The sequence below is a fragment of the Protopterus annectens genome, chromosome 4.part0 (assembly GCF_019279795.1).
Source record: "Protopterus annectens isolate FY-2018-M chromosome 4.part0, PAN1.0, whole genome shotgun sequence".
NCBI lineage: Eukaryota > Metazoa > Chordata > Ceratodontiformes > Protopteridae > Protopterus > Protopterus annectens.
Genome location: NC_056733.1, coordinates 1,493,197,307 through 1,493,341,485, shown reverse-complemented (window position 1 = coordinate 1,493,341,485; position 144,179 = coordinate 1,493,197,307). Strand labels below are relative to the sequence as shown.

At 41.3% G+C, this 144,179-nt stretch overlaps 1 long non-coding RNA gene across 1 annotated transcript; it reads left to right on the top strand.

Moving 5' to 3' along the window:
- Nucleotides 1-46,297: 46,297 nt before the first annotated feature.
- LOC122800184 lies at nucleotides 46,298-132,249 on the top strand. The gene is made up of 3 exons (XR_006364547.1): nucleotides 46,298-46,366; nucleotides 99,410-99,535; nucleotides 130,941-132,249. It is a non-coding gene; the product is annotated as an uncharacterized LOC122800184 (long non-coding RNA).
- The last annotated feature ends 11,930 nt before the right edge of the window (nucleotides 132,250-144,179 follow it).

Sequence of the window (144,179 nt, the reverse complement as noted above, 5' to 3'; positions counted from 1 at the left end):
ACTCTCTGACTTTTAGCAGGACTCTTAAAGCCCTCTTAGATAGCATAGTTTGTGCAGGTGTTAAGACGTACTGTGCTTTTCACAAATCACATATTGATAGGAGAGTCCTGTCACTGTGAATGAAAAGATTTTTTTTGGGGGGGGGGGGTAAATATCCACATGAAAAAAATGTCCTGTTTTAAAAAAATGGGGTACTTATGTATTATTGCTATCAGATTTCCAATGTGGCAGAAATCGTTATGTGTTGCCGAAAATATTAATGTTAACTGAGAAAGGGGTGGGTAAAGTTGAATTACTCTGTGACACTGGGTATGAGGCAGTAGGAGGAATAACTGTCAAATTTTTGATTTGTGGGGGCGTACTGCATTTCTTCGGTGAACTGCAGACTGCTACACTACATTACAAAGCCTGCATTCCTGATTAGAACCTTAGCAAAGGCAAGTTACTCCCGAATATACCCTCTAACTTCTCATGGGCAATAATCAACAAAGCAAATGTAGTCCACATTCTCATAATCTGTTGAATTTTATAGTTAATAACAGTAATATTTTAAAACTATCGTGATTTGCTGTACTTCTGGAGGTAAGAGGTTAAGCGTTATGGTAGTGCACTGGTTGTATTTAAGACAGAGTCACCGACCCTTTTGACATTTCTGTGGTTTCTCTCATGCAATAACTGTGTGAAATCATGTTTCACTAGCAAGTTTAAAGGGCATATGTACTTTAAATTACTTGTATGATTGCTTGCACCATTAAATGTGTGGTTTAAAGTAAAATAAATTGGGTAAGGCAGTCTAAATATTGTGTTCCAGACATGACCATTTCAGGGCAAAATAAAAAAGAAACACATACCATAGCTGAAGTCAATGTGGTCAATCAGTTCTATAGAAGATAATTTTCAGAATATCTATAAATGCTGAGGCAGTCCAGCACCAAACCAGATGATTTATCTGTCATCATTTAAGGTAAAGAGAAATGACAAATAGTCTATTTCATTGTTTACAAGAAGGAATTATGGAACAATGTAATGATTAATACAGATGCATGAATTTCAATTACAGACCTCTATCAGAGGACACAAGTGCAGCTTTAATGTTGTCAGAATTTCAAGGGTCAATGGGTTACAGCAGTGAGCAGTTTTGAGTGTGACAGGACTGTACTAGGTATGGACATGTTGTCAGAGTTAAATATCGTTTTATACTTCAGTAACAAGATTTTATGGAAAAATAAAAATGCTGTAGAATGTATAGTAAGGTGAATAGAAGACACTTGAAAGACATTGTATGTAGTAGGCTTGTGCAAATGAAGCACAGAATTTGAAAAATCAGTTACAACAGGAATACGCAGATTCGTGGGATAAAGATAAAATAAATTCTAGTTTAGTTGCCACAGCTGAAGTGCAAGCAGACAAATTACCATGTTTTCAGAAACAGTCCCCCAGATTTATTAATCTTCCGTGCAGGACTAGCTTAGTCTTGCACGGAAGCGACCGTTTAGGAGCAGGACGGCAGTGCGCCATGCATATTAATGAGGTGCGCTGCGCGAGCTCCTAGGCTTACACGGAGCATGTAAGAGTGCAGGGTCGTGTCTGAGGGCAGACCTCTCAGAATAAACATGCCCCCGCAATGTAGAACAGCAGAAAGGGGTATGCAATGAGTGAGATCACTCACAGATGATCTCATAGCAACAGCATATATAAATAAAATGAAGAAACCCTTGTATTTTTTTTTTTTTTAAATCCGATTAAAGCTAACTGTAGGTGTGTGGGTGTGCCCATCACTTAGGTACGGTTAATGCAGCTTAAATGGCTGAAGAGGATAACAAGGAAGATATATGCAAATTAAGCAACATAGCAATAGTGTGGTGAGCAGAGCATTCCCTTACGAGCAGGCAGTCCCGGTTCGAGTCCCACTGCAGCAGATTCCATTCTCCATGACAAAGCACATTATGAGTAATATTTATGTTGCATAACTCACTAAATAACATATTTCTATTAACTGGAGTACTGCAGTAAATGCACATGTCAGTGTCATAATGAATAAGGCACAAGTAAGCAGGTGTAAGCACAAATAAGCAGTAGTAAGCATATTTAAGCACTAGTAAGCGGGCTTAAGCCCGTTTGTGTGGTGGTAAGCAGTGCCCACACTGGCTAAGCAATTCTAAAGCTAACACTGTGTAAGCAGATGTAACGGCAGGTTAGCAGTGCTTGCCATCGCGCAAACCCGCTTACAATTGCTCAAAAGTGCCTTAATCACTCTGTATCCAACGGGTCTTGTTCTGCCCATCAACAAAATAAACAGCCATGGAGGTCTCAAACCCCGGACCCTATACACCATAGTCTCAGTAGTTATCCACCAAGCCATCACAGAAGTACAGAAGTATGCGGAAGTAGCAAACAAGTCCTCACCATAGTATAACCAAACTGAACCTGTGAAAGGAATCAGTATACAGTCATATGTACCATAACCCACTACATAACATAGATATGTGAACTGGAGTACAGCAGTAAGCTCAGAAGTCAGGTGTAATTGTAACAGAGTGCTGAAGTCCCCAATAAAACACAAGAACCCCACAGAGTGTACGTACACATTAATCATGGATACCAGGCATACATATAAGGTGTAATAAATAACACAATGCCAAAAAGGCAATATAATTAAAGTCTCTTGTCAGCAACGCTAAGCATTGCACAGGCCAGCTTAGGAGGTGTGAGCAATGTGTAGACCAGCTAACTCATTGTGCCCAGTGGTATACCCCTTTAAACAATGCCAACCTTAGGTAAGCAGGTTTGCCCATAGCTTAGCCTTTTCAAATCCAGCCAATCACTGAAAAGTGTGGGAAATCGGCCTTACTAAAACACAAGAGGCGGGAATACATCTCATAACTGGTTGTAGCTTCCCTTGCAGGCACTATGGCAGTAAGGGGAGAAGGAATGCGGTTCTGGGTGCAGCGCTGGTGCATCCAAGAGTCCAAGGTCATGGCAGGACTCCTAGTTAAAGACCATGCTCAGAGACTGCTGCAGGGCCAGTACCAGGGCTACCAATATAAGGCAGAGGCCTGGGACCATCTCGCCCGCGACCTCACCAGTGCCACTGGCATACCCCAAACTGGTGAGCAGGTCAGGCACCACTATGCTGACCTAAAGTGGCGGAAGGGGGACCTCTTGGAGGAGTGGCTCCATAGGTTCATAGATAGATACTAGGCTATCTGCCCTAGGGCATTTATAAGCCTAGCCAGAGTGTATTTGGCTTCCACCTCCCTATTAGATTAGCCTACTGTGTCTCTGTAATGTAGGTCACAGAAGGTACCCTTTTAAGATTAGTTTACTGTGCCTCTGTCTAGCAGGGACACAGAAGAGATCCCATTGGTGAATTTGCGATTTCCCATCCACGCATCCAGATTTCACTTGAAGAGGGTCAGCGAGGGGCTATGTCTAACATGAACTGGGATTCTATTCCAGAGTGAGGGGAGCCTCTGGGAAATGAATCTGTCCCTCCAGCATGTCCTATTTATTTTTGTGCTGAGATTTAGGTCCCTGGAGCGTGTAGCTCTAAGGGGCTTGGATTTTTTGAGGTGGAGCATGTCCATTAATTCTGGGTTTGACATGGCTTTGTACGTCAGGCATAGATGGCCTCTGAGTAGGAGGTAAGCAACTGAGTAGAGCTGGAGTTTCTTTAGTCGAGCTGCATAGGACATCTGTTTGTAGCCCATGATCCTCTTGGTGAGGTACTTTTGGGGTCTCTCCAGTTGCTGCAGGTGTCAGGTAAGGTACATCCCAAAAGGGGCATTGTATTCAATTATGGGCCTGATGAGTGATGAGTAGAGGGGCACAATGACCTCTCTTGATCTAGATGCGAACTATTTCGTGATAAGGTGGGCTATATAGAAGGTCTTTCTAACCACTTTGGCAACGTGATTATCAAAGGAGAGATTACTATCTACGTTGGTCCCCAAATCTCTAATTACTTCTTCCGTACTTAATGGATTATCACCTATGTGGTAATTTGTGGGCACCTTGTTTTTCCCAAAGGGGATGACTATGGACTTTTTAGCATTTAGCTTGAGGCTGTGGCTCTGGCACCAAGCATCCATCTCTGTGAGACCCTTTTGGAGGATGCTTGTGTCAGCTGGAGATTCGATTATGGCCCCCAGTTTGCAGTCATCTGTGAACTTTGTCAGCCATAATCCCCCCATGTTAGCCTGAACCTCAGAGAAGTATATACCGAACAAGAGAGGTCCCAGAACTGAGCCCTGTGGGACACCACTTGTAACTGGTTTGGATTCAGACATGGCACCTGCGATTCTGACCATGTGGGTTCTATCTCTGAGCCAGTTTGCAACCCATCTTGTGATATAGGGGTTGATATTTAAGCTGGTAAGCTTATTTATGATGTCCAAGTGGGATATTGTGTCAAAGGCTTTTGCGAGGTCCAGGTAGGCTGTGTGGACTACCTTGCCCTCATCTATGGCTTTGGTAACTTTTTCAAAGAAATCAACTAGATTTAAGAGGCAAGATCTGCCCTTAACAAAGCCGAACCAAGAGGGTAGAGCATCAGGGGATATTCCAGATGTGTGTAAGTATCACCCCAGTATGTGTGTAATAATTGCCAGCTCAGGTATATCATGGATAGGTATGACTAAGTATTCGTCTTATGTACCCCACAGCTGCAATGGAGTGGGCCGCAAACCAGGAGGCCCACATCAGCTGCCTGGCGAGGTAGCGATGCGAGGCAGGCCAGTAATACTCATGCATTTACAATAATAAAAATAAAAGTATTAGTAAATTGCTAGTATAAAACATGTATTGTTCAAGGCAAGTACTGTATACACGAGAGAATATGGCAGTAATAGTCTCATATTGTCTGTAAGTCAATGTAGCTAGTTACGAAAATAAAATTGCCAAAGATTCCAAAGACAACCACAAGGCATTCTATAGTTATGTCAATAATCTAAATGGCAATGCTCAGATCTGCTCTGAGCTACAACAGAATGGCATTAAATATACTGATCCCAAGGATATTGCCAATATCCTGGCAGATCGATTTAGTGCCAACTTCACTCCCCTCTCACCCCCTAAAGGGCCCATCTCAATACCAAAAGATTGCCAAATTCCGATAATCACAGCCACACAGGTAGAATCAGCACTCTCCAAAGCTAAGAATACAGCATCCATGGGACCAGATGACATCCCAGGCTGTGTACTACATGAACTACAAAATGAACTGGCACCCCACCTAAGTGTCATGTTTAATCATAGCCTCACCTCAGGCTTCATGCCCACTGAGTGTCGCACAGCTTCAGTTATCCTGCTCCACAAAGGAGGATCTACCTTGGATCCCGGGAACTACCGTCCCATCAGTCTGACAAGCCTGATCTGCAAGGGTATGGAATGCATTATCATGGAATTTATAAACAAAGACATTGGCAACCTCCAGACACTGGACCCCACCCAGTTTGGGTTTGTGAAGGGCCAGTCTTGTTTCCTGAATCTGATTGACTTCTTTGAATTGGTCCCCAGAGCTGTGGATGAGGGTAAGGAGGTCCACACAGCCTATCTGGACCTCGCCAAGGCCTTCGACACCATCCCCTACTCTGGAATCATAGATAAACTTATTAAGCTGGGCATAAATCCCTATGTCACTCGATGGGTTGCCAACTGGCTTACTGACAGAACCCAGGCTGTAAAAGTAGCCGACTCCAAATCCAGCTCCAGACATGTGATAAGTGGAGTACCTCAGGGTGCAGTCCTGGGACCACTCTTGCTTGGCATCTACTTCTCTGAAGTACAGGCCAACACTAAGGGACTCTGGCTAACAAAGTTTGCAGATTTCTGCAAACTGGGAGCCATTATTGAATCCCCAAATGATGTGGATATTCTACAAAAGGGCCTTACAGAAACAGATGCCTGGTGCCAGAGCCATGGGCTCAAGCTTAATGCCAAGAAATGTGTAGTCATCCCCTTTGGAAAAAAACACGTACCCATGAACTACCACATAGGTGGCAGGACACTAAACATTGAAAGTGTGATGAGAGACTTAGGGACACAAGTGGACAGTGGTCTCACTTTCGATAACCACATCGCCACAACAGTCAGGAAATCCTTCTATGTGGCACACCTCATCACTAAGGGCTTTTCATCCAGAAAAAAGGAGGTCATTGTCCCACTGTACTCATCCCTCATTAGACCCATTATAGAGTATAATGCCCCATTTGGTATGTACCTCACAAGACATCTGCAACAGCTGGAAAGGCCACAGAAATACCTCACTAAAAGAATCACAGGCCTAAAGCAAATACCATATGCTGACCATCTAAAAAAACTCCAACTATACTCTGTGGCATATCGTCTACTCAGAGGCGATCTCTGCTTAACATACAAGGCCATGTCAAACCCTGAGCTGTTGGACATGCTCCACTTAAAGAAATCCCAATCCCTCAGAGCCACACGCTCCAGGGATCTAAACCTTATCATCACAATGAACAAAACATGCTGGAGGAATAGGTTCCTGACCCAGAGACTCCCCATACTCTGGAATAAACTGCCCATACATGTCAAGCAGAGCACCTCATTTGCCCTCTTCAGAAGGAACCCTGATGATTGGATGGGAGATAGGAAATTCACCCCGGGGATCATGTCAGTTGCCCTGCTATACAGGGGCCCAGAGAAGTAAATATTGTGCAAAACAATTTCCAGGGAATTGTTATGGCTAGGCTTGCATAGACCTTAGGGCCGATAGCCTAGTACCAACCTATGAACCTATAGCCTGACAAAACAGGTCTAACTGCTGGACTGCATGTGTATATTCTGGTATCATACGGTAATGTAGATATGCAATCATGTAATAGTACTATAGTATTAAGCACTGTTACCCACACTGTGCACCATAAATTGATTGTGTAGGAATGTCTGTATATGACAGGTGTAATCCCCAGAGGCCATTTAGTACAACTGAGAGACTCACAGACAGTAAACAGGGAAAATGCAGACAACAAACACTGACTAGCACATGCAACTGAGATGTGAACAGTAGTTTTTTAGCACACACAGCCACAGTTCTAATCCTGTCAGTGGTAGCAGTCTGCATACAGAATCAAACCCCACAACTGTACAGGTATGTCCAGAATGTCTAGTAAAGTGGCCCATATCTGTTGCCTATAAACCTGTCCCCCTGAGAAATCCGTGGGATGATCCTAGACATATAGGCAGCAAACAGGAAATACAACTGATTAACACACAGCTATGAGAACAAAGCTGGCACAATAGCAACCACACAATACCTTATGTGACTAAGAAGTCACATATGTCCCATTTACACCCTAACTTGTTAAGCTGTGGTCAGAGTGTGTACAGTAACAGAGTGAGATGTATGTGCATAATAGTAATGTGGACTCTGGTACTGTGTGTGGGAACATTCACGTAGTGCTAATAAACATTCCTCCCACAGGTCTGTCAGATACCAACACTATGCCCAAAAATACAAGAATGATATGCAATTGCTCTGAATAATGAGGTATTACACATCACTGTCACCCACACTGTCCAACAACATATAACTATCTAGGAAACTGTATATGAATGTTGTAATACAAGGTCAGAATGCAAAAGCACAGGGGATTAATAACACAGAAAGCAGATAGGAGATATACAGCAATAGCTATATAGCAGACACAACTGTGATGGACAGAGTTCATTCACTCCAGTGCAACTATTTTGAGTATGTACCTTTAACTCCTAGTGGATGTGGCCTGAGCCTTTAAAAATTAAATTATCACCTTACAATTCTAACAAATACTCATTGACAGAGGTCAAATATCAATACAATTGTGTTTGCCATCATGTATGCTTCAAGATAAAATATTTTTAAACCTTGCATGTAGCATGGTTTTGGAATTATTAATGCAAATATGCATAAGTAATATTTGACGCCTAGAGGAGCAGTAGGAGTTAACTGCAGATGCACCTGGAGGCATCACTCGGATGTAATGAGTTGTAGCAGACACATCCATGGTCTGAATCCTGGGAGTGGAATTAGGCTGCATACAAATGCATACCCCATAACTGTACAGGTGAGACTAGAATGTCCAGTATATGTGCCCATATTTGCTGCCTGTCCCCCTGCCCCCTGGTCTGTGGGATGATCCCAGATGTGTAGTCAGCAAACAGGGAATACAAGTGAATGTCAAACATCATGAGAACACACCTGTCACTGTAGCAACCCCCAAAACTGTTGAAGAGTAATATTGCAAGTATGTCCTATCTACACTCCCATGCAGTCAAGCTGTGACCAGAGTGTGCACAGTAACAGAGTGAGATGTATGTGCATAATACTAATGTGTAATCTGGAACTTTGTGTGACAACAGTCAGGTAGTGCTAACAAACATTGTCCCCACAGGTATGTTGGATACGAACATTGTACTGAGAAATACAGGCCATTATAACCTGCACAAGTACTGTTCACTTTGCTATTGTAGGGAATTGGGAGTGCTACAGTTTCTCTGAACAATAAAGCATCACTGGTCACTGTCACCCACACTGTGCTACATAATATAACTGTGTAGGAAAGCATGTATATGTGTGTATCAGGTCACTAAAGGTGGAAGATGGCAATATTCTAGATATGTCCAGGCACACCAGCATGTGGTCAACACATGGCCAGAGTCTGTGCAGAAAGAGTTGGATAGCTATGTGCAAAACAGCAACCCAGAATCTGGGGGTATGTGTAGAAACAGTTAGTGTTAACAAACATTCCCTCCACAAGTATACCAGGTAAGAGGTGTATACTGCAGGTAAAACCAGTTCATGTGTAATGATGATAACAGCCATATCACTGTCCAAAGTAAGGCTATAGGGTAGTGCAGTAGGACTTGTAAGGTACAGATAACAGCATCGGCTAACTAAAAGAATCACAGGCCTAAAGCAGATGCCCTACGCTGACCACCTTAAAAAACTCCAGCTATACTCTGTCGCATATCGTCTACTCAGAGGCGATCTCTGCTTAACATACAAGGCCATGTCAAACCCAGAGCTGTTGGACATTCTACACTTAAAGAAATACCAATCCCTCAGAGCCACACACTCCAGGGATCTAAACCTTGTCATCACAATAAACAAAACATGCTGGAGGGATAGGTTCCTGACCCAGAGACTCCCCAGACTCTGGAATAGATTGCCCATACATGTCAAGCAGAGTGCCTCTTTGACCCTCTTCAAAAGGAACCTTGACGATTGGATGGGAGAAAGGAAATTCATCCCGGGGATCACGTCAGTTGCCCTGCTAGACAGGGGTCCAGGGAAGTAAATAGTGTGGAAAGAAATAGCCAGGGAATTGTTATGGCTAGGCTTGTATAGGCCCTAGGGCTGATAGCCTAGTATCAACATATGAACCTATGAACTAGGAAAGTAATGTGGACTACAGGAATATACTAGTTGTTAATTGACATCTCCCCTCCCCCATATCTCCAACAATAATCAACATGCCCACCCAAACTGGTATGTATGGACTCTGATAATGTCCAATTGTTTGATAAATATATTAATGGTTCCCATCCATGTGCTATATTGAATTATTCCAACATTGGTGGGATGGTGCCATCAATGTACCTGCATGCTGTTCTTATTACCACTGTGGTCCCATGTATGCATGTGTTCTGTTTGCTATGCAACTGTTCCGTATCTGATGTCTGGGTTAATGGGAATATCTGTGCATGCTGTTATACCTAACCTTAGAATGTGCTGACTATTACTAACTCATATATGATGATGAAATCTAAACATTATAGCACGTGTGGGAAGGCCAGACCCACCTGTCCCACCTCAGCTGGTCGTGGCACCAGGCACCAGCATTTGGGGCCCATCCCTGGACCTCCCTGTCCGTTGGTCCTGCACCACCTTCGGGTGGAACTGCCTCAGGGGATGGGACTTGCCCCCCCCTTAGAGTGGGCACTGACAGGCACCTGTCACCCGTCACCAGGTCGGGGTCATTGTGCATAGAGTGATCAACGAGCAGTTTGGTGATCTTCTTTGCCAGCTCGAAAGCCACATGTTGCGATTAGAGAGTCAGTCTGGATCTGCAACTCAGCCCCTAGCACAGCCACCTTCGGGGCTGTGAAGGTGCAGTGGTGACTGTCCATGGGTGGAGACATCAGTCCCACTGTTACCACTAGGGGGGCTTGTGGGCTTCTGATGTCCCAACACCCCTCCCCTTCAAGGTGTATACCCCCCACATGTGTCATATACCATTCCTGTATGCGTCTTCTTTGTCTCATTTGTTAACCTACCCAACCTACCTCCCCAAATATACCTACTACCTCTCCCCAACATCCCACTCTCACCTGAAAAAAAGAAAAAAGGGCAATCTGTTCCCACAAAAAAATCTCACCCCATACATAGCTGTCCATTTCACACATGTATCCACTGGACACATGTAATCTGGTCTAATTGGCATCACAAATTATTATTGCTGTCCTCACCCCTCTCCCAGGGGTTTGAGTGTCCAAATCTAGCTCCAAATTCAGTATATATGCACAGCTGTTGCTGTCGAAGAAATGGGCAGCTATGGACCTTCCCTACACCCTTCCTGCACATCCCTAGCTATTTTCTCCACTGTCTTTCCCTCTTTGTTCCCCTTTTTCACCACTTTCCTATCAACCCTTTTTCTTTTCTTTTAAAGAAATTAGTGCGGGGGTAAGCGGGAGTAAGCACTTTTAAGCAGCAGTAAGTGAGTCTAAGCCTGTTTGCGCAGGGCTAAGCACTGCCTACATTAAGCAATTTAAAAGCTGACTGAGTATAAGAAGCTGTAACCAGAAGTTAGCAGTGCTTACCTCCTCGCAAACCCGCTTATAACTGCTTTAAAGAGCCTTAATCACTATGTATCCAATGGCCTGTGTTCTGCCCAGCAACAAAATAAACAGCCTCTGCAAGGCTCAAACCCAGGACCCTGCACACCATAGACAAAGTGATTTTCCACTAAGCCATGCTAGATATACATAACCCTCATGTTTTCAAAAACATATCATCCAGCTCAGTCATTAAACAGTACAGAGAATGCATTCCAACATTTAGATGTATATGTGTGTATAAATATAGTAATATCTAAAGAGATACAACATATCTATATATATATATATATATATATATATATATATATATATATATATATATATACATATACATATATGTATAAATATATATGAACATATATACATGCAAATACCTATATCAACACATATATATGTCTACACCTATATGTTTGCATATACACAACAAGTTACATATATGTAAGAAGATATATATCTATTTAGGTATATACGGACATAGTTTTATATATATATATATATATATATATATATATATATATATATATATATATATATGTAAGCAGATATATATATCCATATAGGTATATAGATATCAATGGGAGATTAACTAAATCATATATGTCCACATGTACCGTTAATGGGGTTGAGAGGCCCCAAACAATGTACATCTTGTACGAATAGGTATACCCACCCCCCCACAGCCAAACACATCCGCCCTGCAATACACTACCAAGTGTTGTAAATCCCATAACCAGGTTCTGACATGACATGGCCAGAAGATGTTAACAGAACTACATCCCACCTGTATGATGTCAGGCTGGTATTGGTAACATATCGTGCAGTACAGTCTGGCTCCCATAGGAAATGTAAAATGTGGAAGCTATCAACATCCCCAGGATACATATACACAGACACATATATGCAGATACAGATACACACACACACACACACACACACACACACACACACACACACACACACACACACACACACACACACACACACACACACACACACACACACACACACACACACACACACACACACACATATATATATATATATATATATATACATGTGACTACACATACACAAGCAGAGATATGTACAGTAAGATACTTATGTAGTGGGTGCACACAATATGGAACAACTGGACACAGGATGAGCCACCCATACAAATGACATTCGTTGCCTGCAACATATACCCACAGAGAGGTCATAGGATAAAACACCACAAACAGGTTTGCAGAAATGGAATACCTTTATTTGTGTGCTATTGCAGATATATATGCCATGTCGTATAGCTATTGAGACACTAACATCCATATAAAAAGAGTAATGCAACTGTGAAACAGTTATACTAATACAGTAGTCTGGAAAGGTCCACAACTGTTGCTGTCCAGGCTAAGCCCTGCAAATCATACAATAGTAAAGACAGACTTGGCCACAGGATACCACACAATCAAGAGTAAGTAATGCAGGTGTATAGGTCAGCAGCCTCTATCTACACTCTGTACACAATCACTAGGTGGTAAAGACTTGAGCTGACCAAATGGGATGGAACTGTTGTATAACAAGGCATAACTGACACCATCGCAGGCACACTGACAAACTGAACAGTCTGTGTGACAGGAGGCAGTAGGCCTGCAGTAACCCACTTTATGTAAGTAATGCCAACACAGGTGAAATGTATGGTACTGTACATCCAGATACCTTAAGGCAGCTCACCCCTGATACCCCCATATTTTGTAACAGCCAAGGTTATGTATGGTGCAACCCCCCCCAGACTCAATAATGCAGGGCCATATACCACTGTTACATACACTGGCCCCTGGAGTGCATATGGGCACACATGTATTGTGTAGGCGAGGCCCACATATATATATGGCCCCAGCCCCACTGTATGTGTGGGGGATACAACAGCAGTGGACTGCTGGCAGGAATGGCAGCGTGGTATACGTATGTGTGCATATGTATCACTATTTGTATATGTGTAGACATATAATGCTCTGTATATGTATATATCTGGGTATGTATATGCATATCTATGCACATATACATACCCATCTATATATGTTGATATGTACATGTGTAATTATCTATACAGATATCTGGATAATCATATGTACATATATTTTCACCATATGTCCTGAACATGGAGCGTAGCCCTACCTCAGCCCCTACAGTCAGCAAATTCGTAGTGCAAGGGGATGTCAGGTATGTATAGCAGGTATATTAGTAGACTATTGCTACTGTAACAGGGATTGTCATCACAGACAGGGTGTGTGTGGGAGGTCACATCTGCTTTTCACATGTGTGCCATTAGCTACTGACAGACATCCTAATGACATCATGGTACAGTGCTGCTGCAAGCACGTAATCCTCCTGTGGACTACAGCAGAGATATTGGCCAATATATGTGGACATTCTAACACGCTCTGGACAGTCCAGAGGTATACACAGAACCCCTTAGTGCAGAACATGTGGAACAAGCCTGACAATATGGATGTTAACAGCCATGTAGATGGGTATAACACATAACGACTAGTATACATTCACCCCCATAGGTTATGCATTCACACACCCCTGTCTGTCCTGACACATACCTGCTGGTACAGAGGTGCCATGGCCACATACTACCCACTAGATATTGCCATACATTTGTACAGTATCCCACTGCTCTGTCTGATATACATGACTGTTAAGGGAGGCCCGACAGCAGTACATCTGGCATGTATCTGGACATAACATCTCTCTGGGTAAGTACACTAAGCTGCTAGGCATGTAACAAAGCACTGTGAAGGCTACAGGCGGACTGGCTCAACACTGGCCCACATCTCCTATGGGGGAATGCACATGTACCTTCATATATAGCAGGCTCTACAGGCATGTTACAGCACAGGGTAAGAAACACCTGTGTGAAAGTGCATAACCACAACCAATGTGAACACAGCCACAGCCACATATGGTAAGCTAGCATAATATTACAGTATATGGACTATCTGTTCAACACCATCCTCATATGTGCCACTCACACACTAACCCTACATATACTGAGCCGCTACACAGTGTGGTCTGATGCCTATCTGAGGTATGGGACATCTGTGTGTATGGCCCTACAAACATGTAAGCCAATACGGTAACATACAGTGGAGCAGCATGTAACATCAGATAGGATGGGACCTAGAAAGATGACATCTGCCGCAGTCCGTACACAGGCCAAAGTACATACTAACAATGCACACACTGTCGACATTCACCATAAGTACACAGACCTCAGTACTGTACAAACAAGCACAGAATGTCCAAGTTATGTCATCAAATATAACCCCTACTGTACATAACATGTGTAGCAGTCTAATATCTCACATGCTTATCAGATATGATGACACTAATTATGGTGTACAGCAGATATGAACCTCTTAATGCATGACATATGTATAAAGGTTGACAGAGTTGTGGCTGGAAGCACATACACAGGGCCAATATTGACACATTGCTCTGATAACCTCATACATTTACTGTTGTAACAGGGTTTGTCACAACATATGTTCTATGAGGGATATGAAGTCAGTAAGTGTCACGGCTTTCACCATCTACAGACTGCAATCCTCACACTACCTTCTGCAGTTCATATATAGATGCTCTGTGGGTAACACATGACACCAAAGGCATCACACACTGCCCAGTCTGCAGATGATGCTACAGATGCGGAGTCCTCATAAACATAGAACTGACATGACAGGTTTTAAAGCATGTAGGACAGCCATATCCTCACACACCCTGTTAAACCAACATTACTCTGAATGCAGCATAGCAGCACTTATAGTTTGTAGTCAGGTCAGGCACACCCCCTCCTGTGTGTTGGCCTGTTTCCACAGTCTATGTTGTCAGAGGTAAATTCCCAATCCATCTGAGATGATGTTTGTCAAACCACAGATCGAGTTCCTGCTCACAGAGAATGAAAAGGCCCAACACCAACATGATGTTCCCAGATATTGGAGTGTGTTTCCATGCAATTGGCTATGGGAATGTTACCACAGCTGTTCCACATGCAATCAGCTAGGGGAGGGGTACAATTCGTGCAGAGGCCATCAGCTGATCATGAGCATCACTTAAAATGAGTATCACTTAAAATACTCATGTTGCTGCCTAAGCAAAGCAGGTGTAGGTCTCCACATTCACCAGTGAGGGAGTGAGAGAGGCAGACAGAGGCAAAGACAAGTCAGGGAGGGGTGGGAGAGTAAAACTTAAGCATGTTTGTGTCACATACCTACCAGCACAGGGTTTGATGACTATGTAGTGCTATCACAGTAGTTATTGGATGCACCACATAGGTTACCTGTTGTGGAGCCCTCAGAACATATATGTGATGGTGAGTGACATCTGAAACAGGGATATGGTAGCTATACGGTAAGTGTAGTACACTTGCCTGTCTGCATGGACAGATGCCAGTGTCAATACAGCCACACTCTTACAGGGATGCACACACATTGGCACATTTGGCAGGGCCAGGACTACAACTTATCACTAGTGAGATTGCCACAAAACATTACTGTGCAGGTATCACATGCACCACATGGGTCATATGGAGGTTATATGGGAAAAGGGTATGGGGAGGTGTCTGACATCAGACAGCATGCTTCAGTATGCCAATGGGGGTTGTAGTGAGTGTGGATGTGATCATACACATCATACAACACACACACACAAACACACAGGGTGCCAGTACTGACATGCATGAGTGCATTTCTTCATGGGTGTGTAATGGTCAACTGTGCCAGATGGCTATACAAGGCTAGGTGATGGGTATACCTTGGCATCAGGCTACATGACAATGGTCTGCATTGTGGCTCAGGGCTGTAGTTTCTGCATTTGCCCACCAGGTGGGTATTGTATCCACCATCCAGTCACCTGGGTGACTATTGTGTGTGGCCAATGCTGTGCATTGCTTGCCATGTATGTGTTCTTTAGTCCATGACATGGATGGTGTCTGGGATGTGCACACCTCCCACATGCATGTACAGTGACATGTGGAGCTGTACCTGAGGTATCTGGCCCATGTTGTGTTCACAGATTATCAGCAGATGTTCCAGTCTTGGCCACCTGTGGCGGGAACTGTTAATGGACAGCAGGTTTACCCTGCACCTACATTGATAGCATGCTAATGGCATTCCCTGGTATCAGTGGCATCTGTCCATACAGAGCATGTTTTCAGGCATGGTATGTCCTTTGTGGGTCACATTTGATGGCACCACAGGTGTTGCAGGTATCCAGTGGGGAACATGGGGAAGGTGCACTGTCTGCATCTATGTGCCTATTGGACAGATGGACAGGGTGCCATGCCCTCTGTAGCCCACTGCAATGACTCCATAGTTACTATCAGTGGCCAATATGCAGTGTACTACCCACATATTGGCCTTTGCCTAGGCAAGTTTGTGTGCGTGTGTGTGTGTGTGTGTGTGTGTGTGTGTGTGTGTGTGAGTCATTGGTTGAGAGTGTGCTCTGGGTAATACTGGGGTTGGTAACTGTGATTGCTTGGCGTTGATGTCACATGTATGGGGATGGATTTGCACCCCAGCCTCTTGGCTATTTCACATCTGTTATCCCTGTACGGTGGACATTGTGACATATACTAGGGCCACCATATAAGAAATTTGCAAAACCCACTCCCCATTGGGCCCAGGTGTCACACACTCACACCCACCTCCACACGGGATATGAGTTATAAGCACATACATACACACACACACACACACACACACACACACACACACACACACACACACACACCTGTCATGTCTGGGATTAGAACCCCTACCTAACTAGTTAATTACACTACAGTACTACACAGGTATAGTACGCGCCACAGAGATTACTGGAGTACTCCTTCCCCAAAGGTGTATATCACATTGAATGACATCAGCAGGATTGCCAGAGTAGGACATTTGAATTGTAGTGAGTGTGGCTAGGCTAAAATTCATTGCTCCCTACACAGACAGTGAAACACACCAAAAACATCCACAACTGACACGTATGGGTATAGAAACCCTAACAGAGGTCTATATCACACTACAGCATATAGGTGTTATAGGATGCACCACAGGGATTGCTGGAGAACTCCTTCCCCAAAGGTGTATGCCACATTGGATGATTTCATCAGGATTGCCAAAGGAGGGCATTTGAATTGTATGGAGTGTGACTACCCTAAAATGCATTGCTCTCTACACAGACAGAGTCAGTCAGACAGACAGACACACAAACACACACACACAGACACACACAGACTTGCCAAGTCTGGGATTAGAACTTCTACCTAACTAATTTATCATACTACAGCAGTACACAGTTACAGAAAGTGCTATGGAGATTACTGGGCTACAACCTTCCCAGAGGTGAATTTCTAGGTGGATGACATCAGCAGCATTCCCAAAGTCAAGCATTTCAATTGTATGGAGTGTGACTATCCTAAAAAGCATTGCTCTGTACACAGACAGAAACACACACACAGTTGCCAAGGCTGGGATTATAACTCCTACCTAACTATTTTATCACACTACAGCAGTACAGAGTTATGGCATGTATTACAGAGATTACTGGGCTACAACCTTCCCAGAGATGTATTTCTAGGTGGATGACATCAGCAGCCTTACCAAAGTAGAGCATTTCAATTGTAGGGAGTGTGACTATCCTAAAAAGCATTGCTCTCTATACACACATATGGGATTAAACCCCCTACCTAACTATTTTATCACACTACACACACACACACACACACACACACACACACACACACACACACACACACACACACACACACACACACACACACACACACACACACACACACACACACACACAGTTGCCAATGCTGGGATTAGAACTCCTACCTATTTTATCACACTACAGCAGTTATGGCACACGGTATGGAGATTACTGGGCTACAAACTTCCCAGAGATGTATTTCGAGGTGGATGATATCAGCAACCTTACCAAACTAGAGCATTTCAATTGTAGGGAGTGTGACTACCCTAAAAAGCATTGCTCTCTACATAAACAGAGACAGACAGACACACTCACAAACACACACACAGTTGCCATGTCTGGGATTTGAACTCCTACCGAACTAATTTATCACACTATAGCAGTATGCAGTTATAGGACGTGCCACAGAGATTACTGGGCTACAACTCTCCCAAAGGTATATTTCACAGTGGATGACCTCAGCAGGCTTGCCATAGTAGGGCTATGGGGTGGACAGTGTGTGTGCATGGGCCATAACCCATTTATCTAGAGATTGACACGCCACATGCGGGCACACACAGGGTCATATTTCACAGGTACATGTACAAAGCTGCTAGATGACTACTTTCTTGTACATTCATGTTGCACAGCTAGCACATGCACCACATAGTCTGTAATGCTGACAGATACTGATGGCTAGTATCTGCAGTGAGTGACATCTGAACCTCATGTGGTTGGGGCCCTTTGGCTGTGTGCTGGGTGGGACAGGCCTGGATGGCTCCTTGTCACAGTCACCCTCTTCCACACATCTATGTATGTCTACCTTTGGCTTATTATAGTGTGTTGTCCTTACATATATATCTGTATTCCTATCCACTGGGTGTACAAGGCATGAGTGGTGCATACTGACAAGTGTCTGCACTATCAACTGTGACTGCCAGATATGTCTGGTCCACTGGTGTTTGCAGACATGGCCTTCATGTGTTTAAGTGTGTGAACATGCCCAGTATGACCTTTCAATATGTTGTTGACTGACATTGCCTTCATTTCTCTAAGTGTGTGAGCATGCTCAGTATGCCCATCTGTATTTAATGTGTGGATCAAGTCCAGGTAGTTTGTAGTGCAGGGCTATACTTTGTGTTGTACACCGACAGGTAGCATGCTGTTTCTGCAGGGTATCCATTGAGCATTTGGCATTGACTGTTACTACATTTCTGCATAGGATGGGGGGTCACCTGACTATTTCTACATTTCTACACAGGATTGGGGGGCACACCTGACTGTTACTACATTTCTACATAGGATGGGGGGCACAGCTGACTATTTCTACATTTCTACACAGGATTGGGTGGCACACCTGACTGTTATTACAGTGCTACGTAGGATGGAGTCACACCTGTCTATGTCTACATTTCTACACAGGATTGGGGGGGGCACACCTGACTGTTATTATGTTACTATGTAGGGTGGGGGGGGCACACCTGTCTATCTCTACTTTTCTACACAGGATTGGGGGGCAAACTTGACTGTTCTTACATTACTACGTAGGATGGCAGGCCACACCTGACACTTGTACACATTTGCTAGGACTGTACTGGTATGTCGGGTACTCCATTTCAGTCTGTAGTCTTACCTATCATGCTGACTAGATGCATACTAGTGTATTACAGATCTTAGGTTTTAATTACCTACATATTAGTTTCTGACTTCCTACCCTTCAGAACTGACATCCCATTGCCTGACCTGCTGTAGTCTGTCTGTGTAGGCCTGGGGGGGAGGTTACCCATAGGTCTCATTCAGAGGCCGTAGCACAGCCTTTGTTTGTGTTTGTCTACACCTGTCCTGCTGGCTGTGACTGTTGTTGGGTATGTGAACCCCTCTGACTGGCATGTGTGAGCCACTTACCTTGTGGGTGTCCCAGTACTGAGGGTGGTGCTGCAGGGCTGCCTATGTCGGATGCACATAGTACACTCCCTACACATGGTTAAGCACATGTAGTGTAATGTTTGGCATCCCTTTTACTGTATGTGAGAGTCAGAGAGAGGTGTTATTCCCTGGGTCACACCTGTGTCATTGTATGTGCTATGCATTGCCTCTTTGCCAAGGCCAGGGCATACTGGGCATGCCTCCTTCTGCCTACTGGGGCAGGCTCAGGTTGTTCCTCCTGTGAGTCACTCTGTGCCTGTGCAGGCCTTGGCAATGGTGGGGGGCTGTGTGACCCTGCCCCATGCTGTTCCTGCTGAATCTGTTTCCACAGGATCATATTGTGTACCATGGCACATACAAGGACAATTTGGGTACATGTAGCTGGTGAGTACGGCAAAGCTCCATCGGATGTATCCAGGCAGCTGAACCATGACTTGAGCATCCCAGACACACTATCTACTATAATTTTGGTCTGTGTGTGTGCCTCATTATGGAGTTCTTGTTCGGGTGTGTGTGCATTTCTGATGGGTGTTAGCCACAGCTCCAGTGCGTATCCAGCATCCCCCACTAGCTGACCATCAGGGATGTCCCCATTGGCAAATCTGTGGTACAGCTGCATCAGATGCCAGATGTGGGAATTGTGATAGCTTCCAGGGCAGCCAGCACACACATTCATTATTATGCCCTGGGCATCGCACACAACCTGGCAGTTGATGGAGGGGAAGCCCTTGCAGTTGATGTAGACACTACCTCGCTCACCGGGTGGTGCTTTGATGCATATGTGGATAAAGTCTATAGCACCCACTACCTCAGGGTATTCTGCTATTTGGTGGAACAGTTGCATATTGCTGGCCAACACCTCACGGGTGTTGGGGAAATATACGTGCTCACTGACATATGCTGACATGACATCCAGGAACTGGTGGAGTACCCTGGATGCTGATGCCTGTGAAATCCCCATCATATCACCAGTTGCCCTTTGGAAGATACCTGTAACTAGTATTTGTAGGCCTACACATACCTTGGTATTCACTGGGATGTGTTCCCCTCTGTTAGTTCTGTGTATCAGGCGTTGCCGGCACAGCTCAACAATTTGATGTAGGAGGTCCCTGTCCAACCTATAGCGCTCCAATATCTCCAGCTCATGTAGCCCCAGGTAGGTTACCCTGGGTCTGTACACACTTCTCCATCTCCTCACTGTGGGTTGGTCGACAGCATTCACATCCTCACCACCCTCAACCTCTTCCACAAGTTGTTGTATGATAGCTATTACCGCCCCTATCGTTTTGCTGTTTTGAGTGTTAAAAGTTCCCTGCTTGTTTACACTGGTGGTGTAGAGTGTGGGAAAAACCAGAGGGGAAGGTGGTTGCATAGTTTATAGTAGTGTTCTGGGCTGGGCTGGTCTGCTGCCTGTGTAATTGGCTGATTCTGATACATTTCACCTGCCAGCTGTGCTAGTTCTCCTAGATTACCTTCCTACTGCTGTTTTCCCTTCCCATTGCCTTCCTGGTAAGCCCGGTGGTGCACCACGCAAACAGAGTGCACAAATGTGCACACTGCGGCTATTTCCTGGTTTAACATTTTTTCTGCCTTTAGAACCCAGTGCACGGCACACACACATGCTTAGGCAATGTAAAGAGTGCTAGGTAGGTCAGACATACCCCCTAGCTTAGCTGTGCTAAGCTAGGAGTAAACCCGAGCCACAGGGCTCCAATCTGCTTACAGTATGCCTGACACCCCCCATGATTTCACCTAACTCCTAGGCTTGCACCTAGCTATTCTTACTCTTACACTGTTGAGAATGACTCACATGCTGGGGAAAACTGAGATTCACTATCATTACCGTCATTTGCGTAGGATTGCCTGCTAATGCATAGTTACATGTCTCACACTGAGCATCCCCCCTTAGCAACCACTACTCACTGGCCATGTTTTCTTCTGCCTGCCATTGACTTGCATGGCAGAATACTGATTTTAGTTAGAATGCTTAATTTAGGTTTATTTTGTTATTTTCACCCCAATCCCGTTTGGCGCTGCTGCCCTACGCTTAAACAGCAGAGATCAGCTAAAAAAATAAAAATTGATTTTTGTTATTTTTTTTCACTATTTGCAATGCCAATGGCCTTATACTTGGCCATTGGCATGCTTACTACATGATATGCAGCCTTTATTTGGAGCTGTCACAGCTCCATTTTGGATTTTGCAGAAATGTACTAGGTTTTTCTAACCGAGTACATTTCTACAGATTGCACTAGTCCTGCATGGCCAGTTACAAGCTTCCTGGATTGCAAAATCACCTCATTTGCATATATTCCTCCTGCAAATGGGGTGATTTGCATACAGGGGCTTAGTCTGTGCAGGATTAGTGCACGAGCGCTCGTGCCCACCCCTGCAGGCTGTTCCTGGATCGCACGGCAGACATATTGCCTGCTTGAGCTCCTGCAGTGATCTTGCACTCCGTGCAAGGTATAGAGAATCCAGGGGAGTATCTTATTCTCAGAGAAGCAGTGACAGATTGGAAAGAAAATTTTAATTCATTTTTATTGCCGGTAAGCTCAAAAGGTGACAGTTATAGGTTAATACTAGATTAAAAACTGGTATATGTATTTACCATTCTGGAAGCACATGTTGTATAAGGTGCACCAGAAATAGCAGTCAAGTTTAATTTGCAGAATAAATGGTTTACAGTTACAGATCTGGCAGATGATTTTTTGTTATTGTTTTGTTTTAGCAGACATTGTCAAGACCTTTGAAGTTTGGTAATAAAGAGTTAATGAATAAATAATACCTTGACATAGAAAGAGGCAAAAGAAGAGCATTTACAGATATTAAATGATGTTTTGCTAGTTTTATAGAATGCATATTTGTAAAGTCAATATTACATTTTTAACAGTGACAGCACAGTCAAAGGTTTGGATCCCATGTAATGAAAGAGTGCAGCATAAATATTATGTGTCATTGAAGCCACAGGTTCAAATCTTATGTCAGCAAAATAATTAAATATAATTTTACTATATGGGGAAACTTTATATAGTTGTAAATGACAGACTAGTAAAGCACCAGAATTAGATCAGTTTAATTCTTGTAATGAATGTTTATATATAAGCAGTTAATGATTTTATATATTTCATGCAGAAACTTCAAATGTCCTTCGTGGTTCACTGTTGCAGTCATCATTGTAGGGTTCTTCCTGCCAGCAGCAGCCCCCGATCAGCCAGAATCCCAAAGTCTGGATCGGGCGCCAGCTGAGGTCGCATTTATCCTGACGTCAATGCGCCGGAAGGTATAAAGACCTCAGCTGACATCATTTCCCCAGCTTTTCTTGCCACGCGGTGCCCTTTGCAGTTCACTGATGCCGGTAGGCCTGTTCCTGTTTGTTTTTGGATCTAATCCCAGGATTTTCGATTTTTACAGATAAGTACCCCATTGGGGAGGTCTTTTTCTTGCTTCAGTCATATGTCAGAAAAAAGTTAATAATTGTATTTCTTGTGGGAAGCAAATACCTCATAGGGATTTTCACACTTACTGTATTCCCTGCCTGGGTCCTGACTGCGACGTTGCTAATTGTATGTTTTGTGCTAGATTTAATCAGCGTACTATTAGGCGTAGATATAACTTTGCCTTTTACTAGTTTGGAAAAAGGTTTAATTATAACATGTCTTCAGACTCTTTTCCGGCTTCTGGGGTGTGTAAGAGATGCAGGGATGCAGACAGGCCTCCGAGGTCCACAGTAAAGGATGTTACTCAGTTATTGCCAGTTGCTGGTTCGTCGATCGTCAGTGAGGCGCCTTTGCAGCCCCTGTCGTCCGCCTCTTTTGAACCAATTGCCTAGGATGCTTAGGATGGCTGAAGATCTCTTAACTATGATCAGGGGTTCTCATCCCCCTCCTGACAAGAAGCCTAGATTACAGTCCGATTATGATTCTTCAGACCAAATTTCTGTTTCTTCTGCTTCTTCCCTTGAGCAGGATTATTCTTTTCCTCTTTATGAGGATTCTGATGCTGAAGATTCCTTTCTTTCTGCCTCTCCTCCTGAGGATTATTCTTTTGGTGAAACTTTGCATGATATGAGGGTGCATTTTCACTGGGAAGGGCAGGAATTCTCTGAATCCAAGAAAAGGCTTAGAGATTTTCCTTCTTCTCCCACAGCATAAGCCTCTGACTATTCCCCCTGTATTGGACATTGTTGATGATGTTTTTTTGGAAGCTTCTCTCTCTCCTGATTCTTTTCCCCCTACTCCAGCCAAACCGGATAGGTATTATAGGGTTCCAGATTCTCATAAATTTCTTTTTAAAAATCTTTCGGCTGATCCAGAAAGAATTTCTCAGGGTCCTAAGGGTGTTAAAGCGGCCTCTGCTAAAAATCCTATTCCCTTTGACCGAGAGTCCAGGGCTTTGGAGTGATGGGGTAAAAGGGTTTATACTTCTGCTACATTGTCTATTAGGGCTTTGAACTGTCAGTTTCATATGCTGAAGTATCAGCAATACCTTTTGTCTGTATTTCAACAAAAGATGTCAGCTGTGTCTATTGGTGCAGATAATCAGGAGTTACAGGATTTATTGCATGCTATTGAACAGGTGGGTAAACATACCCTGCATTGTGGTTTTGATTCTTTTGAAGCTTTTTGTAGGGCTGCAACAACTGGCGCTGTTATTAGAAGACATGCTTGGTTAAGGGATCAAAGCTTGCCGGATCAGATTAAAGCCAAACTTTTGGAGGCCCCTTTGCAGCATGATGTTCTGTTTGGGTCCAAAGCTGAAGAGGTATTGAAGACAATGGATGACAAAGCCAAATCTATGCAGACGGTTAAGGATTTTCTACAGGTGCAACGTCCTAGAATTAGCAGACACTGGCCAACTAAACCTTGGTCCTTTCCGGGCTCGGACAGGTCTCAGAGAGGCATATTCAGGCATTCCAGAGGTAGGGGACAGTCACAGTCCCATTTTAGGAATAGGCAGTGGAGTGCCCCCTCTCCCAAGGGAGGTGAAGATAAGTCTCAACCCTACCAAAAACAGTCTTTATGACTCTCCCTTTCTGGTTCCAGGGGCTTCTCTCCTGGAAGCTCCTTTGGGGGGAAGGATTTCTCTTTTTTATCAAAATTGGAACCACATAACCCAGGGCAAATAGGTTCTGGACATAGTCTCAAGAGGTTACAGATTTCTTTCCACACTTTGCCAAAACTGAACGGTTGGCCAGACCTGCCAAATCATCAGTGGGCAGAGGCACAACGGCAGGTTCAGTCCCTCCTGGCTATGAGGGCCATAGAATTGGTGCCAAATTTAGAAATAGGGCAAGGTTTTTATTCCAGACTTTTCCTGGTTCCCAGGAAGGAAAATTCATGGAGACCAATCCTGGACCTCTCTGTACTAAACACCTTCCTAGATATACCAAAATTCAAGATGCTCACTCTGCAGCAGCTGCTGCCTATGTTGGACAAGAACACTTGGATGGTGATTTTGGACTTAAAAGAAGCTTATCTGCATATTCCTATAAGGCAAGAGTGCAGAAGGTATCTGCATTTCAAAGCGGGCTCGAAACATTACCAGTTCTCTGTGCTGCCCTTTGGCTTATCTACTGCGCTCAGGGTCTTTACGAAGTGCCTGGCACCAGTAATGGTGTTTTGCAGACAGAAGGGGATTCAAATTTACCCTTATCTGGATGACTGTCTTCTTCAAGCGGACGACAAAGACACTCTACTTCAGCATCTAGCCTTTGTGCAGTGTCTTCTTCAGTGCCTCGGTTTCACAGTGAATCTAAAGAAATCAAACCTGGTACCCACACAACAGATTACTTTCCTGGGTGCTCTTCTGAGTACTTCAACCCAGATGACTTTCTTGACACCAGACAGAAAAGTGCAACTGGCTTCTTTTTTCCGATACCTGGCTTTAATGAAACAGCTGACTTGCAAGAAAAATTCTGCAGGCTTTGGGTTACATGGCCTCCTGCATTCTGCTAATACCATATGCAAGGCTGCATATGAGGAAACTGCAGTGGTACCTCAAGAGTGTCTGGTCTCAGCATTACCACAGTTTGGAAACAGTGGTCACGATTTTGCCTTGTCTCCAGCGAGAGTTTCTTTGGTGGGCCGAAGCCTGTCTACAGAACAAGGGGAAGCCTTTTTGTCCTCCGCCAACCAACCAAGTCCTGACAACGGATGCTTCAGATTATGCATGGGGAGCCCACATGCACAGGAGATGTCTTCAGGGTGTTTGGACAAAGGAGCAAACGCACCTGCACATAAATTTGAAGGAGATGCTAGCTGTACAGAATGCCCTGATAGCCTTCAGGGACCTTCTTCTACCAGGACAATTGTTGATACGGACAGAGAACACTACAGTGATGCGGTACATCAACAAGCAGGGGGGCTCTCACTTTTACCCCCTGTGCAGATTAGCCATGAATCTCTGGTACACTGCTCTGACCTGCAGTGTCAACTTACAGGTGCAATTCTTGCCAGGGAAAGACAACACTCTGGCAGATGCACTGAGCAGACGCATTTCAGATCCACACGGATGGATGTTGGATGTTCGGATATTCAGGATGATTATAAAGGCTTGGGGATGTCCAGACATAGATCTCTTTGCATCCCCTCAGAATTATCAACTTCCAACATTCTGCACAAGGACCTACCACAAACTAGCATGGAAAGTGGATGCCCTCTCATTCAGTTGGAAACACCTCTCAGTATATGCTTTTCCTCCCTTTCCTCTTCTACCTCGGGTACTTCTGAAGATAAAACAGGACAGACCGCACATGATTCTACTGGCTCCCAATTGGCCTCGGCAATTCTGGTATTCCACTCTGATGAACTTGGTTCAGGAGCCTCCCTGGATTCTGCCTCAAATCCCTCATCTACTGTTTCAATGGGATGGCTGGATACTGCACAGTCATGTCGAGACTCTGCATCTAGCTGCCTGGCGGATCCAGGGCCTGTAAACACCTCTGCCCTTTCCAAACAGGTATTGGATGTAATCCTTGAAGCCAGACGGCCCAGCACTAGAAAATCTTATGCGGGAAAATGGAAAAGATTTTGCTCCAGGAGTCAAGTCCAGGGTGGTGATTCTTCTGTTCCGAACATTCCTCTGATTTTACAGTATCTGACAGAGTTATTACATACGGGCCTATCTTTTTCATCTGTTAAGCTTCATGCTTCTGCTATTTCTGCACATTACGATACGGATCCTCCAATTTTTTCTCATCCATTACTTAAACAATTTCTTAGAGGGGCTAAGAATATTTGGCCCCCTATAAGGGCTCCTGTTCCCACTTGGGATCTTAACTATGTTTTGGAGAAATTAACTTTGTCTCCTTTTGAACCTGCAGCTTCCACGGATTTAAACTTTTTTGTCTTGGAAAACTGCTTTTCTTTTAGCTATAACCTCTGCTAGAAGAATTTCAGATTTGCAAGCACTCATGGCTGTGGAACCCTTCCTTATTTTTCATCAGGACAGGGTATCTCTACGGACTAATCCCACATTTATGCCCAAGGTGGTTTTGGCAGTGGCCTTGAATCAGTCTATTCATTTGCCTACCTTTTATCCTAATCCTCAAAGTGAAGAAGAAAGCCTTTTGCACTCTCTAGACGTGCACAGACAGCTTCGTCTATACCTGGACAGGACCAAGATATTCCGGAAATCTGATCAGTTGTTTGTCGCTTATGCTCCTACTGTTCAGGGGAAAGCAATCACTAAGCAAACTATTTCCAAATGGATTGCCCATTGCATCAAGTTCTGTTACTCTTATCATGGCAATCCGGTTCCTGTTAATGTTAAGACTCATTCTACCCGGGCTACTGCTACTTCATCAGCTTTTCTTTGTGGGGTTCCTACCAAGGATATTTTGGAAGCTGCTACTTGGAGTTCTGTAAATACTTTTTCTAAGCATTACAACCTCCCTCTCTATTCTAAATCCAGGGCAGGTTTTGCTTCTGCGGTTTTGCAGGGTTTTGTGACTGCTCCCTCTGTTTCTCCTCCAGCCACCCTTTCTTAGCTTTGGGACTCAACCCTACAGTGATAGGTTCATAGGTTCATAGGTTCATACTAGGCTATCTGCCCAAGGGCATTTATAAGCCTAGCCCATAGTTATGTGGCTTTCGCCACCCCTTTAGTTTGAATAAAAACTATGCCTATCATTTTGCTGTGCCTCTGTCAAGCAGTGACGCTGAAGTAATCCCTGGGGTATATCTGCAATCTCCCATCCATTGGTCAAGATTCCTCTTGAACAAGACCAGAAGGTGCTCTGCCTCACATGTAGGATTTTGTTCCACAGCATAGGAGTCTCTGGGTGATGAATCTGTCCCTCCAGCACGTTCTATTTATAACCGTGTCAAGGTTTAAGTCTCCGCCCTTGTGGTTCTGAGGGATCTAGATTTTTGAGGTGAAGCATATTCATCAAATCTGGGTTTGACATGGCCTTATATGTCAGGCACAGGTCACCTCTGAGCAAGCGGTATGAGACTGAATAGAGCTGGAGTTCTTTCAGTCGGGCAGCATAAGACATATTTTGAGACCCTTTATCCTTTTGGTGAGGAACTTTTGGGGCCTTTCAAGCTGCAGCAGGTGTCTGGTCAGATACATTCCGAGCGGGCATTGTACTCAATCATAGGTCTAATAAGTGATGAGTACAGGACGATGACCTCCCTTGATCTAGATGTGAATCCCTTCATGATCAGGTGGGTGATATAGAAGGTTTTCCTAACTACTTTAGCAACATGAGTGTCAAACGAAAGGCTACTGTCAACCTGGGTCCCCAGATCTCTGATGACTTTTTCTGTGCTCAGTGGATTGCCACCTATATGGTAGCTAGGGGTAGCCTTGTTTTTCCCAAAGGGTATGACTATGCATTTTTTGGCGTTTAACTTCAGGCCATGGCTCTGGCACCAGTTATCCATTTCTGTGACTGCAACAGTGAACCACGAAGGACATAGTACAGTTGTGTACTCTTACCATAAATGTAGATGTTTGAGTGTGTTCACTGTTGCAGTCCGGGTTACCCTCCCTCCTACCCCCTCTTTTGTTTTTTCCTTGAGTATTGTCTGTTATGAGGTATTTTGGCTGCTAAGGTTTTGGGTATGGTTTCTTTTTTAGCCTTTTCTTTCTGGGCACCTGACATCTGGGGCAAGAAAAACTGGGGAAATGGCATCAACTGAGGTCTTTATACCTTCCAGCGCATTGACGTCAGGATAAATGCGACCTCAGCTGGCGCCCAATCCAGACTTTGGGATTTTGGCCGATTGGGGGCTGCTGCTGGCAGGAAGAACCCTACAGTGATGACTGCAACAGTGAACACACTCGAACATCTATATTTATGGTAAGAGTACACAACTGTACTTTTACCAGAGCATTCCAGAGGCATGCACATATGTAACTGAGTTAACAAATTACAGGCCAGTTCAATGAGTTGATTTAAAGACAACACTGTATGTTATTAAACAGTATGGTAAAGATCAGTTAAATATTATTAGTGACAGTTTTTTTTTTTGCAGTAACAGCTCGTACTATTTATCTAAAGATCTGAACTACAAAAGGAAATTGTAGATATAAATGATAAACCCTTGCAGTTTTCAGAAGTACTGAAAGAGTTAAATGACATCAGCTAAAAGGACAGATACATATAAGACAATAGGAGGAGAAGGGCGCACTGAAGTCATTCCTTTGTAGAAGTCACAGTATGACGGTTACAGAGTAAGAAATCCAATAGTTAAAATTAATTTTATTAAGGTGCAGAAATGCAATAAATGATGTAGAATTAGTACAATGTCAGATTACTATTTTAGTTTCATTTGAGTTTATGACAGGGAGAAAAATGAGTTGCCTGTTTGATTCAGTAATGAAGTTACAGCCTTTCTGCTTCACTATAGTACATTATCAGTTCAGTTATAGACCTACAAGAACTTATTTCTCAGTAGCACAGGTTCATTTTTGATAGGAAATTAAAGTCAGGGCAGCAAGCAGTGCTATCAATTTAAAGTTGCTAATGCTACAGATGTTATTTTAAGAAACAGATACTGTTTTTTTTTATTTTACAGATATTATATGCAGCTTCATTTACAAGTTTATTAAAGGTTCAATATACTCTGCCCACAGTCTTGTCATAGAGGTATGAATAGTGGTCCGGAAGCTAAATCGTTTGTAATTAGGGTTGCTACTTTTCATTGCGATGAAAACTGGACCAAGGCCACACCTGTAGCACCTCCCAAAACCTTGTCCATCTCCTCAGTTTCCCCCCAATAGTTGCCTATTTTGTGATATCTCAATCACATCAATAAGGAGGAATGCCTTCTTTTTCCAATTTGAGGTGCTTTTTTCTGCAGATCTACTATGCTTTTCTGTGAAACAGCATAATAAATCTGCAGATTTAACACACACCGACAGCCTGTTTCCTTTTTAAAAAGAATAACGGAGTTTGTACAGTGTTTTTGAAACTACCGGACAATCAGCTTGATTTCCAGATAGCCTGGAAAAAAAACAGATAGATGGCATCCCTATTTGTAATAGAGACTAAAATAGACTATAATTGACATTAGGGTGGCTGGGACAATGCAGAGTAAGACTTAACTAGGCAAGAACTGTGGTGCACAAATCAAGCATCGACAGATGACAGACAAGACCACCAAAGCCAGAAGTAACGATTATTGTTTTATTTTCAAAGTTTCTTTTAATATAAATGAAATGTAGAGTACTGCATAGATTATTTAGTACACATACAGTATGCTAATTTAATTTATGTAAATGTGTTTCAGTTATCTGAAGAAAGTATTCTTTAGAGATAAAAATGTATATACAACAGATGTGCATTTATGCAGATTAGAGTTAAAGCAACTATGCAGAAGTGTATTCTGGCAAATTAGTGACATCACAACATGAATTATTTCAAGCTGAAGTTTCAGTTTCAAGTTATGTTTTCAACCAAATGTATATGGTACCAGATTTCAGTTTATTCTTTTATCTGTGTTCAGATGATACTGGCATGAAAGGTATTCCTTTAGTATTAGTTTAGTTAGTTTCCAGAATATGGCATTTGTACACAGCTATTTCAGATGTTCAGTATAAATATTGGTTCATAGGTTCATAGGTTGGTACTAGGCTATCGGCCCTGAGGCCTATACAAGCCTAACCAAACAATTCCCCGGATATTTCTTTTCACAATATTTACTTCCATGGACCCCTGTCTAGCAGGGTGACTGACGTGATCCCCGGGGTGAATTTCCTATCTTCCATTCAATCGTCAAGGTCCCTTTAGAAGAGGGCCAATGAGGCGCTCTGCTTGACATGTATGGGCAGTCTATTCCAGAGTATGGGGAGTCTCTGGGTCAGGAACCGATCCCTCCAGCATGTTTTGTTCATAGTGATGACAAGGTTTAGATCCCTGGGGTGTGTGGTTCTGACGGATTGGAATTTCTTTAAGTGGAGCATGTCTAATAGCTCAGGGTTTGATATGGCCTTGTATATTAAGCAGAGATCGCCTCTGAGTAGACGATATGCCACAGAGTATAGCTGGAGTATTTTTAGATGGTCAGCATAGGGCATCTGCTTTAGGCCTGTGATTCTTTTAGTGAGGTATTTCTGCAGCCTTTCCAGCTGTTGCAGATGTTTTGTGAGGTACATACCAAATGGGGCGTTATAGTCTATAATGGCTCTAATGAGGGATGTGTACAGTGGGACAATGACCTCCTTTTATCTGGATGAAAAGCCCTTAGTGATGAGGTTTGCCACATAGAAGGATTTCCTGACTGTTGTGGCGATGGGATTATCGAAGGTGAGACCACTGTCCACCTGTGTCCCTAAGTCTCCCATCACATTTTTGGTGTTTAGTGTAATGCCACCTATGTCATAATTCATGGGTACATGTTTTTTCTCATAGGGAATAACTATACATTTCTTGGCATTAGGCTTGTGGCACCAATCATCTGTTTCTGTAGGGCCCTTTTGTAGAATATCCACATAATTTGGGGATTCAATAATGGCTCCCAGTTTGCAGTCATCTTCGAACTTTGTTAGCCAGAGTCCCTTAGTGTTGGCCCATACTTCAGAGAAGTAGATGCCAAATAAGAGCGGTCCCAGGACTGAACCCTGAGGTACTCCACTTGCCACTTGTCTGGAGCTGCATTTGGAGTTGGCTACTTTTACAGTCTAGGTTCTGTCAGTAAGCCAGTTGTCAACCCACCGAGTGACGTAGGGATTTATGCCCAGCTTAGTAAGTTTATCTATGATTCTAGAGTGGGGAATGGTGTTGAAGGCCTTGGTAAGGTCCAGATAGGCTGTTTGGACCACCTTACCCTCATCCACAGCTCTGCAGACTGATTCGAAAAAGTCAATCAGGTTCAGGAGACAAGATTGGCCCTTCACGAACCCAAACTGGGTGGGGTCCAGTGTTTGAAGGTTGCCAATGTCTTTGTTTAGAGGTTCCATGATAATGCATTCCATACCCTTGCAGATCAGGCTCATCAGACTGATGGGACGGTAGTTCCTGGGATCCAAGGTGGATCCCCCTTGTGGAGTGGGATAACTGTAGCTGTGCTCCACTCAGTGGGCATGAAGCCTGAAGTGAGGCTATTATTAAACATGACACTTAGGTGAGGTGCCAGTTCATTTTATATTTCATGTAGTACACAGCCCAGTATGTCATCTGGTCCCATGGATGCTATATTCTTAGCTTTTGAGAGTGCGATTTCTACCTGTGTGGCCGTGATTACTGTAATTTGGCAATCCTTTGGTAGTGAGATGGGCCCTTTAGGGGGTGAGAGGGGGGTGAAGTTGGCACTAAATGGATCTGCCAGGATATTGGCACTATCCTTGGGATCAGTATATTTAATGCCATTCTGTTGTAGCTCAGAGCAGATCTGAGCATTGCCATTTAAATTCTTGACATAACTATAGAATGCCTTGTGGTTGTCTTTGGAATCTTTGGCAATTTTATTTTCGTAACTAGCTTTTGAGGATTTTATGAGGGATCTCAGCTTCTTACTGAGGCTGGTAAGGGAGTTTTTTGCATCCTGGGAGTTTCCTCTTTTCTGCAACAGTTTCTTCCTTCTGTTGTATAGTTTGTTAATGGCAGGGGACCACCAGATTGGCTTCCTTTTTTGGAAGAGAGCATTTTGGTTCTAATTGGGATGGCACGATTCATGCACGAGTGGATGTGCTCATACAGTGCCTTGGTGTAGGATTCAGCAGTCGAACTTTCAGCTCCCGTCTGCATGGGTGCCATGACGTTTGTCACTTCTGACTTAAGTAAGTTGGCTTTGGAGAAGTTTGTTACAGAGGTTTCCTTACTGGGGGGGTGGGGGTGGGATGTGGATGTCAAGGGTGATTTGCTTATGGTCAGACCTGACCAATGAGGGGGTGACCACTGGTGTGGAGCATCTATCTCCCATGTTGGTAATGACCAGGTCTAGGATATTGGACCCCTGGTTGGACAATGGATAAGTTGATCTAGGGCATTGGAATTTATGAATTCCAAGAACCGTTGGGAAAAGGTGTTGGAACCCAAGTAGTTTTCCCAGTTAATGGCAGGGTAGTTGAAATCACCCAGTATTAGGGTGTTTGGTTGTATCTTAATATTTTCCAGTATGTTTAGAAAGGTGTAGTGAGAATCTTGGGGCATGATGGGGTATCTGTAGCAAGCTACAATTTGGATTGCAGTCTTACCTAGTGTTAGTTGCACCTGGAGAATTTCAGATGCATCGTGTTGGGTAACTAGCTTGGAGGTGTGAATATCCTTGGTGAATATAGACACTCCTTCACCTTTAATGTTTCGGTCTTGGTTTGGTGGCCGAAAAGTGTGGTAAGAGTTGTAGCCTGGTATTGCAGGGGTGCTCTCTGTTCTCTTGAACCAGGTCTCAGTTACTGCACAGATATCGATGTTCTCCATTTTTAGGAGTGCCTCGAGAGAGTGCATTTTGAGGTTTAGACTTCCAGCATTGAGTATATATACATAATGTATATATATATATATATATATATATATATATATATATATATATACACCTTCAGATTTTGCATGCTTGTATCTGTTACGGTGGTGGTTTTATCCTTTGAACCTCGCCTAAAAAAGGCACTATAGGGGTGGCAAGAGCTTTAGCCAGTAACCTGAATCCCAAGGGTGACAGGTGCAGACCATCTCTGGCAAAGCATCGTGGTTTGTCGATCATGTCGTCCCAGGCAGACAGATACTGGATCCCCTTTGAATGACACCAGAAGCTTAGCCAATTGTTCAAGTCAATCACTTTAGTGTAAATTTCAGTCGCGTTTCAGAATATGACATTCATACTCAGTTGTTTTAAATACTCAATATAATACGTTTCAGTCACATTTCAAAATAAAACATTCATAATAAGTTATACAGTTCTAACAGCATTACAACATGCATGGATATTATTTTAAGGGTAAAGTGACAAAATTATATACAACAGGCTTATTAAGATAAGTTACCCAAGAATACATAGTAATAGTTATTTAATATGCTCAAGGCATGACAGGTCAGGCTTAATTTGTTAATTTGTTACAGAATACAGTGCATATTATATAATGGTTAGACAGGAAAGTTAAAAAGGCACTGAAAGGGTACACAAAGGTATAGATCTGAAATGCAGAAAGCATATATTTTAATAAATGTATTTCTGCTATTATAACACATAAATATTTGCAGAATATTTTAGACACAAATTTAAAATGCAGACTCATATCACAGGGCATAAAATTAAAAAGGTAAATATAGAGGATTATTAGTTAACACTTTTACAAATCTAGCTGAAGATTTACAGAAACGAGTTAATACAGTATATGGCAATTATGCTTCAAGATACATATATTATATTTGTAAAAAGAGAATTTATAGATGACTATCACCAAATTAGTGTGGATCTTATTACGCAGAATATTTAATACCATTTATAAAACATACTGAAGAATTGCCCAGTTACAATTAAAGCATAAAGTTGAGAGACTTCAAAACGTTTTCAGATAATTAACAGACCGTGAATGCTCGAGTAACGCCCAGTGGTCAAAATTAAATTTGTAAGTTTATTTGCCATATAAATAGCTGTTATTATTGGGTTCATATTAGGTTAACTGCCCTGAAGGTTCATTTTAAATCTAGTGGATATGACACCAGAGCAATTTACTCCTGGTACCTCGGCTGTTCGCCTTCACGGGACATTATACATCCAAAAAATAACAGTTTATATAGTGCTCTAACACAATTGTATCATAAGCTCATTCCATAAATTAAACAATTAAACCTTAAGTACAATCAAAAGCATGGTGAAACACAAATCCAGCATATTATATTATATGTATACTGTCATAGAAATGACCACAAAAAATTCCATTATAAAAATATTAATGCTAGAATACTTTAAACATTGTATAATATATAACCTCTTCTACAAATCACCCTTACTAAGAATATATATCTATATATATATATATATATATATATATATATATACATATACATATATATATATATATATATATATATATATATATATATATATATATATATATATATATGTGTGTGTGTGTGTGTGTGTGTGTGTGTGTGTAAAGAGAGAGAAAGAGAGAGAGTTTTGGCTGATATTGAAGGATTTGGAACAATTTTCAAACTAGATTACATTTTTTGGAAACCACATTCATTTTTAATTTTAGAACTCTATATCTGGGGGGTCTAAATCAAGAGGTATATATGCAGTTTTAATGTTTTCAGTTTTATATTTCCACTTATTTAGATACTTTGATAGTGTTTGTAAATAAAGGGAATTAAGTGGGAAGCAAAAATATATATTCTTATTAAGGGTGATTTGTAGAAGAGGTTATATATTATACAATGTTTAAAGTATTCTATCATTAATATTTTTATAATGGAATTTTTTGTGGTCATTTCTATGACAGTTTACATATCATACAATATGCTGGATTTGTGTTTCACCATGATTGTACTTAAGGTTTAATTGTTTAATTGATGGGATGGGCTTATGATACAATTGTGTTAGAGCACTATATAAACTGCTATTTTTTGGATGAATAATGTCCCGTGAAGGCGAACAGCTGAGGTACCAGGAGTAAATTGCTCTAGTGTCATATCCACTACTGTGTGTTGTGTTTTATTTAGGATTGCAAGTATTTTGCAAGAGTGTTTCATTTTGTTTTGGATCATTTTAAATCTAGCCAGTAACCCAAGACCAGAATCAAACCATGTGCCTTGTGCCTATGAGGTGAAGACCTTAAGCATTTTGTCAAACCACCCTTTTATATTAGTACTAGTGATTAGTGATCATTATAGTAGCATTTGCAGACTATCTTGATAGATTTATAAAGTAATTACAAAAGCAAATCTCAGTTCAGTGATTTCAGAGGCAATTGTTAAAACAGCTATTTTTTTGCCAAAATAAATTAAACATAAAATATAGTTAGTAGAACAGATCTTGCACAGGACTGAAAATGCAACCATATTAAGTCAGGCCTGTTATCTTCATGTTATATTTCATATTTTAAAGTAACAATCTGCATTGGTAACTGTATTTAGAACACAACCTAGAGCTGTTTACTGAATTTCCTGTTTGCACGTATTTTTAAAATCGTTTTTTTCTTAAAACTTGCATTTTATCTGTCTCTGGCCTAGCACTCAAGTGTGGGGTCATTTACTGCACTGTTATAACTTGTTGATACTTGTGAACCTCTGCTATCTTTAAAAAAAAAAATCTTACTTTTTTCCCACTTTTCTGAGATTTAAAAAAGTTCAGTTACAGGCTTGCTGTTCTGAACTGTTTGTAAGTTTCTTGGAGGCCATTTTTTGCTTGGGCTAAAGGGAAGTCTCTCTGTTCATCAGAGGCAGTGATAAACATTGAGCAGCCTGCCTGCCCCTGTGGGAGTGGTTACTGCCTTGAAACTGTAGTTTTATTGGCCATTTTGGGTCAATTCCAAACTCCTTGAGCTTCCTCTCTTAAAACCCTCTTTTGCGTGGTTTTGCGCGTTTTTGTGCATAGCGGTTTTGCACGTTTTTGTGCATAGCGCAATAACGGGCAGCGCCGCCTAATTGGGTTTAAACTATTCCTGGCTCCACAAATTCTGCTCTTCACTTTTTCCCTTAGAACTGCTCTATCTCTCAAATTAAACACCATATTCTCATCCTAAGGCCCTTCACTGGTCCAAATAAGTAATCTTACAAGTTAGCACTATTAAACCATAAGCACTACTTACTCTTATACTCTCTACGATTACCTTGTCCCCTATTGGACCGTCTTAATTCAGTTCCCTATATTACTCTAGCATGTCCAAAGGTCAGTCAGTGGTTTCCTCTCCAGCCCAGCTGGTGAATCTGGGAATTTTGAGGCAATGTTACAACTGTCTCATGTACACGGACAACCCTCTCCTCCTCCAAACAGGTTCAAATATATGTGAGAGATGCAACCATATAGCCAAACTGGAGGCTGAGCTCTCTCATCTCAAAACTTGTATAACCAGTCAGGAGGAGAAGGTAACCTCACACAACACAGTTCCAGTATCACATAGTCCCACCACATCAGCGAACCAAACACATAAATACCCTAAAACATACTCAGAGGCTCTTAATAAAAATCTACCTAAGCAGACATCCAAGCAAATGCCACCCCAAAACAAAACACGCACAACACATAGCCCACAATGTCAGTGTGCCAAGCAGCCACAGCCCTTAAGGCTGAATAACGCACCCAATACTCTTGTAATAGGTGACTCTATTGTCAGACACACTGACGTCCCACTCACCAGGCTGAACAAGGAGAAGGTCACAGTGAGCTGCCTGTCGGGTGCTAGGATCCGCCACATAACACAAGCACTCAGGTCACTCCAAAGCAAATACAAATATGACTCAGTCATTGTACATGGTGGTGTGAATGACCTGAGACGTACCTCCCTGAACTACATGAAAAGAGACACAGAGGAGCTCTCTGATCATGTAGCCCAGGCCGGTATGTCCCTGACCTTGAGCAGCATCTTACCCTCACCTAGAATGATGCCACAGTACAAAGACAAAATGATCGATTTTAACAATTGGCTAAAATTTTGGTGTCATTCAAAGGGGATCCAGTGTCTATCAGCCTGGGATGACATGCTCGACAAGCCACGTTGCTTCACTAGGGACGGCTTGCACCTGTCACCACTGGGCTTTCGGATACTGGCAAAGGCTCTGGCCACCCATATAGTGCCTTTTTTAGGCAAGGCTCAAAAGTCAAACCCACCTCCATAGACAGCACAAGGTACAAGAAACTAAGGGTAATGCTGCTAAACGCCAGAAGTCTTAACCTCAAGATGCATGCACTTGAAGCTCTCCTCAGTATGGAGAACATCGATATCTGTGCAGTGACAGAAACCTGATTCAAGGCTCCAGAGAGCACCCCAGCACTACCAGGTTATACCTCATATCATGCTTTTCGGCCCCAAAACCCAGACCGAACCACAAAAGGAGGGGGAGTTTCCATATTTATCAAGGATATCCACACCTCCAGGTTAGTAGCATTGCATGAAGTATTGGAGACCATCTATGTGCAACTAACAGTGGGCAAAACTGCTTTTCAGTTTATAGCATCCTACAGACCACCCTCTCAAAGTCAGGAATCCCACTCGGCTTTCCTGAAAACATTGGAAAACATGAAGATCTCTGCGAACACCATTATATTGGGTGACTTCAACTACCCAAACATAGACTGGTAGCACTACTCTAGCCCCAGCACCTTAGCCCAAAGGTTCCTGGAAATTATAAACTCAAATGCTATGGAACAACTAGTCACCACTCCCTCAAGAGGGGATAACATACTAGACCTGATCATTACCAACATGGGGACTCTATGCTCCATACCAGAAGTATATCCTTCATTGGTAAGATCAGACCATAAATTAATTTCACTGGATATCCACATCCCGACCCTACCCCCAGCCCAGAAAACCACAGTGAAAAACTTCTCAAAAGCGAACTTCTCACTTCTCAAAACCAAAGTGAAATCTTTCAAGGCCCCAGGGCCAGTGGAAACTACGGCCCAAACTGCAGAATCCTATATAAATGCATTCTACGGACATCTCCAGGAATGCATGGATCAAGCTATCCTAAACAAAACCAAGACCCAATCATCCAAAGGTAAGCGTCCAGTCTGGTGGACCCCAGTTATAAATAGACTGTACAACAGAAGGAAGAAGATACTACATGATAGAGGAAAATCCCTAATAGGGAAGGCATCTCTGATCAGTACTAGTAAATAATTACGATCCCTCATAAAATCCTCCAAGGCCAGCTTTGAGAGAAAAATTGCACAGGACACTAAAGACAATCATAAGGCTTTTTTCAGTTATGTTAGGAACCTGGGATGCAATTCCCAGACTTGTTCTGAGTTGATTCTAAACGACAAAAAATACACTGAACCCACAGACATTGCCAATATCCTGGCAGACAGGTTCAGTGCAAACTTCTCCCCCCACTCCCCCCCAAAAGAGCAAGTGTCTATCCCGGCAGGGGGCTGCCTCCCAAACATCTCTGATGCTCAGGTGAAGGCTGCCCTCTCCAAAGCAAAAAACACTGCTTCCATGGGACCAGATGGCGTCCCGGGTTGCGTCTTACAAGAACTCCAAGAAGAACTAATCCCTCAAATAAAACAGCTGTACGATCTCAGCCTCACTACAGGATATGTGCCCACAGAATGGCGTACAGCAACAGTGGTCCCACTCCACAAAGGTGGAGCCTCCACGGACCCTGGAAACTATCACCCCATAAGCCTGACTAGCTTAGTCTGCAAGGCTATGGAGATGATCATCATGGAGCTCATAAACAAAGACATTGGGGACCTACAGACACTAGATCCTACCCAATTCGGCTTCGTCAAGGGCAGATCCTGCCTTTTGAACCTGGTTGACTTCTTTGAAACAGTCACCAAAGCCATAGATGAAGGGAAGATAGTCCACACAGCCTATCTAGACCTAGCAAAGGCATTTGACACAATACCCCATGCGGGCATCATAGATAAGCTATCCAGCTTAAATATAAACCCCTATGTCACAAGATGGGTCGCAAACTGGCTCAAAGACAGAACCCACAGAGTGAGAGTTGCTGGAGCCATGTCAGGCTCGAAACCAGTCACAAGTAATGTCCCACAAGGTTCTGTCCTGGGACCGCTCTTGTTCGGTATATACTTTTCTGAGGTACAGGCCAACGTGGAAGGACTATGGCTCACCAAGTTCGCAGATGACTGCAAACTGGGTGCCATAATCGACTCTCCAGCTGACACAAACATCCTTCAAAAAGGTCTCACAGAGATGGATAACTGGTGCCAGAGCCATGGTCTAAAGCTAAATGCCAAAAAGTGTATAGTCATACCCTTTGGCAAAAACAATGCGCCCACAAACTACCACATAGGCGGTAAACCATTAAGTACAGAGAAAGTAATTAGGGATCTGGGGACCCAAGTTGATAGCAATCTCTCCTTTGACAACCACATTGCCAAAGTGGTTAGAAAGACCTTCTACATGGCCCACCTCATCATGAAAGGATTCAGATCTAGATCAAGAGAGGTAATCGTGCCCCTTTATTCATCCCTCATCAGGCCCATCATAGAATACAATGCCCCTTTTGGGATGTACCTTACCCGACACCTGCAGCAATTAGAAAGACCCCAAAAGTACCTCACCAAGAGGATCAAGGGACTCAAACAGATGCCATATGCTGCTCGGTTAAAAAAACTCCAGCTCTACTCAGTTGCATACAGCCTACTTCGAGGCGATCTATGCCTGACATATAAAGCTATGTCCAATCCAGAATTAATGGACATGCTCCACCTCAGTAAATCTAAATCCCTTAGAGCCACACGCTCAAGGGACTTGAACCTCAGCACAGAAATAAATAGGACTTGCTGGAGGGACAGATTCATAACCCAGAGGCTCCCTTCGCTCTGGAATAGAATTCCAATTCATGTTAGGCAGAGCACCTCATTGAATCTCTTCAAGAAGAATCTTGATGAGTGGATGGGGGATCGTAGGTTTGTTCCGGGGATTACTTCCGTGTCACTATTACATAGGCACAGTAAACTAAACCGTAAAAAGGGCACAGTATACTCAAATCAAGGGGTGGCGTAAGCCAAACAAAATCAGGCTAGGTTTATAATTGCCCCAGGGCAGATAGCCTAGTATGAACCTATGAACCTATGAAGAAGTAGACCCCTGTTTGGGTATCTGTTGTAAGATCAGGTTTCACTTAAATGTGGCTTGTTAGATATAAGTACAATATTCTCTTTGCATAAGTCTAGAAATGCAGCCATTTTAAAACAGGCCTATACATATTACATGCAGTTTCAATGAATGCAGTTTCAAAAGAAAGGAATATTTCAGTGAGGGATACAAATGAAAACCTTCAGTCAAGAATTCTGAAGAAAGAATAAAATGTGCTAACAGAATGTGTCAAGTACAAACAGATCTTGTTTAAATGGTATGAGGCTTGGAAACCAAGGTTAAAGAGGTGTGTAGGACTTCTAGGAAACTTACTGGGTTTTTATATTATTAGGAGATATACTTCGGATACAGAAGTCAATAAATTAGTTTGGTCTGATACAGAATTTACAGCCAGTATAATGAGTGTAGAAGCTATGTACATTATAATTCAGCCTATTTCAGTTTATCAGTGCTGTTATTTGAGACAGTAATATTTGATCCAGACATTGTTGACATCTGTCTCTACTGTATGGTGCTACTACATAATAAACCACCTTTATCAGATCTTGTGTGCAGACTTTTATTCTGAAAGGTAAAAGAACATTTGACACATAAAGGAGAAACGGATTTATTTGGCACTTGTTCAGCACAGGTCTGGGTTATTAAAATATAAAGACATTTTCCAGTTATTTATGGTTCTTTCAATTCTTACAATAGGCCTGTCAGCCCCACCAGCCTAAAATGCAAAGTTATGGAATGTATCACAGCAGAATTAATTTCTGCAGACACAGGCAACTTAACTGATCTAGACCCTACTTGGTTTGGTTTTGTGGAGGGCAGATCCTGTTTCCTGAACCTAGTAAGTTTATTTTAAAAGGTTACAAAGGCTGTGAACAGTGGTCAGTTCTACACACTGTTTATTTCCATCAAACCAAGGCTTTGGATGCTATCCCCAATGCTGGCATTTTTAGAAAAATTAGACAAATTAACCCCCCCCCCCCCCCCGTGTTATCTGCTGGACTGCAAATTTGCTATCTGACAGATCTCAGGTTGTGAGAATTATTGGCACCCTCTTTGAATGTAAAATTGTAACTGTTGGGGCACTACAGGGATCAGCGTTTGGCCCTGACCTGTTTGGCATTTATTTTGCAGAATACAATCCAATGCCCCATAAGTGTGGTTCACCAGGTTTGCTGATGGCTGCCAGCTGGGCACTGTTATCCACTCAACCAACCATAATAAACAGCTCCAGTAATGGCTTGAATATACACATACCTGGTGTACTAAAAATAGATTCAAGTTAAATACAAAACTGGAGTGTGGCAGCATTTGGCAAAAAGCTGTTCCCAACTCATATGTTAAATGTTGTACTCCTTTTCATACAGACATAGTCATAAGATTAAGAGGCCTGGGTTCTTATGAGGGCAATAAAATCTCTCTCTCTCTCTCTCTCTCTCTCTCATTTGATCATCATGTTCCCACAGCAGTCAGGAAATCCTTTGATCTGGCCCAGTTAATTTCCAGGGGAATATCCTCAAGATCCAAAGAAGTTATCCTGTCACTGTACTCTTCCCTTATAAGACCCATCATTGAATATAATGTTCTGTTTGGTATGTATAAACTGAAGCATGTCATTCAACTTGAAAGGCCTTAAAGATAACAAAAAAAAATGAAAGGTCTTAAAATTCTTCAACTATCCTGATAGAGTATCACAACTCTCCTTATAACCAGAAGCCTTTAGGCTACTCTGAGGTGACCTGTGTCTTGCTTTTTGAACTGTGAAGATCTGGTCTTATTTAAACTCTCATTTGTTTGTAAAACCAGTGGCTCTATAATCATAAACATTAAGGACCTAAATCTAAAGTAAAAAAAAAAAAATAAAGACTTACAAGTTCAGTGCAAACTCCCCCCCCCCTCCACCAAAAGGGCAAATATCTATCCCAGCAGAGTGCTGCCCCCCTGACATCTCAGATGCTCAAGGTAAGAGCCACCCTCTCCAAAGCAAAAAACACAGCATCAATGGGACCAGACGGTGTCCCGGGCTGCGTCCTACATGAAATCCAAGAAGAGCTAAACCCAAACATAAAACTACTGTTCAATCTCAGCCTTACTACAGGATATGTACCCAAAGAGTGGCGTACAGCAACAGTGGTCCCTCTCCACAAAGGTGGTGCCTCAACGGATCCTGGAAACTATCGCCCCATAAGTCTGACTAGCTTGGTCTGCAAAGCTATGGAAAGGATAATCATGAATCTCATAAATAAAGATATTGGGGACCTACAGACACTGGATCCTACCCAGTTCGGCTTTGTTAAGGGCAGATCCTGCCTCTTAAACCTGGTCAATTTCTTTGAAACAGTCACCAAGGCCATTGACGAAGGGAAGGTGGTCCACACAGCCTACCTGGACCTCGCAAAAGCCTTCAATACAATACCCCACTCGGGCATTATAGATAAGCTCACCAGCTTAAATATAAACCCCTATGTCACTAGATGGGTTGCAAACTGGCTCAAGGGCAGAACCCCCATGATTACAATTGCTGGAGCCATGTCAGACTCCAAACTAGTTACAGGTGGCATCCCACAAGGCTCAGTCCTGGGACCTCTCTTGTTCGGTATATATTTCTCGGAGGTACAGGAAAACACGGAAGGACTGTGGCTGACCAAGTTCGAAGATGACTGCAAACTGGGCGCCATAATCAACTCACCAGCCGACACAAGCATTCTCCAAAAGGGCCTCATAGAAACAGACAACTGGTGCCAGAGCCATGGCCTCAAGCTAAATGCCAAAAAGTGTATAGTCATCCCCTTTGGCAAAAACAAAGTGCCCACAAATTACCACATAGTTGGTAATCCATTAAGTACAGAAGAAGTAATTAGGGACCTGGGGACCCAAGTTGATAGCAATCTCTCATTTGACAACCACGTGGACAAATTGGTTAGAAAAACATTTTATATAGCCCACCTAATCATGAAGGGATTCACATCTAGATCAGGGGAGGTCATCGTGCCTCTTTACCCATCCCTCATCAGGCTCATAATTGAGTACAATGCCCCTTTTGGGATGTACCTTACCAGACACCTGCAGCAACTGGAAAGACCCCAAGTGTACCTCACCAAGAGGATCAAAGGGCTCAAACAGATGCCATATGCTGCCCAGTTAAAGAAACTCCAGCTCTACTCAGTGGCATACCGCCTGCTCAGAGGCGATCTGTGCCTGACGTATAAAGCCATGTCCAACCCGGAATTAATGGACATGCTGCACCTCAGAAAATCCAAATCCCATCAAGCTACGCGCTCGAGAGACTTGAACCTCAGCACTTTAATAAATAGGACATGCTGGAGGGACAGATTCATAACCCAGAGGCTCCCTTCACTCTGGAGTAAAATCCCAGTCCAGGTTAGGCAGAGTCCCTCATTGACTCTCTTCAAGAGGAATCTTGATGAGTGGATGGGAGATCATAGGTTTACCCCGGGTATCACTTCTGTGCCACCGTTAGACAGAGGCATAGTATACTAACCTCGAAAAAGGTCATAGCAAAAATAATTTAAAATGGGTGGTGAAAGCCAAACGCACTCTGGCTAGGCTTATAAATGCCCTAGGGCAGATAGCCTAGTATGAACCTATGAACCTATGAGAGGTAGGTTTCTAACTGAGTATATTCCCAGCATATGCAATATGTTACTAGTACAGGTCAAAGTACTTTTTTGCCTACCTTTAAGGCTAGACTTAATGATTGGATGGGTAGACACATATTTACACCAGGGTTATCATGTACAGCAGTGCTCGATTTGGGAGGTGAGCACTGTTAAGTGCTTGAAAAGGGAGGTGCAAAGTTTTAAGCTTGTCTACTTATAGATGTATATGGCTAAACATCTTATAGTCCTTGTGTTCACTTGCATAGCATTGCTCCTATGTTCCTAAAACAAGTGAAAACTAATAGGCAATTAATAAATGAGATGAATGGATAAACATAGAAATGAATGAATGATTAAACTAAATTATTGAAACAGCAAGGTCATCTGAATCCCAGCAAATGGTATTTCAAAATGGTAAGTTTTAACTGCTGTTTGGAAAGCAGCTAAAGATGGCCACTAATGTGATAGATTCCACAGGTGAGGAGCCTGAAAAGAGTGGAAGAGTAGTTTTAAGGTACACCTGTGGAAATACTGGCAATACCTGGGAGGTTGAGCACAAAGCAGAGGTGAGGCAATATGGCAACTCATTGAGGTAGGAAGGACTCTAGCACCAAGATTTTATCAATGATTGTGCAGTGGACAGAAACAAATGCAAGCTGTGCAGAATAGGACTAATATGCTGGTAATGAAATATACCAGTTAGTAACCACTCAGCTGAGTTCTGCAGCATCTTTAAATAATCAAACTTAGTGAGTCCTAGGCATAAGGCATTGCAATAATCCAACCTGGAAGAGACCAAGACATGAACAACCATCAAGAGGTCAGCTTAAGATAAACAGTATTGAATCTTTGAAATGTTTCATAAATGGAAACATGAAGATTTCACAACAGCAGGAACTTAGTTCTGGAGTATCAGCCTGGTAGTCAGGACTGTATGAACGGCTTCTAAGTCATCAGCTGGGAAATGCCCACTCAGTACATCATGGTACAGGAAAGAGGTAAATCTGTGTGGCAGCAGGATAGCCATGGTATAATAAACCCCCTCCCTTAACAGATCTTCTAACAGAAGCATAAACACTGTGAATAACAGAAAGTCTGTGATGGAGCCCTGTAGTACTCTGCACAAAAAAGGGATAAGAAAGTGAGACGTTATCCCAGAAACAAACTTTAAAACATTAAGAAATAGCTTTTTAGACATAACGCCAGTAGAATATTAAAGTCAGAAACACAAGGAAGTATTAACAAGCAGGTACCAGCCTAATGATCTATGTATATGTTATACAGAAGCCAACTAGCAGCCATGGAGAGTTGAATATAAAAAATGATACAAGAATAGCTCATTGCCATTCAAAAATGTGCATACTGATTGGACAGCCCAATCAGCATGACCATTGTAAATTGAGCATATACCAACAGAAAAAATCCAGACGCTGAAGTACAATTGAGCAGCCAGACTTTTCTATTGGCATATGCTTAGAGGACAGGGCATAATACAAGAAAAATCAGGTACATTCTGCAAAACTAAAAAAATAGAAACATATCTGATTTTCCTTGTATTTCTGCTCTGTTCCAGCTAAAATCTCAACAGTCATACTTGTAAACTGTTCAAAGTTTCACAGACTATCCAGATTTTTTCCTCCTAGTTTTGGTCTTTTCCTCATAAAAAAATGTAGTTTTCTGGCAAGCCATGGGAGGATTAAAGTAATTAAATAATGACAGTCATTTGAGGTTTAGGCTTGGTATCCTTCAGAAAATGCATGCTAATGCAAACCTCTCACTCCAGCAAGTTTCTAAGTTTTATAAGAGCAATATTTAAAATCTGTTCCTATTTTTTGACCTTTGTCTTCCTATTATGTTGGGCTTTGCTCAGGTTTCTTGCATTAACAGGAGTATAATGGCAGGAAAAAAACCCAGTGGAAATTCCCTTTTTCTGTTGCTTCTCTTGAACAGCACTGATGTACTGTGCAAGTGTGGGAGCGTAAGTCTCATATGCATGCACAGTACTTTAGTAAACAAGGAAGAATGCAGAGGAACACTACAGTGCTGTTATACAAACACAGTGCTTAAGAAAGGTACGGAATTTCTTTCTTAAATAATGTCATTGTATAACAGCAATAACCCACTCCTGGGTGTGGGTATCACAGGATTTACCCACTGATGGCTTAACTTCATTACTCAGGCTTTGCCATTGTGATCAAATCATGCCAACTGTAAGTAAATCCTGTGATATCCACACCCCGTTGTGGGTTATTGCTAAACTATTTTATATATAAACATTTTAAGTATAAATATTGCAGATAATTCATATGGAAGGCTGCAAGAGATGAAACACTAAATCTTTTTTTTTATGTTACTAAAGCTTTTGATAATATTTAGCATGAGCAGAAACTGAAGACATTTTCTGATGGAAAGTGTTTTGTGAAAGAAGGGCTATAACTATTATCATAGGAATTACAGAGCTAGAGGTGTGAGTGAAGGGGTCATACACTAAACCCAAAGTTGCAGTATTACAGAGTATGTCCTTTTCTCTGAAGTACAAAAAAAATAGTTATCTACTTGCCTTACCAGGTAAAAGTTCCTGGGGTGAGTCGTGTGCTGGGGAGCTGTTTCTGGGAAGAATCTCATATGGTGGTGGCTACCTCCTTCTCTCTCAGTTTTTTGGAACTTCTTGTTAAAGCATCTTGTTGATTTCTGGTTCCTGTGGAGGGAAAATTCTGTAATCCTTAAGTTCAGTAGGAAAGAAGACAAGTACTCAGTTCAGTTAAAAGTGGAAGTTTCTTAAACTTAACTTCCACTTCGAACTGAACTGAGTACTTGCCTTGTTTTCTACTGAACTTAAGGACTATAGACTTTTCCCACCACAGGAACCAGAAACCAACAAGACACTTTAACAAGAACCTCTAAAAAACTGAAAGAGAAGGAGGTACCTATCACTATGAGATTCTTCCCAAAAACAGCTCCCCATCACATGACTCACCCCAAGAACTTTTACCTGGTAAGGCAAGTGGATACTAATGTTTTGGATTTTTCACTCAGCCAGTTTTGGCGAGACTGAGGTTTCACACTTGCCAATAGCCTGACCAGGACTAGGCGGCTACTGTTTTTTCTCTGAAGTACGGTAATCATGCATTTAGTGTAGATAAGTAGTTGGGGTGTAAAGTGCACAGCCCCCTGTGTCAATGGGTGCATGGAGGAAAAAAGTGACTGAAAGGTTTTGGCTACAACTTTTGTAATTTACTGTTTTGATGTTTGAAATGCAGTTTAGTTTTCAAAGTGTTTGGCATTATACAAGTGGGATTCACTCTTCTGATGGGATATTTGGGAGAACATTGCTTCATTTATTGTTTTGCTTGTTTGTGGTTGTTTATCATCAGAATGACAGGTGCAGAACTGCAGTGAAGATATGTTAATTATATCTAGAAAAATATCACAAAACTGCACATGAATGTAGGACACAGTGTCAAATGACAATCTACGAGTCAACATTCTATGAGCTAATCTCAACAACAAAGAAAAGGACAGGTCTAACAGGTCTTGAAATACTCTCCAGGGCAAATGGGTGACTTTTGCCAGAAATTAACCCTGAAGATTTATTTCTGCTGTTTAAAACACATGCAAGGCTATATGGTACAATTCTAGGAATTGAGAGATGCTTAGTGTGACAGTCCCAGAAGGGTGCAGCAGATAAGTTGTACTGGGTATGATCTGGTGAATGCATTTTAAAGTATGGCATGGTGGTTTGCAGAAAGTTCTTAACTGCAATTTGATTTATTTCACTTACTGATGCTTACAGAATGGAATCACTTTTCATGGATCAAAGCTTTCCAATAGTTTGTACATGTTATACACAGAGGTCTTAGCGATTTGGGCCATTTAATAGTGCTTTCTGAAGTGAAGAGAATGAACTAGGTTAATAAGGTTAATAGTGGGTATAGTTTGTAAAGGGGGGGGGGCAATTCAGGCTGATGTATTTATGTGACAATAATTTTTTGAAATAATCCCAAATCACAATAACTGCCTCAGGGACATTTAGTTGAACAAAGCCTTTAGAAGTGTTTGCCTTATAGTTTGTCTGATTCCATTGTGTAAAATGGCACAACGTACTATTAATATGCTGCCCTCAAGACACCATATTCCTTAATTGGCAAAACAGACATGCTGAAAGGTTAGAGTGGCAGATTAGTATGTTAATTTAATATATTTAATGATGTCTCCAAGCTATTGCAGGAAAAAGTTAATCTGTATTTCATGTCTCAGAAACTACTGAGGTGTATATAGCTATCAGGTGATAGTCACACACTACCAATTAGCTGGAAGATTAGAGCTTAAAAAAATGTTTTCTTTTTTCTCTGCGTTTCCTACCAAATCTAAGTTGTTTGGTAAACTATAATTGTACTTAACAGTTATAAAGTACTTTAGACACATTTAATAACACAGTTGTGTTTGACAGTAATTAAATACTTTAGAAACATTTAAGAAAGCTGTTACTCATATGAAAGTAAATCCTAGAATGCTGCAGCACGGGTTTGAAAGCAATTTTGTTACAGACTTTACCAAGTTATCATATAATATAATAAGAATACTTCAGTACATATAACATCAGCACTTTAAATAAGAAAATATGTTAATAAAAAAGTTCAAAATGTGGAATGTTTAGAGGTGACAAGATTTGTTTTAGTCTGGTGATGGTGAACCTATAACATGCGTGTCAAAGGTGACACACCACAATGTTTTGGTTGACACACCGGCATTCACCAACACCCAAGTTACCAAAGAAACTGAATGAGCAAAAATACAAGAAACATGTAACCCTGCACTTATTTATTAAAACTCACCAACATAAAAAGTCATTAATTGATGTTTAATCAAATCAAATGCAATGTGTTTCATATTTTTTTCAGTTCAATTCAGAAATTACTGTTGAAAGTAGGGTCATTTTTTTGGTGCACTATTTTAAGCCCAGTTATCAGTGAACATATCATTTTCCCTATTCTAAGTCACTGATTTTTCTTTTACTTTTATAATACACAGCAGCAAACATGATTGGACTGTATTTCTTTTAAATAAATGACAACTGACCCAGGTAACTATCGCCCCATAAGCCTGACTAACCTGGTCTGCAAGGCTATGGAGCGCATAATCATGGAACTCATTAACAAAGACATTGGGGACCTCCAAACACTTGACCCGACCCAGTTTGGCTTTGTTAGGGGAAGAGCATGCCTACTAAACCTGGTTGACTTCTTCAAGACAGTCACCAAGGTCATAGACGAGGGAAAGGTTGTTCACACAGCCTAGCTTGATCTCGCCAAGGCATTCGACACCATTCCCCACTCGGGTATTACAGAAAAACTCACCAGCCTGAACATAAACCCCTACGTCACAAGATGGGTTGCCAACTGGCTTGCAGACAGAATTCACACGGTAAGAATAGCGGGCTCCAGGTCTGACTCTAAACCAGTCACAAGTGGTGTACCGCAAAGCTTGGTCCTGGGACCCCTACTCTTCTGCATATACTTCTCAGAAGTACAGGCAAACACAGGAGGACTATGGCTAATCAAGTTCGTTGATGACTGCAAAATGGGAGCCATAATTGACTCTCCGGCTGACATGGAGACCCTCCAAAAGGGCCTTACTGAGACAGACACCTGGTGTCAAAGTCATGGCCTCAAGCTAAATGCCAAAAAAATGCATAGTCATCCCATTTGCAAAATAAAAAACACCCACGAATTACCACATAGGTGACAGCCCCCTTAATACAGAAGAGGTAATAAGAGATCTGGAGACCCAGGTAGATAGTAATCTCTCCTTTGACAATCATATTGCCAAAGTAGTTAGGAAATCTTTCTATGTGGCTCATCTAATTACAAAAGGGGTCGCATCTAGAAATAAAGAAGTTATAGTGCCCCTCTACACATTACTCATCAGACCCATCATAGAGTACAATGCCCCATTTGGGATATACCTCACAAGACACTTCCAACAGCTGGAGAGACCACAAAAGTACCTCACCAAGAGGATTACTGGCCTCAAACATATGTCCTATGCAGCCCGACTGAAAAAACTCTGGCTGTACTCAGTGGCATATCGCTTACTCAGAGGTGATCTCTGCCTGACTTACAAAGTCATGTCCAACTCAGAATTGATGGACATGCTCCACCTAAAGAAATCCAAGTCACTGTGAGCCACGCACTCTAGTGAGCTAAACCTCGCCACAACAATAAATAAAACATGCTGGAGGGATGGGTTCCTGTCACAGAGACTCCCCATGCTTTGGAACAAAATTCCAACCTACATTAGGCAGAGCCCCTCACTAACACTCTTCAAGAGTAAACTTGACAAGTGGATGGGTAACAGAAAATACACCCCTGGGATCACTTCATTAGCTCTGCTTGACAGAGGATCAGTTAATTAATCAATGGGGCGGTGATAGCTGACACAATCTGGCTAGGCTTATAAATACCCTCGTGCAGATAGCCTAGTACCTACCTATGAACCTATGAACCTATGTAAAGAATTGTTTCTCTTTTGTTTAGGGGGAGTGATGCACCTGCAGAGTCAAGATAGACATTTTACGAATTTTTGACACGCTGAGCCAAAAAGATTCGCCATCACTGTTTTAGTCTGTCAGAAACCATCAGTAGCAAGTGTAGGTACACTGAGAACTCAGAGAATAAGAAAAGAAATATGATGCCAGAAAGATAACTGTAATATGGCTAGGCCTGTTTTCCAAGAAAACATAGTTACCTTTGAACAAAGATTCTCCCCTGGATTTACTAAACATCCGTGCAGACTAGCTTAGTCCTGCATGGAAGCGACTGTTTAGGAGCAGGTCGGCAGCGCGTCATGCATATTAATAAGGCACGCTGCCCGAGCTCCTAGGCTTACACAGAGCATGTAAGAGTGCAGGGGGCATGTCTGGGAGCAGAGCTCTCAGAATAAACATGCCCCTGCAATGTAGAACAGTAGAAAGGGGAATGCAATGAGTGAGACTGCTCATAGGTGACCACATATTCCCACCAACAGTCCCCCTTGTGTATAACAGCAACAGAATATAGTAATAAAATGAAGAAACCCTAATTTTTTATTTAAAAAATCCGATTGAAGCTAACCATAGGTGTGCGGGTGTGCCCATCGCTTAGCTGCGGTTAAAGCAGCTTAAAAGGCTGAAGAGGATAACAAGGAAGATATATGCAAATGAAGCAGCACAGCAATAGTGTAGTGGGCAGAGCATTTGCCTAACGAGCAGGCATTCCCGGTTCGAGTCCCACTGTAACACATTCTATTTTACATGGCAAAGCACATTATGACCACTATTTTTGTTGCATAACCCACTAAATAACATATATTTATGATCTGGAGTACTGCAGTAAATGCACGTGAGGTGTCAGTGTCATAATGAATAAGGCAATGGTAAGCAGGTCTAAGCACAAATAAGCAGTAGTAAGCATATGTAAGCACTAGTAAGCGGCTTTAAGCCTGTTTGAACAGCAGTAAGCAATGCCTACACTGGCTAAGCAATTCTAAAGCTAACTCTCTGTAAGCAGATGTAATGGCACGTTAGCAGTGCTTACCGTCACACAAACCCGCTTACAACTGCTCAAAAGTGCCTTAATCACTCTGTATCCAATGGCCCTTGTTCTGTCCATCAACAAAATAAACAGCCATGCAGGTCTTGAACCCAGTACCCTATACACCATAGTCCCAGTCGTTATCCACCAAGGCATCGCAAAAGAACAGAAGAATGAGGTAGTAGTAAACATGTCCTCACCATAGTATAACCAAACTGAACCTGTGAAAGGCATCAGTATACAGTCATATGTGCCATAGCCCACTACATAACATAAATATGTGAACTGGAGTACAGCAGTAAGCTCATAAGTGAGGTGTAATTGTAACAGAGTGTTGAAGTCCCCGATAAAACACAAGGACTCCACAGAGTGTATGTACACATCAATCAGGGATACCAGACATACATATAAGGTGTAATGAATAATAACACAATGCCAAAAAGGCATTATAATGAAGGCCTAATGTAAGCAATGCTAAGTATTGCACAGGCCAGCTTAGGAGGTGTGAGCAATGTGTAGACCAGCTAACTCATTGTACCCCTTTAAACAATGCCAACCTTAGGTAAGCAGGTTTGCCCATAGCTTAGCCTTTTCAAAACTGGCCAATCATGGAAAAGTGCTGGAAATCGTCCCTACTTAAACCCAAGAGGCGGGAATACATCTCTTAACTGGTTAAAGCTTCCCCTTGCAGGCACTATGGCAGTAAGGGGAGAAGGAGTGCGCTTCTGGGTGCAGTGCTGGTGCATCCAGGAGTCCAAGGTCATGACAGGACTCCTAATTAAAGACCATGCACAGAGACTGCTGCAGGGCCAGTACCAGGGCTCCCAATATAAGGCAGAGGCCTGGGACCGTCTCGCCCATGACCTCACCAGTGCTACTGGCATGCCCCAAACTGGTGAGCAAGTCAGGCACCACTATGCCGACCTGAAGTGGCGGAAGAGGGACTGCTTGGAGGAGTGAGTCCAAGAGGCTAGAGCATCAGGAGATGTTCCAGGCGTGTGTAAGTATCACCCCAGTATGTATGTAATAAGTGCCAGCTCAGGTATATCATGGATAGGTATGGCTAAATATTCCTCTTATGTTCCCCACAGCTGCAATGGTGTGGGCCGCAAACCAGGAGGCCCACATCTGCCGCCTGCTGCAGTTGCAATGCAAGGCAAGTCAGTAATACTCATGCTTTTACTGTCATAGGAAATAAAAATAAAAGTAGTAGTAAATTAATTGCTAGTATAAAATCTGTATTGGTCAAGGCAAGTACTGCATACACTAGAGAATATGGCAGGAAGAGTCTCATATTGTTTGTATGGTAATAAAAGTGTAATATCCTGACAAAACAGGTCTAACTACTGGACTGCATGTGTATATTCTGGTATTATATGGTAATGTAAACTTGCAATCATGTAATAGTACTGTAGTATTAAGCACTGTTACCCACACCATGCTCCATAAATTGAATGTGTAGGAATGCCTGTATATGACAGGTGTAATCCTCAGAGGCCATTTAGTACAACTGAGAGACACATAGACAGTAAACAGGGAAAATGCAGACAACAAAAAACAAATAGCACATGCAACTGAAATGTGAACTGTTGTTTTCTTAGCACACAAAGCCATGGTTCAAATCCTGCCAGTGGTAGTAGTCTGCATACAGAATCATACTCCACAACTGTACAGATATGCCCAGAATGTCTATTAAAGTGGCCCATATCTATTGCCTATCAACCTGTCCCCCTGGGAAATCAGTGGGAATATCCCAGATGTATAGGCAGCAAACATGAAATACAACTGATTGACACACATCGATGACAACAAACATGGCACACTAGCAACTCCCCAATACCTTATGTGACTCAGAAGCCACATATGTCCCATTTACACCCCAAATTGTTAAGCTGTGGTCAGAGTGTGTACAGTAACAGAGTGAAATGTATGTGCATAATAGTAATGTGGAACCTGATATTGTGTGTGGGAACATTCAGGTAGTGCTAATAAACATTCCTCCCACAGGTCTGTCAGATACCAACACTGTGCCCAGAAATACAAGAATGATATGCAGTTGCTCTGAATAATGAGGTATTACACATCACTGTCACCCACACTGTCCTACAACATATAACTGTCTAGGAATTCTGTATAAGAGTGTTGTTATATAAGGTCATAATGCATAAGCACAGGGGATTAATAAGACAGAAAGCAGATTTGAGATATACAACAATATCAATATAGCAGACAAAGCTGTGATGGACAATGTTTAAGTTGTAGCAGACACAGCCATGATCTGAATCCTGGGAGTGTAAGTAGACTGCATACAGATTCATACCCCACAACTGTACACATGAGGCCAGAATGTCCAGTATATGTGCCCATATCTGCTGCCTGTCCCCCTGGTAAGTCTGTGGGATGATCCCAGATGTGTAGTCAGCAAAGAGGGAATACAAGTGATTGTCAACCATCATGAGAACACACCTGTCACTGCAGCAAACCCCAAAACTGTTAGGGGAGTAATATTTCAAGTATGGCCTATCTACACTCCCATGTTGTCAAGCTGTGACCAGAGTGTGTATAGTAACAGAGTGAGATGTATGTGCATAATACTAATGTGTAATCTGGAACTTTGTGTGGCAACAGTCAGGTAGTGCTAACAAACATTGCTCCCACAGGCATGTTGGATACGAACACTGTGCTGAGAAATATAGACCAACATAACCTGTACTGGTACTGTCCATCCTGATATTGTAGGGGATTGTGAGCGTTGCAGTTTCTCTGAATAATAAAGTATCACTGGTCACTGTCGCCCACACTGTGCTACATAATATAACTGTGTAGGAAAGCATGTATATGTGTGTGTCAGGTCACTAAAGGTGGAAGAGGGCAATATTCTAGATATGTCCAGGCACACCAGCATGTGGTCAACACATGGCCAGAGTCTGTGCAGAAAGAGTTGGATAGCATAGCGCAAAACATCAACCCAAAATCCGGGCATATGTGTACTGTTAGTCAGTGTCAACAAACATTCCTTCCACAGGTATACCAGGTAAGAGGTGTATACTGCAGATAAAACCAGTTCATGTATAATGATGACAACAGCCATATCACTGACCAAACTAAGGCTATAGGGTAGTGTAGTAAGACTTGTAAGGTACATATAACAGCACTGACTAGGAAAGTAATGTGGACTACAGGAATATACTACTTGTTAATTGACATCTTTCTCTCCCCCCCACCTTATCTCCAACAATAATCAACATACACACCCAAACTGATATGTACTGACTCTGATAATGTCCAGTTGTTTGATAAATATTTTAATGGTTGCCATGCATGTATCATATTGAATTAGTCCAACATTGTTGGCATGGTGCCATCAATGTACCTGCATGCTGTTCTTATTACCACTGTGGTCCCATATATTCATGTGTTTTGTTTGGTATGCAACTGTTCCGTATGTTGTGTCTGGGTTAATGGGAATATCTATGCATGCTGTTATACCTAACCCTGTAATGTGTTGACTATTACTAACCCATATATGATGAAATCTAAACACTATAGCATGCTAAGGAAGGACAGTCCCAGCAGACCCACCTGTCTCACCACAGCTGGCCGAGGCACAGGGCACCAGCATGTCTGGGGCCCAACCCCGGACCTCACTGTCCATTGGTCCTGCACCACCTTCAGGTGGAACCACCTCAGGGATGAGGCTCAACCCCCCTGGGAGTGGGCGGGGACATGTCACCTATCGCCACATGGGGGTCGTGGTGCATAGATAGATCAACGAGCAGTTCGGTGATCTTCTATGCCAGCTCGATGGCCGTGTGTCGAGATTACAGAGTCAGCCTGGCTCTGTGGCTCAGCCCCCACACAGCCACCTTTGGAGTTGTGAAGTTGCAGTGGTGACTGCCTATGGGTGGGGACCTCAGTTCCACTGTTACCACTAGGGGCTTGTGGGCTTCCAATATCCCAACACTCCTCCCCATCAAGGTGTTTACCCCCCACATGTGTCATATACCACCCCTGTATGCATCTTGTGTGTCTTGTCTGTTAACCTACCCAACCTACCTCTCCAACTATACCTACTACCCCTACTGTCTTTCCCTCTTTGTGCCTCTTTATTCACCACTTTCCTATCAACCCCTTTTTTCTTTTCCTTTAAAGAAATTAGCATGGTGGTAAGCGAGAGTAAACACTTTTAAGCAGCAGTAAGTGGGTCTAAGCCTGTTTGTGTGGGGGTAAGCACTGCCTACACAGATTAAGCAATTTAAGAATGTGAGTATAAGAAACTATAACCGGAAGTTAGCAGTGTTTACCTCCGAGCAAACACACGCAAACCCGTGCAAATCCACTTACAACTGCTTTAAAGTGCCTTAATCACTCTGTATCCAACAGCCCGTGTTCTGCCCAGCAACAAAATAAACAGCCTCTGCAAGTCTTGAACCCAGGACCCTGCACACCATAGGCAAAGTGATTTACCACTAAGCCATGCCAGATATACATAAATCTGATGTTTTCAGAAACATATCATCCAGCCCAGCCATGCAACAGTACAGAGAATGTATACCAACATCTAGATGTATGTGTGTGTGTAAATATATTAATATCTACACAGATACAACATATCTATATATGTATATATATATATATATATATATATATATATATATATATATATATATATATGAACATATATACATGCAAATGCCTACATCAACACATATATATGTCTATACCTATATGTCTACATATACACAGCAAGCTACGTATATGTAAGCAGATATATATCTATGTAGGTATATACGGACATAGTTATATATATGTAAGCAGATATATATATATACATATAGGTGTATATATGGATATAAATGTGTAGATATCAATGGAAGATTAACTAAATCATAAATGTCTACATGCACCATTAATTGGGTTGAGAGGCCCCAAACAATATATGTCTTGTACAAATAGGTATATCCACCATCCAGTCACCTGGGTGACTACTGCATGTGGCCAATGCTGTGCATCACTTGCCATGTATGTGTTCCTTAGTCCATGACATGGACGGTATCTGGGATGTGCACACCTCCCACATACATGTACAGTGACATGTAGAACTGTACCTGGGGTGTCAGGCGCATGTTGTGTACACAGATTATCATCAGATGTGCCAGTCTTGGCCACTGTGGCAGGAACTGGTAATGGACATCAGGTTAACCCTACACCTACATTGATAGCATGCTAACTGCATTCCCTGGTGTCAGTAGCATCTGTCCACACAGGGCATGTTTTCAGGCATGGCATGTCCTTTGTGGATCACATGTAATGGCACAACAGGTGTTGCAGGTGTCCAGTGGGGAACATGGGGTATGTGCACTGTCTGCATATATGTGTCTGTTGGACAGATGGACAGAGTGCCATGCCCTATGTAGGCTACTGCAATCACTCCATAGTTATTATCAGTGGCCAATAAGTGGTGTACTACACATAAATTGGCTATTGCCTATGCATGTGTGTGTGTATGAGACATGGGTTGAGAGTGTGCTCTGGGTAATACTGGGGTTGCCTGGCCTTGATGTCACATTTATGGGTATGGATTTGCACCCCAGCCTCATGGCTATTCCACATCTGTTATCCCTGTACAGTGGACATTGTGATATATACTAGGGCCACCATATAAGAAATTTGCAAAATCCACTCACATTGGGCCCAGGTGTCACACTGTCACACCCATCTCCACACAGGATATGAGTTACAAACACACACCTGTCATGTCTGGGAGTAGAACCCTTACCTAATTAGTTTATTACACTCACAGTTATAGTACACACCATAGAGATTACTGAAGTACTCCTTCCCCAAAGGTGTATATCACATTGGATGACATCTGCAGGATTGCCAAAGTAGGACATCCAAACTGTAGTGAGTGTGGCTTAGCTAAAATGCATTGCTCCCTACACAGACAGTCACACACAAACCATTCACAACCGACATGTGTGGGTATAGAACCCCTAACAGAGGTCTATATCACACTACAGCATGGAGCTGTTATAGGCTGCACCATGAGGATTACTGGTGAACTCCTTCCCCAAAGGTGTATTTCACAATGAATGACATCAGCAGGATTGCCAAAGTAGGGCATTTGACATGTACTGAGTGTGACTAGCCTGAAATGCATTGCTCCCTACACAGACATTGAAACACCAACAAAACATCCACAACTGACATGTGTGGGTATAAAACCCCTAAAAGAGGTCTATATCACACTATAGCAGTATGCAGTTATAGCACACGTTATGGAGATTACTGGGTTACATCCTTCCCAGAAGTGTATTTCTAGGTGGATGACATCAGCAGCCTTGCCAAAGTAGAGTATACAAATTGTATGGAGTGTGACTACCCTAAAAAGCATTGCTCTCTACACAGACAGGCACACACACACACAGTTGCCAAGGCTGGGGTTAGAACACCTATCTAACTATTTCATTACACTACAGCAGTACAAAGCTATGGGATGCACCATGGCAATTACTGGGATACAACCTTACCAGAGGTGTATTTCTAGGTGGATGACATCAGCAGCCTTACCAAAGTAGAGCATTTAAATTGTAGGGGGTGTGACTACCCTAAAAAGCATTGCATTCTACACAGAGAGACACACATGCAAACACAATTGCCAAGGCTAGGATTAGAACTCCTACCTAACTAGTTTATCACACTACAGCAGTATGCAGTTATGGGACACGCCACAGAGATTACTGGGCTAAAACTCTCCCAAAGGTGTATGTCAACAGTTGATGATCTCAGCATGCTTGTCATACTGGGGCTATGGGGAGGGCAGTGTATGTGCATGGGCCATAACCCATTCATCTACGGGCTGACACTCCACATGCAGGCACAATCTGGGTCATATTTCACAGGTACGTGTATACAGCTGCTAGATGACTACTTCCTTGAACAGTCATGTTGCACAGCTGGCACGTGCACCACATGCTCTGTAATGCTGACAGATACCGGTAGCTAGTATCTGCAGTGAGTGACATCTGACCCTCATGTGGTTGTGGCTCCTTGGCTGTGTGCTGGGTGGGACAGGCCTGGATGGCTCCTTGTCACAGTCACCCTCTTCCACACATCTATGTATGTCTACCTTTAGCTTATTATAGTGTATTGTCCTTACATATATTCCTGTATTCCTATCCACTGTGTGAGTGGTGCATACTAAGGAGTGTCTGCACTAACATCTACGGCTGCCAGATATGCCTGGTCTACTGGTGTTTGCAGACATGGCCTTCATGTGTTTAAGTGTGTGAGCATGCCCAGTATGACCTTTCAGTATGTTGTTGATTGACATTGCCTTTATTTCTCTAAGTGTGTGGGCATGTCCAGTATGGCCGTCTGTAATGAATGTGTGGATCGAGTCCAGGTACTGCAGTGCTGACCTTTATATTGTACACCTACAGGTAGCATGCTGTCTCTGCAGGGTATCCGTCGATCATTTGGCATTGACTGTTACTACATTTCTGCATAGGATGGGGGGGGACACCAGACTATTTCTACACAGGATTGGGGGGGGCAAACCTGACTGTTACTATATTTCTATATAGGATGGGGGGGCACACCTGACTGTTACTACATTTCTACTTAGGATGAGGGGGCACACCTGACACTTGTATACATTTGCTAGGACTGTACTGGTATGCCGGGTACTCCATTTCAGTCTGTAGTCGTACCTATCATGCTGACTAGAGGCATACCAGTGTACTACAGATCTTAGCTTTTAATTACCTACATATTAGTTTCTGACTTCCTACCCTTCAGAACTGACATCCCACTGCCTGTGTAGGCCTGGGGGGTTACCCATAGGCCTCATTCAGAGGCCATAGCACAGCCTTTGTTTGTGTTTGTCTACACCTGTCCTGCTGGCTATGACTGTTGTTGGGTATGTGAACCCCTCTGACTGGCATGTGTGAGTCACTTACCTTGTGGGTGTCCCAGTATTGAGGGTGGTGCTGCAGGACTGCCTATGTCAGATGCACATAGTACACACCCTACACATGGTTAAGCACAGGTAGTGTAATGTCTGGCAGCCCTTTTACTGTATGTGAGAGTCAGAGAGAGGTGTTATTCCCTGGGTCCCTTCTGTGTCAGGGTATGTGCTATGCATTGCCTCATTGCCAAAGCCAGGGCATACTGGGCACACCCCCTTCTGCCTACTGGGCACGGCTCAGGTTGTTCCTCCTCCGAGTGACTCTGTGTCTGTGCAGGCCTTGACAATTGTGGGGGGCTGTGTGGCCTTGCCCCGTGCTGTTCCTGCTGCAGCTGTTTCTGCAGGATCATATTTTGTAGCATGGCACAAACAAGGACAATTTGGGTACATGTAGCTGGTGAGTACTGCAAGGCTCCACCAGATGTGTCCAGGTACCAGAACCGTGACTTGAGCATCCCAAACACACGCTCTGCTATAATTCTGGTCTGTGTGTGTGCCTCATTATGGAGTTCTTGTTTGGGTGTGTGTGCATTTCTGATGGGTGTCATCAGCCACGGCTCCTGTGCATATCCAGCATCCCCCACTAGGTGACCATCAGGGATGTCCCCATTGGCAAATCTCTGGTACAGCTGTGTCAGATGCCAGATGTGGGAATTGTGATAGCTTCCAAGGCAGCCAGCACACACATTCATTATTATGCCATTGGGCATTGCACACGACCTGGCAGGTGATGGAGGGGAAGCCCTTGCAGTTGATGTAGACCCTACCCCTCTCGCCAGGTGGTGCTTTGATGCATATGTGTGTGCAGTCTATAGCACCCACTACCTCAGGGTATTCTGCTATTTGGTGGAACAGTTGCATATTGCTGGCCAACGCCTCACAGGTGTTGGGGAAATATACGTGCTCACCGACATGTGCTGACATGGCATCCAGGAATTGGTGGAGTACCCTGGATGCTGATGTCTGTGAAATCCCCATCATATCCCCAGTTGGCCTTTGGAAGGTACTTGTAGCTAGTATTCCAAGGCCTACACATACCTTGGTATCCACTGGGATGGGTTCCCCTCTGTTAGTTCTATGTGTCAGGCGTGGCCGGCACAGCTCAACAATTTGCTGTAGGAGGTCCCTGTCCACCCTATAGCACTCCACTATCTTCAGCTCATGTAGCCCTTAGTAGGTTACCCTGGGTCTGTACACCTCTCTGTCTCCTCACTGTGGACTGGTCGACAACATTCACATCCTCACCACCCTCAACCTCTTCCACAAGTTGTTGTATGATAGCTATTGCAGCCCCTATCATTTTGCTGTTGTGAGTGTTAAAAGTCCCTCACTTGTTTACACCGGTGGTGCAGATTGTGGGAAAAACCAGAGGGGAAGGTGTTTGCATGGTTTATAGCAGTGCTCTGGGCTGGGCTGGTCTGCTGCCTGTGTAATTGACTGATTCTGATACATTTTACCTGCCATCTAAGCTAGTTCTCCTTGATTACCTTCCTACTGCTGTTTTCCATTCCCATTGCCTTCCTGTTTAAGCCCGGGTGTGTGCCGCGAAAGCAGAGTGCTCACATGTGCACACTGCTGCTATTTTCTGGCTTAACTTCTTTTTTCCCTGTAAAACCTGGTGTGCAGCACGCACACCAGCTTAGGATTTGTAAAGAGCGTTAGGCAGGTTTAGACACACCCCGTAGCTTAGCTGTGCTAAGCTAGGCGCACACCCGAGCCACAGGGCTCCAATCCACTTACAGTATGCCTGACACCCCCCCCCCCCATGATGTCACCTAACTCCTAGGCTTGCATCATGCTATTCCTACTCTTACATTGTTGGGACCTGACTCACATGCTGGGGAAAACTGAGATTCACTATCCTTCCCCTCATTTGCATAGGATTGCCTGCTAATGCATGTTACAGGTCTCACACTGAGCCTCCCCCCTTAGCAACCACTATTCACTGGCCATGTTCTCTTCTATCTGCCATTCACTTGCATGGCAGAATACTGATTTTAGTTAGGTTGCTTAATTTTGGTTCATTTTGTTATTTTCTCCCAGATCCCATTTGTGCGCCACTGCCCTATGCTTAAACAGCGGAGATCGGCTAAAAAAATAAAAGTTGATTTTTGTGTTTTTTTTTAATGTTTGCAATGCCAATGGCCTTATACTTGGCCATTGGCATACTTACTACATGATATGCAGCCTTTATTTGGAGCTGTCACAGCTCCATTTTGGATTTTGCAGAAATGTAATCCGTTACTAACTGAGTACATTTCTGCAGACAGTACTAGTCCTGCATGGACGGTTGCAAGCTTCCTGGATTGAAAATCACCTTATTTGCATAGATTTCTCCAGCAAATGGGGTGATTTGCATACAAGGGCTTAGTCTGTGCAGGATTAGTGCAGGAGTGCTCGTGCATTACCCTGCAGGCTGTTCCTGGATCGCACAGCAGACATATTGCCTACTTGAGCTCCTGCAGTGATCTTGCAGGCCGTGCAAGCTATAGAGAATCTGGGGGTCTCTCGTTTTACTTAAAAGAAAACTCTTCTTTATGGAGGTGCATTCATCGAAATACCATTGTTCTGTTCACAGCTGTTAATGCATCTGAAATGATAAATAAGTGGATCGATTTAGCATTAGTTCTTTTCAGCTAAAACTCTGTCCAAAGACAGAAAAAGTATACAAAGAAATGTTGAGATGGTTATATATCAGAATCATATGGACAAATTTTCAACAAAGTAATGACTTTCATGGATAGGTATTGAACATTTGGACCATAAATAGCATCACAATGTTAAAAAATTGTAAACAAGGAATTGAGCAGTGAAATATATGGCATTGCATTACATCAGTTAACATGCAATGTTGAATGTCAGGTTGAGTCCCCCCTTCCCAGCTGGGAGTCATGCTCATCTACTGACAAACCTTAAATTGAATGCTGATAGAGTGGGGGATGAAAAAACAACTTTTTTTTTTCAGAGGACAAGTCCCAGGTAGCACATTTTTGCAGCAGTTAGTGTTGCCACCTTACAGCAAGAGATTCTTCGGTTTGATTCTTGGGTGGGGTGCCTTCTGTGTGAAGTCTGCATGTCCTCGCTTTGTTTGTGTGGATTTCCTCTAGGTGCTTTGGTTTCCTCCTACATTCCCATGACATACTGCAGTTGGATTGGACATTCTAAATTGGCCCTAGGTGTGCATGTGTGTTCCTTCTGAGGAAGGTTGGGTGTTGGGCTGGCAACTTAACACCATAAAACTCTGCTGCCACTTGTTCTGTGGACCAATGGTCCGCTGTGATATCCCCTAATAAGAGCATCTGAAAGGAAAAGAAGAAGCAAGTCCCCTTGCAACCCAATGTGGGGAACCACACCCTCCAATATATTTATTCTCAGGTGCGGACCAATGATCTGCTGTGGCAACCTCTAACAGGAGCAACTGAAAGGAGAAGAAGAAGAAGAAGCAAGTCCCTCTGCACCCACATGTGGGGAACCACATCCTCCAAAAATTATATATATTTATTCTGAGGTCCTACAACAATGGAGAAAAGAGAAGACTGCTTTGGCAATTTGTTACCAGCATTTGATTTAATAGCAGTTAGTAGCTTGATATGCTCCCATGGGGATGTAAATTCACTAAATATATATCCTGCATAAACAGTCAGCTTACTAACTACAAAATAATTATACAATTTGGCTAACTGTGGTGGTGGTGCTGCGGTAGCATTGTCACCTCACAGTAAGACGTCCTGTTCGATTCTCAGCTAGACTGTCTTCTGTGTGGAGACATGCGTGAATGAGCGTACCTTCGTTGAAAGTTGTGCATCAGGGCCGGCAACTCGGCACGTAAAAATCTACTGCCAATCATTAGCGGACCGGAGTTCCGCTGTGGCGACCCCTAACTGGGAAAACCCGAAAGACACAACAACAACATAAATGATAATATTATCCAGCTAATTGTTGCTAAGACATTTTAATACTTATAGGTATTTATTGTACTTTATTTATTTATATTTCTTTACCAGGGTAGTGAACTGATCACAATAGATCATTTGCAGGCACAGTATTGGTGAATAGGATCACATAAGAAACAAAACATATTTACAGATACAAGGATGTGCTAAAAATGGATTCACTTTATAATCCCGAAATCTTGAAAAAACAAATCTCAGAATTTTGAAACCATAAAGCCAAAAGTTCTAAATACCAAAATCCCAAAAGCGTGAATTTTGAAATTGCGAATCCTACACTAACCAGACACCACACACATTCACAAACACACACCTTCCCCCCACACACAAACACAGAAACCTACACTGCATACACGTAGGGGGGCAAGCCCCCCTGCACCCCAATGTGAGAGGCTGCTACCCCCACACTCCCTACTTAAATATACTAACTCCAGGGTCACACTACACAGACAAACACACAAAAACACCACCACACACCTACATTCCCCTTGCACACACACATTACAGTCACAACACACACTGACACACACTAAAGCCCCTAACCAACACCCCTAAACATACATACTTACCTGAACTTCCATTAAAACACCGCAACACCAGAAGCGCTACTTCAACATTTCCGAATGTCGGGATTGTGAAATTCGTGCTTCTGGGGTTTCGGTATTTAGAACTTTCGGCTTTATGATCTTGGGATTCTGAAATTCGGTATTTCAGAATTTTGAGATTATGAAGGGTTCCCGTTAAAAATATATACATACAGATGTTAGAATATGCCACAACATTTAGTTCAAGGAGCACTTTACAATGTCAAAATACAGATGGAAAAATGGAATTATGATTATCAGAGCCTTTTGGATAAAATACAGCCATAATGACTAAGATGGCTTATGCTACAGGGCTAGTAACATATCATTAGAGAAGTATGAAGACATTAAAAGAGGAAAGTGAGAATAGTAGCAGAAAATTATACCGTGAGGAGAAGGCAGAGAAATGGAGAAAGAAGCAGCAGAGGGGAAGGAGTAGAACGGAGAGGAAGCGTGAGAGATGCAAAGTCGACAGGCTTGTATAATGAAGGAGAAGCAGTAAGTGAGCGGATGACAAAAACGAGATAAGGAAGGATGAAATAAGGATAAAGGTGTGTGAGAGAGCTGCAGGGCTCATGTAACGTGACCTGTATGAATGCAGGTGTACTTTGTTTGGTTGAAGAGGTATTCCTTGATCTGTTGTTTGTTGAGTGCTTTTGGTAAGTGCACTTGCAATCAGTTATGTACATAACTAAATAAATGTTTAGTGTTAATGTAATGAAACAAACAGAATAAGAAAGATATCAAGAAACGGGACTAAGAAAATAAAAAGACTATACAGATTATGGCTAGACTGTGTATAAACTGCTTTTAAAAAGACAGATGAAGAAAGGATTCCATCCATAGACCGCTGATGCTGTAAAACTGAATACGGTGGAATTATGGTAAGCAGCAGCTAATTGTAAAGCAGTAATACACCATGTGAAAAAAATCTAAATATGGATGCAAGTAGGTGGGAGATTAGCATAATGGCTAAGGTATTTACCTTGCAATCATAAGGTGCTGAGCTTGATTTTCACATGGGATAATTGGCTAAGCTTAAAATAGCCCACAAAGACAGTTAGCTTAGTATTAACCTATGTGAATATTTAAAAATGTACAACATTAACAAGTCATACATGTATAAAAATGCTAAAGCAATTTATTTCTGCAAACATATAGATTATCTTGGTTCCTGATTTCAGGCGGGAACACTAATCAAGGCAAATATTATCTCACCTATTTTAAGATGTCATCTGTGGCGAGACAGCTAATTTTTATTACTGAATGTGGATTGCATTGGTGTATGGGTGTACCTTTAATAGTGAAGGTCATGGTGATGTAATGGATCAAAGAAGGTCATTCTCCAATTTATGGGATGAATATGGAATAAGTATATCTTTCCCCCTGGCTGTTCTATTATTTGCAGTAGGTAATAGGGATATCTTTCAGAGAAATGAGAGATGATTTTCAACATTTGCCTATAGACAGTGGGATGATGTTGACAAGTGTATCAGATTGTTAATATCCCTGTTACATTATTTTCCAAGGCAGTGGTGTGTGTCTTCAAAGTAAAATATTTTCTTGAGATGTAATTCTTTATTTTAACTCATTCAGATCAGTTTGATTCTGCTCATGCTGCAGCAACCATTTCATGTTACTACTTCCATGGAGTCTAGATCATATACTAAAGTTCTTAAAATATTAAAGGAAAAGTCCACCTCGAAACTCAAACATTTTTTTTCCTTTCTACCATTGTTTTTTGGGCTATATTAATGCATCAGAATCACTCTGGGTGCTTCTTACAAAACTTTATATATTTTTTCAACAAAATGGCTGACAAGGGATTTGTCATATCAATGTAATCTTGTTTTAATGCTTTCTTGTCCCCATCTTAGAATCCATTTGAAGTCCCATTTATATGAGTTATAAATTGGCTTAGCTTTTAGAGTCATTAAAAAGGGTGTACAATATGTTTGCATAAGAGGAGATGATAGACTGTTTTAACTGCTTTCCCATGGATAGCAAACACCTATCTCCCATGGCTTTCATGTATTGGCTAAATCCCTGTCCATTCCCATAGTGCTTTTTTTTAGGTAATTTCAGTTTTCTAAAGCTTCCAACATAGGAAAACGGTAATCAGCTAACTTAAAGCTATTGCTGTGCAGTACTTAGTCTAAAATCACAATGGAGACCTGGTTCAAGACCATTGAGGGTACTCCATCAGTGCAGGGTTTCAGTGCCTCCCACATATTCAGGCCCATTGCATTAGATGTAAGCACTGAAGCTAGTGGCGTCTTCATTTTCTTAAAAAAAATTAGTTCCAGACTCATTAAACAAGCTAATGACCTGGAACTGCTTCACATCCAACTTACTATTAACAAAACCTCTTATCATATCATAGGACCTCTCCATCTACGTCCCCCTCAGCTCACACCTCCAACCTAACTAATATGGGGTCCTTATGCATTAAGCCAAATACAGTTCTCCTAGTAGAGTTCAACTATCTCTCCATTATCTGGGAGACCTATACATTGTCAAACATGTATGCCTAGAAATTCATCAATACAAACAATCTGTACCATTTAGTCTGCACCCCAACTAGGGGTGATACAATCCTGGACTTAATCCTTACCAATATGGGACAGCTTTATTCTCTACCAATTGTCACTTCCTGCTTGGTCAAATCGGACTACAAATCAGTCACATTCATAATAAGACTGAAGTTGGAAGCATATTCCAATTCCTCATTAATCAGAAATTATGTTAAGGCCAATCTACTAAAACTGAATGATGTGCTGACTAAATTCAAAATCCCCTCCCAACCTGATGACCCCACTGCTTATGCAGAATCCTTCACCTCCAGATTCTCTGCACATGTAAATAGCTGCATAGATGTATTTGTTCCCCCTGAAGTAAATAGCTGCATAGATGTATTTGTTCCCCCTGAAGTAAATGCAACACCAAATTTAAAAATTAACCCCTGAGGTGGAACCCAAATGTAATCAGGGTTTATAATAAAATTTAAAAAAATAATTGTACATAAAAATAAATATAAGTCCTAAGATGCTAAAAATGTTCTTGCTAAACTTAACAGGAAACTCATAGACACTGATTGTTCAAACCAGCCAAAGCCAGTTATTAGGTAAAAGTAGCCACCCAGGCAAAGGATAACCATGCAGCCTTGTTTACTTATGTTAGAAACCTTAGAAGCAATGCACAGCACAACAAGGAGCCAATTGTAAATGATATCACATGCTCATATCCAGGGGATAAAGCCAGTCTACTAGCAGACAAATTTTGCCCTAATCTCACCCATTGCTCTCTTCCGATACTCCCAGATTATATACCCATATCTATATTTCCCCCTCAAATATCCCAAGGACAAATCCTCAAGATACTATCCAAAGCCAATATCACTACTTTCTTGGGTCCAGATAACATATCAGGCTGACTATTTGTCAGCCTGATATAGGACTTGTCAGATCCCCTACAGAGACTATTCAATATCAGCCTTCAAACAGGCTTTATTCTGGAGAAATGGAGTATAGCAACAGCCATCCCCTTACTCAAAGGTGAGACATCAATGGACATGGATAATTATAGACCCATAAGCCTGACCAGCCTCATCTGTAAGGCTATTCATAGGTTCATAGGTGTGTACTAGGCTAATGGCCCTGAGGCCTTTACAAGCCTAGCCATAGGATTACCCTGGCATAGTGCCATCTGACCTTAGTTCCCAGTGCCTCTGTCGAGTATAGCCACTGGAGTGATCCCTGGGGTGAATTTTCTATTTTCCATCCACTCATCAAGATTTCTCTTGAAGAGGGCCAGTGAGGTGTTCTGTTTGACATGTATGGGAAGTCCATTACATAGCGTGGGCAGTCTCTGGGTTATGAACCTGTCCCTCCAGCATGTTCTGTTGATTGTGGTAATGAGGTTGAGGTCTCTAGAGCATGTGGTGCGGAGGGATTGCGATTTCTTTAGATGTAGCATTTCTAATAGAGCTGGGTCAGACATGGCTTTGTAAGTTAAGCAGAGGTCACCTCTAAGTAGGCGATATGAGACAGAGAATAGTTGGAGTTTTTTTAGTCTGTCCATATAGGACAAGTGTTTAAGGCCTAGAATCCTCTTTGTGAGGTACTTTTGTGGCCTCTCCAGTTGTTGCAGGTGTCTAGTGAGGTACATGCCAAATGGGGCATTGTACTCGATGACTGGCCTAATGAGGGAAGAGTAGAGGGAAACAATGACTTCTTTCTTCCTGGATGCAAATCCCTTAGTAATGAGATGTGCCACATAGAAGGACTTTCTGACCGCAGTGGCAATGTGGTGATCAAAAGAGAGGTTGCTGTCAACCTGTCTTCCCAGATCTCTTATAACGTCTTCTGTGTTCAGTGGATTACCATCAATGTGGTAATTCATGGGAACCGGGTTTTTCCCAAAGGGGATGATGACACATTTTTTGGCATTGAGCTTAAGGTCATGGTTCTGACACCAGTTGTTGGTCACAGTGAGGCCATTCTGTAGGATGTCAGCATCACTTGGGGAGTTAATAATTGCTTCCAACTTGCAATCGTCTGTGAACTTTGTCAGCCAGAGTCCCTTCGTGTTGGTCTGAACTTCAGAGAAGTAGATACCAAACAAGAGAGGACCCAGGACCAAACCTTGTGGGACTCCACTTGTGACTAATCTGCAGAGTGACTTGGAGTCAGCTACTTTCACACTGTGGGTTCTATCTGTGAGCCAGTTTGCCACCCACCTAGAGATATAGGGATGGATGCCAAACGTAGTGAGTTTTCCTATGATTCTTGAATGGGGAATGGTATCAAAAGCCTTGGCCAGATCAAGGTAGGCTGTATGAAACATATTGCCTTCATCCACAGCTCTGGTGACTGACTCAAAGAAGTCGACCAAGTTGAGCAGGCATGATCTACCCTTCACAAAACCAAACTGTGTGGGATCCAGAGCTGTTTGAAGATTCCCTATATCCTTGTTTATTAGGTCCATGATGATGTGTCCCATAGCTTTGTGTATCAGACTAGTCAGGCTAATGGGGTGATAGTTCCCAGGGTCTGTAGTCACTCCTCCTTTGTGAAGAGGGATAACTGTAGCAGTGCACCATTTGGCAGGAACAAAGCCTGAGGTGAGGCTGTGATTGATCAGAGCACACAGGTGAGGTGCCAGTTCACTCTGTAGTTCATGTAGAACACAACCAGGGATATTGTCAAGTCCCATAGAAGGTGTATTCTTGGCATTGGACAGTGCTGTTTTAACCTGTGCAGCAGTAATACTGGGTGTCTGGCAATCTATTGGTATTGTGATTGGTCCTCTGGGGGGAGAGGGGGGTAAAGTTGGCACTGAATCTGTCGGCCAGTATACTGGCAATATCTGTTGGCTCGGTATAGGAGGTACCATTGTGCAGTAGCTCAGAGCAAATCTGGGTATTGCCATGGAGATTCTTTACATAAATATAAAAGGCCTTGTGGTTGTCTTTACTATCTGCTGCAATTCTGTTTTCATACCTAGCTTTAGAGGATTTGATGAGGGATCTCAATTTTTGTTGAGGCAGATAAAGGGGTTTTTCCAGTCTTGGGACTTCATCTTATTCTGCATCAGTTTCCTCCTTTTGTTGTAGAGTTTGTTTATGGTAGGAGACCACCAGACTGGCTTCCTGTTTTTGGAGGAGAGTGTCTTGGTTCTATTGGGTATGGTGAGATCCATGCATTTGTGTACGTGTTCGTACAGTGCTGGGGGGGTGGGAGGGATGTGGATTTCCAAGGTGATTAGAGGTGGTAAGAGCCTTGGCCAGTATCTGGAAGCCCGTGGATGACAGATGCAGGCCATCTCTGGCAAAGCATCGAGGTCTGTCAATCATGTCATCCCAGGCAGACAGATACTGGATCCCCTTAGAATGACACCAGAAGCTTAGCCAATTGCTGAAATCAATCATTTTCTACTTGTACTGTGGTATCATTCTGGGTGATGGTAGGATGCTGCTCAGGGCTAGGGTCATATCTGCCTGGGCTACATAATCTGAGAGCTATTAAAAGGATCATTACAGAATTAATAAACAAGAACATAAGCAAATTACAAACTCTCAACCTAAACCAGTTTGGATTCACTAAAGGGTAAATCCTACATTCTTAACCCAGTCAACTTCTTCCAGAAGGTTACTGAAGCAATAGAAGCAGCAAATCACTACCTGTCACATATCTAGACCTTAAAAAGGTGTTTAACAACTTCCCACATTCAGGCATCACGGATAAACTCTCCCAGTTAAATGTAAACCCGTGTGTAATTTGTTGGATAGCAAACTGGCTCACAAATAGTCCAGGAAATGAGGGTGTGCAGCTCAGATTCATGATAATTGGTGAAATGTTTTTTTTTTTTATCTGATTAGCAAAACAGTGAAAAAATCCCTGAAAGCCACCTTCAGCAAATAGTATTTCAAACTTTTTTTTGCAGGGGTGATATGCCATGAGCAGGGAATCTGCTGAGCATATAGTTACATAGTCTGCAGCATAGTGTGAATCCTACACAAAAAGAAAAATGATTAATTTAAGGACAGCTTATTCGTTCATTAGATAACCATGAGAGAGGGCAGACCCATGGCATCTTTCCCCCCCCTTAGAATAGACTGGTGGTGTGCTAACATTGCTTTCTGGACTTTGTTTATTTGTTCACTACAATTTTAAGTGGAATTTCATAAAGTAGAGTAATTGCATTTTCTCAGCAAATCTGTATCATCTCATGCAATCTCAATATACCTAGCTTATTCATAGTAAAGTTAAAGCATTGTATTATTAGCAATTTACCATGCACCAGTACCTATGGTACTGCAATCGATTCATTTAGCAATTATCTAGAAGTTGAAACTGATAATGTGCATCATTATAAGTGATGTGGTGGAGACATTACAGTTAAATATCTGTCTTATAACTGCTACTGTGTGCTAGTTGTAAGGCTTCCGTGTATGATATGGTCATTAGCTAAAGAGTTTATGCAATGTGTTTCTGATGTATATTGTATCGTGTGCTCTGGCTTCACCCTACTCTTTTCTGGTAATAATCCCTTTCTCTTTTCTCTACTCCTATACTATAGGACTGCATTGATGCGAGGTATCTATTCTACCTGTTCCTTCCTCTGCTACTATTATTTCTACAAACTCATCCAACCTATTGGTACTCTCACTGTGCTCTATTTAAATACTTTAAACTGTTGAATTAATGTTTATTCCTTTTCTTAAGCCATAACCTGGATTAAACAATCTATTCTTCCATCTGCTAACACTTTCTCTTTCTGAATAAACATGCTTAACTCGTGTTTCTCCCATCTTCCAGATCTCAAGTTCATTCACTGCATATGATTTTCATAGTCCTCACCTGACTGGAAGAGGCAGTTCTCTCAAGTGGTACCTGCATGGCTCCTACTACCACTCACAAACAATTAGTAAATGTATGTGTAACTGTTAAACTGTTCTACTACTAATTGTACTAACCAGCTATAGTACATCACCGTGTAATCCCCCCTTCTCCGTCCCAACACTAACTAGCCCCGAACCTTATAGGTACTGTTCTACACCCCTAAGGAGTATATCCTTGCTGGGTCACCCCCCCCCCACACACATCTATACTAACGGCCAGTCAGCCAAGTTATCCTGCACTATCTTGGTAATTTCTCTGCCAGTTCTCGCGTTGCATTCTGTACCATAGAAACACCAAACTTTTGCACGCTGTTCCAGTTGCTGTTGCTACTTTATTTATTTATTTATTTATTTATGATATGACCCTACATCTACCAGCAGCTACAATCATAGGTTAACTATGTTCCAACACCTCTATTTACCGCTTGTTACCCAGTTTTACTTCCCCACCTACATTTTACTGTTTCCCATCGCACAGGTTTGACTAACGAAACTCGAATGCTTACTGATAGGTTTTTACTTTGTCTTCAGTGCATTGCACAAATCTGAACTAGGGCTTATGCTAGTCTCAGATAGCAAAACCCCTGAAAGCCTATCCTCCTTCCTTATCTACTCATCAAAAAATACCAAAATAGATGTAACTCACACAAAACTGCTCAACTATTGATAATAACATGAAATTTGAGAAACATCTATCTCTAATCATTAAAAAGGTTCATATAAAACTCGGATCTTTATACAGAAGCAAACCATATCTCACCATTTCCACTAGCCTATCTATCACCAGGACCGACCTACTATCTACCCTGCTATATGCTTCTCCAATCTTGACTAACGTCAAGAAAACAGATCTAGCTAAGCTTGAAGCCTGCTAAAACAAGATTGCTAGATTTGCCACTAACTCACCTTACAGATCCCACCACTACACTGCATTTCATCAACTAAACTGGCTAGAGCTACCCAATCTCTTAACCTTCACCTAACTCACAATTACCCATACAGTGATATATCAACCTGAGAAGTGTCCAGCACTACAAAATCTACTACAGCTCTACTTCAATAAAATAATCTTAAGATCTTCTCACAAAACTCTATTACAAGTTACTACATCTAATAACAGTTTTGGAGATTCACTAAACTCCAACAGTATCTCCAGGACCTGGAATTCAATCCCTCAACATATCCTAGCTGCAAAAAAAATGCCTCATGGTTTAAAAATCTGCTCAAGGATCACTTAGCAGACACCCGGCTCTGCTCTTGCTCAACTCCTGGTTGAACACCATGGCTCCTTTACTTACACTCACTCTCACACAAATAAGTCTATCACATCTTCTAAAGTTTTTACCATATTATTTCATACCCACAGTGTCCCACTCTTTAGTATCACACCTGTCTAATATTATCACATCTGTATACTTCCTAACAACTCTCCCCCTAATACTCCCCCTACCTTCGACTCCACTTCCTCTTACCCACGCGGTCCTTGTATCATACCTACTCCTAACTTACCTCTCTTTCCTAACACCTTCCTACTCCTTGTACCATGATAACTCCTAACCCTCTCCATTTAGCACCTCCTTTCCTGCCTTACACAACACCTTTCTCTTTCTTCCTTCCTCTGCAAATAAAATGCTACATAACTTAACACTTTTACAGTACCTTAGACAATATTAGTATATAAAATTCAAATGTCATCCCTACCTAGAACATACTTACTTCACCATTAGTGTTTGAATTGTTAAATCCTTGCTTTAGTACTGTCTCATCCAACACCTGTGGGTGGGTAATGTACACTTACACATTTTTTAACCTATCCATTGTGCTGCAAAGCATCCATGGTCTTTCTGTCTTTAAAGGTTTTCAGATATCACTGTCTTAGACAATTTTGTTTCATATGGCAACTGATTTTATTCACCTGTTGCATTAGGTTGTTGTATTACTGTAGTGATCTAAATCTCATCTTAGAGTCTGCAACTTGGTTATTATTATTTTTTTGTTTTTGATACCATGGCTTATCTAATTATTGAATCTGTTACCTCTGATGCCTTGAAATAACTCACTGTAGAGCTTAGTTGCTTGCTGAATTGTGTTATTGCTGTTTATAATGTATCTGCAATGCCTGCATTCATCTACTAACTACCTTGCTCTACTCCAGCTGAACTGCTAACTTCCTCTTAACCCCCCATCTCCTGACTTGGACTTAATACGTACTTCTAACTATCTTACCTTTCTCTCTCACTCTGCCTCCCCTACCTAACCTCACTTGCACTTTCATACATATTCTCTTGTGTTTATAGAACTGTCTTTCCATCCCTCTCATAGGTTAATAGCTCACCACTCCCCGTTTTCTTTCTCGGTTGTAAAGTCTGGTGTATCACTGTCCCAAGACCCAAGCTACAACTTTTGCCCAGCAGCAGGTTTAACTGAACACTATGGCTCCACAGAAAAAATTCCAACTTGTTTGATGTTTGTCTGACTTTTATTCCTTACCTGCAGCATATCCTACCCTGTAACGCCACTCACACACCAGCCAGCCTGTCGTCCACCCCCATCCCCTTACTGTTATAACTCACCATCTTTACTTTTCTTTTCAGTATTTTCCCCTCCATAAATACCTTTACTTGCCCTCCTCCCCTAGCTGGTCTACTCACTAAATCTGCACAGTGCATACTTTACATTCAAAACTAAGCCCTGTGCTTCTGAACAAACCCAAATGTTTTCTAACCTATTTGACCTTGCTGTTTCCCACCCGCACGGCTGCTTACTTATTCACCTTTTTACCTAGCATAGCATTTCACTAAGCAACTGCCTTTTAGCTGCTCTAACAGCTCCACACATTGTTGTTTTTTTCTTTTCACTTTTGCAGCCAGCTGCATCCCGGTCCAGCCCACACCATTCACCCTGACTATGCTCGAGCTCACTCCACTCCTCTACCTTACCCTCGATCCCACCCACCCCTGGACCAATTTTCTTTATAGCTGACCATCTTGACCTCACCCCCCCCTTAACTCTAACTTCTTAACCAACACCTTAACCAATCAAGCCCAATCGCTCCCATATGAACTCCTCTTACACTTCTACACATTACTCCTCACTCCACCCACTACTCTCCTCCCCTCTCCAATTTTACCAATCATACAAATCTTCCCCAGTTACACTCTCACCAGTCTCTCTTGCAACACCCTCCCCTTAAACTACTTTAAGTTCCTCCCTCTCCTCACATTCCTTTCTTCTCCTACTCCTTTCCAACCTCACCTCATGTCACAATCAGCTAAACCTACATCTCTGCTCTCCAACTTCCTCTAGCTATACTACAAACATTACTCATCTCCCATATCACCCTCACTCTTCTGTACGGAATTAATTCTTTCCAAAATGAGATTACCTCCCATGTCCTACTTACATTACAGAACCAAGCATAAAATCCTCTCTAACTACCCCTTTATCACACAACTCCTCCTCCCCCCTCTACACACTCTTTCAGGTGATATTCACCCCAACCTTGCCCCAGTTTTAAGCCATCATCTCCTACCACAGCCTACCAAACCCCTCTGCACACACCTAACCTCAATTCCAAACATCTACCACTTTACTCCATCAACATCCATAGTATCCTCAATAAGACAACTGAATTTCATTCTTGGACAGATCAATATTCCAACAATGTTACTCTCTCTCTCTCTCTGAAACATGGCTAAGACCTCACAATTTAGACAATTAATTTCTTCCCCCTGAATATGACATTATATGCTGTGACAGAACACATAAAAAAGGTGGAGGTCTTGCCATTGTATACTCTGACATCCTAACCCTAAACCCCCATCCAACCCTACCCCTCTATTCACCCAAAATAACTCATTATAGCTAATTAAAAACCCAACAATCACAAAACCCTAACAACAGTCAACATCTGCATATCTCCAGGAGATAACATACCATTATTAGAAAAGATTTTCCACTAGATATCTAACAATATACCCGATGAGACCATAATACCAGGTGACGTCAATATCAATTGGCTAACCCTCTGCTGTAACTCCCCTACCACCAGCATAAACCTATATGGATACACCCATCTTATCTCTACTCCCACTTTTCATCATAAGCCCACTAATACTAGTTCCATCATCGACTGGATTCTTGTCTGTAATCCTCATCTCCATCACCACCCTGAATCCCTACCAGACTCCATAAGCGATCACAGCCCAATATGTAGCCAAAGATTCTCCCCCCACCACTTTCAACCTCACACATTTAAAGAATGCAGAAAGCTAACTAACTTTGACCCTGAGACTTTTAACAACTGTCTCCAAGCTATAGACTGGTCCTTCCTATCTTTTTTACCTCTACATGAAGCTGTACTTCAATTTAACTCCATCTTCCTTAACACACTTAACTCTTTTGCCTGCCCAGAACAGTCACAGTGAAATCTCAGTGCTCTCCTTCGCTCACTAACTCTACTCTTGGCTGACTAACTCTACTCAGTCTCTAATACACAAAAGAGATAAGGCATGGAAACTCTGGACCAAAACCAAATCTCCCACCAACTTCCAAAAATATAGAAAACTCTGGAATCTGACTAAAAAGCACATTATTAACGACAAAAAAAATTCTACCACATTCATCAAACTACTTCACCCAGAAACCCCAAAAAGTTCTGGAATGCTATTAACCATATTCTCCACCCAGGCAAACTTTCCACACTCAACCCCTGCCCCATAAGATGCCCCTAGAAACTGCATCTCTTTTCAACTCATACTTTATTGATACCATCAGTAAACTCATGCAGACATCCAATCCACCCAATCTTTCACTCCCCACCCCCAACACCCCCTTCTCACTAAAACCAGTCCCTACTAGCTACATTAAAAACCTTCTGCTTAAACTAAAATCATGTTCCCCTTCAGCTGATAAATTGCCATCTCTCTTCCTGAAGCCTGCTGCAAAATCTATAGCATACCCTGTCTCTCTCCTCCTAAATCACTACATTAGGAATCCACTGTCCTGACTGTTTGGAAAAAATTCCACATAATATCAGTCCACAAAGGTGGGAATTCCATAGAACTCTCAAATCACTGGCCTATAGCCATACTGTCACCCTCTCTAAAATACTTGAACACTGCATCCACAAACAATTCTTAGTCTACCTCACTCATGAAAACCTTATCACTCCTACCGACCATGGCTTCGGCCCCCACCATAGTAACACTACCGCTCTTATCTCCTTTACTAACTCTATCTCCCTTGCCAGAGAAAACAATAAACTAGTGCTCTGCATCTTCTTAACCTTTGACACGGTCTCCCACCTCATCCTCCTCTCCAAACTGTCCTAACTCAACTTACCCACACCAACTACCTCGCAGACAGGCAGCAATCTGTCAGATGTCTCTACATTCTCTCCCCCTTTCTCCACATTAAAATTGGTGTCCCTCAAGGCTCAATTCTAGGTCCCCTTCTTTTTAACATCTTCATCAACCAACTACACCAATCCTGACCCAATCCTCTCTCATACAGTACGCAGATGTCTCCACTATCATCTCCATTGCTGACAACCCTAATGACCTGCTAATCATCACACAGAAATCCTTCAACCTCTCTGAATTCTGGCTAACTAATAATCAACTCATACTCAACCCCAAAAAGACAAAACTCCTCCTTTTGCTCCCTAGATCTCTGTACCACCTCAAGTCATCATTTACCATTTCTTCACTTAATAACACTACCATCACCTCTAAAACACATACAAAGCTCCTTAGTGTGACCATAGTTGACCAACTCAAATTTGACCTGCACGTTCATTAAGAAAACCCACCAAAAGCTTGGTCTACTGTATAGAAATAAAAGGTTCCTCACCCCTGACTCCAGAATCTCACTCACCCATGCTTACCTCCTCCCCAAGCTCTTCTATGGCTCACACCTTCTAACTAACTTACAGTCTTCACTTCTCTTCAAATTAGAAACTACCTAAAACAAAGTAGCCAGATTTCCTGCTAATCTGCCTCCTAAATCTCACCATTGCCATGCTCTGAGGACACTCAACTAGCTTGAGTTTCCTAACCAACTCTTATCTTCTCCACTTCCAATCATCCACTCTGTCCTGAACAAACCTTCCTCCTGCTCTAGCATCTCCGCACTAATCTCTCTGTACACCCCCTCATTCCTTGAGAAGCTCTGATCAATGCCTATTACAAATTTATTTATTTTATTTTTATTTATTTTACATTTGTTGACCGGGATGGTCCGACTGGATACATGTCCATTTTCAGCGGAGGCCCGGGGAGAAAAGCTCCACAGAGAAAAAAGTTACACTTTCATGTATATACAGATAAGTACACTACCTCATGCAAATACACAAAAAATTCGAGGTTCACATAAACAGAATCAGTGATACACATAAATACTTCACAAATTTACAAACCTAAAACATCAATTGGACAGAATCTTTATAGCTATTCTCCTGTCACTAATGGAACAAACTTCCCTTGACCTTGAGAAATCTTTCCAATGTCCAAGAATTTTAAGAAAATACTCAAACAACAACTAAACAGCACCTGGACGTGTCTCTGTGATCATACCATCCGAACTCTGCCCCTACCCCAAAGCTACTTTCTTCCTACTCACTCTCCTTTACTCTCTCCTACCCCCTCCTTTTATTTAAATTTAGGTTCAAATAGCCACGACATGACTTATAATTTTACTTTTTCTTTCTTCCTTTTCCTGCTGTTACTTGTTATTCTCACTCTGTCTCTTTCTTCTTATTTTTACTAATAATTCATAGTCTGCCAAGTGTTTGTCATGTACATTATTTTTTCATGTTAATGTTCTTATTGTTGTAATGTGAAGCTTTTCTCCCCAGGCCTCCATTGGCCTTTGCCTCAAATAAATAAATAAATAATAAATAAATAAATAAAATAAATCAGAAGCTATCACAAATAATATAAAGAATTAGGTCTTATGTTTGTTTTGCAGTCACAATATGATGGCAGGTTGACTACTCATAGCAAATAAGCAAACTTCTATCCTGCATATTAGTTAATAAATTAATGCATTTAAATCACTGCTAATTTCTTGGTAGGAGACAAATGCAAAATAGCAAAAAAAAAAAAAAAAAAAACATTACACATAGCAGCAGCTGCATTCTAATTCTATATTTCTTCAGTATGCACAAAATAGAAGCCCTCAGTATGTGGAACTTCTTGTTTAGTTCTTTTGGACTAATCTCTACTGTTGCATGATGCTTTGGTTGATAAGATTTCTGCCTCACAGCTCCAAGAACGGGTTCCAGTCCTGACATCCTGTAACTCTCTGTGTGGAATCTGCACGCTCTTCACATGTCTGCATGTGTTTTCTCCTTGTACTCCTGTTTCCTCACCTCTGAAAAACATGTTTGTTGACTGGCTATGCTAAACTGTCCATATGCATTGTATTTACTCATGTTCTTGAGACTCATATTTTGACTTAAAGTCGTCCATAATCAGTTTATTCAACCAGTTTACAAATACATTAAATTAAAATTAAATAAATTAAAACTCCTGGGTAAATACAAGGCACATCTTAAATCCGGTGCCAAATGGAACAGTGCCATTCCTTAACAGAGTATATGCCCAGTCACTACTATCACTTATGTGTTTTGTACATTCTGTTGTAACGCCAATATATTTAGTTACATTGTTTTACTATTAAGTGTTATCCTATAGTTCAGCCTTTATTAAGCAAATGTTCTCGTTGAGTCTGTAAGGAAACACTGCAGTCCCCTTAGTCAGGTCAAAAAAAATTATAGCAGAAATATTTAAAATTGTAAGCCCAACAAATTGCAAAGCAACCCCCTCATAAAACAATATCATAGAATAGTTTTTTGCTGGGCATTGCAGCCTGTCAACTGCCTGAAAGCCCCAGTCCCTGTTCACTACATGTAGTACCCCCTGTTTGTGTACAAACTCAAAGAAAAGGAAACATTTAAAAAAAAAAACAAGAACCTATTTTTTTTATTTCTCAGAGTCACACAACCTCACATTAAGGCACAGCACTTGGAACAAATTCAAGCTGTGATATAAAGAAATGTTGACAGCATGAGAAAGAGATCTTACAAACGTGATATTTTAACATCCAACAAAGGAACACATGAACACATGCTCTGTTTATATCTACACATGGGATACGTCAATCCACTGACAGCAATTTCATCAAGTGCTGTCTTATCAATGGAAAAAGGATGAAATTACTTTTTTTTTTTTAAATCTTTTTATTAATTGTTTTGAAATTATTACAAATCCAACATATACCAAAAACAAACATATCAATCTGACAAACATAAAAGAAAATAACCTCATACAATACATCAAGTAACTATCTACAAATCTCATCTAAACCCTGACCCTAAAAAATTCGAAACAGTTTTCATTATTTGCATTTTTTATATTATTACAGTAAAATATGGTCAAATAGTTGCTTCCAAAAATCCTTCATTTTCAGCTGCTTGTTCCTTATATACAAAAAATATTTATGTGCACAAAGTTGTTTTCTAGCTATCTGCTTGAAGCCTTCCCAGGATAATTCCCTCCTATTTTTCCACTTTAAAGTGATGTAGTATTTGATCAGCATGAAAAGAGAAATGAGGATCCGTATTTGGTCTTTGTATAACCCTGGAGGGGGGATATGGAGAAGAGTAAATTTCCATGATAAGGTTGTTTTTTCGTACCCCATTTTTTCTAGGTTGACCCTTAGCTCACACCAAAGCTTATATGAGCATTTGCAGCTCCAAAATATGTGTATGAGGTCAGCAGTCTGAGTGGGGCAATATTCACAGTATGCTGGTATATTACAGAACATTTTGTTTAGAACTGCAGGTGTAAAGTAGGCAATGTTTAATATCATAAATTGTGTATATTTTAATTTTTGGAGAGGGATGTATTTATAATACTTTTGAATAGCTTGAGCAATGCAATTATTAGTAATCTGAGGGTCTTGCTTCATCCAGTAGTTAGAACATATACATTCTTTGTTGTATTTAATCGCTATAACAAATTTATAGACATTTGAGATCATTTTTTCTTTCCGGTGAAACAAGTCCCTCAGGGCTATGCAAGTGGAGATATCTGATGCGGAAAGTGAATGATCTTCCCATAATTTACCACAAAGCTCCTTTATTTGTCTTAAAGCAATTGTCTATTTTGCTTGGAGGTTTAATTTTTCCCTCATAGTGGTTACCGAATCTTGTTTGAATGGTAAAAAGTCAGCAATGGACATATCCCTCAATGGTGGATATTGATCCAAGTTAATCATCTTGTTATTCAGCCTGAGATTGGGATTAAGATGAATGGGTTGAAGTGTCATAAAGGCAGGTGTTAAGTTCAATGATTCAAAAAGTTTTTGTATAATTATAATTTTATCTTTTATGTAGTTATGTATTTTGAATTTTGAATTTTTGAATTTGTATTTTGAATTTCTTCATACTTTCCCCGGACAAGAAGGGTAATGCTTTCGGGTTAAACTGTAATGTTCTAATATAATTATGGTATAGTTTTGCCCAAGTCGGGAACCACCTAGAGGATTCTTTGGAGTATTCTACAGTATTGATAACCTACCACAGTTAATAATATCATAGTATAGTTTCAGATCTGGTAGGCCCATTCCTCCTTTTTCTTTAGGGTGTACTAAATTATGATAACTTATTCTTGTTGGCTTGGGATACCATAAAAATTTTGAAAGTTCTTTATGTGTGTTCTTAAAAAATTTGTTTTGAATCAATGAAATGACTTTTGCTGAACCTCAGAGGTAAGTATGTTTGCAGGGGGGGCAAACCCCCACACAGGGCTGGCCTTAGCTGAAATGGTACCCTAGGCGAAGTGCTACTCTGGTGCCCCTTAAGCCCCACCCACACCGAAGTCAAGGAACACCCCTATTTAAACCACCCCCACAGATGGGCCAAAACATTGACAATAATGAATTACACTTGGTAGGTATAACTGCAAAAGAACATTACACAAAACTATCGATCATTCATGGAAAAGCCTCATTTCCAAACTGCAACTTTTAAAGCAAAAACAGTACTTCCAAGTCAACATTCTGTATTTACACACATCACTCTCCAAAGCATCACTGCACAGGCTAATCTGCTCTCTATCACACTACAACTAAATAAAGTGGTATCACGATAAATGGGGGTGCGGCAAAACAGCTTTACATTTGTACAACCCTCACTACCGATGTCCCACAGAAAGACAAGACTTGTTGCCAAGCTTTATTACTGAAATTTGAATGTAAATTATATAATTCCACTTCTCAGACATCATGTCTACTTTTTTCTCCACTTCTCTGCACGTACTGTGGCATCTGCACCCTCCACCCACTTCTATAATCCAAAGCATGATTTCACAGCACATAGCACTGCTCCCTACAGCCCAAGAGACTAGATGACTGTTTATACAGGTGCGGCCCCATCTACTAACCACATACACCACATACAAAACATTGTAATCTTTGCTACAGTTCTGAGCTTTGTTAAATGACCAAATAATCTGCGAGTGCAGAAAGGGACAAATAATTCTATTACAGTGCATTTATACTGTAGAGTTACCAGATCATTGCCATTTCAATCACAAATATCATCAAGCAGAGAAACACACTTGTTGAAGCATAACCACAGCAGCTAGAGATGAGAAATTAAGGGGCCAGTTATCAAATGGACAGTTACAGCAGCACTAAGAGTAAAATACTTTTGCTAGGTATATTTCAGCTTTTTTAATTGCAAGTTATATAAAATAATTACATGGTAAACACGTGTGCAGTCACGCCAGACAGAAATGCACCCTTTGAAAGCACACAGTAGCAGCAAGTACTGTAAATATGGGCTGACTAATGTTTATGCTGGTGTAAAGCTAATCATGTTCGAGTAGCTAAAAGGTCAGATAGTTATCCATTTAACAACAAGAAAACTAGATGAAAATATATAGCTTATGACAGACCTGATTTCAGATTTCAGCAAAAAAGACCACTTCACAACAACCTTTGTGAATAACGCAAAAATTAAGGACATAACATACCAAATTACAATAGATAACCAACTGTAATATGATTACCATTTCCAACAAGCCATAAAAATAAATGTATGTATTTATTTGAACTTGCTGACTGGGAAAGTTGAACTAAGCACATTCAGTGGAGGCCCAGGGGGAAAGTTCTATCACAGTAGTGAATATCAGACAAGCCAAAGCTAGATATTCTCTACCAAACAAAACCTTCCTTCACATAAACTGCTAGTTTTCATATTGCCACCACAGCCTACCTAATACCCACCATTTAATATGTTGCTCCAGTTTTCACAAGTTTAACAACCACTGTTAAACAGCCAATAACCAAATTTGTATCCAGCCTACCTAGTTGGACCCACTACTGCATAGCCATTAACTGCCTCAAACTACCCCACTTTCTTGCTCACTCAACTACTGTTAGCCCATAAACTCCAGAAAGTTGTCCAAGCCTGAGCATGCTTATAAATCCTTAGCAAACCCTCAGGCTCCAAAGATAAATTACTATTGAATATAACTAAAACCTAAACCACTGCTGGCAACTCACTATACTCCAGCAGCATCCGAGACAAATTCTAAATGTAAAGTCTTTCAAAATCAAAATAAAGCATCATTAGTTCAACTGGCTCTGCACATGCTCTCCAACCCAATATGCCTCCACCTCTTACTGATCTATTATTTATCTCACCAGCATAGTCTCCTCCTTAAATAATATTGCTACAATGTCCTTTATTTTCCTCTCAAATGCATTTACTGCTATTGCTTAACTGAAACACTCCTAAACTACTGCAGACTGATTGCACTGTGTACTAGTACTTTAGGTGCACAAAACAGCTGCTATTTCTTTGTAGACATGCCTACACTGCAAACTGTTCTTATACCACATTTGTACTTTATATCAGATTATTTTGATTTGTACTTTGCATCACATTTTCTTTTTGTACTTCCCCAGGAATTCACTGAAAAGGGGGGGGTCAGACATTGATAAACAAATGTACTAAACAACCACACCTTCTAAAACTGGTGATTTGGGGAGAAATTGTGCTGGAATAGACTTAAATATTGTCATCGATTTGATTACTTCAAAGGGTTTCTGATTGGGTTTGTATAAAGTTTCCTTCTGTAGGGGAGAGCGCAGTTAAACTATATAATAAGTTTAGCGTATGTAGTAAGCTGTGCTAGCCATCTTGCACTTTAACAGAAAATATTAACGTTTGTGGTAAGCTGTGCTAGCTGTCTTGCACTTTAACAGAAACTATTACCCGTGAAAACATTAAGCAAATCACCTACATGCTTGCGAACACCAAAAACACTAAAAATAATCACTTCAACCACCATACAAAATTAATAAAAAACATTTCTATTTGTTTTCATCACAACCACTGTCCAGTGCTTCACTAGAAACACCAGGACTCCAAAAACTATTACCTTATTTATTTGCATACAAGCGCTATACATAATATAGACCAACTCTCTGCTTTTACTCCTAAACATTCGTGTTATACTGTCACTGGTGTTTATGGAGAGAAAATCTCTACCGACAGTAAAATGCTAGTGACTAATGCAAACAAAACCACTTTGTTTCTATAGTCTGCCCGTCCTATATTTGATGGGGTTTTTCCTTTTGTAATTATTTTAACAAATAATATTTTATTTGTACTTAGCTGATACAGTCCAGCTGGTCCTATGGGGTTTCATTTCGTAATTATCTAAATAAATACAATATTTTATTTGTTAGCTCAGCTGGTACAGTCCAGCTGGAAAGGCATGTTTTCAGCGGAAGCCCGAGGAGAAAAGATCCATCCACTAAACATTTTGATCAATTCATCACGATTCATGACAAAACCATTTTTAAAGAAAGCAATTTGGCTCCAGAGCTGAAGAACTAGACTTACCTTAAAAATTAAAAAAAAAAAAACGCTCTTATCTCCCGCGCCACATAGTGGAAAATAAACAGGCCACTGATGCACAGATGGCCAGGAAATGAAGAAAGTCAATAGATCCGCCCGCCTCTATCACATTAACCAAAGAAGGAATGAGAGGCGGGCATGATCAGAGTTTTATACCATCGATTGGAGCATCAGCCAAAGACGTCAGTGGTACAAAAGCATCAGATTGGATGCTTTAAATAAAGCTCAAGAAGAGTAACCACTGACTGTCTCTCACAGATGCAGAGGGGGGAGGGAATGGAAGAATATGTGGGCCATGTTATGTGCTGTGAATTGATGTCATGCTTTAGATTACGTGGGGGAGGGTGCAAATGCTACAGTATGGGTGGAAAAGTGGAGGAAAAAGTAAAATACATTACGAAGTGGAGAAAACAATTTCCTTAAAATTGCGCCCTTTATGAGGCTTGTCTGTACGGCTCCCCAGGCGGTTGCCTAGTTCACCTATGCCTAAGGCCGGCCCTGCCTCCACACCCCCATGTGAGGAGGGGACACCCCCACACCTCCCATGCTTAAATATACTTCCTCAGAGGTCACACAACAGTGGAGAAAATAAGAATATTCCATTGTTGACAAAACTCATTTCTTACTTATCCTGTCAATCATACAGAACTCGAGAAAAAGTGCTGGCAATGGATTGACAGGAACCCCTACATATGTACTTACCAGTGGTGGTACCCGTTAACTGTATACACATTATTGTGATAAACTGATTACTGTTGTACTTCCAAATATTACAAAAGGATTTCAGCTTTTGACAATGTTCATAACTACTTTCCAATTTCTTCTTCTTCTTTTGGCTGTTCCCGTTAGGGGTCGCCACAGCAGATCATCTGTTTCCATTTCTTCCTGTCCTCTGCATCATGCTCTTTCATACCATCCGCCTGCATGTCCACTCTCACCACATCCATAAACCTTATCTTAGGCCTTCCTCTTTTCCTCTTACCTGGCAGCTCCATCCTTAGCATCCTTCTCCCAATCTACACAGCATCCTTCCTCAGCACATGTGCAAACCAATGTAATCTTGCCTCTCTAGCTTTGTTTCCAAACCATCCAACCTGATCTGACCCTATGATCTACTCATTTCTAATCCTGTCCACCCTCATGACACCTAGTGCAAATCTTAACAACCTCCAGCTCTGACTCCTGCCATTTTGTCAATGCCACCGTCTCCAATCCGTATAACATAGCTGGTCTCACTACCCTCTTATAGACCATCCCTTTCATTCTTACTGGTACCCGTCTGTCACAAATCACTCCTGACACTCTTTTCTACCCATTCCACCCTGCCTGTACTCTCTTCTTCACCTCTCTTCCACACTCACCATTACTCTGAACTGTTGATCCCGTGTACTTAAACTCATCCACCTTTACCAACTCTACTCCCTGCATCCTCACCATTCCTCTACCCTCCCTCTCATTTACACACATATATTCTGTTTTAGCCCTGCTGACCTTCATTCCTCTCCTCTCTAAAGCATATCTCCACCTCTCCAGGGTCTCCTCAACCTGGTCCCTACTCTCACTACATATCACAATGTCATCTGCAAACATCATAGTCCACGGGGCCTCCTGTCTGATCTCATCTGTCAACCTGTCCATCACCACTGCAAATAAGAAACTACTTGCCAATTTACTGTTTAAAAATGTTATTGATATTATTTTTTATTAACTGTTTATTAGGTAATGGCTAGTAAAGGCTCCAAGTGGCCTAGGCTAGTTAGCTGTAATTAAAAATAAATAAATAAATAAATAAATAAAATAAGGCACAGAAAAAAGATGTGGTGTTAGATCAGGAAGAGGCAAGGCAGCACAGATATCTACATGGCAGCTCCAGTGACGACCTTGAAAACAAAGCACTGTGACAGTAGCAAGTATGTTAGGGTTGTACACTAGGCAGTTTGTCAGTATCCAGATTAACAAAGCACTTGACCACAGCACATACCAGCACTGCTAATGAATCATTACACCAAATGAAATAGGATAGCTGATAAACAGGAAGCAGGTATATCGGTATTCCAGTGGCCAAAATTCAACTAATGAAGACCCTGATAACAGACAACATTAACAGATAGAACAATTGGTAAAAACGGATATAGGGATTAAAACACAATGTTCCTGATACCTACATACCTTTCGGAAAAAAGGTCAGGTTAGCAGCTTCATGTAGATTAACTACATTATGTGACTACCTGGTCATTCAGCAAAGCAGCATATAATATGCAAGCAGCTATACTGTCTGTCAAATGAATATGCACATGATGGCACCATGCGCATCAATATTATGCAGGTTTGGGGTGTTATAGCTGTTTACTCTTTCGTATTCTAAGAAAAGAAGAGAAGCACAGAAACAGACTGATAATACGTCAGAAAACAACATAGGTGACAATATGTTACACAGCACATACATGAAATTGAGGATGATGTGAAGCATTCATGTTTCATGAAGATAGCAATGCTAGCTAACATAAACATTGTATGTATTACAAATGTAATTAAAGTAAACAGCACAGCTGGCTGAAAAGTATGAGATAGGCAAATAGCTGACATTATGTCATATGGCAGCCCACATATGTATGCCATACCCATTCAACACAAGGAGAATTATCATAACATAAAAACAATTTGCTGCAAAAACAGGGCACATACTACCACAGATAAAAGCAAACAGTGTGAAACATTTCCAAGTATCCCATATGTACGTGTGCACTAATACAGCACATAACACAGAGACTATTGATGCTAAAGAATGAAACTATATGGTAGGAACCCCAAACACATATGCCAAGTGATGTGACTGCAGCAATATTGCATTGCATAGAGTGATACATTATAAATGCACTGCTGATGCAGTACTGAATGTGACATGGCAACACTAGAGAAATCAAGGCAACCTTCTGTGTTGCATGCTGAGGTCATGTGATCAAGGGGAAAAGTGCCCCCATTAGACTCTTAAGACCTAGCAGCTGTCTCTGCTCAAGTACAAAGTTATTTGGGTTGACCTTGTGTCACCATTTACAAAACACAATGAGCATTGTCCAGATTCTCCCTTAAGCTGAAAGCTCATGCAGCACCTCTATCTTCTTACTTCTGAAGCCAGGGCTACTCCACCCAAGGGTGTCCTCATACCCATAACTGAATATGTCCTGCTTATCCTTACTACTTTGTTGCATTTAATATGCATTACATATGATTTAACTATGAAGCTGCATAAAAAAAATGGCACTTGCTAAGGCTTACAAGATGCTGGCGGTATATAGCCAAGAATAAAGACATTACCTTTCATTTATCTGTATCATTTTTAGTCCATATTTAGAGTATTGCTTACAGTTTTGGAGACCTTACAGTGTAAGGATATTGATATGATTAATGGTTCACAAAGAAGAACAATTTAGGATAGTAAAGATAAGTAGAATATTTATACTGAATTTATTCTGTTCACATTCACGGAGAAAAGGAACATGAGTAGGTTATATGGACAGATAAGGCTGTAAAGGGTAAAGTGGATGAAATGAAATTCACAAAGAAGGATAAATGAAGAGAAAGTGGACATTGTAAGGAAATCATGTGGAGTTTGCTTAAAGGTTATGTATTTACATTTTGTTGATCAATATAGTCCCCCTAGGCCAGAGACATCTTTTCAGGTGGTATTCATACTGACATTTGAGATAAAAGGAAATGTATGTTTCCCAAAGACAGAGTGGAGAAGCCATGGAATGAATGCTTTACCTTCAGGGATAGTTGAGGCTTGGAAGGGGTGAAAAGGTAAAGCTGCATGAGGACAGTCACCATAACAGTAGACCTTTGAGGGAGTGGTCAGTGTACCAATTACTTGTAACATTAGCCAATTTTTATTTTCATTCAGGAGCCCAAACAGTAAAAAATGTTCAAGATAAGATAGAATACAAAAGACTGAATACTAAAATGCTCACAATAAAAAATGTCATATTCAAATGTATCATAAGGGTTACAAAGTAACTAATAGTTAATACACAGAAACCTAAAATCTCACTTTTTGTAGAGGGGTCAAGATGCCTTACATGCTTCCACTCACACCTATAGCTTATATATTTTATATATTCTAACACAGAGGTCACATAACCTTGGATAAATGACAAAGAAGTGGATTTCTGCAAAAAATACCATAGCTTATTTTTATTCATCTTCATGGCTGTGAAACCTCACAGTAAGAATCAGTGAGGGGTGGGGGTGTGGTGGGCGAGGTATATCCCCAACATGGGAAAAAAGTGAGAGCTTGTCTTCTCTCAAAAATATTTCAGCTGTCAAGCAATATTATGAATGACATTTATACCTTTCTGTTCTTCCAGTCTTCTAGTGTCTAGTGTGTTTTTTTTTTATTACCAGCTCAGGTTTCATGATCAAGTCTGATGTCTCACGATTAAGTCAAATGTTATTCATGTTGTGTGTGTTTGTGTGTGTGTGTATGTGTGTGTGTGTATATGCTGATTAGTATGCATCTAAGACACATGATGACATTCCTTTTTCACACTATCATGAAATCTGAATACCTTAACGTGTTTCCTATTGCATTGTTATCCATATGCTGTCTGTATTTTCAGACTATTTTAAAGTAAGGATAAAAAACATGTTTAATTCACAAAATGATTTTACATGTGTATACAGTGAGTAACTCTCCTACAATGTATTACTGTAGAATTCTAACCCACATAATTAGGAAATAAAGCTCACTCACTCTATATAAAAGGCATCCTGCTGCAGCTTTGACATTTGGGTATATTATATTCAGTCAGTTTGCTATTTAACAATATATTTTGTCTGTAGTAGTAAGGAAATTATTCTATGTTTTGCAACTTATAAACAAAGCTATGGCATCTATGTCCAAGGAAGTTGTTGTTCCATTGTATTCGGCATTACACCCCGGGAATCACTTCTGTGGCTCTGCTTGACAGGGATACAGGAAAATAACTTTCTTGGGAGGCATAAGCCAGAGAACCTTGTTGGCTAGGCTTACTTAGGCCCTTGGGCCGATAGCCTAGTACCTACCTATGAACCTATGAACCTATTCATCAGACCTATCATTGAGTACAATGCCCCCTTTGGTAAGTACCTAACTAGGCATATCCAACAATTGGAACATCCACAGACATTTCTCACTAAATTAATAAAGGGTGTAAGTAACATGTCCTATGCAGACCACCTTGGGCCCTATCCCTGTATTCTGTCTCCTACAGTCTCTTGAGGGGAGATCTATATCTGGCATACAAGCCATTGACATATCCCACTCTGATGGACCTCCTGCATATCCACAAAACAAACAGCACCAGAATTACCCATTATAAAGACTTAAATCTTGCCTGTGAAATAAATAGGACATGCTGGAGAGACAGGTATGTATCCCAGAGACTACCCTTTCTCTGGAACAGGCTCCCCATCCATGTGAAGCAGAGTTCGTCCCTAATCCAATTCAAGTGTAGCTTGGGCAATTGGATGAGGAACAGGAAATTCATCCCTGGTTTGGCACCTATATCTCTAATGGACAGAGGCAGCCTGTAAATGGTTCAACCCCTAGGCCCCTGCTTGTAAATGTTTCACCTCCCAAGCTCCTGCTTACACAACAAGGGTACGAGAACTTGTCAGAGATTTGGGATGCATGTCTACGCTTAAAAAGACCCTTGTGGTCATTAGCCTAGTAAGCACATGTGAACCTATGAACCTATTGTTTTTTTTGTTTATGGCCTTTTAGTATTCTGATTTATAATGCTGAACCATTTATTCACCTGGAAAGTTGTAGTTGTCAAATTGTTTTCTCCAAATGCAATACTCATCCAAATGCAATACTCACACTGGTCACGTGCAGAAGACCAGGTGATGTCAGATAGTGCATAGTGACCATAAAAATGGTTCTGGTTCATACCACACTCACTTCATCTAAGCAAGGCAATTTTATAAAGGTCAAAAAGTCAGACATCAGACAGATGTGTTTCAGATGCAATATGCCACGTAAATTTCAAGTTGTGTCGAAGGAGACCTTGGAATACAGTAAGAAAAGTTGTTGAGATACAATTCATCCTATTAGCATTAGTTTTAGCTTTTGTCAAATAAAGTTATTAGATATCCATAATTTATGTATAACAAACTATGGAAAAAAAACTTTCTATTTAAAATTTTCTGAACTTTGCCAGAGTACCACATTATATTTTGAGCTCAGCTTTCAGAAGGTGCAAGCATTTAATATGTTTTCCCAAGTTTGAATTATATTACACAACACACACCCACATATGTGGAGATTCTCAACAAAAACAAACCCAAGCAAATGAGACGTCAGAGGCAAAAACACATGAGAACTCCACAACCCTCCACACCACATACCATGCATAATCCATACACCAGTGTCCCGCATCCACTAAGCCCTAACCATAAACCCAAAATATTAGTCATAGGAGACCCTGTTGTGAGACATACACAGATGTGCCTCTCACCAGGCTGGATAAGGAGAAAGTTATGGTTAGTTGTTTATCAGGTGCCAGAATTCGCCATATCACACATGCACTCAAGTCTCAACAACAAGTACTGTTATGACTTTGTCATAGTCCATGTTGGCGTGAATGACTTGAGATGTACCTCCCTGGACTATATGAAGAGAGACATGATTAAGCTCACTGAATATGTGTCCCAGGGAGGTATGCCCCTAGCCTTAAGCAGCATTATACCGTCACCCAGAATGATGCCTCAATACAAACAGAAAATGATTGACTTTAACAATTGGCTTAGTTTCTGGTGTCATTCCAGGGGACCTGACAGCCAGGGAAGATATGATTGACAGACCACAATGCTTCAGGCTTTAGGCTTCTGGCAAAGGCCCATGCCTCCCTGACAGTGCCTTTTTTAGGAAAAGCCATGAGGTCAATACTACCAACATAAAACTTTCAACAAAATGCAAATTAAAAGTCATACTGCTAAACACTAGGAGTCTAAACATGAAACTGCACTCATTGCAAGCATGCTTAACCTGGGAAGATGCTGACCTTTTTGCAGTCACAGAAACTTGGTTCAAAGCTGCGGACAGCACCCCAGCCTTACCTGGTGACTCAACCTATCATACATTCAGACCCCAAACTGTGGGCAGCAAAGCCAAAGGAGGTGGAATTTCAATATATATTAAAGAAACACACACCTCCAGGCTGGTCAAACAGTATGACACACAGGAGACTCTCCAAGTGCAGATAACCATTGACAAGACCCCTATTCAATTTATAGCTAACTACAGGCTCCCAAATTTGATGGAAAATGCCCACTCCACCTATCTGGACCTCTTCAAAACTATTAAGATTCAACCCTTTACCCTGATCCTGGGTGACTTTAATTACTTAGCCATAGATTGGAAAAACTACTCATGCCAGAATACAAATGCCTAGAGATTCTTCGATTTTATCAATGCAAATGCCTTGGAACAGCTAGTTGATACTCCCACAAGAGGTGATAATATCTTGGACTTGGTATTAAACAACATGAGCAATCGCTGCAGCACCCCTACAGTATCATCCTCTCTGGTAATATCCGAACATAATGTGGTCACTTTTGAAGTCACCATCTCCCCTGACCCCTCCCCCTCTAGCTAGGGTCAAACAAAAAAACTTCTCAAAAGCTGATTACAACCTCCTGAGGGATGGTATAAACAGCTTCACAGTCCCATCCCCCACTGTAGGAACTGGCACCAATGTCCAAATCTACACCAAAGTACTATAAGAGCATTTATATAGATGCATGGAATCAGGAATACTTGACAGGACAAAATCATTCTTCACAAGGAAGAGTAAACCTGTCTGCTGAACATCTGCAATAAATAAACTATATAAAAAAAGGAAAAAAATTGCTGTCCATGACCAAGAAGGAGTAGGTGTCCAATTGGAAGCAATCTCTCCTTAGCGTGAAGAAGCAAATAAGAGCACTAGTGAAATCCTCTAAAGCCAACTTTGAGTTCATAGGTTCATAGGTTGGTATATAGGTTGGTACTAAGCTATCGGCCCCAGGGCCTATACAAGCCTAGCCATAACAATTCCCTGGATATTTCTTCCCACAATATTTACTTCCCTGGACCCCTGTCTAACAGTGCAACTGACATGATTCCCGGGGTAAATTTCCTTTCTCCCATCCAATCGTCAAGGTTCCTTTTGAAGAGAGCCAATGAGGTGCTCTGCTTGACATGTATGGGCAGTCTATTCCAGAGTATGGGGAGTCTCTGGGTCAGGAACCTATCCCAACAGTATGTTTTGTTCATTGTGATGACAAGGTTTAGATCCCTGGAGCGTGTGGCTCTGAGGGATTGATATTTCTTTAAGTGGAGCATGTCCAACAGGTCAGGGTTTGACATGGCCTTGTATGTTAAGCAGAAATCGCCCCTGAGTAGACGATATGCCACAGAGTATGGCTAGAGTTTTTTTAGATAGTCAGCAAAGGTCATCTGCTTTAGGCCTGTGATTCTTTTAGTGAGGTATTTCTGCGACCTTTCCAGCTGTTGCAGATGTCTTGTGAGGTACATACCAAACGGGGTATTGTACTCTATAATGGGTCTAATGAGGGATGAGTATAGTGGGACAATGACCTCCTTTTTTCTGGATGAAAAGTCCTTAGTGAGGAGGTGTGCCACATAGAAGGATTTCCTGACTGTTGTGGTGATGTGGTTATCGAAGGTGAGACCACTGTCCACCTGTGTTCCTAAGTCTCTCATCACACATCAGTGTTTAGTGTACTGCCACCTATGTGGTAATTCATGGGTACATGTTTTTTCCCAAAGGGGATAACTATACATTCCTTGACATTAAGCTTGAGCCCATGGCTCTGGCACCAAGCATCTGTTTCTGTAAGGCCCTTTTGTAGAATATCTACATAATTTGGGGATTCAGTAAGGGTTCCCAGCTTGCAGTCATCTGCAAACTTTGTTAACCAGAGTCCCTTAGAGTTGGCCTGTACTTCAGAGAAGTAGATGCCAAACAAGAGCGGTCCCAGGACTGAACCCTGAGGTACTCCACTTGTCACTTGTCTGCAGCTGGATTTGGAGTCGGCTACTTTTACAGTCTGGGTTCTGTCAGTAAGCCAGTTGGCATCCCATCAAGTGACATAGGGATTTATGCTCAGCTTAGTAAGTTTATCTATGATTCCAGAGTGGGGAATGGTGTCAAAGGCCTTGGCGAGGTCCAGATAGGCTGTGTGGACCACCTTACCTTCATCTACAGCTCTGGAGACTGATTCGAAGAAGTCAGTCAGGTTCAGAGACATGATCAGCCCTTCACAAACCCAAACTGGGTGGGGTCCAGTGTTTGAAGGTTGCCAATGTTTTTGTTTATAAGTTTCATGATAATGCGTTCCATGCCCTTGCAGATCAGGCTCGTCAGACTGATGGGACAGTAGTTCCTGGGATCAAAGGTGGATCCCCCATTGTGGAGTGGGATAACTGTAGCTGTGCGCCACTCAGTGGGCACGAAGCCTGAGGTGAGGCTATGATTAAACATGACACTTAGGTGAGGTGCAGTTCATTTTGTAGTTCATGTAGTACACAGCCCGGAATGTCATCTGGTCCCATGGATGTAGTATTCTTAGCTTTGGAGAGTGTGGTTTCTACCTGTGTGGCCATGATTACCAGAATTTGGCAATCTTTTGGTATTGAGATGGGCCCTTTAGGGGGTGAGAGGGGGGTGAAGTTGGCACTAAATCTATCTGCCAGGATATTGGCAATATCCTTGGGATCAGTATATTTAATGCCATTCTGTTGTAGCTCAGAGCAGATCTGAGCATTGTCATTTAGTCTCCACAAAAAACAAAAGAAGCAGCACAAACTGGATGAAGAATAAATTCTTTACTGGATTCCAGTAAAGAATTTATTCTTCATCCAGTTTGTGCTGCTTCTTTTGTTTTTTGTGGAGACTTCGATTGGATTCTTGGATCCAGAAGTGTGTTTTTTCTTGATCGAACATTGTCATTTAGATTCTTGACATAACTATAGAATGTCTTGTGGTTGTCTTTGGAATCTTTGGCAATTTTATTTTCATAACTAGCTTTGGAGGATTTTATGAGGGATCTCAGCTTCTTACTGAGGCTGGTAAGGGAGTTTTTTGCATCCTGGGATTTTCCTCTTTTCTGCAACAGTTTCTTCCTTTTGTTGTATAGTTTGTTTATGGCAGGGGACTACCAGATTGGTTTCCTTTTTTTGGAGGAGAGCATCTTGGTTCTATTTGGGATGGCACGATTCATGCACGACTGGATGTGCTCATACAGTGCCTTAGTGTAGGAGTCAGCAGTCGAACTTTCAGATCCCGTCTGCATGGGTGTCATGACGTTTGTCACTTCTGACTTGAGTAGCATGTAGTTAGCTTTGGAGAAGTTTTTTACAGAGGTTTCCTTACTGGGGCGTGGGGGTGGGATGTGGATGTCAAGGGTGATTTGCTTATGGTCAGACCTGACCAATGAGGGGGTGACCACTGGTGTGGAGCATCTATCTGTCATGTTGGCAATGACCAGGTCTAGGATATTGGAGCCCCTGGTGGGACAATGGATTAGTTGATCCAGGGCGGTGGAATTTATGAATTCCAAGAACCGTTGGGAAAAGGTGTTGGTACCCGAGTAGTTTTCCCAGTTAATGGCAGGGTAGTTGAAATCACCCAGTATTAGGGTGTTTGGTTGTATCGTAATATTTTCCAGTATGTTTAGAAAGGTGTAGTGAGAATCTTGGGGCATGGTGGGGGATCTGTAGCAAGCTACAATTTGGATTGCAGTCTTACCTAGTGTTAGTTGCACCTGGAGAATTCCAGATGCATTGTGTTGGGCAACTAGCCTGGAAGTGTGAATATCCTTGGTGAATATGGACACTCCTCCACCTTTAGTGTTTCGGTCTTGGTTTAGTGGCCAAAAAGTGTGGTAAGTGTTGTAGCCTGGTATTGCAGTGGTGCTCTCTGGAGTCCTGAACCAGGTCTCAGTTACTGCACAGATATCGATGTTCTTCATTTTTAGGAGTGCCTTGAGAGAGTGCATTTTGAGGTTTAGACTTCTAGCATTGAGTAGCATTACCTTCAGATTCTGCATGCTTGTATCTGTTATGGTGTTGGTTTTGTCCTTTGAACCTTGACTAAAAAAGGCACTATGGGGGTGGCAAGAGCTTTAGCCAGTAACCTGAATCCCAGGGGTGACAGGTGCAGACCATCTCTGGCAAAGCATTATGGTTTGTCAATCATGTCTTCCCAGGTAGATAGATACTGGATCCCCTTTGAATGACACCAAAAGCTTAGCCAATTGTTGAAGTCAATCATTTTTTCCTTTTACTGTAGTATCCTTCTGGGCGAAGGCAGGATGCTACTCAGGGCTAGGGTCATACCTGCCTGGGCTACATGATTCGAGAGCTCTTCCATGTCTCTTTTCATGTAGTCCAGGGAGGTACGTCTCAAGTCATTCACTCCAACATGGACAATGATAGAGTCATATTTGTACTTGTTGTGGAGTGACTTGAGTGCATGCATTATGTGGTGGATCCTGACACTCGACAGGCAGCTTACTGTAATTTTCCTCCTTGTTCAGCCTGGTGAGTGGGATATCAGTGTGCCTGACTATAGAGTCACCTATAACTAAAGTGTTGGGTACATTGTCTTGCCTTAGGGGCTGTTGTTGTGTGGCACACTGGTGTTGTGAGCTATGTGTCACTTTGGCTGTGACTGGTGTTTGTTTGGGTTTCAGCTTCGGAGGTCCTTGTTGCTTGGGCAGGTTAATGTTAAGGGCCTCCACATATGTGGGTTTAGTGTTGCTATGTGTGGGTGTTGATGGTGGGAGTTTTAAAAGGCTATGTGTTGCTTGAGGTGTAGTGCAGGTGTTAACCTTCTCCTCTTGACTGTCTAGCACAATCTTGGCTGGAGAGAGCTTTGCTTCCAGTTTGGCTATGTAAGTATATCCTTGCAGGTTGTAGTGTTGGGTGGTAGGAGGAGAGGGCTGTCTGTGTACATGAGGCAGTTGCTGCATTGCCCCAGTATGCCCAGATTCACTAGGTGGACAGGAGAAATCAACAGAAGCTGACCCTTGGACATGCCTGTTTAGGTGCTTTTTTTGTAAGGTACAAGAGCTGTTTTTCCTTACCTTTGCAAGGTACTTTGCAATTAGAGGCTGTTTAGTGCATACGATTAATTTCTCCTTCTTGACAAGGAGAGTTGAGTGCTTTTTTTCAGTTTAAGGCTTCCTAGTGCTTTCCAGCAGGTTCTAGAGCAAGTGCTAGTCACAGAGGTTCAGATTTTATTGCTACTACTGAGAAACCAGCTAGTTCTAAGGGAAAATTTGAAAAGCAGACTTTCTGGAACTTGGAATAGTTTAACCATAGCCCGTGGTGCTGCACGATGTAAAAAATGTACAGACACAAAAGTTTTCAAGCTAGAAAGTTGAAAGGGATAGAAAGCATCCCAAAAAGGTTAATAAAATTACAATTTCAGAGCTGGAAACCACTCCTCTAGTGTTAAGATAGGCAGTACAATGCTCACCTCTCCCACTGGTAAGCAGTAGGACTTCCCTCTACCACAGCAAGGTCTGAATAGCTCTGAACACAGAAAATAAAGGCCTGAGACAAGCAAAGCCTGGGATATCGACTATACTAGCTAGGAAAGGAAAGGAAAGGAAAGGAAAGGGGTGGGGGGCAGGTACTGGGGGTGCACTGATTTACTGATGGGGAGACACAGTCTCCACATCTACTTAAGACAATCATAAGGCATTCTTCACCTATGTCCACAATCTCAAAGGAAGCACCCAGATCTGTTCAGAATTGGTGATCAAGAACACCACATACACAAATGCTGTAGATATAGCCAACCTACTGGCTGACAGATTCAGCAAAAACTTCTCCCCTGTGTCTCCCCATCAGTAAATCAGAGCACCCCCAGTATCTGCCCCCCACCGCTTATCTCTAGGGAACAGGTCATCACTTCCCTCTCAAAGGCAAAAAACATAGCCTCCATGGGACCCGATAACATCCCAGGCTGCATCCTACATGAACTCGGGCATGAACTTGCAGCACCATTAGGCACCCTATTCAACCAAAGCCTGAGTACCAGCTTTGTATCAGCTGAGTGGAGGACAGCCACTGTCATCCCTTTACACAAAGGTGGAGAGTCCATTGATCCAGGAAATTATACACCCTTCAGCCTAACTAGCCTGATCTGCAAGACCATGGAATGGATTATCATGGACCTCATTAACAGGGCATTGGCAACCTCCAAACACTCGGCCCACACAGTTTGGCTTTGCCAAGGGGAAGTCATGTCTGTTAAATCTGGTCAAATTTTTTGAGACAGTCACCAAAGCCATGGACAAGGGGAAGATGGTGCACACCACCTACCTCGATCTGGCCAAAGCCTTCAACACTATTCCCCACTCGAGCATAGTAGATAAACTCCTTCAACTAGGCATCAATCCATATGTTATCAGATAGGTAGCAAACTGGTTCACTGATAGAACCCACTGACAGAACTAACCTCATTAAAAATCAAGCAGTAGATGCGTAATGAGTGGCATACCCCAGGGATCGGTCTTGGGAGCATCTGTTATTCGGGATATACTTCTCTGAGGTGCATGCCAAAACCAGTGGGCTATGACTGACCAAGTTTGCAGATGACTGCAAGTTGGGAGCATTCATAAATTCCCCAAGTGATGTGGGCATCTTCCAAAAGGGTCTCACCCAAACAAATGACTGCTGCCAGAAACATGGCCTCAAGCCGGATGCCAAAAATCCATCATCATACCACTTGGAGAGAGTGATGCCCCCATATATTATCACATTAATAACAATGCCCTAAGTACACAATCAGTAGTGAGGGATTTGGGCACCAGGTTGATAGCAACCTGACTTTTGACCACCATGTTGCTTCCATTGTATGGAAAAATTTCTTCATGGCCCACCTCATAAGTAAGGGTATCTCATCCAGGGACAAAGAGGTCATAACATACCTATATTCTTTCCTTATAAGGCCAGTTATTGATACAACATCACCTTCGGCATGTACCTTACAAAGCACATCGAGCAACTGGAGATACCACAGAGGTTCCTCACCAGGAGAATCCAGGGCCTCAAACATCTACCCTACACAGATAGGCTAAAAGCCCTGCCCCTCTACTCAGTTTCATACAGACTCCTCAGAGATGACCTCTGTCTGGCATAGAAAGCAATCTCAGACCCCGCCTTGATGGGACTGCTGCATATCTGTAAGTCAAGCTCCAGTTGAGCAATCTGTACGTGCAATCTCAACCTGGTCTGTGATATCAATAGGACTTGTTGGCAAGACGGATTTGTGTCCCAGAGACTCCCCCATCTGGGGAATAGACTCCCTCTCCATGTCAAGCAGAGTACCTCATTATCCCTTTTTAAGTGCAATCTAGATAACTGGATGGGAAACAGAAAATACACCCCTGGGATTCCATCTGTGTCCTTGCTGGACAGGGGCTTTGGGCGCTGACTTGTCTAAACATGGGCTAAACTCTTGGCTAGACTTATAAGGGCCTCAGGGACAATAGCTTAGTAACCTCCTGTGATCCTATACATCAGTTAACTACTGATGTTAATAAGGGCATTCAAGTGTCAAAACTGCATGAAAAATTAATTTAATCATGTATTAGATGCAGGTTGAAGATTTAATTTTGTCATCTTTTTTTTTTCTTTACAGTGGTGAAATGAGAAGGAGGGCAGACCCAACAACCATGTAAAGTACTCACACCTTTGCAGTAAGATATGAAAAGAACAAGCAAGTTGGAGGAATTTGCTGCACAACTCAGGATGCTGAAACAAATAAGTAGGTTGTAGTGTAACACATCACGTGTAATTTATTAATTTCAGAATGCCACCAAGGGTTGCCAAGATTTTTACAGACTCCAAGTGTGACATGCAGGCAGAGACATGAATCCTGACCAGTGGCTGATTAGTCAGGAAGTGATGTTTGTACCTTTCATTAGTCCATTGAGATTTAACAGCTGGAAAATAACGATGAATCTTCATAGCAGAGTAACCAGTTATGCTGGAAAAGTCCCCGGGATTCAGCAAACTTCCATGCAAGAATAGCTTATTCTTGCAAGGAATGGACCATTCCCTTGCAGCATGGCAGAGCGCCATGCATATGTATGAAGGCACGCTAGCGTGCTCTAAAATGGACATGGTTCTGTGTGCAAATGCAGGGGGTGTGTCCGGGAGCAGTGATCTCACAATACACATGCCCCCTGCATCGAGAATTGCCGTTCAGCAATTCAAAATGAATGAAAGTCTCCACGGACACTTTTGTATCTGTGAAGAAAATAAGAGACAGCCATACCTCCCAACTTTACAGATCTTTGCAGAATGTCAAGATTGCTGCTTCATATTTTGGTGTGTTCCACTAAAATCTGCACCTGTCTGGCAAATAGCTGTGAATTGAAATAATTAAATAATGACAAATATTTGAGTTTAAGACTCTACATCCTCAGAAAATACATGCTAATCCAAATCCCATCATTCTATCAATGTTCTAAGTTTCAAAGAGCAATATTTAAAATATATTCCATATATTTTTTCCTGCGTGCAATAAAATTTAAGCATAACTGCATGGGTTTGCCTGTCACGCAGCTATGCATAGCAGAGTTTAAACATCAGAAGTAGCTAAATAGAAATATACACAGGACGAAAAGCACAACTGGAATAGCATAGTGGTTAGAGCATTTGCCTAGCGTGCAATTAGTCATGGATTGAGCCCCTCAGCAGTCCATATATTTTCATATGTGAAACACAACTAAAATATATTTTTCATAGATAGTGAATATTATTATGTATATGCTAACCAGGGTAGTGTAGCATCCCTAAACATAAGGTGTCAATGAAGTTTAAAGTTTAAGCAAGATTTAGCGTAGCTAAACGGATTTGCCCACTGGTAAGCAGAGCTAAGTATCTACCCCTTTAAGTAATATTTATCTTAGCTAAGTAGGTATGCCCGGTGCTTAGCTTAGCTCAGCAGTTTCAAAACTGTCCAATCACGGTAAAGGGTGGAAAATTAGCCCTATTTAAACCACACAGGTGGGAATACCGATCATAACCAGTTGTAGCTCCCCACTGTAGGCACTATGGCAGGTGCTGGTGTAGGTGTGCACTTTCAGGTGCAGCAGTGGGGCATTCAGGTGTCCAGGGTCATGGTTGGACTCCTCATTAAAGACCATGAAGGGCAACTGCTGCAGGACCAGTACCAGGGCTCCCAATACAAAGTGGAGGACTGGGACCAACTTGCCTGAAATCTCACCACTGTTACTGGCATCCCTCAGGCTGGTGAGCTGATTTGCCACCACTTTGCTGACTTGAAGCGGAGGAAGAGGGACCTTTTGGACCAGTGGGTCCAAGATGCCTGGGCGGGGAATGCTCCAGCCGTGTGTAAGTATTAGTCAAAATAAGTGTTCTCTAAAGTCCAGCTTGTGTATGTGGTGGATAGGTATGCATACATGTTTTTCCTTATCTCCTGTGCAGCTGCGGATGAGAGGGCTGTGAACTTGAAAGCCCGTGCCAGCAGGCTGCAAAGGCTGCATTGTAAGGCTGGTGAGTAACAATCTAGCTTTTATTATGTAGGGCAAAGAAATAAAACTTAGTAGAATGTCACCATTCAGTATTTAAAAACGGGTATGGTTTTCAGTGACTGAAGAAGCCAGTATGAGAGTAATAGTGACATACAGGTCATATATCAATAAAAGTGTAATTACCAGTCAATAAAAGTGAAAACCCCAGACTGGTTGTGTTTACTCTGGTATTGTATGACTGGAAAATTTCATGCACCAAGATCTGATATCAAAATAGTAATGTTGTGTTAACCACTGTTTTCCACACTGTGATATGTCAAAAGGCATGTATAGGAATAGGTTCATAGGTTCATACTAGGCTATCTGCCCTAGGGCATTTATAAGCCTAGCCAGAGTGTGTATGGCTTTCGCCACCCATTTTAAATTAATTTTGCTATGCCCTTTTTTGAGGTTAGTATACTGTGCCTCTGTCTAACAGTGACACAGAAGTGATACCCGGGGTAAACCTACGATCTTCCATCCACCCATCAAGATTCCTCTTGAAGAGAGTCAATGAGGGACTCTGCCTAACCTGGACTGGGATTTTATTCCAGAGTGAAGGGAGCCTCTGGGTTATGAATCTGTCCCTCCAGCATGTCCTATTTATTTCAGTGCTGAGGTTTAAGTCCCTCGAGCGCATAGCTCGATGGGATTTGGATTTTCTGATGTGCAGCATGTCCATTAATTCCGGGTTGGACATGGCTTTATACGTCAGGCACAGATTGCCTCTGAGCAGGCGGTATGCCACTGAGTAGAGCTGGAGTTTCTTTAACGGGCAGCATCGGCATCTGTTTGAGCCCCTTGATCCTCTTGGTGAGGTACTTTTGGGGTCTTTCCAGTTGCTGCAGGTGTCTGGCAAGGTACATCCCAAAAGGGGCATTGTACTCAATTATGGGCCTGAAGAGGGATGAGTAAAGAGGCACGATGACCTCCCCTGATCTAGATGTGAATCCCTTCATGATTAGGTGGGCTATATAAAATGTTTTTCTAACCACTTTGGCCACGTGGTTGTCAAATGAGAGATTGCTATCAACTTGGGTCCCCAGGTCCCTAATTACTTGCTCTGGCACCAGTTGTCTGTTTCTATGAGGCCCTTTTGAAGGATGCTTGTGTCAGCTGGAGAGTCTATTATGGTGCCCAGTTTGCAGTCATCTGCGAACTTGGTCAGCCACAGTCCTTCCATGTTGGCCTGTACCTCTGAGAAATATATACTGAACAAGAGAGGTCCCAAGACTGAGCCTTGTGGGATGCCACTTGTAACTGGTTTGGAGTCTGACATGGCTCCAGCTATTCTAACCATGTGGGTTCTGTCCTTGAGACAGTTTGCAACCCATCTAGTGACATAGGGGTTTATATTTAAGCTGGTGAGCTTATCTATAATGCCTGAGTGGGGTATTGTATCGAAGGCTTTTGCGAGGTCCAGGTAGGCTGTGTGGACCACCTTCCCCTTGTCAATGGCCTTGGTGACTGTTTCAAAGAAATTGACCAGGTTTAAGAGGCAGGATCTGCCCTTAACAAAGCCGAACTGGGTAGGATCCAGTGTCTGTAGGTCCCCAATATCTTTATTTATAAGGTCCATGATGATCCTTTCCATAGCTTTGCAGACCAAGCTAGTGAGACTTATGGGGCGATAGTTTCCAGGATCCGTTGAGGAACCACCTTTGTGGAGAGGGACCACTGTTGCTGCACGCCACTCTTTGGGTACATATCCTGTAGTAAGGCTGAGATTGAACAATAGTTTTAGGTTTGGGTTTAGCTCTTCTTGGAGTTCATGTAGGACGCAGCCCGGGACACCGTCTGGTCCCATTGATGCTGTGTTTCTTGCTTTGGAGAGGGCAGCTCTTACCTGAGCATCTGAGATGTCAGGGGGGCAGCACTCTGCTGGGATAGATATTAGCCCTTTTGGTGGGGAGGGGGGGGAGAAGTTTGCGCTGAACCTGTCAGCTAGGATGTTGGCAATGTCTGTGGGTTTGGTATATTTTCTGTATATAAAAAAATGTTGTAATCACAAGGCCAGATTGTACAACTAAGAGAGAATTAGAAAGAAAACATTCAAAAAAGTGACAGCAGTTTCTCAATAGCTTGTTCTGATGAAACACAAACATGTTGTAGTTTTAGTAGAAACAGCCACGGTATGAATCTCGGGCGTGGTAGTAAGCTGTATGCATAATTTCAAGTAGCATTTTGTGAATATGTGTAGAAACAGTCAGGTAGTGTCAACATAAATTCCCTCCACAGATCTTCCAGGTGAAAGAAGGTATAAAGTAGCTATAAGAAGCCTTTTGTAATATTGTGTCTAACACCTATAGTCTAATCCCAAGGTTGCAAATGACAGCAAGATAAGTACATACACCAAGTGGTCTCCCCCAAGAAATGTTTAAGTGTCATGCTGCCACAGCTACTGGTCCCTGCTAACAACAACCAGGGTGACTCGATAGAAATCAAGGCAGAGTATGTCTAGTGCACACACGCGCAGACACACACACACACACACACACACACACACACACACACACACACACACACACACACACACACACACACACACACACACACACACACAGTATGAGTGCACATATGTAACCCTGACTATGTAAACATGGGTAGAAACAGTCATGTAGTATTCACAATGTTTCCCTCCACAGGTCTTCCAGGCAAGAGAAAGTATAAAGTAGCTATAAGAAGATATAGGCAACCTGCATCACACAGGTTAGGTGGGAACACTGCCACCCTGTCCACCCCAGTTGTACAGGCAGATATGCACATCCACCACACTCCTCCCCTCAGCAATGGTGAGCATGTACATATTGTCTACTGATGGCAACAACAGCGTATCTCCATGGGGCATAATAACATCAGTGTATGCCTCCTACATGACCTCAGACATGTGCTCAGAGCTCCATCACACCCTCAATCAAACACAGACCTGCCACCATCCACACACCATCCACATGGAAGATGCCCACTGAGAACCCTCTACACAGAAATTAATGGCGGTTAGAGGATTATGCAATCAAGTGTCCAGCATTGGGAGGAATAAGATAGCTCAGGGACAGGCAAGTAATGCAGGCTGCTATGGCCATGATAGTTTGGAGGGTTTTGGTGGAGTGTGGATTATTTGCAAGTAATATCCACTATTGATGTGCATTTTGTCAACCATATGTGGTCCTGTGACCTTTTTCCTGTATATATCTTCCAGGTAACATGCAGAGTGCTTGCCTACCAGCATTCTCTGTTGGGGAAACAGACATCATCACCCAATATGTGATTAGACATTATGCTCTATCATTCTGACAGTGAGCAGAAGATGTGTGGGAGAGGACTGCCCTGTGGAACAGTGTGGTCCACAGGGTAAATGATGCCAGTCTGCACAGCAGAACATATGAGCATGTGCAGCATCAGGCCACCAACCTCAAATGCCATGCCTGTCAATGGGCTGCTGCTGTAGTGAGGGACTGGCTAGCCACAGGTGGGGGCACATCCATTCAGCCCCCCACTGACATTCACCAAGGAGCTGCTCACCACACTTGGGCCATATGCTGAAAGCACAAGCCATGACACTGAGGGAAGCATTGTGGAGGTGGGCTACACACATAAACTGGATGAGGATCATGCAGGTAAGGGCCCAGTGGGGATTAGTACACTAATGTATCAAACATACATGTATCTGTATTGTATCTACATGCATGTGTCAGGTCTGATTGCAGTTGTGGATGGGGTTTTCTAATGTACAGAAGTGCACATCTATGGTGAGGACAGGACATTGTGTATTATTGCAGTTAGTATTGTAGATGTGCAGACATGCTACATCCATCCTGTACCAAGGCCACATGTGCATCTGCTGACAATAACTCCCTATCACAACTACCTAGGACCTTCTGGTCTGCATATGGGACAGCAGCCAGAAGCTGGTGAGTATGACATTGTTCTTTTGTTGCCTGACAATATCCCAGGCATGTGAAGTGCATGCAATTTACCATGCACACAACCATCAGTAATAGTTATATTGCTTTATGTAATAGATATATTGCCTGTTGTGCATGTTCACTTGTTCTGGGGGTAACTGTATTGCATCACAGTGGTCACCACTGGGGCTTATCTGATGTAAACTCAACATTCCTGTAGCATACCTCACAACTTGTCAGTGCCAAGAAATCTGGACAGAGGCCAGCAAATTGTGCTGAACAAAGGGCCTAAGGTAAGGTCATGCGTGACACATTACTGGTATATAGTGGTTATAAATTGTGTACACATCCATCTTAAGCTGCAAGGTGTTCCTATTACATACTAATTAGGACCACAACATGACAGTCCACACCTCTTCCACCCTTTAATTTGACCCATAATAGGTACAGTTCCCTTGTAAAACCAAGCATCTAGAGTCATGTATTGTACCTACAAAGGATGGCCACCTGTGAGGGCAGCAGACATCCTATTAGCATGATGTTTCAGTCAGGTATGACACCTCATGCTGCCATGTGCATCAGTGCACTCACCATGCCCTATTTGGCTATAATATCACATACATGGGCATTGTTAAGGCACAGAGACCACTTCCGACCACGTATAGGTTTCAAACATATGCATATTCCAGCCACATCTGTACAGAGGACTGTACAATGGTTTAACCTGCTGCATGTGAGGGAGATGCTGTCACCACACTGTATAAAGTAATGGCAGCGGGAGGTGGTCACCAGCCGTGTATGGTATACACATCAAAATGGTATAAGCCACACATGATATGATCCTCACATATGAACAGTTGCCAGCATTAGGATTAGAACTCATGCCTATCTAAGCATTTTTGCTATAGTGCTACACAGTTATCAGATGCACCACAGAGCTTATAAATTTCCACCTCTTCCAAAGATATCTCTAAGGTGGATGACATCAACAGGTCTACTAAACTGGAGTGAAGGGAAGTGTAAAGGGTAGTATACAAGTCAAAAATGGTATGAATCAGGCAGTACATGATTCACACACACATACATATACACAAACACGCGCGTGCACACACACACACACACACACACACACACACACACACACACACACACACACACACACACACACACACTTGCCAGTATTGGAATTAGAACTCCTGCCTATCTAGGTATTTCTACTATAGTGCTATGCAGTTATCAGATGCACCACAGAGCTTATACATATCCACCTCTTCCAAAGGTACTTCTAAGGTGGATGAAATCAACAGGTCTACTAAATTGGAGTGAAGGGAAGTGAAAAGGGTAGTATACAGGTCAAAAATGGTATGAGCCAGACAGTACATGATTCACACACACATACATATACATACACAAATGCACTTGCCAGTACTGGAATTAGAACTCCTGCTTATCTAGGTATGTTTGCTATAGTGTTACACAGTTACTGCACCCGCTACAGAGCTTACTGAACTTTCACATGGTCAATGCTGCTGATAACTGCTCAGGTGTGATAAAGTATCATAGGTGGCAGACAGTCTGCCTTCTGTTCCACCCATACATCATGCTAGTTCTTTCTGTCTTGCACTTCAACTAGCATTATGGCTTGGCCACTTCACCAAGTTATTGTAGCAAGAAGTGTGGCACACCTGGCAGCCATCAGCATTACTTGTTAATTACAGATGTAGCCCCAGTACTTACTAGTTATGTCCACCCCTCCTGGCATGTTTGAAGGACAGTTATTTGTGCTTTCACCCATTAACCTGGTGCACTTGTCCATTCTGGTGCACTGTTGCAACTGCCTCATGTACACAGACAATCCTCCCCTGTAAACTCCAAACACTCAGACCTGTGTGGGTTACCCATATATCACCCAATATGGACATATGCACTCCCCAGCAAAGACTGGACTAGCAGGTCAAGTGGATAAGATCAGCACCTGCACTACACCATGTGGAACATGTAGCTTACCATGACACTCACTTTGACAGCCATGACATACAGTGAATAACCACACACCCACCTTTCCAGAGGCACTCAATGGGCATTTATCCAAACAGCACAGACCAGCAAGGCAGACACCCACTCAGACACCGTGACATGGCACATGCCAAGGGACACATATTTAACCTACACAGTGTGCCCCCATCCTAAGCTCCTAAGGCTAACCACCTTGCACAATACAGTGAATATGGGTAACTCAATACTGTGCCACACACATCCCACTCAATAAGTTGAATATGGAGCAGGTAACAGTCAAATATCTATCACATGTCAGCATCTAACACATGACACAGCCAGTCCTGTCACTCCACAACAGCTACGTGTATCACTTTGTACCCATGTGGGTGTGAATGACTTGGGACATACCTCCTTGGACTACATGACAGGAGACATGGTGAACTCCCTGATTATGCAGTCCATGCAGGTGTGACAGTAGCCCAGTATACTGCTGTCACTCGGAATAATGCTGCAGTACTATCAACAGATTGGTTTATGTGTTATGTGTCCTTCTCAGGGGATCCAGAACCTCTCTGCTTGGGATGACATGATTGACAGAACCCAATGACTTGCCATGGATGTCCTACATCTGTCACCACTGGGTTGCCAGGTACTAGCTAAGTGTCTTGCCACCCCATGTTGCCTTATTAGGCAGTGTTCCTAATGTTATTACCACCATAACAGCTACACATGTATGCAGTCTGAGGGTCATGCTGCTCAACAGTGGACATCTAACTGTCAGGATGCAGTCACTTAGAGCAGTTGTTGGAGTGGAGGACACATGTCTGCTTTAATGGAGAGGTGGTTCACAGCAGCAGACAGCAGACCTCCAGTATCAGGCTATGACGCATTCCACAGCTGTCATCCCCCAAACATGGACCACACCACACTTCCACAGGTGGTGTTGTCACCATATACATTATGGATAGGAACACTTCCAGACTAATATCCCATCATAATGCATTGGAGATACTTCTGGCACAACTGCATTGGGGTAATAGTGAATCCAGACCATAGCCTGCTATGGGTCCACATCTATGTCCTTAGACTGTCAATACACATTCCTCAACACCCTGCCATCGATGAAGGTCCAACACAACAGAGATATAGTACATGTGTCTTCAAGTACCCCTCCATCACCTGGGGAATCTAGTCAAGTGCCAGTACAGTGGCCCAACACTTCTGGGATTCATCATTTCCATTGCCCTAGACCAGCTCATTCTGACCCCTGGTGGAAGATGCAACAACCTTGACCTGTGTTGACCGCTTAAATATGGGACTGTTGATTGTCCATCACTGCACCCATGGCAATGGGAACTAGTTGCATGACTGTGGAATCGTACACATTAGGCACTGTACAAACAGGTACATGAATGCATGGTACTAGCCAGAGCCAACAGAACCCAGACACTGTCCTCCAAACATTGGGAGACAACGTGATGGTCACCTGCCATTACTAAAGTGTACATCAGAGGAGGACACTATTGCAGAGAAAGGTGGTGTCCCATAATTGTTGAACTCCATTATTAGCCTCAAACACAACTTTGGATCCATCATGGAATTCCCAACAGGCATGTATGGCAGCAGGGATGCAGCAGACACTGATGACAGTCACAACAGTCTTTGATAGTTACATCAACAACCTCCACAGCATTAAACACAAGTGCTGCAAGTTACTGCACAATGCTAATACCTATCCTGAGACAACAGATATTGGCCACAGTCTTGGCAACACATTCAGTCCCAGCTTTACCCCTCTTTCTCCCACAAGTGAAGTGCTGAGTAAATGTGTTCTCACATGCTGTATCCCATTTCCATTATAGGTGTCTGTGTGTCACCAGGATGTGGTCCTGCAGTTAGGTCATGGGGTATGACAGTGTGGTAACACATCCACCATGTCATAGGCAGGGTACAGTATGTACATGGTAATACCTGGTCTGTAACATAGTGATTGCATATGCCTCACAGATTATAGGGCTGAGGGTTGTACATAGGTAGATGTTGATCTACATCATCTATTTTAGAATGGAGAATGGTACATGTTCTGGTTTGGACACACCTCTGATTGCTAATAACCACAGCCACAGGGGATATTCATCAACCAAACACACTGGGATTACTATTCACACACATACACACACACACACACACACACACACACACACACACACACACACACACACACACACACACACACAGTATGAGTGCACATATGTAACCCTGACTATGTAAACATGGGTAGAAACAGTCATGTAGTATTCACAATGTTTCCCTCCACAGGTCTTCCAGGCAAGAGAAAGTATAAAGTAGCTATAAGAAGATATAGGCAACCTGCATCACACAGGTTAGGTGGGAACACTGCCACCCTGTCCACCCCAGTTGTACAGGCAGATATGCACATCCACCACACTCCTCCCCTCAGCAATGGTGAGCATGTACATATTGTCTACTGATGGCAACAACAGCGTATCTCCGTGGGGCATAATAACATCAGTGTATGCCTCCTACATGACCTCAGACATGTGCTCAGAGCTCCATCACACCCTCAATCAAACACAGACCTGCCACCATCCACACACCATCCACATGGAAGATGCCCACTGAGAACCCTCTACACAGAAATTAATGGCGGTTAGAGGATTATGCAATCAAGTGTCCAGCATTGGGAGGAATAAGATAGCTCAGGGACAGGCAAGTAATGCAGGCTGCTATGGTCATGATAGTTTGGAGGGTTTTGGTGGAGTGTGGATTATTTGCAAGTAATATCCACTATTGATGTGCATTTTGTCAACCATATGTGGTCCTGTGACCTTTTTCCTGTATATATCTTCCAGGTAACATGCAGAGTGCTTGCCTACCAGCATTCTCTGTTGGGGAAACAGACATCATCACCCAATATGTGATTAGACATTATGCTCTATCATTCTGACAGTGAGCAGAAGATGTGTGGAAGAGGACTGCCCTGTGGAACAGTGTGGTCCACAGGGTAAATGATGCCAGTCTGCACAGCAGAACATATGAGCATGTGCAGCATCAGGCCATCAACCTCAAATGCCATGCCTGTCAATGGGCTGCTGCTGTAGTGAGGGACTGGCTAGCCACAGGTGGGGGCACATCCATTCAGCCCCCCACTGACATTCACCAAGGAGCTGCTCACCACACTTGGGCCATATGCTGAAAGCACAAGCCATGACACTGAGGGAAGCATTGTGGAGGTGGGCTACACACATAAACTGGATGAGGATCATGCAGGTAAGGGCCCAGTGGGGATTAGTACACTAATGTATCAAACATACATGTATCTGTATTGTATCTACATGCATGTGTCAGGTCTGATTGCAGTTGTGGATGGGGTTTTCTAATGTACAGAAGTGCACATCTATGGTGAGGACAGGACATTGTGTATTATTGCAGTTAGTATTGTAGATGTGCAGACATGCTACATACATCCTGTACCAAGGCCACATGTGCATCTGCTGACAATAACTCCCTATCACAACTACCTAGGACCTTCTGGTCTGCATATGGGACAGCAGCCTGAAGCTGGTGAGTATGACATTGTTCTTTTGTTGCCTGACAATATCCCAGGCATGTGAAGTGCATGCAATTTACCATGCACACAACCATCAGTAATAGTTATATTGCTTTATGTAATAGATATATTGCCTGTTGTGCATGTTCACTTGTTCTGGGGGTAACTGTATTGCATCACAGTGGTCACCACTGGGGCCTATCTGATGTAAACTCAACATTCCTGTAGCATACCTCACAACTTGTCAGTGCCAAGAAATCTGGACAGAGGCCAGCAAATTGTGCTGAACAAAGGGCCTAAGGTAAGGTCATGCGTGACACATTACTGGTATATAGTGGTTATAAATTGTGTACACATCCATCTTAAGCTGCAAGGTGTTCCTATTACATACTAATTAGGACCACAACATGACAGTCCACACCTCTTCCACCCTTTAATTTGACCCATAATAGGTACAGTTCCCTTGTAAAACCAAGCATCTAGAGTCATGTATTGTACCTACAAAGGATGGCCACCTGTGAGGGCAGCAGACATCCTATTAGCATGATGTTTCAGTCAGGTATGACACCTCATGCTGCCATGTGCATCAGTGCACTCACCATGCCCTATTTGGCTATAATATCACATACATGGGCATTGTTAAGGCACAGAGACCACTTCCGACCACGTATAGGTTTCAAACATATGCATATTCCAGCCACATCTGTACAGAGGACTGTACAATGGTTTAACCTGCTGCATGTGAGGGAGATGCTGTCACCACACTGTATAAAGTAATGGCAGCCGGAGGTGGTCACCAGCCGTGTATGGTATACACATCAAAATGGTATAAGCCACACATGATATGATCCTCACATATGAACAGTTGCCAGCATTAGGATTAGAACTCATGCCTATCTAAGCATTTTTGCTATAGTGCTACACAGTTATCAGATGCACCACAGAGCTTATAAATTTCCACCTCTTCCAAAGATATCTCTAAGGTGGATGACATCAACAGGTCTACTAAACTGGAGTGAAGGGAAGTGTAAAGGGTAGTATACAAGTCAAAAATGGTATGAATCAGGCAGTACATGATTCACACACACATACATATACACAAACACGCGTGTGCACACACACACACACACACACACACACACACACACACACACACACACACACACACACACACACACACACACTTGCCAGTATTGGAATTAAAACTCCTGCCTATCTAGGTATTTCTACTATAGTGCTATGCAGTTATCAGATGCACCACAGAGCTTATACATATCCACCTCTTCCAAAGGTACTTCTAAGGTGGATGAAATCAACAGGTCTACTAAATTGGAGTGAAGGGAAGTGAAAAGGGTAGTATACAGGTCAAAAATGGTATGAGCCAGACAGTACATGATTCACACACACATACATATACATACACAAATGCACTTGCCAGTACTGGAATTAGAACTCCTGCTTATCTAGGTATGTTTGCTATAGTGTTACACAGTTACTGCACCCGCTACAGAGCTTACTGAACTTTCACATGGTCAATGCTGCTGATAACTGCTCAGGTGTGATAAAGTATCATAGGTGGCAGACAGTCTGCCTTCTGTTCCACCCATACATCATGCTAGTTCTTTCTGTCTTGCACTTCAACTAGCATTATGGCTTGGCCACTTCACCAAGTTATTGTAGCAAGAAGTGTGGCACACCTGGCAGCCATCAGCATTACTTGTTAATTACAGATGTAGCCCCAGTACTTACTAGTTATGTCCACCCCTCCTGGCATGTTTGAAGGACAGTTATTTGTGCTTTCACCCATTAACCTGGTGCACTTGTCCATTCTGGTGCACTGTTGCAACTGCCTCATGTACACAGACAATCCTCCCCTGTAAACTCCAAACACTCAGACCTGTGTGGGTTACCCATATATCACCCAGTATGGACATATGCACTCCCCAGCAAAGACTGGACTAGCAGGTCAAGTGGATAAGATCAGCACCTGCACTACACCATGTGGAACATGTAGCTTACCATGACACTCACTTTGACAGCCATGACATACAGTGAATAACCACACACCCACCTTTCCAGAGGCACTCAATGGGCATTTATCCAAACAGCACAGACCAGCAAGGCAGACACCCACTCAGACACCGTGACATGGCACATGCCAAGGGACACATATTTAACCTACACAGTGTGCCCCCATCCTAAGCTCCTAAGGCTAACCACCTTGCACAATACAGTGAATATGGGTAACTCAATACTGTGCCACACACATCCCACTCAATAAGTTGAATATGGAGCAGGTAACAGTCAAATATCTATCACATGTCAGCATCTAACACATGACACAGCCAGTCCTGTCACTCCACAACAGCTACGTGTATCACTTTGTACCCATGTGGGTGTGAATGACTTGGGACATACCTCCTTGGACTACATGACAGGAGACATGGTGAACTCCCTGATTATGCAGTCCATGCAGGTGTGACAGTAGCCCAGTATACTGCTGTCACTCGGAATAATGCTGCAGTACTATCAACAGATTGGTTTATGTGTTATGTGTCCTTCTCAGGGGATCCAGAACCTCTCTGCTTGGGATGACATGATTGACAGAACCCAATGACTTGCCATGGATGTCCTACATCTGTCACCACTGGGTTGCCAGGTACTAGCTAAGTGTCTTGCCACCCCATGTTGCCTTATTAGGCAGTGTTCCTAATGTTATTACCACCATAACAGCTACACATGTATGCAGTCTGAGGGTCATGCTGCTCAACAGTGGACATCTAACTGTCAGGATGCAGTCACTTAGAGCAGTCGTTGGAGTGGAGGACACATGTCTGCTTTAATGGAGAGGTGGTTCACAGCAGCAGACAGCAGACCTCCAGTATCAGGCTATGACGCATTCCACAGCTGTCATCCCCCAAACATGGACCACACCACACTTCCACAGGTGGTGTTGTCACCATATACATTATGGATAGGAACACTTCCAGACTAATATCCCATCATAATGCATTGGAGATACTTCTGGCACAACTGCATTGGGGTAATAGTGAATCCAGACCATAGCCTGCTATGGGTCCACATCTATGTCCTTAGACTGTCAATACACATTCCTCAACACCCTGCCATCGATGAAGGTCCAACACAACAGAGATATAGTACATGTGTCTTCAAGTACCCCTCCATCACCTGGGAATCTAGTCAAGTGCCAGTACAGTGGCCCAACACTTCTGGGATTCATCATTTCCATTGCCCTAGACCAGCTCATTCTGACCCCTGGTGGAAGATGCAACAACCTTGACCTGTGTTGACCGCTTAAATATGGGACTGTTGATTGTCCATCACTGCACCCATGGCAATGGGAACTAGTTGCATGACTGTGGAATCGTACACATTAGGCACTGTACAAACAGGTACATGAATGCATGGTACTAGCCAGAGCCAACAGAACCCAGACACTGTCCTCCAAACATTGGGAGACAACGTGATGGTCACCTGCCATTACTAAAGTGTACATCAGAGGGAGGACACTATTGCAGAGAAAGGTGGTGTCCCATAATTGTTGAACTCCATTATTAGCCTCAAACACAACTTTGGATCCATCATGGAATTCCCAACAGGCATGTATGGCAGCAGGGATGCAGCAGACACTGATGACAGTCACAACAGTCTTTGATAGTTACATCAACAACCTCCACAGCATTAAACACAAGTGCTGCAAGTTACTGCACAATGCTAATACCTATCCTGAGACAACAGATATTGGCCACAGTCTTGGCAACACATTCAGTCCCAGCTTTACCCCTCTTTCTCCCACAAGTGAAGTGCTGAGTAAATGTGTTCTCACATGCTGTATCCCATTTCCATTATAGGTGTCTGTGTGTCACCAGGATGTGGTCCTGCAGTTAGGTCATGGGGTATGACAGTGTGGTAACACATCCACCATGTCATAGGCAGGGTACAGTATGTACATGGTAATACCTGGTCTGTAACATAGTGATTGCATATGCCTCACAGATTATAGGGCTGAGGGTTGTACATAGGTAGATGTTGATCTACATCATCTATTTTAGAATGGAGAATGGTACATGTTCTGGTTTGGACACACCTCTGATTGCTAATAACCACAGCCACAGGGGATATTCATCAACCAAACACACTGGGATTACTATTCACACACACACACACACACACACACACACACACACACACACACACACACACACACACACACACACACTCCCCAGTACTGAGATCCACAGCTTCATTACTTCATAGGTGTGTAGTAGGTGAATGGGCCTGAAGGCTCTACAAGGCTAGCCCAAGGTAATTCCCTGGCATCAGACCACATGAAAATAGTCCCCAGTGTGGCTCAGGAGTATAGTCACTGGAGTGGTCCCCAGGGGTGGGTATTGTATTCCCCATCCACTCATCCAGATTTGTAATGTGGGTGGCCAGTGATGTGCACTGCTTCCCATGTATGTGATTTTTATTCCATAACATGGAGAGTGTCTGGGTTGTGCACATGTCCCACATGCATGTTCTTTGAAATGTGTAAGTGTGCTTGAGGCCTCTGGGGCATGTTGTGTGGACAGACTGGTATGTTCTCATGTAGCATTCCTGACCTTGTTTGGTGAGACCTGGCTATGTAACTGAGGTAGTGATTGCACCTACATTGACAGCATGATACGGGTATTCATTGGAGTTATTGGCTTCTGTCCATACAGGGCATGTGTATAAGACGTAGTATTCTCTTTGTGGAGTATGTTTGCAGACTCTACATTTGCTGCCGGTGTCCAGTGGGGAACATGGTAAAAGAGCCACTGTACACATTGATTAGGCTACTGAAGGGATTGAACAGGGTGCCACGTCCTTTAACTTGCGGAATAACATACACTCAGTCAGGAGATGTAACACATCAAAGTACTTTCTGTTGTCAGTGGCACTATTGTGGTCAACAGGCATGTAGTCCTCTGCAATTATACCATGGGTACTATCTGTGAGGCAATATGCAGAGGAACTACCAGTTTAGTGGTTGTTGCCTAGGTAAGTGTGTTTGCGTATGATTCATGGGTGGAAAGTGGTCTCTGAGTATTAGAAGGGTTGCCTATATTGTTCACTAATCCATACTGTCACATAGTCATTGCACATGGCCCTAGATATTTAGGGCTGTGGATTGTCTACACCAACCTCTATGGTGTTTGACAACTGTTGGCCTCGTAATGTGGAAATTGGGACATATACTAGGCCCTCAACATAATAATTTAGCAAACTTTCCCCCAATGAATCATGTTATTACACAAACACACTGTCTCCGATGCAGGATACTGATCTCACACACACACACACACACACACACACACACACACACACACACACACACACACACACACACACACACACACACACACACACACTCACTTGCCAGTACTGAGTTGTGAACCCCTATCTAGCTATGTATTACTACTATAGCATTATGCATTTATCACACGCACCATGGAGCTTATAGGATGGATGTTGTCCCAAGGTACTTCTAAGGTGAGGAACATCACCAGCCCTTGTAAATACTGCACTGGATGATGTAGTGGGTGAGAGATTCCACAAAATATTTTACCCTACACACACTTTTACATTTGCCAGGGGTAAAACCCAAACCTCTAACTATCTTTTTGAACCATTATGTTACGCGTTTACAACATGCACCACTGACCTTACATGTTTTAGGTTTGCCAACAGGTACTTCTAAGTTGGATGATATCTGCAGGACTGCTAAAATCAGGCACTGAGATGTGTACTGGGTGTAAATGGAGCCAATATCTTTGAGGTACAGACATATATGTATAGACATAGGTACACATTAACACTTGCCAGGGGTGAGATTGAAACCCCTACCTAGGCAGTTATTGCTACTACATTGCTCCGCATTTATCGCACTTGCCACAGAGATTACATGTTGGAGAGCTCTGCAAAGGTATCTTTGAAAGTGAGGGACATCAGCAGCAGTACTAAAGGAGGGTAAGGGAAGTGTTGTAAGTGTGAATGACCACAAAATCAGGTCTCAACAAGGATAGACACACTCTCTCACACAAACACTCACATTTACACAGTTGCCAGAATCAGGATTGGAACCACTACCTAGCTAGTTTGCTACACTATAGTATGATGCACTTATTGCAAGCACCACGGAGCTTATATGTTGGAAAGCTGTGCAAAGGTATTTTTGAAGGTGAGTGACATCAGTAGCAGTGCTAAATGAGGGGTAAGGGAAGTGTTGTAAGTGTGAATGACCAGAAAACCAGGTCTCTCCAAGGATACACATACTCTCTCACACAAACTCTTACATTTACACAGTTGCCAGGATTTGAACTCCTATCTAACTAGTTTGTTACACTATAGCATTACGCAGTTATCGTAAGCGCCATGGAGCTTATATGTTGAAGAGCTATGCAGAGGCATCTTTGAAGGTGAGTGACATCAGCAGCAGTGCTAAAGGAGGGGTAAGGGAAGTGTTGTAAGTGTGAATGACCACAAAATCAGGTCTTTACAAGGATCCACACAAACTCTCACATTTACACAGTTGCCAGGACTGGAACTCCTATCTAACTAGTTTGTTACACTATAGTATTACGCAGTTATTGCAAGTGCCATGGAGCTTATATGTTGGAGAGTTGTACAAAGGTATCTTTGAAGGTGAGTGACATCAGTAGCAGTGCTAAAGGAGGGGTAAGGGCAGTGTTGTAAGTGTAAAATCAGGTCTCTACAAGGATACACACAATTTCTCACACAAACACTTACACAGTCGCCAGGATCAGAGCTCCTGCCTAACTAGTTTGCTACCCTATAGTATTACGCAGTTATCACAAGCGCTACAGAGCTTCTAGGTGGGAGAGTTGTCCAAAGGTACCTTTGAAGGTGATTGACATCAGCAGCAGTGCTGAGGAAAAGGTAAGGGAGGTTTAGTGAGTATGAATGGCCTCAACCACATTCATCTAGAAACACACACACACACACACACACACACACACACACACACACACACACACACACACACACACACACACACACACACATGCACTCACACACAACTTTACATTTGACAGGACTGAGATTACAACTGCTACATGGATACCTATTTGTACTGTAGTGTTACACAGTTATCACAAGCACCACTGACACTATAGGGCCGAGGGCTAACCAAAGGTATTTCTACAGTGAATGACATCAGCACATCATGTGATATAGGCCTATGGGATGTGTAGTGGGTGGGACAGGCCTCATAATAGGATTCTCTCTGTCGCTGCCTGTCTCTGTGTGTGCATGTTTGCCATATTATATTATGTTGGCCTTAGATATGTGTGTGTATTCCTATCCAATGTGTGTGTGTGAAGTATCAATGGTGTACAAATAGGTGTGTGTGCACAGACAGCTGCGAATAACCAATATCTGTAGTCCACTGTATTGTGAGACATGGGCTTCATTCTCCAAGTGTAGGGGCATGCCCAGTATGGCCTTCTATATTGAGTGTGTGCATCCATTCCAGGGAGGGTTGGACTCCAGTTCAGGGTTCTGTGTGCTACAGCTACACATAGCAAACTGTTTCTGCATGATATCTGTAGACAGGTTGCCAATATGGAGACACAATGGGCTTAACATACAGGGGATACTGTAACTATTGGTGTCTGTGCTGCTTGTGTGACATGTTTGGTTGTAGCATAGATTTTCTGACATATCTACTGTTTTACACTGTGATGTTTCATGTCATCAACTACTGACAGTTATCATGCTTTGCTGACAGTTATTTATCAGGAAATACAAGATGAATGAAGCTGGGACCAATATTCTGAGGCATATAGACTACACATTCTGGCACACACATACCATTTTGGAGGGGTAGCTGCAGACAATGGACTGCTGGTTCTGTGTAAATGGTCCAGCACCTTGTTAGTATGCTGGCTGGGGTTCCCCTCCTTGTGCTTTTCTAAACTTCATGGAATGGCCATATCCTGCTGGGGACATACCTCTCAGCTGTACAGATACACCCAGGTTATCGAGAGGCGGGACTAATATATCTGGTCAGTTTACCTTCACACTTTGGTTTACCAGCGGTTTTGTGGCTATTCATTCATGGGTTTGCAATCAGGAGTAGTATGGGCAGACATTAGAGTTTCAGACTTCACACACTCCATGACATCCATCTTATACACCCCCTTCTGTTATTCTCTCCTCCACCTAACATTATGTAGGCAATATCTCAGAGGTATCCCTATAATTGGGCCTTTATCCCAGTAGTATTTATGGCCTGATCACATTCCTTGCAGTAGGACAGGGGGAGGCATGCTACTGGCATTTGTCAACATGGCCTTGCATTTGTTTTTAGTTTACTGTGTTAGGTTGTTAGTTGGGACCCCCTGACATTCCGTACATTGGCATTATGGGTGAGGCATGGTTCTTTGTCAGAGGACTGTAGGCCATTTGAGAGTGCTGCAGGCCATCCGTTACTGCATTTCTACATGGCATTGTGTGTGTGTGGGGGTGCACACCTGCAGACTTTAACACTTGAAATGGTTGTACTGGTATTTCGGTTACTCTGTTGGCTTCCATTTCATATTGTATTGTGACCTATCATGCAGACAGGAGGCATATCAGTGAGTGCACATGTTACATCTTAATGGCATATTTCAGCTTCAGACTTCCTACCCTTCAGAACTAGAATGCAACTGCCAGACCTGTTGTAGTATGTCTGTGTAGGTCTGGTGAGGGCTGTTCACCATTGCCATCATTTGGAGGCCTTAGCCCAGCCTTTCTTTATGGTTATCTACATCTGTCCTGCTGTGTGAGGCTGGTGGTGGATATGTGACCCTCACTGACATCCATGCTTGAGACCTATTGACACCCACAGTTCTTTGGGCCATCACATGTACTGCAGTGGGGGTTGTCACCTTGTGTAGTGCTGCTTAGTATGTTGACACCAGTATTTGTTATGAATTTCCTCCTGTCCAATATAGTTGTCTGCTGCTAACCCATTCAGCCATCCAGTTCCCTTGCATGCTTGCATCCATATTATACATACAAGTATGAGAACATACTACTCCATTCAGTAATTGATAGGAAGAGTGACTTACCTTGTTGCTGGGCCTGTACTGAGGACAGTGCTGGAGGGCTGACTATGTTGGATGCACATAGTACACTCCCTATATATGGTAAAGCTCAGGTAGTGTCATGTTTGGCATCCCTTTTATTGTATGTGTGAGTCAGAGGGAGGTATCAGTCCCTGGGTCCCTACAGTGTCAGTGTGTGTGCTATGCGTTGCCTCTTTGCCAAGGCCTGGGCATACTGTGCATGCCTCCTTCTGCCTACAGGGGCAGGCTCAGAATGTTCCTCCTCCAAGTCCCTCTGTGCCTGTGCTGGCCTTGGCAATGGTAGGGGGATGTATGGCTCTGCCCCGTGCTGTTTCTGCTGCAGCTGTTTCCACAGAATCATATTGTGCAGCATGGCACATACTATGAACATTTGTGTACATGTAGCTGGGGAGTACTGCAAAGCTCCACTGGATATGTCAAGGCAGCAGAACCATGACTTGAGCATCCCAAACACACGCTCTACAATGGTCCTGGTTTGTGCTTGTGCCTCATTATGGTGTTCTTGTTCAGGTGTGTGTGCATTTCTGATGGGTGTCATCAGCCACGGCTCCAGTGCATAACCAGCATCCCCCACTAGATGGCCATATGGGATGTCCCCCCTGACAAACTCCTGATGCAGCTGTGAGCAATGCCAGATGTGGGAGTCATGATAGCTTCCAGGGCTGCCAGCACACACATATTCATGATAATGCCCTGCGCATCGCACACAACCTGACACTGATGGAGGGGAAGTCCTTGCGGTTTATGTCGACCTTGCCCCGCTCAACAGGTGGTGCTTTGATGTGGATGTGCGTGCAGTCTAAAGCACCAACTACCTCAGGGTATTCTGCTATACGGAGGAAGATGCACATACATTTGTTCAGCACTTCACGGGCAGTGGGGAAATATATGTGATCATTGGCATGTTGTGTCATGGCATCCAGGAACTGGTGGAGTACCCTGGATGCTGATGCCTGTGAGACCCCCATGATTTCCCCAGTTGGTCTTCGGAAGGCACCTCTGGCTAGTATTCTTAAGCCAAGACATACCTTGGTATCCACTGAGATGGGTTCCCCTCTATTAGCTCTGTGTGTAAGGTGTGGCCAGCACAGCTCAATGATTTGCTCTAGAATGTCCCAGTCCACTCTATAGTGCTCTACTATCTCCAGCTCATGTAGGCCCTGATTGGTTACCCTGGGTCTGTACACTCTTCTCCTCCTCCTCACTGTGTGTCGGTTGTCAGCATTCTCCTACTCACCACCCTCAGTCTCCAGCACATATTGATGGAGTAAAGCAGCAGCAGCCTCTAACATTTTTAGTTAGTTTTGCAGTTAAAAATCCCCCGTCTGTATACACCGGTGGTGTAGAGTTTGTGGGGAAAAAGCAGTCTGTAGGGTGTTTGCATAGTTTATATTAGTGTGCTTTGCTGCTGCATGTGTAATTGGTTGATTCTGATACATTCCACCTGCCAGCTTTGCTAGTTCTCCTTGATTGCCTTCCTACTGCTGTTTCCCCTTCCCAGTTCCAACGTATTTAAGCTCCGAGGCATGCCGCACATACCCAGTGCTCAAATGTAAACAGTGCTGCCATTTTCTCTTTTTTTCTTTTTTCTTTTTTGTTTAAATCCCATTGCGCAGTGCACACACCCATTTAGTCTGTATACACAGTGCTGAGGCACATCTGACACACCCCCTTCCTTCCTTAGCTGTGCTTAGTTAAGGGCAAACATGGGCCACAGAGCTCCAACATGCTTACAGGAAGTATGACACACCCCTTTATGAAGTCATTCAACTCTTACACTTGCACTGTTGTATTGCTGCATCTACACAGTTAGGTACAAGCTGACATTTTGTGATTCAGTATAACTTCCCTCATTTACATACCCCAGTATGTAGGTCATTAGTTACTGCACTAAAATGGACCCTTTCCCCTTGACAACCAGTGCTCCCTGGTATTGTTTACATTCTGCATGCCATTGACTATAATGGCAAAATGCAGAATTAACTTAAAATTGACTTTTCTCATTTTTTTTAATTTTCGGGACAATCCCATTTGTGCACCTCTGCCCTAAGCTTAAATGGCCATGATCGGCCAAAAAAAAAAAGTGTAATTTAAAAAAAATAATAAACTGTTATTAATTCCAATGGCCTTATATTTGGCAACAGATCAACAAAATTGCTGTATGCAGATGATGTGGCATTACAGCAGCAAGAACGTCAGCAAAGGATAAGAGAATGTAAAATTGAAAGCACATGGAATGAAGCTGAGTACAAATAAGACAGCTGTAATGGCAGAAAATGGGAGAAATCAAATGGAAATGAAATCAGGAAAGACCATATATGGTGGTAAGGACAAACAGATTTACAGGATGCCCACCTTCTGTAATTCTTTTTTGTCATATACCAGCTGTCACCTTTTCCATCAAAAGAAGGGGATTGTGAAAAGCCAGCTTATCAGGATTTCTCATCTGACATGTGATAACAAAATCTGTTTAACACGGTTTGACACCCCCAGTTCTATATTTTTAGAAAGAGGGCATCCTGAAACTCTTTTTGATAATCTTCAGAAGGATGTGTGGGCAGACAGAGACAATAGGTATGCACCTGTTATTAGATATGGCCTTGATAATATTAAAAGACAAGATGAATGATAATGATACATATGGCTCCACCAAAATGATCTTACATTACTCATTGGCCTCTTAAGACATCCAAAAAGTGGTGTGGAGAAATTGGGCCATCTAACATTGTGATGAAGGACTTAAACAAAGTCTTCCTGATTTCCCTTCATTCAAACAGTTATAGGAGAAACCAATTGTTTCCAAACTGACCCATGGATTATGACAAAATGTGGATGTGGCCATCAGTGCACTTAAAACCAGCTATGAAGGTGACATAATGGAAAAAAATGGGGATATGAACATCTGTGGTACGTTCAATTGCCAATCAGAGAAGATAGTTTGATGTCATGCCCTGTCTTCTATATTGGTAAGGCTAAAAATGCACTCAACAAAAGGATATAATGACACTATTATAGTATATCCAAAAGGGACATGAAGAGTGCTTTGACAAGGCATGCTTGTACATGCTCCAATTTCAAGACGTTCACTTTTTTAGGGGCTTGAACAGGTGGAGGAAGGTGCCTTTGTTGAAGATTGGAAAAACAAACTTCTACATTGTGAGATATATTGACAGCTGGTTTTAGACGCAGCAAATCCACCTGGATTGAATGACTATATTTCCATTGCTGGTGAACTTAAAAGAAAAGACAACATACTTTGAGCAAAATTTTACAACTGTAATGGCTTCCTGTAGTATTTTGACATTCTAGATTTGAATGAAGTACTGAGTCAAGTGCACCTTGAAACCAATAAAAGGCGACCTCGGTAGAAAGAAAAGGCGTGCCAGTCACTAATGCACCAATGGAACACAATTTATTGTAGAAAAACACAAAAAACACGAAACTGAAAATAAAAAAGTTAAGCGCTTTCACTCATACCCATGAGCTTCATCAGAACAATTCCACACTAACAATTCATTGTTTAAATACTATAGATTGGCGCCAAAATAGAACTTATTTCATTCCTTAAAGGGGTAACGTAATTTTGCTTGCAAGTGACGATCTCATTAAACTGTCTAAATATAGTATTAATATTCACTTGCTGACACTGCAAGGACCATTAAACCATAACCTGGCTTGGACTCAATATATATTTACTTGCAATGTAATTGATAATACAATTGATGCATAAAAACATATTGAATGGAAGATGTAATGTATAAAAAAACACAATATATAAAAAACTAATTATAACCCATTTAAATGCATTTCCTAATAATACTGAATAAATATGAACTGTGAATACCTCGTACATGTTAAATGTAATGAATGTATGTTATAGAACATTATATCTAACTGACTGGGGAACGGTGTTATTAAATAGTTTTTTGAATTTGACAACATCAAATCATTAAAATTTTAAAATTGTTGAACAATGTTAAAAATGTTGATAATAATAATAATAATCAATTAATAATAATCAATTAATATAAAAATGGATATGATGTTGTGATACATAAATTCATAAGCAATAAATAAATAAATATACTGTATATAGTATAGCAATAAATAAATAAATATACTGTATATAGTATTGTAATAAATATAAGTATTTTAAATATATTAAATATATTAAAAACTCCATAACACTGTAAGATACTGTTGAAACCATAAATATGTGGTCTAATCAGGTTCATTTATCTATTGTCCCATTCAAGGATGGGTTTACAAGAAATAAAATCATTGAGACCTGGGGAAATAGCTGCATTAAGGTATAGCTGCCACCAAACTTCCTTGTAACTTAACAGTTTCTTTTCATCCCCACCTTTGGGATTCTTGTTAATTAAATCTAAAATACCAAATTTAAATCTGTGATTATTTCCCTTCATCTCTACATGCCTATATAATGCATTATTACAATCTTTTCAAGATATACTGTAAGTGTGGTCATAAATTCTCTTCTTGAAGTTCCTTTCAGTTTTTCCCACATAATAACTTGGGCATATTTCACATTTGGCAATGTAAATAACCATCCTTGTATTGCAATTACCTTCTTCCAATTTTACAATTGTGCTGCCATTGTTAAAATTTTTTAATTTGTGTCCTTCAAAAATGTATTTACATTGATTACATTTGCCACATTTTCTAGTACCTTTTGATATTTGATTTGTCCTTAGTTTTCTAGAATGTCCCTGATCGTGATTGCTATATTCTAGAAATTTCTTCATGTTATTTCCCATCTTGTATACCACCCCGGGTCGGTTTCCCACCACTTTACCTATATTGGGGTCAGAATTCACTACAAACCAAAATTTGTTAACAATTTCCATAATCTTGCCCGATATCGGACTATATGTTAATATAAAAGATTTTTGGTGTGTGTTGCTGTCAATACCCTCAAAGGTAGATTTAAATTCTTTCTTGTCAAACAAACCTGAGCCTAACAGGGGTTTGTATTTCAAACCCCATTCACTTGACACATGTTTCCCTATATTATCCAAAATAGTTGATGGATAGTTCCTTTCTTTGAACAAATTAGTAATATATTTAATTTCATCTTGCATGTCCTGTGCATTAGAGGTCATACGAGCAGCACAAATGCATTGTCCCTTGAAAATATTCTGTTTCATTTTAGTGGGATGGAAACTATCATATGCTAAATAATCATTGGAAAAAGTTTTTTTCCTATGTATTCTGGACTGTAAGCTGTCATTGTGTACGTATATGTAGGTATCTAGATATGCCAAACCTTTGTTGTTCAAATTGCATGTAAATTTCAAGAAATTACTACTGTTGTTCAAAAATTCCATGAAGGTGTCTAATTCTTCTTTCGATCCTTCCCATAATATATATATATATATATATATCATCCAGAAATCTTGAATAATGAAGGATTTTGCTATAATGCGTACTTGGGAATAGACATGTTTCTTCCCAGTCAACCATGACAAGATTGGCAAATATGGGTGCACACGCAGCTCCCATTGCTACCCCACTTGTCTGTTTGAAATATTCTCCTTCAAAATATATGAAATTGTTGTCCAGGACTATGTTCATAAACTCCATTATGAGGCATGTTTCATCCCATGTTAATGTTGCATGTTTTCTTATACTGTTGCAGAATGCATCAAGTCCTTCATTTTTGGGAATACTAGAAAATAAATCAATCACATCAATTGTGACAAAAAATGCTCCTTCTTCCAATTGTGGACAGGATATTTGCTTAAAAATTCCCATGAGTCTTTCACCATATAAGGAATATTGTTGTAAATTGACTTTAGAATAATGTCAATATATTTCCCTATATAGTATGTTTTGGAATATTTTCCTGACACAATGGGTCTGAAAGGGGGGTCAGATGTACTTTTGTGTATTTTGGGTATCCCTATAAAGTTAGCCATGATAGGAATTTTCACTTTCAAGTAGTCATATACAATATTAGAAATTCTTCCATCAATTAGAAATTCTTCCAGATAGGAATCTATCCTACTATATGAGATATTCACTTCGTTGATTGAAATAGTTTCGTAGTTCCCTGAATCATGAAGAATGTTGTACATCTTCATTGTGTATTGCAATTTGTCATATATAACCACTATACTATACTTCTGACTATCATTCCCTACAGGAAAGGAATAATCAGTATGTACACAAACATGTGGATAGTAGTACGGAATTTAATACTGATGTATACCATTTTTACAGGGAACCAAACACACAGAATCCACCATATTGGAAACAGGAATGGAAGCAACAGGGAGGGTATGGGAGAAAGCACTATCCCAAAAGGAACTGGGAGGAGAAAAGAGAGTGGAACAAGTATTAATAAGATCGTGCTCATCTCAGGATTCTCCTAAAGGGAAGGAGATTAATGACACAAATGTTATATCAGTGGAGGACAATATACATTCTTTTGACAACTTTAAAATTTATAACTTTTCAAGTTTGGAAATCAATCATGGTCATTTTAAATTGTTAGCAAAAGGTATGAAGTTTATCTCCACCCCCAGATTTAATTTGGTTGATTGTTTATGTGAGTTGAAGAAATTCACAAGGAAAATCAATCTGGGTATATTTTTCAACAACAAACCGGTATCCAACAATAATTTCAATCAAGTGGGGAATGATAGTCAGAAGCAAGAGGAAGATTTTAGAAAGAAAAGTTCCTTTATACCCCCATACCACCCCAGAGTTGATGTTTATGAGAAAGTTGTAGCTAAAGAAATTTATTCCTTACATCACAACAGGGAAGCTTATGAGGCCAACAACAACTTAACTGACCAGGAGAGAAATACATTGGACTCCTTAACACTTAATTCTACGATAAGAGTTATGAAACCTGACAAAGGGGGAGGGGTGGTTATATATGACAAATTGCAATACACAATGAAGATGTACAACATTCTTCATGATTCAGGGAACTACGAAACTATTTCAATCAACGAAGTGAATATCTCATATAGTAGGATAGATTCCTATCTGGAAGAATTTCTAATTGATGGAAGAATTTCTAATATTGTATATGACTACTTGAAAGTGAAAACTCCTATCATGGCTAATTTTATAGGGATACCCAAAATACACAAAAGTACATCTGACCCCCCTTTCAGACCCATTGTGTCAGGAAAATATTCCAAAACATACTATATAGGGAAATATATTGACATTATTCTAAAGTCAATTTACAACAATATTCCTTATATGGTGAAAGACTCATGTGAATTTTTAAGCAAATATCCTGTCCACAATTGGAAGAAGGAGCATTTTTATGTCACAATTGATGTGATTGATTTATTTTCTAGTATTCCCAAAAATGAAGGACTTGATGCATTCTGCAACAGTATAAGAAAACATGCAACATTAACATGGGATGAAACATGCCTCATAATGGAGTTTATGAACATAGTCCTGGACAACAATTTCATATATTTTGAAGGAGAATATTTCAAACAGACAAGTGGGGTAGCAATGGGAGCTGCGTGCGCACCCATATTTGCCAATCTTGTCATGGTTGACTGGGAAGAAACATGTCTATTCCCAAGTACGCATTATAGCAAAATCCTTCATTATTCAAGATTTCTGGATGATATATATATATATATATTATGGGAAGGATCGAAAGAAGAATTAGACACCTTCATGGAATTTTTGAACAACAGTAGTAATTTCTTGAAATTTACGTACAATTTGAACAACAAAGGTTTGGCATATCTAGATACTTACATGTACGTACACAATGACAGCTTACAGTCCAGAATACATAGGAAAAAAACTTTTTCCAATGATTATTTAGCATATGATAGTTTCCATCCCACTAAAATGAAACAGAATATTTTCAAGGGACAATGCATTCGTGCTGCTCGTATGACCTCTAATGCACAGGACATGCAAGATAAAATTAAATATATTACTAATTTATTCAAAGAAAGGAACTATCCATCAACTATTTTGGATAATATAGGGAAACATGTGTCAAGTGAATGGGGTTTGAAATACAAACCCCTGTTAGGCTCAGGTTTGTTTGACAAGAAAGAATTTAAATCTACCTTTGAGGGTATTGACAGCAACACACACCAAAAATCTTTTATATTAACATATAGTCCGATATCGGGCAAGATTATGGAAATTGTTAACAAATTTTGGTTTGTAGTGAATTCTGACCCCAATATAGGTAAAGTGGTGGGAAACCGACCCGGGGTGGTATACAAGATGGGAAATAACATGAAGAAATTTCTAGAATATAGCAATCACGATCAGGGACATTCTAGAAAACTAAGGACAAATCAAATATCAAAAGGTACTAGAAAATGTGGCAAATGTAATCAATGTAAATACATTTTTGAAGGACACAAATTAAAAATTTTTAACAATGGCAGTACGATTGTAAAATTGAAAGAAGGTAATTGCAATACAAGGATGGTTATTTACATTGCCATATGTGAAATATGCCCAAGTTATTATGTGGGAAAAACTGAAAGGAACTTCATGAAGAGAATTTATGACCACACTTACAGCATATCTCGAAAAGATTGTAATAATGCATTAGATAGGCATGTAGTGATGAAGGGAAATAATCACAGAGTTAAATTTGGTATTTTAGATTTAATTAACAAGAATCCCAAAGGTGGGGATGAAAAGAAACTGTTAAGTTACAAGGAAGTTTGGTGGCAGCTATACCTTAATGCAGCTATTTCCCCAGGTCTCAATGAATTTATTTCTTGTAAACCCATCCTTGAATGGGACAATAGATAAATGAACCTGATTAGACCACATATTTATGGTTTCAACAGTATCTTACAGTGTTATAGAGTTTTTAATATATTTAATATATTTAAAATACTTATATTTATTACAATACTATATACATTATATTTATTTATTGCTTATGAATTTATGTATCACAACACCATATCCATTTTTATATTCATTGATTATTATTAATTGATTATTATTATTATTATCAACATTTTTAACATTGTTCAACAATTTTAAAATTTTAATGATTTGATGTTGTCAAATTCAAAAAGTATTTAATAACACTGTTCCCCAGTCAGTTAGATATAATGTTCTATAACATACATTCATTACATTTAAGATGTACGAGGTATTCACAGTTCATATTTATTCAGTATTATTAGGAAATGCATTTAAATGGGTTATAATTAGTTTTTTATATATTGTGTTTTTTTATACATTACATCTTTCATTCAATATGTTTTTATGCATCAATTGTATTATCAATTACATTGCAAGTAAATATATATTGAGTCCAAGCCAGGTTATGGTTTAATGGTCCTTGCAGTGTCAGCAAGTGAATATTAATACTATATTTAGACAGTTTAATGAGATCGTCACTTGCAAGCAAAATTACATTACCACTTTAAGGAATGAAATAAGTTCTATTTTGGCGCCAATCTATAGTATTTAAACAATGAATTGTTAGTGTGGAATTGTTCTGATGAAGCTCATGGGTATGAGTGAAAGCGCTTAACTTTTTTATTTTCAGTTTCATGTTTTTTGTGTTTTTCTACAAGAAATTGTGTTCTGTTGGTGCATTAGTGACTGGCACACCTTTTCTTTCTACCGAGGTCGCCTTTTATTGGTTTCAAGACATTCTAGATTTGTTTTTAGCCATTTTTACTTGATTTAATGTGAAAGTTTTTTGGTGTGTGTACACCTTTAAGAAATTTCCTGAGTTTTGTTCAGCCTGTCTTTTGATTGACAAATCTTAGGGGTGTGGTTTTGCTTCTCTCAGCTCTTAATTTCAGTGTTTAGAGGAGTTTTCATGGTTCTGAAGAAGTCTATGTTTGGACAAAAGCACTTAACCATGAATTGCAGTGGTTTTACCAAAACAACAGCAAATTGTAGTGGTTTCTACTGTTTTTGGATTCATTTGCTGTGATTTTTGCTTCCTTGTCAGTTGTTTGTTCATGCCAATCAATTGGTTAATGACAGTTATAAAAGTGTAAGTTGCATAAAAAGATTTATAATGTTTAAGAAATTAGAAATGATGGAAGTCATTGTTTTGTAGTTATGTTAGACCCAAAATTGAGTACAAAATAACAATATGAAAACCTTATAAGAAAATAAGCATGAGTAAACAGGAAAGAGTACAATGTAAATATAGCAAGGGCATTCGTGAATGTGAAAATTTAAGTTATGAAAGACTAAAATAGCTGAATTTGTATAGTGTCTCATATAAATATTAAAGAGGAGACCTTATTCAGCTATATGTAGGACATTTAGAGACAAGTACCTCTGGGAATGTTTGGCGTTATCAAAAAGTAGTTGAGAATCATCAGACGATCTATGTAGAATTAATAAATGTATCAGATGTTGATGGATTATTAAGATAAGGGTATAACTTTTACCAGCATGTAGTGGTTTGTTACATGAATCCCAATATGCATAGGTATTTCATGTATTGTGTTTGTTGGATGAGAAAGGTTATTTTTTTTTATTTATGAAACTAGCATTTTTACTTTAATTCTATCAGCACTGAATAAAGAGAAGAATATGAGTTTTACTGTAATTATCCTATAGGTGGTTTCTGGCACCATATTTTTTCAGCTGTAATTCAAGGTGTGAGCATGTTTTTCCACATAAAGGTGTAAATTTGCTCAGTGTATTAAGAAAAACTCTGAATGAAATAAGAAGTAGCATCATCCAAAGGAATGTTTATGAAGAGAAGACAAGTGAATATTATTCTCTGCAAGGTTGACAGCAAAGAATAAGGAGATGCATTAATGTTGCAAATTAAAATAAATCGTTGAAATGTTGGGGATCTTAACTGGATTTAAAATAACAGAAACAGGTATGTGATCATTAATGAAGACTGATATAATACCTGAGAAAACAAAGCTTTTAGATGATGATATTAATATTCAGGCCAGTATTGTATATTTACCACTTTTTTTCTTGTATGAGTTGTTTATTTTTTTAATGTGTTTTTGCTTATTTGTTTGTTTTTGATTACCAGGTCATCCATCTGGTCTTGTGACCCATTTTCATTCAACAACCAGAAACCAGAAAGAAGAGTGGATCAGAAAATCAAGATTCCAGTCAGTGATGAAATCACTAAGGATTATCATTTCTGATTTATGGTTTATGTCAGCCATTGCAAAGCTTCTTTAGCTACAGTTTCATTTGTTTAACAAGAAGTATTTTATACAGGCAATTATAAAGAGCTTGCAGCAAGGAAAATCCCCAAAACACGTTTGGCAAGCATTTAAAAGAAACAAGCACAGCTTTACCAAAAAAAAAAAAAAAAAAAAAAAAAACGAGGAAACTAAGGTGCTCAAATATACTTCTGAATGCTTTAATACTGACTGTTTTAAAGGTCAAAAGCATATTTGAGCTGCTGAGTTTCCTCGATTTTTTATGATGCTTTGCTTGTTTATTAATTGTAAAGAGCTTGCTGTTTTTATTGTTTATATTGCTTAAAATAGATTCCAGTGAGGAGAGCCATGTATCTGAGCTTTAGAGAGCTAACAAGAAAGGGTCTGTATTATTTCCGTGAAAGACATCATCATCGAATCCCTGTTCATCGACACAACTACATTAAATGCTGCATTCAGCAAACTATCGCTACATCAAAGTTTTTCTCTGGGAAAGTAACTAGGTGGCAGGCATTGTGAATTAGCCCTTTTCCCCACTGTGCTGTGATCTCAGAGTTGATATATATATATATATATATATATATATATATATATATATATATATAAGTAGGGGGGTGTGGGGGTTCTGAAGCCCACCTTCATGAGTGTAAAATTATGTAGTTCATATTCCGGTTGCTCTGCTGTCCAAGTAGTTTCTTTCCTTAGGAAAGAAGTTCAGTGATTGTAATGTTATCTGAATGACTCTTCGATGGGTACTGATCGATAAATAGGGATTTGATGGAGACGTCCTTTGCGGAAATAATATAGACCCAACAAGAAAGATTGCCTCCACAAATTATAGCAACTCTACCACCTTTGTGAAGTTGGTAATTTCTAAGGAGGCACAATACTGCTACTAGTTTCTTAATATCTCTGTGACTGCTAAGATGTCTGACATATATAATGTTATCTACCTATAAGCAATGCACATTTTATTTTTAATAAAATAAAAACACAGATGACAACTGCCATGCACTAGAAAAATAAAAATAAAAACAAACCAAGTGTAACATGGTTGAAAACTTTATTGACTGGTGCCAGGAATAAACACTTGCATCTGAACATAAAATACTTCATCAGATTCCACTGAAAAATCCATGCATTCAGACTTATATAACTATTAAAATATCACATGGCCATCCTCATTAAAATTAAAAAAAAAAAAAAAAAATATATATATATATATATATATATATATATATATATATATATATATATATATATATATATATATATATATATATATATATATATATATATATATATATATATATATACATACATACATACACCTAAAAATGTTCATGCACAAAATACCTATAAAACTTCTTTGTAACTTGAATGAAGCTTCTACTAAAATATCTGCAGAAAATTTCCACTATATAAAATAAATATTATTTGTTCATGTTTAACCTCTGTCTTTTCAAGATACATTTAAAATTAAAATGGTCATTATGTACATGATCTATAGGACACCAAGGAATTTGAATGGCAGGTACTATTAAATGCTGTTGTAGATCATGGACTAAATGACTTTTTAGCCCTTTTGTATTTTTCCACAGTGTAAAAGTTGGGGCAGTTCGAGTTTTAGTTGTTTCTTTCCAGGGTTAGGGAAAATGTTACTGGTGAGTAAGTCAATTGGCAATGATAAATATATAGTAAAAATGTAATACCTGACCATGTGAATATATGTATTTTTTTCTTTTAAGAATTAAGTAGTAAGCAATTAATATTAGGCAAATGATTTTTATATTTGGTTGAACAGTATTATAAGATAGGTAAGTCAGTGACAAAGAGAATTTTTATGTGTCCAATGAACAGTGGCAGATTTAGGGTATGAACATTCTTATGACTGAGAATAAATTAAGTAAGCAGTCATCTGATGACTTTTTCTGAAAAAGGCTGTATTGGACCATACTGGTTATACCCAGATGTTGTGCTATTAAATATAACACAAAAAGCACAACATCTTGTTATTGAACACGTATCCAGAGCTCTTAAAATATTTCACTTTTAAAGATTTGCCTTGGAACGTAATAGACTATGTTGACACTTAAAAATAACTAGGGTGTTGGCTTGATCCAATGTTAAATTTCATCAAGCATGCAAAAAACATTAGTAACTGCATTCTAATAAAACTTATGGACAGCTACAAAATCATGAATCTGCTTGTTCAATATCCCAAAACACCAACCATAAAAATTCTCCTACACAAATTGGAATATGCTTTTCCTCTGCTTATTTTAGCCTTACTTATAACACCTGTCTCCAACAAACCGCATTAAAAAATAACCAGATATACCACTCTTGGAAATCCTAGGAACTATCACTGTAACTCATTACAAAATATCATCTACTTACCACAACTTCTATCCACATTTACTTATAAAGTGCTGCATGGAAATTTCTGCTCCACCCAGCCAGGCCATAAACTGAAAATAGCTGCTTATTGCTAATCACTTATATCCACCAGTGAATAGTTGTTTGCACTCATTCAGTCACCATGATTTCCTTCACAGAATGTGTCTTTTTAAAACCATCTTTGCCACTTGAAATTTGTTCCCACCTCACATCTGAAATTCCAGAGAATTTCAGTCCTTCAAAACAGAGCTTTAGAGCACTTAAAGGAAATGTTAAAATATGTTTTTTAAGAGCTAACATTGTTCAAGAAATACCTAATAGTTTTAGAATATGCAGTATATATTGGTACTATTTCTCATTTGAATCATATAGTCATTGTGCATAGCATATGTTTAAATGTATCTTTAAAGAAGGATACATGAATATGTTCAACAAATGTATCTTTAAAGATGGATACATGACTATATTCAACTGTTAAATGACTGAATATGTGTATTTAGACTCCATTAACTGGGAGAGGAATCTATTTCAATACACCACTTGTTCAGTATTGTTCCTTATCCAAGAAAGATGCCTGGGTATAAAGCAAAGTTAATTGGCTTCAACAATTGATTAAATAATTGGCACCATTCCAGATGGGGGTGGGTGATCCTGTATATATGAACAAAGCTCAAGATGCTCAGCAGTCCTACTTGCTTCACACAAGATGGCCAGCACCTCTCCTTCCAAGGCATTTGAATACTGGCTCTTTGCTGCCCCCTTAGCACTTTTTTTAGGCAGAATCCAGCTAAAGGAACTTCCAGTGTAACAAATATATCAAACTCAAAAAATGATCATATTAAGGTGGTGCTGCACAATGCCAGATATCTCTACAACAAATTGCCTGATGTTAAGGTTCTCCTGCATTTGGAGCATATCCATATTTGTGCAATTTCTGAGACACAGTTTAAATATAAAGAAGGCACTCCCCCCATACCTGGGTTTTGCACCTACTGTGCTTTCAGGCTTGTAGGCAGCTATGACAACATTTCCATATTTGTTAATGACCATATCACCTCCTGGAAGATTCATAAAGACCCACACAGAGAACTCATAGACCTCTGGATCACTCTTAACAGTACAAAACATCAACTTACAGCCTGTTACAGAGCATCCTCTATGCACCCTGATAATCACTTAAGATTCTTAAATGTACTTGATGAATCCCCTATAAACATGAACTCCATTGCATTCTGAGACTTCATCTACCCCTTAATAAACTGGAGCACCTATACCTCCAATGTAGAATATGCCCTGAAGTTCTTAAATTTAGTAAACAAAAGCTCCATGGATCAGATAGTTAACAAACCCACTAGAGGACATACTACTCTTGATATTTATGCACTTTTCCCATGATATCTCCTTCCCATTTAAGACAGACCATAAAATGGCAACTTTCATCTTCAACATCTTCAAAGCTTCTGCACATAATATCTTGGAAATCAAGGATTTCAGATATACTAAACTCAGCAAATTTGCATGATAAGACCTCTAAATTCACTCATGTCAGCATCATTCATAATGATGGTGCAGCAAGTAGCTACACAAAGGAGTTCTGTGCCCATTCTGATAAATGTACAGAGTTAACAGTCTGAACCAGAACAAAATAAAATGGGAAATTCAAAAACAAATTTCCTTGGTTGTCATCCAATGTACATAAACTTTACAATAAAAGGAAAAAACTCCTTAAATTATACAGTTGATCCAAAATCCTTTAAATCAAGGATATCATCAGAAATATTTCTAAAACCTTAAAAATAATATTAGGACTACTGCATCAACACATGAGCATATGCTAGCTTCTGAAACTAAGGACAATTATAAATCTATCTTCAGCTATGCTAGGAACTAAAGAATAATATCCAACATTGCTCTGAAGTTCTTCAAATGGTAGCACCTTTTTGGACCCAATAGGCATTGCCAATATAGTAGCAAACAACTTTAGTGCTAATTTTACCCCATAGACTTCTTTTCAAAGTCCATGCCTGTTAAACCCCCTGGTTATCAAAAAGGAACATGCACTGTAAGTGCTTCCTAAGACCAAAAATACTTCTTCCATAGAACCTGACAATTAACCTGTTGTGTAATAAACACTGCTAAGCATATCCTTGCAGAGCCTCTCCTCAAACTATTTAGCCCAAGGGATATTCTCCTGCTACTAAAAACTACTTTCAACACAGTAAAACACAGTAACAGAATGTTCAGATGTAATACCACCCTGACAAGGAATCACCACCTGGCTTTTGTAACAATACTGGTTGGAAGATCTCTACATTAGGGATGTGATGAGGAAGAACTGGTCCACGTTATCTTGTTTCAGTGACATCTTGGATAAGATTGGGCACAGTACAGTTATTTTTTATCGGAGATGCAGATCTATAAAAAACATTTTGGAACAGAACACTGACCAGGGTAGGTTCATTAGTAATAAAAAACCTGGCACCTACAAATGTGGCTTTTGTAGCTAATGTAAATACCTTTTGGTTAATGACCAGGTAATGGTCAATGGTATAATAATCAGAGCTAAGTTTCTTTGTAATTGTAACACACAGGGGGTGGTGTATTTATCTGTGTGCTAGGAATGCAATGGGTTTTATGTGGGCAAAACACAAAAAAAGTTAAATGAGAGAATATATGAACATGTTTTGGATATATGGAAGACAAACTTAAAAAAACTCTTTGGCCAGACATATTGCAATTCACCCTGACCATTTTTTTTGTTTTTTGTTCTAGATTATATTGCGAGTAATTCTAGGGTGGACCACGGGAAGATTTGATTGAGGTCAGAGAGTTGTGGTGGCAACTTAAATTAAATGCTGTGGTCCCCTGATTTAAATGAACACTTTTAAATAGGATGTTTACTTAAGTTGAAATCTTACATAGTTTGAATTTGGTATTTTTTTTTGATTGATTAGTTTAAGACTGTTTTAATTACATCTGTTTTACAATTGGTGTCTACAGTCATGTGATACACAGGGTGGGATATTTAAATGTTTACACAGGTTTGAGTGATGATTCTGAAGAAGTCTGGATTTGCAGATGAAAGTGTTTAATCCTGTATTATTTTAGTGTATTAAAGTTTTTCAGTTGTGTGTCACCTGTCTTGGCTGCCTTCTTGGACTGGAGATTAGCCTAGGTTTAGCTATACATTTTTTCCCTGAAGTTTGGCTTTCCACAGTGGTGATGCTAGTCCACAAGAGAGGCGGTGCCACTGACTCAAAAATTATACACCCATCAGTCTGATGAGTCTCATCTGCAAAGCCATGGAAAGTATTATAAACTATGATATCAAAAATCTCATTTGACTTGGCCCACAACAGTTTGGCTTTGTCGGGAGAAGATCCAGCCTAATGAATTTGGTTAATTTTTGAAGGGGTTACACAGGCTGCCAACAGTGGTCATGCTGTTCACACTGTGCATCTTGACCTAGCCAAGCATTTGGCACCATACCCTATGCTGGCATTGTTAATTAACTTAGCATATTAAAAATAGATCCTTATGCAGCAAGATGGATAGCAAGCTGGCTAAAAGACAGAACCTGTACAGTGTAAGTGCCAGGTGCCTCATCAGAAAGTATGAAGCAACCAGTGGTGTCCCCCAGGGCCTAGTGTTGGGACCCTCTCTTTTTGGCATTTACTTTTCTGATTTTCAAACTAGAAACCAAGACTTTTAGCTAACTAAGTTTGCAAACTACTGCAAACAGTTATTGTCAAGTCCTGCTCTGATACCTTAACTCTAAAGTAAGAACTTACAAACACAAATAACTTGAGTACTGAACATGGGCTCAGATTAGATACAAAAAAGGGGAATATTGCCATGTTTGTTAGACGACCCCTCCCCTCTGCATGCAGCATAGATAATACTCTACTTCAAAATGAAAATGTTGTTAAAGAACTTGTATCATTGGTTAATAATTCCCTCTCTTTCAATCATCACAAGACAACAGTAGTCAGAAAATCCTTCTTCTTAATGCAGTTAATTGCCAAGTGAATGTCATCCAGATTTAAAGAGTTGATTATTCCCTTATATTTATCATTGATTAAGCCAATTATTGAGTATAAGCCCCCTTCAAAATGTACTTTACTAGACATATTGAACAACTAGAAAGACTCCAGAGGGTCCTATCTAAGAAGATAATGGACTTAAAGACCCTAAGTTACCAAGAGAGACTGAAAGCACTGTCCATTTATTCAGTATCTTACATACTCTTACGGTGAGATCTATGCCTTAGTATCATTATCATTAGAGACCTAGTTGCTCTGTATCTCTTGTATCTCCACAAATCAAATAGTTCCACAAATACCAGAACCGGGGACCTAAATCTTCATCAGCAGATAAACAGAATGCAATGGAGATGCAAATTCATCATGCAGCACCACCTACACCTCTGCAACAGACTGCCCCTGCAGATTAAGTAGAGTGATGAACTATTACCCTTCATACTGGACCTACATAATTGGATGGGCACCCACAAATTCACTCTAAGTTTGACTGACCTAACCCACCCAGACAAAAGGGTTCAGCCTAAGAATGGGTGCTGGCAAGGTATAAATGACCATAAAATTAAATTAAAGGTATAAAAGGAACCTTTAATATTAATATTAAAGGTTCCATTTATAAGAGACGTGTTGGTTTGTCTGACTTATTTCCATTGTTTTGGTTCACTTAATGTGTTTTTGGGCTTAGATATATTCAAGTACATGTAATGAAATTAATATAGCCTGTCATAATACTGAACTATTCTTAGAGGACTTGTTAATTGATGGAAGAATTACAGAAGACATGTTTTCATTTTTGTATGTAAAGAAACCACTGATTCCAACAATATTTGGGATACCAAAAATTCATAAAGGTATTCTGAATTTAAAATTTAGACAGATAGTGGCAGCCAGTGGTTCAATTACTTATCCTATAACTACCTTTATCAACAAGAAATTGAAACCTTTGTTTTCCATTAAAGCCCATCTTTTGAGGGATTCGTGCGATTTCCTGGGGAGATTGGCCCCAGTGGTGTGGTCCACAAACTTAGGGGACTTCACTAAATTATGGCCAAGAGCAGCAACAGTTACCAGACAAAAAAAAAATAAAAAACAAAGAGGCTGATCTCCCAAACCTCAGGATGTGGCATCTGTGAGGTCATACGTCAGATGTCTTCATGTGTTTTATTGAACATTTTAATAGCTAACATCCATTAGTCTACGTCAGGGTAAGTGGAGAACATTGACTATGATTGTTGAATGACCAGAACAATGCTAATGCCATATTCTTCATCTTATGGAATTGATGCTGTTCTACAAGAACCTCTATGTTTGTTTCAAATTTATTGTGAAAAGATTCATACAAAGAGAAAACGGACATGACCCAGCATTGCACGCATATGGTGTCAGTTTATTCTGAAATACAATAGAGAACATTAGCAATATTGTAATGAACTGGAATGTGATAAATATACTGGACCTAGTGAGACAAACATCCACAGACAGACAAATGAATGACCTGATTGATACCATAGATGGATGAGTGATCAGACCACTACATACAAGTAGATGACTAAACGTACACCCTCAGAAGGGTGCATATCGAGAACCATACCATGAGAAAGAAGAAACGAGGGATAATCATACCTGCGCACCAGTCATGAAGGAGGAATCGCTACCCCCAGCCACACAAATGAAGGACTCGCACATCATGCCACTAGAGATAAATCATCAGTTTACTTCCCAAAGCCCTAATTTTATAACAGAGGTACTGGCTTTGCTTGGCTTGTTACACCCTCAAGTATGTGAGTTCATAACACTGTAATAAGTTTTTCTGTCACATGCTGTTGTTTTACAATGTGCCAGTGAGCACCATCCACTCATACATGTCATCCACTTCTTTCCATCTCTTTTAGTCATTGGCTCATCTGCCCTGTACCTGACCTTGTAAAATGAGTGCTAACAGCTTCCCCTCCAACTTGCATTAGACAACAGTTTTCACCTCTTGACATGCTGCCTTGAGGTCCTATAAGACTTATTCATTTCACCTATATTCTGTCCATTCCACTTAGAGAAGGCTATGATATCCATGCATCACAAAAGCTTCAGTCTTCCTAATATCATCTTTCTTCACTGTCCAGCTTTCACATCCACATAGTGCAACAGGTGAGACTAGTGTTTTCAATGTTCTAAGCTTTATGGCTTTGTTCACAGCATGATTATTCCATATTTGGACAAGCAATTTATGCATCAACCTAGCTCCACCTAGCTTGATCTAAATGTCCTTACTTTAGTCACCATCCTGATTTAAGTTAACCCTAGGATACTTGTTCACCCTCTGAAGATGTATTCTATGGTAGTATGTGTCAAAGGTCTCTTGTTGAGAAACCATCATGATTTTTGTTTTGGTGGTGTTTAGTTAAGACGATATTCTCTTAACACCTCATCCACCTTATCTGCAAGCTGTTGCAATTCCCCTGCTGATATTATGAGGGCAATATCATCCAAATAACAGAGGTTTGTAATGTTTCAAATAGTTTTTTTTTTTCTAAAATAATTCAAAAACAGCTCCTTGACAACAGTTTAGTGTGCAGATTGAAGTAAATAGGTGACATCAAACAACTGGCCAAACTCCCTTCTTCCATCCATCCTCAACTCCTTTTTCCCATTTTTGCAAGGGGTCGGGGTGTCACCCTTCTTCACTTTCAATAATTCTGAAAGGGTATTCTGTACTCTGATGGAAGCTTATTGGTTTATGTAAAAGTTTCGGGCAACACCAATGGTATTACTGCCCACATCCATTAAACGTATCCCAGTTCAGAGTTTACAATAGTTCACCAAGTTGAAATACTTTTTTATGGTCAATAAATGCTATATGCAGAAGCTGATTATACTCTCACATTGTTTTTATAATCATACAAAGGATGAACACTTTGTCTGCAGAGCCAACTCTTTGCTGAGGCCCAACTGTTTTTTTTCTCCAGCTCTCATTTAGCAAATGATGCAAAGTAGTTAAAAATGGTGACATTGTCTAACGAACTGCGCAATCTGATGATTATTGCTGTTTTTTTTTTGGGGGGGGGGGGGTCAGTATGAAGGCAGAGTGTTGCCTGTCTTTTAGAAACTAAGCCATCTGCAAGATATCATTGCATGGAGTGTTAAGAAACTTAGTTGTATCATCTCTGACAGCCTTGAGCAACTCAGCATGAAGGCTATCAGTCACATTGCCATTCTGTTAGGGAGTTACTGATGGCATCATCAACTTTGCTGTCCTGTATTCCGGGCTGTTAGTCATTTGAACATTCAAAGCAGTCATCACTCTCATGATACCTTCAGATATACATTTTTTCCAGCATCTAATGATATAATTCAGGTTATGTGACAGCCTTCTGTCCCAGTCCTATCTATTTATCTGTTTTTATTTAAATACAGAGTGTAGCTGTCTAATGATGTCATATGCCTTTCTTATATTGGCCTTTACTTGTCCTGCTTCAATATCAGCTCATTATTGCTACAGCTATAAAGCTCTGTTTTTTTTCCACACTTGCCTTTGCAGTTTGGCATCAACAGCTTGATATCTCCATGTGCCAACTGGTGACTCATTTTTACCTGTCCTTAGATGTTTCCTTACCTCTATCAGTTGTAGAATCTCTTCTAAATCCACAGTTTTTTCATGCATGCCCTACCTTTCCGGAGTTTTTAGTAGAATCCAGAACAGAAGCTGCCACTAAAAAAGGAATAATTAGTACAGCATGTAAAACAATGCACGATAATTATAAGAATCAATCAGAGGAGGTTAGAAAGGATTGGGAAGAGAGACTGGATAAGCAATTCACAAAGAAACAATGGGAGGATATATATGTATGTCTCCCAAATATGCAACAAAATCTAGAAGGTTTAGGATTTTTGCTTGGAAATGTTTACATAGATATTTTAGACTCCATAGAATTTTTTCTCAGGTAGACAGCAAATGTTGGAGGTGTGACAGGGAAGAAAGATGCAATTGGGAACATATTTTTTGGCAGTGCGGTGAGTTGGCAGAATGTAAGGATTCCCTGTAGGATGCACTGTCAGAGATGCTGGGTGGGCAAATTAGTGTGATGAGGGAAATTATTTTTTTCTGAGCTATGATACAGAATCGGAACTGCCTAGACATGGTAAGGTCTTGCTGTGTTTAATTATGGTTAGGGTTGCCACCTCTCCATTTTTTTTTTTGGACTATCCAGAAATCAAATTGATTCTCTGGTAGTCCGGAAAACACGGTACAAACTCTGGTATATTGGAATTTGTTAAATCAGCTGATTTACTATGCTTTTTTTACAGAAAAGCATAGTGAATTGGCTGAGAGCAAGTGCCGGGAATGGAAAAAACGGGTGTTCCCCATCAAGTGATGTCACAAAATGGGCGGAATGTAGGCAGGAAGGGGGCTGGAATTGGCAAAGTTACGGGTGATGCCGGGGGCATGGCCTTACTCCAGTTTTAGCCACAACGAAAGATGGCAAGCCTAATTATGGTGGCTGCCAAAAAAGCAGTTAGTAGAAAATGGAAATCAAAATCTAAACCAACTGTACTAGAAGTAGTGAATATAGTAACAGAGATAAAACAACTGGAAATGAGATCTTTAGGAAAGGACAGGAGCAAACTACATAGGAAAAAAATGGAAATTGTGGGAATAATACATACAGGGGAGAAATGAGGTTTAAAAGAAGGCAAGACTTAAATGAGCTATGTAATGTTTGACTGAAAATGATTGGGAAGATTATAAGTGGTGTATAATGCTTGCAACTGAAAATGTTTTAGTATGGTTTGTGATGTAATATGCTTGCAACTAAGATTGCATCGGTATGGTTTGTTTTCATTTATATAAATGTATGCTTGCCTTTGTCGTAAGTGATGGTTTAATAAATATGTTTCTTGTTTAAAAAAGGGCAGGAATTGAATAATTTATGTAATGTTGCTTAGGTTATATTATATATAACAATATATGTGAAGTATAATGTTTGTAAACGTGAAGTTGTTAATAGAATTTGATTACTATACAAAAGGCTACCGACAAAATGGACTGCCCACAGTAGGAAAAGATGAATAATCCAGGAGTTAGTAATGATGCCAAATACAAGTGATTAAGTTCTTACTACAAGGATGAAAATGCTTATCAAATACATTTTTATTGGACTTAACATCGTGTGCTGGGTTGAACTACTTTGAAGTTCTACCTTCACTTGTATTTGCCATCATTACTAACGCCTGGATTATTCGTCTTTTCCTACTGTGGGCAGTCCATTTTGTTGGTAGCCTTTTGTGTGGTATTGGCTGTTTTTTGTATTTTGTGTTTGATACAGTTTGATTACCATTATAGAAATGTAAATTTGCCTATGTCACAAGTGATAATTCAATAAAGGTGTTTAAAAAAAGAATGTGGATAATGCTGTCGTCTACTATTGTCATGAAATCCTTCTGCTGCTCCTCGAGACCTTTATTTCTATCTTCTAAAAGTCTCACACACCTTGCATTTTTGACACAAATACCTAGGGATAAGGTAGCACTTACCCTTAAGATCTTAACAGATTTCATTTCGCTTCTTCTTACCAGGAATGTAATCAATCTGATTTCTAGTTTGATCATTTGGGGAGATCCAAGTGTACTATCTGAGATATGGATGCTGGAATACTGTATTAGTAATCTTGTCAAATGGGGTTTATATCACCACATCGAATGGTGATACGTTCGAATGCCCTTTGTTCGAACCAAAAAGTCCGAAAGCCCTAAGCCACGAAGGTACGGAACATCAATTTTTTCCCAGTTTGTTTTAAAGTTGTTATTTTTTTTTTTCGCAGAGCAGTGATTTTTTTTCCCTGGGAAAAAAATCGCTGTTCCGTGACTTCACTGTTTAGGATTTTTGGATTTTTTGGTTAGAACAAAGGGCGTTCGAACTTAACATCATTTGATGTGGTGATTATAGACCCTGTCAAATGTCCATGAATAGCTCTCCTAGGCCATTCTTTTAATCTACACCAAGCCTGCCATAAACATTTATCTCAGCAGTGTGTTCATAGGTTCATAGGTTCATACTAGGCTATCTGCCCGAGGGCATTTACAAGCCTAGCCCATAGTTTTGTGGCTTACGCCACCCCTTTAGTATGGGGAACTATACCCATTATTTTGCTGTGCCTCTGTTGAGCAGTGACACTGAGGTAATCCCTGGGGTATATCTGCGATCTCCCATCCATTGGTCAAGATTTCTCTTGAACAAGGCCAGCGAGGTGCTCTGCCTCACATATACCGGGATTTTATTCCACAGCATAGGGAGTCTTTGGGTGATGAATCTATCCCTCCAGCACGTCCTATTAATAGCCGTGTCGAGGTTTAAGTCTCCCGCCTTGTGGCTCTGACAGATCTAGATTTTTGAGGTGAAGCATATTCATCAAATCTGGGTTTGACATGGCCTTGTATGTTAGGCAAAGGTCACCTCTGAGCAAGCGGTGGCGACTGAATAGAGCTGGAGTTCTTTCAGTCGGGCAGCATAGGACTGATGTTTGAGACCCTTTATCCTTTTGGTGAGGAACTTTGTGGCCTCTCCAGCTGCTGCAAGTGTCGGGTCAGATACATTCCGAATGGGGCATTGTACTCAATCATTGGTCTGATGAGTGATGAGTATAGGGAGACTATGACCTCCCTTGATCT